This window comes from Lynx rufus, unplaced genomic scaffold (assembly GCF_022079265.1).
Source record: "Lynx rufus isolate CCGP_SWC_20201006 ecotype Redwood Valley unplaced genomic scaffold, mLynRuf1.p SCAF_8, whole genome shotgun sequence".
NCBI lineage: Eukaryota > Metazoa > Chordata > Mammalia > Carnivora > Felidae > Lynx > Lynx rufus.
The window spans coordinates 108,363,933-108,508,111 of record NW_025814896.1 but is presented as its reverse complement, the minus strand read 5'-3'; the positions used below and the strand labels follow the sequence as shown (position 1 = coordinate 108,508,111).

The 144,179-nt window shown below is 42.5% G+C and overlaps 2 protein-coding genes across 5 annotated transcripts; one reads left to right on the top strand and one right to left on the bottom strand.

Annotated features, from left to right (window-relative positions):
- The first annotated feature begins 34,087 nt into the window (after positions 1-34,087).
- On the top strand, positions 34,088-85,440 carry TMEM178A (transmembrane protein 178A). Its single transcript, XM_047067833.1, has 4 exons — positions 34,088-34,487; positions 71,847-71,960; positions 75,000-75,137; positions 85,199-85,440. The coding sequence occupies exons 1-4, from the start codon at positions 34,088-34,090 to the stop codon at positions 85,438-85,440; spliced, it is 894 nt and encodes a 297-aa protein (XP_046923789.1).
- Positions 85,441-108,001: 22,561 nt separating this feature from the next.
- Positions 108,002-143,844, bottom strand: THUMPD2 (THUMP domain containing 2). Of its 4 annotated transcripts, XM_047068953.1 has the most exons (10): positions 143,719-143,844; positions 135,355-135,490; positions 133,065-133,474; positions 131,568-131,645; positions 129,127-129,179; positions 127,271-127,358; positions 120,155-120,226; positions 119,531-119,645; positions 111,724-111,832; positions 108,002-108,762 (listed from the first exon to the last, which is right to left on the bottom strand). In XM_047068953.1, the coding sequence occupies exons 1-10, from the start codon at positions 143,842-143,844 to the stop codon at positions 108,438-108,440; spliced, it is 1,512 nt and encodes a 503-aa protein (XP_046924909.1). In that variant the 3' UTR covers positions 108,002-108,437. The 4 variants fall into 4 exon arrangements, with proteins under 4 accessions (XP_046924909.1, XP_046924910.1, XP_046924912.1 ...); XM_047068954.1 differs by lacking the exon at positions 131,568-131,645; XM_047068955.1 differs by lacking the exon at positions 119,531-119,645 and having other exon boundaries at positions 108,675-108,762.
- Positions 143,845-144,179: the final 335 nt, after the last annotated feature.

The following is a 144,179-nucleotide window of genomic DNA, read 5'->3' as shown; positions in this document are numbered from 1 at the left end:
TGTTAAGATAAGACTGGGGAGGAAGGAAGCATTTGGCTTAGTGGTGAGGCAATATGGCAGTGGAAGTTCCCTTTAGCGCTCTCCGACAGAAGGTCAGGGCAGCCTATATCTGAGGGAGGCCCTGGCTACATCCCTGGCATGGGATTATCATGTAGCATTGTGTATAACTCAACTCTGCAGAGCACAATTGGGCCCTTCACTTCACCAGAATAGCATCCTGATTTATGCAAGAGAAGTTTATGGCATCTCGGTTTACGGCAAGATACTTGTTCCAGAGTTAGGAGAAACATGTAAAACCCTTCAACAGAGTTCAGCCGATGCTCTGAGTCTGAACAAATTCAGTCCAATTTCTTATCCTGTAATTCCGTCCTGGGCTTTGGAGCCAGGCAATGAAAATGAATGTTCTAAATAATGACCCGAGGCGCTGCAAAAGCCTGAGTGCCTCACAAATCATCAAAGGAAGATGAAATTATGTCCTGTACTTACCAAAGCCAAAAAGTGAACTAATAATATATTTTAGAAACGGCTGCTCCAGGAGCTGAAACTGAAAACGTGGTACTGATTAACCCCAATTCAACTAGAACATCTAAGTAACCAAAAGGCTCCACTCTTAAAGCTTCCCAGTTACTTGATGATTCTTTTGCATATTGGTAAGAGGTATGAAGAGCTTTTATGTGTTACGTTTTCTTTGAGGCAGAATGGTTAATGATACCAGCCTGGCAGACCAGTTGCACTGGTTTAGTGGGACTAGCTAGAAATGCAAATTCTCGGGTCTCACCCTAGACCTACTGAATGGAAGTGGCCTTTTGGCAACATCTCGTAGGGGTGGGGGCGGGATTCAAAGGCACACTGAAGTCTGAGAAGCACTGGCCAGATTCTAGCTCTTGGCAGGGGAGAAATCCTTTTGCCTTCAAGAGGCCTCTGGGAGCTACAAGTGCTTATTCTATGTTCTAGGCACCATATGGAGAACTTTACATGGCTCACTTATTTTAATCTTTCAACAGCCTGATGGACAGTAGCATAGAAATTAATCCCATTTTACAGATAGAGAAACTGAGATACAGAACCAGGAAGCAATTTGCCTAACCCCCCCACACTATATAGTGCAACCTGAATCCACATCTAGGCTGCTACTTGTTGGCTTTATAAGTGCAGGTTATTGTTTTGTCTATTTATTTATTTATTTATTTAAATTTTGAGAGAGAATGAGAAAGAGAGCATGAGTGGGGGTGGGGGCAGAGGAAGAGAGAGAATCATACGTAGGCTCCACGATCAGCGCAGAGCCCGACTCAGGGCTTGATCCCACGACCCTGGGATCATGACCTAAGCCAAAATCAAGAGTTGGACACTCAACTGACTTAGACACTCAGTCACCCCCTTGTCTTTCTTACTTAGGTTTCGAGCCATCTATCTACAAGCTGGGCAGATATGGAGTTCTGTTGATCTTGCCCCCATGAGTTTTCTTTATCCTTTTCAGAAAGCCTGGAATTTCCTGCTTGAAATACCCCCAGAATCTAGACAATAGAATGATTTTCAATAGTCGCTCAGTTAATAAGGTAACCCTGGCTGGAGGGCTTGCTTTCATAGGTTACAATAAAAAAAAAAACAAAAACAAAAACAAAAACAAAAAACAAAAAACAAAAAAAAACTGAGACCAAAAAAACTGATCTGAAATTCCATCTTTCAGAAATAATATGTTAAATTTATAGGTTTATACTTCTTTAAAAACTTTTTAAAAGTTTATTTGCTTATTTTGAGAGTGGGGGAGGGGCAGAGAGAGAAAATCCCAAGCAAACAGGCTCTGCAGTGTCAGCACAGAGCCACAGCGGGGCTCCAACCCCTCCCCCCCAACTGTGAGATCATGAACTGAGCGGAAACCAAGAGTTGGATGCTTAACAGACTGAGCCACCCAGGTGCCCCCCCCACCCCAGGTTTATTCTTATCTGACTCAAGAGAGCTCAACTAAAGGGGATTTATTTAAAAGTGGGGAGAGGAGAGAGACAATGAAACCCCTCCTCCTACTTGTCAAAGTCACCAAGCCCATAATCTTTGTTTCCCTGTTTTATTCCTTTCCTCTCTGCAGGCGAGTCTTCTCTGCTTCCTCTCCCATTTGCAGGTGAATGAAGATGGCCACTGGAGCCCTGATTTGATAGTACCCTTCAGTTCACAAGTCAGCAGTCCCGGCAGCAAGGTCTTTGTGTCTCTTCTTTCTAGGTTCCCAGTAAGAGAATTCAGGGCTCGAACTCATGAACCGTGAGATCATGACCTGGGCTGAAGTCGGATGCTTCACCGACTGAGCTACCCAGGCGCCCCTAGGATAAATTCTTTAAAAACGAAATTGCTAGGTTAACAAGTATAAGCTTTTGAAAGGCTTTAAAAGTACATACGCAAATTACCTTCTGGGAAAACTGCACAAGTTCATCCTCCCACCAGCAAGGTAGTACACCTACCCACACCCTCACCAGAACTGAGGATTATCCTTGTTTTCTTTTTTTTTAAGTTTATTTATTTATTCTGAGAGAGAGAGAGATAGAGAGATAGAGAGAGAGAGAACACTAGCAGGAGAGGGGCAGAGAGAGAGGGAGAGAGAGAGAGAGAGAGAGAGAGAATCTCAACTCTGTTCCACACTGTCAGTGCAGAGCTCCATATGGGGCTCGATCCCACGAACCATGAGATCATGGCCTGAGCCAAAATCAAGAGTCAGGGATGTTCAACCAACTTAACCACCCAGGCCAATGAACCCTGGGATTATTCTTTCTTATCTTTGCCAATTTGATAGGCAAAGACTAAGGTCGTTGCTCTTTTAATTTGTGTCCTTCCTGAGGAAGAGTAGTTTTTCATATATTCATTGGCCTTTTATATTTATTTTGCAACACACTTCTTTTTAAAATTTCCTGTACTTTACACAGGAAAGAGATGTCAACGCTTGTCATTAGCTGTCTGCTCGATCCTTACTCTAGCTGCAACTAGGGACTTTTTTTTATTTGATTACCCCCACCTAAAGATAAACCAGCATCACATTTTCTCCCTTAGGATAATATTATTTGAGTCTTAAAACAATATGTAAAGCCAAGCCTGTAGTCTGCTATACATCACTGTCCCATAAAGCCTTTATGGGGATGTTCTAGGAGAGGAAAATTGATCGTCCAAGCTATGTGATGAAGTGGCTGAGACCAGACTACCCAGGTGAGTTGTACGGGTGGCATTGGAGCGAAGGGAGAATGTGAGACATGTCAAGTTCATCCACTCTCGCGGCAGTTGAAGTTAGCGAAGGAAGAAAGTTTTTCTTACCACCCTGATCTCTAAAGAAGGGTTGAGGAATGTGTATGGGAAGCCGACTGTTTCTATTTCCTAAATCCTTGCTTTACAGCCAACATTGAAAAATGGACCCCTATCTCTTATTAAAGTTGAAGTCCGGGTAATTTCGAGTTTTCTTAACAATTACTGCCAGAGACTGTGAAATGATTCAGGATAGAAGATTCCCAAGACACCAGATTAAGGGGAGAGTAAGCTCACTGAGAATCACAGGCCAAGACATTTTGACAATGACTTTGGGGGATGGTGGAGCTGGGTGCACAGCTCAGGGATGTCCCTCTGCATAGGCAGTAGCCTCTGTGGTTTGAGCCAGCAAGAGTTTCCCGAGCTTCGCTCATGACAAAAATAACCTGATGCGTTTGCTAAAAATAGCCAATGGCTGGCCCCATCTGAGACCCATTGATTCAGACTCTTCAGGTGAGGATCCGATGATTCCACCATCAGGGAAGTTTGGGAAACTGATTTAAAGGGCCTGAAGGCAAACCTCTCGTAGGAGATAGTTTTTAGGATGCCCATCTGGACAGTAAGGTATTAACTAACACGTCTCACTACCCACACGTAGGACCTGAGTATTCATGTTTGACCTATGTCATCCCCACATCCCTGGCCATGAAGGGAGCCAGGCAGTGCCAGTCAGATTTTCTCTCCACACATTACAAATGGTTTTTAGGGATGGGCAGTATCTCTCTAGAAGTGTAACATAGAATCTCAAGAACATGGAACAACTTTATTCTGCCATGTGGATAAAGAAGCAGTTGAAGTGGTCTATAGGAGAGAGGAGAATGAAACACAGAGTCCCTTTTGGCTTGAAGAAGCTTGATTTGCCTTCAATAACTTGTACCCCAAGACCAAGATGTTCTAATACATATATTTTAAAATCACCTACACTTAACTAAAGCTTTTACATTGAGGATCAGTTGGAGTTAATGGGTCTTCTACTTTAAAAATGCAAATTCTTCTGGAAGGATTAAGGCTCACAATTTAATATAAATTACTTTAACCAGATGACTGCAAAACAAGGGAATAGGAGCGTTATTTTTAGGGAAAAGGGTGGGGAATGGCAATGCAGGGGAGGTGAGGAGGGGCAGACTGGCTACCAGTTACAGAGACCAACAAGGGAATATGAGGACTGGATATGGTCATTTGTATCTGGTGTTTACACCTTTTCTCCTCGTGATGGTGAACGTGCCTGTATTTCCAATTCAGGCTGATCTGTCCACCAGCGTGGATGTCAGGGGGCATTTACGATCTGTCACATTCAGATTTTCATTGCTGTACACAATATCTGGTTAGGATTCTTGAACTGAAGCTTAGAAACATGAAGGGGTCATTTGAAGATAACTCCATGTGCTCCATAGAGTTAATTGGGTGTTCATTCAACTAGTCAGCTCCTGGCACAACTAGTTATGTCTAGCCCTTGCCCGGGACACAAGGGTAAGACAAATTTTCCCTCAGCAGGGATCTGGCAGTGGTTCCCTAACTCTTAGGGCTGGGTGCATATCTCTCCTGGGCATCTTGACCTATCCTTCCCTTTTGTTCATGATGAAATGGCTTAGGGACGCCTTTGGGAAGTTGTCTCAGTGTTCCATTATGATTACAATTTCTAGACTCACCTAGGGAGTCAGTGAGTTGTTAAACCAACTGAAAATTCTCTTTTGCTTTCTGAACATTTAGTCTTATTTGATTTTGCTATTTCCTGTTTCCCTCGCTATTTTCCTATTTATTATTTTGTGTGTGGAGCTTGTGGGAGGGGAGCTCTTTATATTCTCCCTGGAGGACTTGCTGTTGTAGAGGGAAATATCTGATTTCTCAGGATCTCTTTAAGACCCTTCATGCTATTCTTCTTCTTTTTTTTTTTTTTTAAGTTTATTTATTTATTTTGAGAGAGAGAGAGAGCAAGCAAGGGAAGGGCAGAGAGAGGAAAAGAATCTCTGGCAGGCTCCACACGGTCAGTGCAGAGCGCCGCGGGGCTCGAACCCACGAATCCATGAACCGTGAGATCATAGCCTGAGCTGAAGTCAGATGCTTAACCAACCGAGCCACCCAGGCGCCCCCATGCTGCCCTTCTTTTTTTTTTTTAAAGAATTTTTTTTTTCAACGTTTATTTATTTTTGGGACAGAGAGAGACAGAGCATGAACAGGGGAGGGGCAGAGAGAGAGGGAGACACAGAATCGGAAACAGGCTCCAGGCTCTGAGCCATCAGCCCAGAGCCTGACGCGGGGCTCGAACTCACGGAGTGTGAGATCGTGACCTGGCTGAAGTCGGACGCTTAACCGACTGCGCCACCCAGGCGCCCCTGCCCATGCTGCCCTTCTTTAAAGGAATCTGCAAACACCTGGAAGGAGGGGAAGACGCTGAAAGTTGGAGGTGTTGGCAAACCTCTTAGGATCTGATGCACTCCTACCTTTAACCTTTTATTGCCACATCAGTGATTCATTTTGTTTTTTTTTTAAGGGCTTCTTTTCCTTTGCCAGGGAGGTCATTTGGAATTTTACTCTAAGGTCCTGAGAAGCTGCAAGTGTGGGCTTAGTCTGGGTCGTCTGATGCAGTTGCCTGATGATCTGGGAAATAGATTTAGAAAAGGAGTTTCCGAGGGCTGGTCCTGGAAGTCCAAGCCTAGATCCCTGGCAGAGTTCACAGGAAAAACACACGGCGAGGAGGACACAGCGGATCTCTAGGAACCAAAAAGACCCTGAGGGGGCATTCTGATGGCCCCCTGGCACTGACTCTTCAGCTGGGGGCTGGGAAGGCACACCAGAGTGAAACTCAGATAAGCTATGTTTTCTCGATACCTTCTTAACGTGGGGTTAACATGATGCGTGATTTGCATGTGTCATAAATTCCCGTTTATGAATTCTTATGTTGGTTTTCAGGGTGCTTTGCAAATAAATACGAGTTCGCAATCTCCCTGCATTTGCGCGTTATCTCTCATTTATGGCTGGGCAAACAGAAGCACAGAGACAGACAATGGCTTGTCTGAGATTACCAAGTTAGAGCAAGAGGCAGAGCTGATGGCTTGATCATCTTTTAGTGCACGCCTTGCCCAGCCCGGCTGCCCTCACACTTTGTCTCAACGTCTCAACGTGACAGCTGCCTTTCACAGCTCCTTAGGAAACGGAGATCCAAATGCACATGAAGGACAAGGAAATTGTTTTCGTCCGGTGTTCTCTTAACACTTAAATTGTTTTCGTCCGGTGTTCTCTTAACATTTAATCCAAACTGGGGCTGCTGGGCTAACTGCACCCACGTGATTTAATATAGTCATGAGTAAACTAAGTGTAAAGAAAAAGGGTGTATGCACAGTAAACTAACACTAATGCATATTTGGGGAGAAAACTGCTGACTTAGGCGAAATACACCCCATGAACTGTAGTGACTGCGATTTGTTTCTTTCTGTTCAGTCAGGGATTAAATTGAGTTTAAGCAGCCTGGAACAGTTTGATGGCTCTTCCTTTCAGCCATGGAAGGTGCCAGGTGTCCTGCCTCTCGAATCTGACATCCTATGGCGAGGATAACAATCCACAACAGAGATCCTTTGGCTCCTACTAGGCCCATCTACAGACTGATTTATGTTAGAGTTGTCAGTGACCTGAGACATAAGTCAGAATAATGCAGAGCCTGCTAAGAGCATGCATTTGGGAGACAAATGGTCTTAGGTTCGAATTCTGCTACTTAGTAACGGTGTGATTGGGAAATCTCTGAGCATTACTTTTCAGGTGACTATTAGACCGCAGATGATAGATGGGAAATAAAAGTGATGGTAGTGATAAGGATAATTATTAAAGCAGCTACCATTAAATACAAGGCTTACTACACACCAGCCACTGTGCTAAGTGAACTCACGTAATCTTTACAACAGGATGAGGTGGGTAGTGCTAATAAATATATACTTAATCAACGTCAGTTGCTTTCTTCCTCGACTGAACAAGTATTTATTGAGTGCTGGTTACAAGTCGACGTGCTAGGTGTTGGTGCTCCAATGTCAGAAAGCTTGTGACCGCTTCTCTCAAGGAGTTTTCATTTTCTTGGGGGAGTGGGGAAGAAAACAAAGGAAATACAAGATGACAAGGGCTATCAGGGGTATGTCGGGAGCAAAGGGAGAGGAGAATATAAAGTAGACTGTGAGTCCGGGAAGGCTGTGTGGCCAGAGAGGTAGCTGGACTGCTAGAGGTTCAAGTGGGCTTGAACCCAAGTGGGCTTCTGAGTTCAAGTCAGTGCCCTCTGTTATTCCCTACTTCTTGGAGGGGCATCTTCACTGAGACAAGGCTCTGCGAGGCTTCTTCCCCAGGAAAGGATCATGTTAAGAAAAAAAAAAAAGATGTTTTGGGGCGCCTGGGTGGCTCAGTTGGTTGAGTGTCTGACTTTGGCTCAGGTCATGATCTTGTGGTCTGTGGGTTCGAGTCCCGTGTCAGGCTCTGTGTTGACAGCTTGGAGCCTGGAATCTGCTTTGGATTCTGTGTCTCTCTCTCTCCCTCTCTGCCCCTCCCTCCCTGTCTCTCTGTCTCTCAAAAATTAAGATTAAAAAAAAAAAAGATGTTTTGTTGTGAAGTTTTCAAATTCACAAAAACTGAATAGAATAAGAGACCCCTTTAACAGTCTCCCAGATTCAACAGTTACCCACATTTTGCCACATAAACTAAGTGAAAAGGACAATTTTAATGGGGATGCTTCTGTTGCAGACTCCATTGGTGATTCCAGAGACTACATAGATCCTGTGTCCATTGCCCTTTCCCCTATCTCCCGAAACTGGATCCTCTTCCCTCCCTCTCTTGGGAAGACACCCCTAGATTCTAACAGGGGAGTGAGCATGTGGCCTGCCCCCGCTACAGCATTAATAGAGTAAATCGGCCTGCACATATGCTGGAGTAGCATCTCCTTGTAAACTAAAAAGAGTATTTTTATTGCTGTGATCACATTTGCATTCTGCATATATGGCTTTTTTTTTTTTTTTTTCCAACATCAGTCCTAATGCCTGGTTTGGTGAACAATGCCTTATCATCACGTGGTCAGAATAGTATGGGCACTTTAACAAATGGATTGGACACAATGGGCATCTTAGTTAAGATGCTAGACCTCATCAGGTAACTGTTGCCACTCACGTCTATTACTTTGCAATCATCCGGTGAATGCTGGATCTGATTGTGCAAATAGATTTGGACTTTGTCTTTTCTTCCCTTTTTTTTCCCGTCATTGGCCTGGGTCCCTGGAATGGAGCCAGTGACAGGCTGCATGCCCTGAGTGGCAATTCTCAAGGCAGGAGAAACAACAACAAAAAAATGAGTGCTTAGACTACTAACCTGTGGGATTTATTTTGTGGTACATTTTTTTTGGATTATAAAAGAACTGATCAAGCGTAAGTCGTTTCTGGAAGGGAAATTCTTTTTCGCATTCGGGGAAGGGATCGACAGAGGTTTACCGAAGTTGGAATAGGGCCGCTTTTGTTAAAAAGGAAGTGATTAGGTACAGGAGAAAGCATTTTGAATTGTCAGGAATCTTAAGTTCAAGTCCCAGGCTCTGCCTTTGAGGAACCAGGTGGTATTTGGCCAGGCACTTCACACCTCTGGTCTCAGTTTCCTTGCTGTAAAATATGCAAGATCCTTTTGTAGTTTTAAGAGAGTTTATTTTTGTATAAATATTTTGTAGTCGTTTTTTTTGTTTGTTTGTTTTTTTGTTTTTGTATTTTTTGTAGTCTTAAGATATCTTGTAGTTTTAAGAGAGTTTAATGCAGGGCACTGGTTAAAAGGAATCAGATAAAGCTGGATTTTAGGGCTGTGCCAGCTGTTTTTTTTTTTTAGCTGTGTGATCTTGAAAAACCTACTTAACTTATCTGTTCTCCATTTTGCCATCTGTAAAACTAGTACGATAGTAATAGCTATAGCCCAGACTTCTTATAAGATTAAATATATTGTGCTTAGCATAGAGATTGGCACATTTAGACTCTCCATAAATGGAATATATGATTATTGTGTGTTCTTATTACCCTTTATACCCTATTCTACCTAAACAGAGATGCTGAAGGAAAAACAAAAGCCCTCAACAAGATTTTATAGAAAAATGAAGCAAAATGCTTGCCCTAGCTAGCATTATTTTCACAAGTACTTTGCTCTAATCCAGGGCCAACGTACATGAAGAAAGGATGCATTATTTGCTCAGGGTCAAGTCTATGGTTCATTTCTAATCTCATTCATTTAAGCAACCCACCAGAAATTCAAGGCGTGTTACCTTGTTCACTGTGTGTTTCTTTCCTTGAGCTTTGTGAACATTCTCTTGGATTTGGAATTCGGAGGCCTTGCCACTTTTTTTAAAAAAATATTTTTTTAATGTTTGTTTATTTTTGAGAGAGACAGAGACAGAGCGTGAGTGGGGGAGGGGCAGAGAGCGAGGGAAACACAGAATCCGAAGCAGGCTCCAGGCTCTGAGCTGTCAGCACAGAGTCAGACGTGGGACTCGAACTCAAGAACCGTGAGATCATGACCTGAGCCGAAGTTGGATGCTCTACCGACTGAGCCCCCCAGGCGCCCTGCACCACTGTTTAAGGTTGCCCTAAAGTCAGATTCCTCTGTGATCTTGTTCGGTTCAAAGGCAGTTGCTACTTATATCCTCAGGCCACACAATCAATCTCAGATTCCCCAGGCTGAAGTCTGCAATCAGTCCGACTCTTTTTTTTGTTTTTTAATTATTTTTTAAATGTTTATTTTGGGGAGACACAGAGAGACAGCGCAAGCGGGGAAGGGGCAGAGAGTGAGGAGGACAGAGGATCTGAAGCGGGCTCTGTGCTGACAGCGGAGAGACGGACAAGGGGCTCCTTGAACCCACCGACCCGCGACATCGTGACCTGAACCGAAGTCGAAGTCGGACACTTAACGCGGCTGAGCCACCCAGGCGCCTCCAACTCTTCTCTTCCTAAAAACAGTTTATTTGGAAGAATATTGGAAATAAACTGGGAGAACATGCAGATGTTTGTATCGTTATTTGAAACAAAGGAGCAAACAAACAAATCAGAAGGGTGAAGAGACTTGTTCCACTTTAAAACATACTAAACTTGGTTACCTTACGCGGAGTGCTCGCTATGTGCCCCGCAGCGCTGGAAGCTCTTTGTGTGTAATAATTCATTAACCCTCACAACAGCCGCGGTAAGTAGATTTTATGATAATTCCTGCTTTGCTGGTGAGAAAAACCGAAGGACCGCTGGGGTGAGTAATTTGCTGGTCAAACAACCAGGACGTGGCAAAATCGGGATTTCATCTCTTCCAGTCTCAATCCAGAACCGGGTTCACATCCAGTAGGTTTGGAATAGCACAAGATATTTGTAATAATTTTCTATTGTTTTATTAAATATTGAACTCAAGAAAATTAAATCACAGCAGACTGCAAAATATAATTCAAAACTTTTATTAAATGTCAGAATATCGGATCCTTGGATGCATTTCACTTCTGGGCAATTATCCAGGTTTGAAGCATAGATTTAAGTATCCGCTACCGTGATTATTGCATTGACTTATAGCGGCAAATCAGATTACCCAGCGAGGAGAATTAAATCACAGACGTACGCTTTTGGGAGGATACCTTTTGAGCTGGGTGTGTGAGTTCAGATGTTACCTTACAACCAGCAGGCCTCTCCTAGCCTGAATCTTGCCTTTGAGTTACCTCCTCTTTTGACAAAGTTGTCATCCAACTTGGAACTGGTGAGTTGTGAAGTGGAAGTTTATTCTTTTTCCTTCCGCAAGGTGCAGGCCCACTGGAAGTAGGTGCTCTTGGATTGTGAGTAAATTTATAGCCACTCGTCGTAACTATTTTCTGTTTTGTTTGGAAAACTTAAAATGCTAACTATACCACCTTTCTTTTTTTTTTTTTTTTTCTTTCCTAAAAGTTCTCTCAAACATAATTCTTGTTAGTGGAAATAAAAGATCTTTCTCTGTGTGTTTCTGATACTAGAAACGGTCATTTTTTTAAAGTCTGTCTCCTCCAAGAAGTAGCCGTATGACTTACTTCTTGTGGCCGTCTTTTTTCTTCTGGCTTCATCTTCCCTAACTCCTTAAAGCTGGCTTTAAAATGGCCCCCATTCCGGGGCGCCTGGGTGGCTCAGTTGGTTAAGAGTCCAACTTCAGCTCAGGTCACGATCTCATGGTTCACGAGTTCAAGCCCTGCGCCGGGGCTCTGTATTGACAGCTCAGAGCCTGGAACCTGCTTCAGGTTCTATGTCTCCCTCTCTGTCTTCCCCTCTCTTGCTCGTGCTCTATCTCAAAAATAAATACACATTAAAAAAAAAAAAAAGCTCCTAATTCTAATCTCATGTCCACCTCAGTTCCACAATCAACTCTGGCAGGGGGCCTCACCTTTGGAATTAGTTCATGGAATTAGTTCACATTCTCAGGCCTTGGTGTCCAGTCATATGGCCACAAATACTGGACTTGTGGTTGGCCCAGAGTTCTTCCTTATCACACAGTACCCGCCAGCCACCTCCAGCCTGCGATCACAGCTCATTCTGCCCTGAGAATCTCTCGCTGGTGGGTTCCTCCCTTTGGGCCGAAGCTCCGTGTATCCCCAAACTCTGAACCAGGGCTGACTTCACAGTCTCCTTTGACCGTTGTGCCTCGGGCCTGAGTCTGATTCTTTCTAAGCCCAGAGCCAAGGGCAAAGTGTAATCTGGGAATGCTGGGCTAAATGCTCTGTTGCCTGTGGGGGCAGTTACAGGAGTTAAGTCCTAAAGACAGGCTTGGGGGGCCATGATGCTCATGATTCTAGAAAAGCAGGTAAACACATTCACATGAGGAGGAAGAAGAAATGTCATAAGGCCGGAGGTGAAGGGGCGGGTTACTGTACAAAAAACCAGATGGACAGAGTGCCCAGGTAGAAATGGAGCTGAAATGCATGGCTGGTGAGCACCGAGGGCAGGCCGGGCCCCAGCAAGGGGTGGGTGGGTGGGAGGAAGAGTGGATCTCGCAGGCCCTGTGGCCCCTCTACCTGCCACGCAGCGTGCACCTGTCAGACCGGACTCAGAAACATCAAGTTTGCAGCTGGCCTGGCTTCTACTTTGCTTCACGATGCCCATTCCTGCCTGCCCTTTGCTGCCAAGGCCCCAGCAAGCCTCCTGCCTGCCTAAGTCTGGGCTCTGTCCCATTTTCGGTTTAATAGAATTGATGTTACTCAGCGCTCCCAGGACACATGGCATTGTTGTTTGGCTGAGGCCCTGGTTTCAACAGAAGGGGAAAAGAAAAGAGAGCTGCCAACAAGGCCATTTCCTTCGACTATGAGTCCCACCGTGCCTCCTGCTTCTCTGAGTGACAAGCCTGAAAGACTCTGAGTGGGATTTTTGAATTCAAATATTTTATGTTCTCAATCACAGAACATAAATAGTAGAGGGAAGAGATCATCTCTAATTAACGTCAGCAAGTGTTTATCAAAAAAGTCTAGTGTTGATCACTCTTACTCAACATCCCTAACCTAGTTATAAAATCATGGAGGCAAAAATATAAAGTGTGGCTCCAGACTTCAGGGCTGTACCCAGAAGTCATTATGACGTTAAATCATCTCATGCATATAGAAATGTGACTAATACTTCAATATGGCTCATGGATTTAGATGCTTGATGACTCAACTTATGCCAACTGAAGAGAAACCACCCAGAGAACCTTTGTTGTGGTCTTACTTTCCAGCACCAGTCTTTCAAAGAATTCTAACTTTAAGCTCTAAAGTTCTTGAGAGTCTGTTGTTGTAACTAGTAATACAATCACGCACGCATGAGTGGGTATGCACACACACACACAGACACACACACACACACACACACACACCCCTCTACCCTGCACATCACTAACGAGTTGGATCGGACAGAAAGTTGGCCAATGAACAACTACTGATTGGCTGGGTGATGAGCCTGTATATTGTTGGGCAAATTGGATCAAGCCACAGAAAAGTAGCCTTGGATAAAGTGGACGATTTAACATAATATGCTTTCTCATAGTGAGAGGCTCTATTTAATTTTCGCACCCCTGTGTCTGATGTCCTTTCATGAAATATATTAGTCTACTTCTTAAAACTTCCCTGCTGGTGAAAGACATGCATTTATTTTTTTTAATACATTCTTAATTTGGGGTCTATAGGAATAAACTATGCCTCTGGGAAAGAAATGCATTGCATGGATACACTTTGTGGAGGTAAACACACAGAGGCATTCTGCTTTCTGTTAATTAATGATAGTGATGCCAAGCTTTTATAGGAAACCAATTTTGCTTTTGAACACCAGGGAGAACTTTGAACATAAGAAACGTTTCAATTTAGGAAAACTGTAGCATAGCCACAAGTCCAAATGTAACAGGTGAATTACAGTTGGTCTAGAAAATTGGATGCATTAGGAATTCGTCTACGAATGTTCAGTAAATACAATTGGACTCCTGAAAATATTGTCTCGAAGCTGAAGATAACTCTGAAAGTTGGGGTTTGTTCCAGCATTTTCCCAGAAGATGGAGTTCAGATGCACAGGCTGGGACTGTGGGAGCTGAGAGAGGCTGGGTTGTAAGCAGCCTCTGGGTTGTAAGCCTGCCTTGGGCGTGCCAGGGCCTCTCCTGGCTGATGAGAGATCCATATTCCGTCTCCAAATGGAGAGCGAGTCTGACCTTCTTGCAGAATGGGAGTTTCGGCGTCCTCTGGTTTTTATTCATTAGGAAGTTATTTATGAATGCTCACTCACTGTGACATGACCTCCTTGGTATATTTAAAGCAACCCTAGGCTGGTGTTGTCAAAAGTTTCATTATACACACAGATGCCTTGAGTCGGCAGGAATGCAGAGTTTGACAGGGAGAGAGGCACATGATGTGAGGGCTGAGTCACTCTGCAGAACGCGCCAGATAACCTCTCTTATGCAACGGACTCTATTCTAGTGCTTCATCATCTAGACTGCCTCAGCCTTGGGCTTGTGCACAATAGTCAGCCTGGAGGAGGAGTTGGTGGGAAAAAATGATGAAAGTCAGGACAGTTACTTACAGTGAAAACATAGAAGTCTGGGTCCTCTGAGCCTTCCCAGAGGGTCTACCCTTTGACTTGCAGGATCAATTCTACAGAACTACTCAAACAAGTGTCCACAAATACCTACACCGTGAAGTTAATCATGGAATCATGTATAGGCTTGACAAATTGGAAACAACGTAAACTGGAGGGAGCCTTAAATTATGATGCAGTCATGCAGTGGAGTATTACGCAGCTGTGAAAACAGCCAGGCAGCCTTGTACGGAAATAGGTGTCCATTATGTATTTTTAAATTTTTATTTTATTTTATTTTAATTCCAGTGCAGTTAACATTCAGTGTTACGTTAGTTTCAGGTGAACAATAAAGTGATTCAACATTTCCATGAATTATTCAGTGCTCATCAAGATACGTATTTTTAATCCCCATCCCCTATTTTACCCATCCCCCCACCCCACTCCCCTCTGGTAACCATCTGTTTGTTCTCTGTAGTTAAGAGTCTGTTTCTTAGTTTGTCGACTTTTTTTCCCTTTGTTCATTTGTTTTGTTTCCTAAACTCCATCCAGGAGTGACATCATATGGTATTTGTCTTTTTCTGACTTATTTCACTTAGCATTATATCCTCTATATCCATCCATGTTGTCGCAAATGGCAAGATTTTATTCTTTTTTATAGTTGAGTAATATTCCTATGTGTGTGTGCATGTGAGTGTGCGTGTGTGTGTGTATCACCTATTTTTTATCCATTCATCTATCAAATGGACACTTGGGCTGTTTCCATAATTTGGCTACTGTAAATATTGTTACAGTAACCATAGGGGTGCATATATCCCCTGAATTAGTGTTTTTGTTTTCTTTGGGTAAATACCCAGTAATATGATTACTGGATCATATGATAGTTCTATTTTTAATTTTTTGAGGAACCTCCATCCTGTCTTCCATGATGGCTGCACCAGTTTGCATTCCCATCAACAGCGCATGAGGGTTCCTTTTTCTTCACATCTCTGCTGACACTTGTTTTTTCTTGTGTTTTTGATTTTAGCCATTCTGTATGTCCATAATCCATAGATTGCTGATGAAAACATACCAAATGGCATATATACATATATATAACCTATCTATATGATTTGATCCCATTTCTGTGTTTTAACAACTGTATGTGTATAACAGTGCTGTCTTTGGGGATTGGAGCTGGGGAAGGTAAGGGGGGGGGGCGGTGATCACTTTAGCTTTCTGCATTTCTGCGTTACTGGAAAGTTGGCAATTAACATGTATTACTTCTGTAACTAAATACATATTTGCAAAAGGAGATTAAATAATTTAAAAGCTTTTCAGTCAAGACTCCCAAAGTAATCCTGGGATTACACAGTAGCCCAAAAAGAATAAATCCATAATTACGAACAGAGGTTCTACAGTAGCTCCAGGCTACTGGTCGACGCATTTCATCCCAGTGTCTTTCTAGAATATGGGTTCTGTCTTCTGAGAGAAGGTAGAAGTAGAAGTCTAAGCCGTCTATTGATCTGGTCCTTTTATTCTGTCAGTTTAATAATCCTATTAATAATATACATCTTTCATTTCCTATTTTACAGTTTACAAAGCACTTTTCACATCTTGAATAATACAACAAAGCTGTGAAGGGATACTATTATCCATATTTTCAGAAGGAGTAATTGAGGAATAGGAAAGTGAGTTGATGTGCTCTAAATCACCCAGCTAGTTTGAGCAGAATTGCAGTAGGTATCCGACAGGGATCCTATCCCTAGTTAGCCATTATTTCCAGATAAATCACTATTTTTCTAGGTCTCAGGTTCCTCGACTACTAAGCCAGGTTGGGAAAGCTTTCTAAGTATAAAAGTACACGACGACTTAAGTGAAACCAAGTAAATGCTTTTACCCCCCACCCCCAATGAACTTTAGGACAACTCCATGCATATGTTCAAAAATACTTATGTCGTGAAGACATGACAGACATACTTTCTATTAGCATATTTAAGTGGAAGTAAAAAGCTGTATATTTATGAAGAGATTTAAAGGACTAATTATTACAAATTAGTTGGAAGGAACCCAAGGCAATGCGGTCTCATCATCCCTGCTGTGCCCCTCCTTCCCAGATGGGACATAAAGACGCTCCTAAACACTGTACATCTGTACTGACTCAGGTGGTCATGGCCCACCTGATAGACCTGTTCTTCTATCCTGGTCTTGGCCATTTCAGCTGCTTATGTAAGGATTCCCCTTGAATTAGAATAGAGAGACGGTTTCATGCAGATCTAGTTGATACATGGTAGGTCTAAATAAATATTTGTTAAGTAACTGAATTTGCAGCGTGGCTATTTGGCAAATTTAGGTCAGAGCAAAGGAATTGACTTTTCTTATGGCTGAACTATCACCTTGGTCTTATCAGTTCCGTCTCTCAAGCACCTGAATCGTAATGTGTTGATAATTAACACAGTTTTCATGAGCCTACACACATTAAGGCTTGGGGTTTGTTTGTTTGTTTGTTTTGGTTTCTTGGTTTTTTTGCTTGCTTGTTTGTGTTTTTCATAGGGCTGTATTTTAAGATGTAGATTTTGTTTTTATTGGTATGGTGAGGCCAGTAGATCAAGAGATGACCACCATTAAAAAGATAATTTGTTACTGACAGTTCCCAAGGGGAAGGGCTAGGCCATGCCATGGGGGGTGTGGGGGTATGCGGGGAAGCACCAGCATCAGTCAGGAGGCAGAGGGAATGAGGGGGAAACAGAGCTTTTATTATAGTTTCCACCTGAAGAAACAGGTGAGCAGGAGAAAGACTTAGGATTGGCTAGTTGGAATGAATTCCAGTGAGTTCTGGGGTGGAGGGGCTGTCTGGCACCTGGCTCTGTGGTGATTAGGGCAGGCAACCAGGGTCTCAGCCCCCCATGTGCCCAGTAAAGCACAATGAAAGAGGTGGCTTAGGCTGGCTCTGGATTGGTTGGTCTGCCTATGGAAGGAAGGTGGGTGAGGTTTTTAGTTTCTCTAGGAACTGCTTAGCCTTGGGAGGAGCAGTCTCTTCATGGTCAACAAAGCCCCAGATGTCAAAGCATCGGAATAAAAAGACATGTTTAATATAGACTGATATGAATTAAGTTGGCCTCAAAAGGAAGCAAAGAATTGGCAAACAGGAGTGCTGGTAAAATTGGATCTGTAACCTGTAACTCTGTCTAACGTGTGCTAACGTATTACTCTTTTATTGAGGATCACTGAGTTTCGCGTTAGGAATTTGTTTATTTATTTACTTATTTGGGGGGAGAGGTTTATTTGTATGTGTTTTTTTTCCAAGACCACTAGATTACTTTGTCACAGGAGATAGCTTTTTTTTTTTCTCACTTTTCCTGCAATTGCACTATACAATTACCAGCTGGCAGTGGGTTCTTAGTGGTGGAATTTTCTAGCCACTCCCATCCCACCCCCCTACTCCCTTATACACACACACATATATTAACTCACTTGTCAAGTTGAGAGGTAGTATATATTTATAAAAGTGTGAGGGTGCATGCAAGTTGATATATACACACACCTTTTACTATCTACCTTTTATCAAGGTGCAGGAAGATAAAATATAAACCTTAATAGAAGTACTGTGGAATTTTAACAAAAATGGATCTTAAAATTGCAAAATATTGGGGCGCCTGGGTGGCGCAGTCAGTTAAGCGTCCGACTTCAGCCAGGTCACGATCTCGCGGTCCGGGAGTTCGAGCCCCACGTCAGGCTCTGGGCTGATGGCCCAGAGCCTGGAGCCTGTTTCCGATTCTGTGTCTCCCTCTCTCTCTCTGCTCCTCCCCCGTTCATGCTCTGTCTCTCTCTGTCCCAAAAATAAATAAACGTTGAAAAAAAAAATTAAAAAAAAAATTGCAAAATATTTATCACAGTATTGCCCCTTTAGCCTGAACACCTGCCACTTCCCTTGACTAGTTAGAGAAAAGATCCCTGAAAAATGTACCAAAAGCACACATCTTTCATTTTTGTTTTGTTTTGTTTTGTTTTTGTAGGAATGACTTATGTAAAGACATTATCAGGATCAAGGGATTTATTTGCTGTAACTTATGGTGCCCTTAAGCAAGTCTACATCAAAAACTAGCTCACATACATTATGGAACTTTGGTTTTGTTTTTACACTGAATGATTAGTGCCACCGACTCTATTCTCTTAGACACCTACCCTCTTGGGCCGGCACACCCTCTTGAACGCTAGTGAGATGGGGTAAGTCACAGAGCACAAGGGGGTCAAATTGGCTTTCGGTCTATGTGTTGGAGGTTTTCTTCCATGTGGGGCTGGCAAGACAATGTTTATATACAAACACCTTTTTTTTTTTTTTAAATACCTACATCCACTTGCTGGTTCAGCCAGAGAAGCAACAAGGGCCAGGAGCTCTCTCTGTTGGAAAGCTATGACTGCATCCTGTAGACATAACCAGTTTCTTTCTTTCATGACCTCATTTATGGCTACACCAACACCGTTCCTCCAAGCCCCTACTCAGATCTCCTTCCCAAATGATGCTAATTAGACAGGTAGTCCAACTTCTAATAACTAACGGATGTAATTTTTTCTTATCGCAACATCATTGACAAGGCAAAAAAACCCCAAAAAACCCAGTGCTAGGGCAACAGAGACAGGAGCAGGTGTAATTCAGCTCAGTGGAACCCTCTGTGCTCTATGACTAAACCCCAATTGTTTTCTTGACACCTTTCAACTTCTATAGTGTTAAGAATATAAACATTCTTCAGTTTCTCCTTCCTATTTTCTTTTTTTATGATAGCTTTTTAAAAAAATTTTTATTTTTTTAATTGAAGTATAGTTGACACACAAAATTTTATTTCACGTGTATGACATAGCAATTCGACAATTACAAACATTAGGAAATGTTCACCACAATAAATGTAGTTAATATCTGTCACCATATGAAACTCCTTCCTATTTTTTTTTTGGCTGTTTTTCCATAAAATATTCACCATCTAGCCACACTCCCCTGGGTTTATTAACTTAGCACCTTTTATTTCTACTGGTTAACCTTGATGTCTTTCCTTCTTGCTGTACAGTAAATTTTTCCTCTGGATCAATACTGCTCACTCAGTTTATACCTGCCTTATAAGTAACTCTCAAAAACTTTGGGTCTTTTTTTCAGACTCAATATTTAGAGTCCAAAGGCAACTGCTATGGCCTTGATAACTTGGGTTTCAGTAATGGGGGCAATAGTTATACATTCTTCTTTCTGGTAAACACCAGGTGGAAATTCATTATGATGGAGTTCAACGGGAAGCTGAAAGGAAAAAAAAAAATCTTCCCGGCTGTTTGAGACAGAAAACAGTTCATGGTTCTACATAAATCTGAAGAACTCACTGGATGCATCTTTCCTGTGACTGTAACGAACACTTGTTTGCACTTGGGTTTCTCTGTTGCCTACCATTACTGTCAACCTCTCCTATTCCTGGATGGCGGCTGGAGCAGCACTTTGGGCGAGGGAAGGAGTGCTCAGCCAAAATAAATGCCTGAGAAACATGGCCGCCTGGGCTCAAGAGGATTGGCTCAGACATTCAATCTCCAGCTGTTAGGAAATTTAATTGTCATCTCTTTTGGAATTCAGTAGACCCTTGGAAGCATGATCAAAGAGGGAGAAGGGTAAAGGAGGATGGGAAGTAGTGGGGAATTGTAGGCTACCTGTCTGTTTCCAGTTGTTGGTATAAAAGATTGTCACCACCTTAAGGACTTAAAACAAGACAATTTGTTATCTTACAGTTCTGTAGGGCAGATATTCAGAATTAGTCTTGCCAGGCTAAAGCCAAGGCATTGGCAGGGGCGTATTTCGAAGAGCTCTAGGGGAGAATCTATTTCCTTGCCTTTTTTAGCATCCAGAGGCTTCCTGCATTCTTTGGCTTGTGGCCGACTTCCTCTGTCTTCAAAGCCAGCAACAATACGTTTCTTTCACCCTACTCCCATTGTACATCTCTCTCTGACTATAGCCAAGAAAGGTTCTTTGGTTTTAAGAATGCATGTGATTAGGGGCTCCTGGGTAGCTTAGTCAGTTGACTGTCTGACTTCAGCTCAGGTCAGAATCTCACAGCTCGTGAGTTCGAGCCCTGCGTTGGGCTCTGTGCTGACCGCTCAGAGCCTGGAGCCTGCTTCAGATTCTGTGTCTTCCTCTCTCTCTGTCCCTAACCCACTCGCATTCTGTCTCTGTCTCTTTCAAAAGTAAATAAACATTAAAAAAATAAAAAAGAATGCATATGATTAGATTGGACTCCCTTAGATATCCAGGATAATCTCCCCATTTCAAGATCTATAATTACATCTGCAAAGTCCCATTTGCCATGTGAGGTAACATATTCATAGGTTCAAGAGTGGGGAGAGGAGTTATCCTATCCTAACACAACCACGAAGTTTATATCCTCACTGAGATAGAGAAAGGAAGACCTTTAGACTTACTTTTTTTTGTCATCCTCAGGTCTAATGGGCTATCCATAGTTTAAAAAAAAACAAAAAACAAAAAACAAAATCCCAGGGTGCCTGCGTGGCTTAGTCAGTTCAGTGTCTGACTTCAGCTCAGATCATGATCTTGCGGTCCTTGGGTTCAAGCCCTGCGTTGGCTCTGTGTGGACAACTCAGAGCCTGGAGCCTGCTTCAGATTCTGTCTCCCTCTCTCTCAGCCTCTCCCCCACTCATACTCTGTCTCTCTCTCAAAAATAAATATTTAGGGGCGCCTGGGTGGCGCAGTCGGTTAAGCATCCGACTTCAGCCAGGTCACGATCTCGCGGTCCGTGAGTTCGAGCCCCGCGTCGGGCTCTGGGCTGATGGCTCAGAGCCTGGAGCCTGTTTCCGATTCTGTGTCTCCCTCTCTCTCTGCCCCTCCCCCGTTCATGCTCTGTCTCTCTCTGTCCCAAATAAATAAATAAACGTTGAAAAAAAAAATTAAAAAAAAAAAAATAAATAAATATTTAAAAAATTCTTTTTTTTTTTTTTAATTTTTTTTTTAACGTTTATTTATTTTTGAGACAGAGAGAGACAGAGCATGAACGGGGGAGGGTCAGAGAGAGAGGGAGACACAGAATCTGAAACAGGCTCCAGGCTCTGAGCTGTCAGCACAGAGCCCGACGCGGGGCTCGAACTCATAGACCGTGAGATCATGACCTGAGCCGAAGTCGGACGCTTAACCGACCAAGCCACCCAGGCGCCCCTAAAAAATTCTTAAAAATAAATTAAAAATCCCTATTTGACATCAATTCAGTTTGTGACAAATGAAATTATAGGCAAGCAATAATAATACTAATGATATACTTTTTTTAATGTTTATTTTTGAGAGAGAGATAGAACGGAAGTGAGGGAGGGACAGAGAAGGAGGGAGACACAGAATCCGAATCAGGTTCCAGGCTCTGAGCTGTCAGCACAGAGTCCAATGTGGGGCTCGAACTCGTGAGCCATGAGATCATGACCTGAGCCGAAGTTGGACGCTTAATGGACTGAGCCACCAGGCACCCCAATGATATCATACTTTTTCTTTATTCATTTTTATTACTTTAATTTCCATTTTAGGGATAAATTTGTTCTCTCCTCTCCATGTCTTTTCTTTAAACATACATGAGCTTTCTCTGCCTTCAAAAACTTGAATCTTTCTGACCTCTAGTTACAGAATGATTCCTCTCCCTCCTTTGACTGCCTAAGTTCTCCAGAAATTACTCAACATTTGTTACTTTTTCCCCCTTCAACTTCTATTCACCCCTCAGAACCCGGAAGTTTTTTTCCTGCTTTATCCTCTCCATTGACACCAACCTGCCTAAGGCCCTGGGGATCATGTCACTGAGGCCTTTTCTCTCCCTTCTACTGACTACTGGATGTTCCTGCAATTCTCCATCCCACTGACCAGGTCCTTCTTGAAACTCCCTACCACTGGCTTGTGTAGCTCGCCTGATTCACCCACAGCTGCCAGACCCTGGTTCCCTGCCCTCCATCTCTCCCTGGCCTCCAGACACGACCCCTGCTGCAACATCGTCGCCTCTAAGTTGGATACCTGCTCAGTGTACTGTCTAGATAGCTGGTGGACATTTCCATACAGATATCCTTCTGTCCTCTCAAATGCAAATGACCAGAGCTTCAGCCTCCAAATCTATTCTCCCTCCTGATTTTTTTACCTACTTGCTTATGTAAATATTCTTTATTTGTTTTAGTCAACAGATCCGTCATTGTCCTAGTCATTTTGGCTTGAATCTCTAGCATTTGTGTCTCTTTTTTTCCCCCCTTTGTTTGACGTATTCGCCATCTTCACTCCTCATGTTTCTGGCATCTCTTCCTTTGAGGCTAATGCCACCATCATGACTCCCATCACACAGGCCTCGGTGATCTGAAGTCCTTCCCACCACGTACTTCACCACCACTGCTAGAGTTAATTCCTAATCTCCCTTCTTTCATCAATTCTTCTTTGCTTCATTGCCTAAGATCTTAGCGTTGTTTAAACCCTCTACGCTCTGAATCTAATCAGTATTTCCAAATTTATCCTGGATTCTTCATCACAAACCTTCCATTCTCGCAGGATCAGGATGCTCGGCTCGCTGTCCCAGAAACATAGCTTGTTTGTTACTATATCTGGGTGCATGTGGTTTTCCATCCCTGAAGTATTCTCCTCCTCTCCACCAATTTACTCCCATAGATCTTTCAAAGCTCAAGTCCCAATTTCCTCATCAGTACTTCTTTGGCCATCTCTATTTATAAGATTTCTCCTTCCTCTGAACACATTAACATTTTCCGAGCATATTATAGATCAGCAGAGAACTTCCATAAGGACCAATCTCCACCCCCCCATCTTCCTGCAACTGCCATCATGTCCTCAATTCCTTCCACTGCTCCTAGGGATGAACTCTGCATGCATCTACCTAACACAACCTCTCCACTCATCTCCCCTTGCCCATCCACTGACTTTGATCCAGCCATTTTGCATCAGTTTCTCCATCCCTCCTGGGTCATTCCCATTAGCATGCAAACATGCTGTTATCTTCTCATCTTCAGTACAACAAACAAACCCTCTCCTAAACCCACTTCTGCCTCTCCTAGTATCCACTTTTTCTCCTTCACTTCATGGCAAAATCCTTGGAAAAGTGATCTGTAGCCACTGCCCCAACCTCTCTCTCTCCATTCTCTCTTGAATGCATTCCAGTCAAGCTTATATCCCCAACACTCTGCTAAAAATGCTCTTTTTTAAAACAAATGTTTATTTATCTTGAGAGAGAGAGTGAGTGAGAGAGATAGAGTCTGTGAACGAGGGCAGAGAGAGAGAGAGAGAGAGAGAGAGAATCTTAAGCAGGCTCCATGCTCAGCACAGAGCTCTATGTGGAGCTCGATTTCATGAACCTCAAGATCGTGACCTGAGCCGAAATCAAAAGTTGGATGCTCAATCCACTGAGCCACCCAGGTGCCCCAACTGCCGAAAATGTTCTTATTGAGGTCACCAAAGGCCTCCACTAAATCCAATGCTCAATTCTCTTTTTCTCATTTTGCTTGACCAGTCAGAAGCTTTGAGTCCTTGATGACTTTGAGTCCTTGATCCCCTATTTGAAACTTTCTTCACATGGCTTCCAGGACTCCACACTCTCCTGGCTCTCTGGCTACTCCCCTCAATCTCCTTTGCTGGCTCCTACTCTTCTCCTAGAACTCAACCTGTAGCAGTGTACCCTGTCTCAAGCCTTGGCCCTCTTCTCTCTCTCTCTCTCTTTTTAAAATTTATTTTGAGAGAGAGAGAGAGAGAGAGGACATGGGAGGGGCAGAGAGAGAGAGGGAGAGAGAGAATCCCAAGCAGGCTTAACACTGTCAGTGCAGAGCCCCATGTGGGGCTCAAACTCACTAACTGTGAGATCGTGACCTGAGTAGAAATCGACAGTCGAAAGCTTAATTGACTTAGCCACCCGGGTGCCCCTCCTTCTCTTTTCTATCAACACTCCCTCCCTGGGCGACATCATCCAGTCTCATGGTTTAAAGTTCCATCAGTATATAGATCCTGTCGGCTCCCAAACTTATAGCTTCAGCCTGAACTCCTCCCCTGAACCCTAGATGTGTATTTTTAATTTCTCACTGGGCATCTCCACTTAGATATCTAATAGGCATCTCAAACTTAGTGCACTCCAAGCTGGGCTCCTGATATTGTCCCTGCTCCAGCCTGCACTTGCCATAGTCTTTCCCATGTCTGTTGATGATAGCTCCATTTGGTCCCTTTCTTTCTCTCACCACACATTACACATATCAGCAAATCTCGTTAGCTCAACTTTCAGTATCTTCCTAGAATCACCCCACTTCTTGCCCCTCTACTGTTAACCACCTGTTCTAAAACACTGTCATCTTTCTATTAACCATACAGATAGCAGTTAAGAGTGCAGGCCTTGGAGTCACAGCATGCAGGCTTTAATCCTGGCTCTGCGACTTACTAAGAGAATGACCTCGGAGAAATTATGTACTCTCTCTGTGCTTCAGTTTCCTCATTTGTAAAATAGGGATAATAATAATAACAATATGACTACTACTAATTGCTACAAGGATTAAATAATAAAGAAAAACATATGAAGTGCTTAGAAAGTATTTAGCAAATAGTATGTGATCAACAAATGTTAGCTACCTACTGTTATTCTATAGGTCTTTATGGAACTCCGTGATAATAGATAAAAGGTAGTAGGCAAGATCAGGGAACTGTGGAAATGGCCATTCTCCTAAGCACGAGCCATTCAAATCTTTAAACACCCAATCGCTTCTCAGCCTTTTGGCTAAGATCAAGTCTTTAAATACCCAAACCCACACTGACCGAGGCTTGGGAATCATTGTTCCAACCCACTGACCTGTGCCTACTGCTTAGTATCTTGCTTATTTTGTACAGTTTTTACCTATAGATTTATAGAACAGTAGTACATAGGTAATATTTTTTGATTGTGTACTATTTGCTATTGTCCCCTCTTTTTCCTTTGTCTTGAGAACAATTTCTGTAGTTCCTCTTCTCCAAACTTCCTTTTAATATCCAGGAAACTTAGACAGCCTTAGTTTCGATGCTGGCTATATTCTGGGTTGATCTCCCCCTTTCAGGATTCCATATCTAATTTGCTGTCATTGTTACCAAATATAACATTTAAAAGGTGCTCTATAAATCCAGTTAACAATACGGCTGTGAGAGCCATTTTAAGTTTTCATTTTATTGACACAAAGAACCAGAGCTTCTTGGCAAAAGAGGCTGATGTGGAATGGAAAAAGGGGAAAGTGCTGAGTGAGAGTGGAAAAAGTAACTAATACAAACTATCCCCACAAAATTCAGCACCACAAAGGCCAGGTAGTAAAGGAAATTGAGAAATTAAAGAATTTCCCTAAATATCCAGAAAACAACCCCTTGACATTGCGATTAAACTTCAATGTTTAAAACTTCAGGGATTTCTTTTAGCTAAATACTAGAATTCTTAGGAGAGAATCCCTTTCTGTTGTGCTTTAGTTTCAGCGGGATTCATAAGGGCACATGGTCACCTGGCTGGAAAACACTAAGAGACATCCCCCCTACCGCCAACCCCCTCCCTGACTTGCCACTCACATAGTCCAAGGCTCTTGATCACATACAGATTGCAGACACCAAATAAATTAGGCAGATGGAACTCATACATCAAAGCCACCTACTTGGGTTCCTTTTTGGCCATTGGTGCATTTCCTCTCTCTCTTTTTTAATCGGCCTCATAAATCTGACCCTGACAAGGTCCTACCTCTCCATACCAATAGCCGGAGGTGAGATGGTAATTTGTCCTCCAGCTTCCATTTGCGGCTCCACTTGAGTGACCCTCAATGCCACGTGGCACCCATTCATTACAGGGGCTCAGGTGCGGCTGTGGGGAGGTGTGTGCCAAGTCCTGCCAAACTGGTTGCTCCTTCCAAAAGAACAGGATGGTTCTCCAAGCACTGTGCACATCAGATGATTACACTCCACGGTGCCTGATAAAATCCTGGCATGGTGACAGCTGCAGAGAATACAATACATTGTTGTGTACTCTTTGGAGTGTCTCATTCATGATAGCCGTTCACGTACTGGTTAATGATTCCCTGGACTCAATTTTCCAAGAGGTTTATCCAAATCAAGAACTGAAGGTAAAAAAAACCAAGTTGTTCAGGACGGTGATCTCTCTGAGGTGGAGACACATGCCTGCAGACCTCGGTTGAATTCACCCTTTCCAGGGATGTAGGACTCAATTTTAGTCTCCTGGTCTTGAGAGTGTGAATCGGGAATGTTGACCTGGCTCATGTGGGCAAAGTGTGGATTTTCTCATCATCTGTGGAGAGCTTTCTTCTAACTTGTAGCAGCTGATCTTGGCTGAGTCTTGGGTCCTCTTTGAGTCTTTACTCTCTTCTCCCCGTCCTTAAAAGGAGTCTGTCTGTTTTACTTCTCTCATCCAGATGCTACCCACAGCTGGTTTAGCGTCTCCTTGCCTTCTCGTGGATTCCCCATGGGGAGGGCAAGATGTAGGCATTCTCTGTCTTCTCCGAACATGATTTGTACCCATAAAATGCAGTAGCTATGGGCAGTGTCATAGAGGCCTTTCTCTCTAGTCCATTTAAAGACCTTGAGGAATGGAGATACCTTATCGTCGTCTGGCAGCTTATTTTGGCTATTCACAAAATAGCATTAAACCTCTTTTACGGGCTCATAACAGAAGAACCTATTGGAAGAGCATAATGGTTTCTCATACTTTTGAGTGCCTTTCATTCCACCAATACTATAGACGATTCATATTTTAGGGGCCTTATGGTAGGCCTCCATGCTTTTCGTTAGGGCACAGTCCCTAGGAGAGTGACGTTCTGTACTGTACCTAGGGTCGTGGCTTGCAAATGTGAACAGCCACTAAATGTTATTGTTGCAGATGATAAATAACAGTGACAACAGCTGCCGTTTATATCCGGACCACTTATTATAGGTCAGCCTTTACATTCACTATGTTGCTAAGTGCTTTATGATCACTTACTTGGATTTGCTTTGATTTGGATTTGATTCTTATAGCAACCCTAAGAAGAATATTACTACTTGGATCCCCATTGCTCACATGAGGGAACAGAGGTGTGGAGAGGCTATGTAAGTCCCTCTTCCCCACAACAAAATCACGCTAGAATTTGAACCCAAGTCTTGGACTCCACATCCCAGACTCTGTATTGTCTCTCTATGTATCATCAGGACATATCACTGGACCCCCCTGCCTTGGCTGGGGGGGGGCATGCATTATCTTGGTGTGCTTGAGTGTTTACGAGGAGGCCTTGATGTGAACCTCTCAATTCTTCTAGCTACATTTCCCCCTAAGCAATCTTATCTCATCCCGAGAATTTAAATATCAACATACATACAACACCTATATGCTGACATCTCTACAAATCTAAATCTTCATTCCAGACTGCTTGCCTGCCTCTCAGGCTCATATATCCAACTGAGATTTCTAAATGGCATCTTCAGCCTAACAAATCCAAAACAGAATTTTTACTTCTCCCCCAAGTATCCTGACATCCCACACATGATACCACAGTTCGAACAGACCAGAAATGGGTGCCTGGGCCTTGGTTTCTCCTTTCCCTCATCTGGACTCCCAGTAATTCTGTGACTTCAACCTCTACCCACTTCTCTGTGTCTGTTGTTGTCTCTTTAGTCTAAACCACTAATAACCCTTGTCTGGACTATTGCAATAGACTCCAGACTGGTTTCCCCTTCTTTCATACCTGCCATCCTCAGCCCCAATTCACTTTTCCCATAGTCTTCTGAGTGACATTTAAAACACAGATCAACTCATGCTCCACCCCTGCTTAAAACTCTTCAAAGGCTTTCATTTGACTAAACTCCAAACTCCATAGCATGGCCTTCAAGACCACATCTGATCTGGCCCTTGGCTAGGCCTGCAACTGAATCTCATACCCATTCACTGCCTTACTTCTTGCTCTCTGGCTATAGTGGTCTCTTTTCAGTTCCTCAGTGGTACAAAGCTCTTTCGTGCCTCAGGACCTTTGCACTGGCTGTTCCCGCTACCTGGAATGTGCTCTCCCTGGCCCATAGGCGCTCAAGAAACATTACATGAAAAAATGAGAATAGTAGCTTGCCTCTCCTACAAAAATAATATAAATAATGTGAAAGACATCACGTCATTAATAACTTATTTAGCCATTTGTGTTTATGATATATAAATGAGGTGAGTTTAAGATAATTAGGTTATGGATTTTCTGAAGCCTGTTTATATGGAGTAGAGAGAAGAAGGTAGTCGGGGGGGAGGGTGGGGGGGTAACATATTTAACATGCGGTAATCATGAATTGTGAATCCTGTGGGGTAGGTGTTGATATCCCTTTTTGTTGAAACTTAGGTGATTTGGAGACGTCAGCTAACTGGTTAAGGGTTAGCAGGCAGGAAGCGGCAGGTCTGGAATTTATAGGTGGTCTGACTCCAGTGCCTCTGTGCGGTTCCCAGATCCGGGTGCCTTAGAGCAGACACAGTGGAGGGAGGAGGTTCAAAGGTAAGAGAAAGGGAGTCACCTGGAAACACTAGCTCTTTTGTTCACGTGGACAGCGTCCCCGGCTGCCGTGGACTGGAGAGGCTGAGTATCTCAACTATATCCAATTCTACACTGGTTGTCAAACGTGGCCTCAGTGAGCTGCATTAGACCCCAACTTCAAAACCCAGTATCCACATACACAGACAAGGCAGGAAATACAGTTACGTATGGCAATTAATAAGTTACCATCTGCTGAAACATCACACTCTGAGTGGGATTTAACATGGCTCTGGATTTCTTTGAATGTGTGTGTGTGTGTGTTTTTCCCACCATATGTGTTTAAAGGCTCCAAAAAGGAAACAGCTTAATCCAGGAATGTGAAAAAAATTGGTGACATTCTGTGGTGTGTCACTGAAATGAGAAACTTATCAGGCACCGTCTATTTCGGGGGTTTTGTGGTATTTTATGGTTCCAGGGTTTGAGTTAGTGACAAAATGGCACTCCCAGCGTGACTTACCACCTGCGTGGGGTGCAGAAGAGCACTGTGGTAGGCACCACTTTTAAAATTTACTTTTGGCTTTGCCCTGGGCTGAGATGACACACATACAGAAAATATGCCTTTCCCTCCAAGGCCTAACTGAGATCGCGTCTATACCACTTGGCTTTACCTATATTCTTCCCAATGGAAATTAACCTCTCCGTACTAGATTTTCCTCTGTGAACCTCTGTGATGGCGCTCATCCCAGACAATCCTTCCTTGCATAGCCTCTTGCATTTTTATTTTCCTCCTCCACGGACTTAAACTCCCTTGAGGGCACAGGCCCTGGTTTTTTCATCTCTGCATAATCCGGTCGGACCTAGACGTCCTCAATATATGCTATTGAATGAAATTAAAATTGTTTTAGGGAAACAGATCGGGATAATGACTTTAACACAAGATACCTCAGTTATTTGCAGAAACGACATATTGCATATCAATAACATCATTGACTAGATCCTTATGTGAAATGCTAAAAAAAAGTCTGATATTACCAAAAAAAAAAAAAAAAAAAAAGCAAAAAAAATCCCATTCTTTATTAAGCCAGGGGATGGTTTGGTTAAACTTCACAGTCTAAATTCTGTGGAATCCAAATGTTTGAAATGAAGAACGATGTTGCTTTTGGTCTCAACATTGGGGCAAAAGGGTGAAAGCCTTTTAGAATGTTCATGGTTAGCATGGGTAGCTTAGCATAGGTATGTCAAAAAATCATTGCCATGGCTCTGTGATAAGTGGAGATCTGTGTTTGTGCACACACACACGGACATTTTGTAAGGAAATATTTATTTAAGAACTTCCTGGTTGTGAAGAGAAATACGATGAATGTCACAAAGCACCTAGATATTATAAGTGTGTTTGCAGAAGACAAAAGTATTTTGTTTTCTAAATATTTAAACATGGCCAACACACCAGTCGGGATGTGTAAACGTTATGGGAATAAAGAAGGACTCTAGAGTAATATAGCAGATAATGTGAGTAATATAGTGGATAATGCTCTCGAACCTGGAAAGGAGAGTTGGAAGCCGAAGGATGACATAATCAAAGTCTTATTTGAGAAAGAGGCATTTGGCAACAGTTTCCAGGATAACTTCAGGCAGTGCTGCTCGTGAAACCATTGGGGCCAAAAGGGAGGCTGTGACAATAATCCAGATGTGAGGGGACAGAGACGTAGTGATGGCAAGTGGCAGAAATGTAGAGGAAGGACTGGCTGTAAAAGATGTTTCAAAGGAAAAATCCCTGTGATTTTTGTGAACGTGATAGATAATTCTCCAATACTGAGTTTGAGGACTTGCATGACCTGTCAATGCCAAGGAAGGAGAAGTGGGGAGGGGCAGCCGGACCACAGGAAAATAGGAATTTGCTTTTGCACATGTAGAATTCAATAATGCAGTGAGACACCCACATGGCAGTTCCCTGGCTCTACCCCCGTCATTTTAGGACGTTGTGGCTCCCTGAGGGATGCAGAGGGGATACCAGACCTTGCGATGGCAAAGACGAAATTTAAAGCAGATGAAAAACCAGTTAAGTTTGAAAATGTTGAGGTCATAACATGGCCACAGCTGAGACATGCCACCATGTTCTGGTTGGATATCTGATCTCCTATCTCCTTGACTCTCTGCCAGGCTAAATGCCCTCACACACTGACCGTATTCTGGCTTACACTTCTGCTTCTAGTCATCTGCAAGCATTTAGCTTGGCGTCCGGCATTAGAACATGCTGGCTTCAAGATTTAAAAATGTGGAAAACACTTCTTATTTTACGGTGGCCCCAATTATTAAAGCCTCCAAGCTTGTGAAGTAGATCTGTAAATCAAAGAGGTACATTCTGACTGTAATGCCAATATCTCTGATCTAATCCTCTTGGTAAAGTTTAACGCATCCTTTGGAACTAACTCAGAAGTTACTCTCTCTCTAAGTAGCCTGCCTGACTCCCCAGGCATTTTTTCATTGTCCGTGTTCCCACAACACTTTGTTCTTATTTCTGCTAGAGCACATGGGACTGATTATGTGATTCTCTTACCACTGGCCTGGGAGCATCTTGAAGAGGGGAACTGTTCACTCATCTTTGTACCTCCACGCCCCTAACAGAGTGGGGGTTAGTGGGTGATACTTCATTGCCAGAAATATCCAAAGGAGAATTTTTAGGAACATGGACGGTGCGATGTGCAGTTGCCGTAGCAAAGAGTGTGTATACATCATATGTCACATCCCTGCTGATGCTGTTAATGCTGCATCGGCAGAGGCAGGGCTCTCATTACATGCTGCTGGCCCATGTTTGTAATGTGTGACATTTTTTACGAAATACTATCAAGGGTAATCCATCATAGAGTAACCTTTGGATTATATGCTGAGACTGGTTTTGACCATAGGCATAAATGAACTTCAGAAATAATGCTGTTTTCTAAGGAGGGTATGATCAAAGAGTTCCGGCTAGGAAAATAAAGCAGAACATTAGCTTCTTTTAAGTTAAACAAAAGTGCCTGAAAAAGAGGTTTCCTTCTGTCCATTTCAGTTGGGGACAGGGTTCTTGTGTGAAGATAATCAGGTGACCCTGAAACGTGGCATAATATTTATTTCTTGCAGGATGTCTGTGCATGAAAAAGGGGTGAGGGCTTGCTAAGGTCTGATCATCCTTGGGGCTTGCAAGGTTTCTCTCAAGAGGCATTTTTTTTTTTTTTAAATAAAAAGACATGTGATAATTTGAGTGAATTTCAGATGTCAACTGTAGGCTCACAGTTAGAGGTATTTCTCTCTTGTGTATCCACAAAGATCGAGGATTTTACACACATTATAGAGTATAAATAAAAGAAAGCTTCTAAGGCTCATCATTTTTGTGTAAATCCAGATAAGACTCCTTTGATGAGCTTAGCGTTTCCTGTTAAGGAAAAGCTTATAGGTGAGAGAAACACTAAAATTATAATTCTTTGTCTTCCTTAATTAGACCAGAGCTCCCCATAGATTGCGCTGAAGCTGTGAGAAAACCCAAGCCATAATTCACATTGTCAGGTCAGCAGATATGGGCACGGGGGTCCCATGTGCGGAAAGGTTTGCTTAAGCGACCTATCTGTGCACTACACCGCTCGGAAGAGGTACACCGTCTTCATCGGAAACATATGCTCCGAAGCTGCCCAGCACAAACAGCTATGGAAATAAATCCCAGCAAGATTCTCATGCCACCTTCACAGACACCATTCCAGAGGAAGTATATAAATCCCATTAATACCAATTGATGTGGGGCACTAATTAATAAGTCCCATTAAATCATGCAGTAATGACATTTAGCGTCTAATGAATGCCTCATAATCTCTTGATCATTAATATTTTATAGCACAAGAACACAAGAATTGGCATCCCTGGGCTCATGCAGCAAGGTTTTCTGTCTGTGACATGGCCCCAAGGGCATTAAATGGCACCAGGGTATCGCACCTCTGTAGTAAGACGACACAACATAAGCCGTTGAATCCCTCAGTCACCCTGCCTTCTAACACTTCCTCATTTTAGGAAATGTGAAGCTGTCATTCTCCTAATTAACATCTATGACCGCCGAGTGCCCTGGAAGACCAGAAGAGGGCTGAGCTGTGGACTTTGTCGTGCAGCTTTGCTTTTTTGTCGACCCTCCCATCCCATGCAAGAAACTTGCTCGGGAGAAAATCATTTCTTTTTAAATCACTGATCTATCCCTGGGGGCTTTCTTTATTCAAATGCAATAATCGCCTCACAGAGCACGTGCCATTGCAAGGGTTCGTCGATCCTCTGCTCTTCTAGAAATTCCAGGAGGCCGTCACTCTGCCTGGAGATAGAGGTGGTCTACAAAAAAGCAGTCGTCTCACAACAGGCTCAGGGGAAGTGGAAGAACATCCCCCGCCAACGTTCCATCGCTCCAGTGACACTCGGTGCCTCTCCCGCCCCCCCAGCCCCCACCCCCAGAAGAGGGGCTGGAGCAGAGAGAACGCATAGAGGTTGCAGTGGACAAGTGAGAGGGAAAGAGAGCACCGACAGAGAGCGGCCAAGGGGTCTAAGAGGCTGCATCCTTCAGGCGTCGAGAGACAGGGGCTCCAGCTCCAGATCACGATTCCAAAGAGTTAAATATCACCACGCAGCCAGCTCTGGATGGGATTTGCTTCTGGGTGCAAAACGGGACACTGATCAAAATCAACTTGGACAAGTGACAAGACTGAGTCTGATTTCGGTGGATGTCTTTTAAGGTCGTTGGAGGGGAGAGGACGCGAGGCAGCGTGCTCGGGGGTAGGTGGAGAGAAGCTTCCAGTCCAGGGCAGGGGTATAAAGGGACACGGAGTCGGCGAACGGCGAGACCAAACGAGTGGGGAAAAGAGAGAGGAAGAGTTGAAGAAAAGTAGGGGGAAGTGGGGCCAGGGTTAGGGGGAGAGAGAGGAGGACAGGAGAGAAAAGTGAGGGCGGCGGGGAGGGATTAAAAGGGAAGGGGGATCGCCGGGGAGAAGGGCGGACGGCAGGCTCGGGCGGTGGAGAGGAGGCGAGGGGAGTGAGCGGGTGGGGGGCGCCGCGGGGCCGGGGAGGAGGGGGAGGGGAGGGCCAGAAAGTGCGAGCGGCGCGGGGGGCGGCGGGGAGCCGGGGGCCCGGTGGGGGCGGGGGGGGGGGCGGTCGGAGGAGCGGAGCCGGGCGGGGAGCCGGGGGGCGGGGAGGCCGCGGGAGGGAGGGAGGTGGGGGGCAGGTGGGGGAGCGCGGGAGGGAGCGCGGCGGAGAGCCGAGGCCAAGTGCATTGTGTCTGGCGGCGGCGCGCGAGCCCACCGGCGGCTGCGGCGGGGCGGGAAGCCATGGAGCCGCGGGCGCTCGTCACGGCGCTCAGCCTCGGCCTCAGCCTCTGCTCCCTGGGGCTGCTGGTCACGGCCATCTTCACCGACCACTGGTACGAGACCGACCCCCGGCGCCACAAGGAGAGCTGCGAGCGCAGCCGCGCGGGCGCCGACCCCCCGGACCAGAAGAACCGCCTCATGCCGCTGTCGCACCTGCCGCTGCGGGACTCGCCCCCGCTGGGGCGCCGGCTGCTCCCGGGGGGCCCGGGGCGCGCCGACCCCGAGTCCTGGCGCTCGCTGCTGGGGCTCGGCGGGCTGGACGCCGAGTGCGGCCGGCCGCTCTTCGCCACCTACTCGGGCCTCTGGAGGAAGTGCTACTTCCTGGGCATCGACCGGGACATCGACACCCTCATCCTGAAAGGTGAGCGGCGGGCGCGCCCTGCTCCCCGGGCGCCCGCGCGGGGAGCGCAGCCCGCGTCTCCCCCGGGGCGCGCCGGTCCCCGCGGCCGCGTCCCCGCGCCCCTCTCCCCGGCCCATTCTTTCATCCTTCCCGGCCGCCTCGGTTCTTCCTTTCTCGTCCTTTCTTGCTTCCCCGTCCCTCCCCTCTTCTCTTCTCTGGCTCTTTCTTTCCACGACTCTTCCCTTCTCATCCTGCCCTCCCCTCCTTCCCTCAAGCCTGTGCTGTAGCCCCCCCGGCTTCTAGCTGCTTCTTTCTTTCCCTTGCCTCCTGTGCCCCTCTTCCTTTCCTCTCCCCTCGTCCTTCGCTGTCTTTGTACACCTGCCAGACTTGGAATGCATGTGCAGCTTTTCTCGCCGCTGCTCCCCTACGGAGGGTAACAATAAGAAAGACCCGACCTTTCCGAGCCGGCCACCTCTCAAGTTGTGCCTTCCTTTTAGAAATACCTTTGGAAGTAAAGTGGTGCAAGCCTCAGAAGAGGCAGAAAGGGGCTTTTTCTTGTATTGTGCTCCTGTCGGCATTGGACGGAACTGGTGTGGTCATCCCGGCCTGGCAGGCTAATGGGAAGCTAAGGAGGCCCGAGGTTTTCTTCCCAACCCCAAAGTGCAGGGTTCGTATTGATTAGACCTCAGATAGCATTAATTCATTGGTGAAGCAGCTGCACGCAGATAGGACGTCTACTTTTTTTCCAGCCTTTGGGATCCATCACTCCTCACACCATCCTCAGTGTCTAGGCACGCCAGGGTGAGAGGAGAGAACCCTCCAAAGCCCCTTAAAGTGCAGCTTTCTGGGTTTGGAGTGGAGTCTCTCGTGTTTGGGATACCGTGTAAGGCTGCTTTTGTCGTTTTGGTTTTGGGTACTGAGTTGTAGAGCATCAGTTTGCTCTTCTGAAGTCTATGCAACACCTGGGTCCCATGCATGTAATCAAAAGTTTGATTTTTTTTTTTTTTTTGGTAATCTCATTCATGTAAAAATATTCAACGAGACCATCCTATGGGTGAAGCTTCCTTCTAACTTTCAGGGTTCCACTCTTAATGTACATTCTTTTTCTCTGAGATGAAAAAGCATACCTTCTTTCCCTTGGACTCATTCTTGCAAAAAGGAAAAAGTCTAAAATCTGTACGTTTTAGTATCTAGTAGCCATTCAGGAAAGCCAGAGAAGGGACTTGTGTTGAATTATACTGTGGAACGGAATCACGTAGAAAGGAGGGGGTTAATAACGGTTTGGCCTTCAGAGTCTTGTTAGTTGGCATATTCTTCATTTCTCATACATGTCAACTTCCTCCTTCCCATGGCTAGCTCAGCTGGGGACTGCCATCTGAAATCTGTCTGTGCATGGAGGGACTCCAGAGCTTTTGGGGGGGGGGATAAGGACAGAAGCCTTCCTTAAGGAAGTAAACCTTTTTCTTTCCTCTCCTAACTCGCATCCAAATCTGATTTCACCTCATGAAGATGCTGCATAATTAATTCTGATAGTAGCATAGTACATGAACAAACTGCAAAAGCTGAATTTGGAGGCTCAGTTATGGAATGCTCATTTAGGCAAGGCAATTTTGAAAGCTAAGCAGTGTAGTCTGTCTTTGGAAATGAGAGAGCTGCATTGCCTTACACTCTTTCTATGCCTACAGTAGTTGATTGCATGTAAATTGGCTAGAGAGGAATGCCTGGGACAGCAGGGCAGAGTCTAACCTGACAACAGGAGAGGGACCACCTCCCCACCCCCACCCTGGGATGCTGCACCTTCTCCACCTCTGGAAGTGCCCTGGCTAGCTGTGGTGCCCAGGTCTTGGGCAGTCCAGAATCAAATGATCCTAAAGGTGGAAGGGACTTTAGAGGTCACTGAATCCAATCTCTGCCTATTGTTCAAAATCCCTTCTTCTACAGTCTTTCTGGCAAATGTTTGTCCAGACTAGCACTTCCATAAGATTCCTATACTAGTTAAAAGAATTATATTTTTCTCATCATGAATGCGGTGTTTTAGATGAAAGCAATATCAGCTTTGTAATATTGATGGTGTTTAGCTCATTCTTTGTGCAGAACACTAGAGGGTTCTAGGCTGTAACCAGAAGACACGGGCTCTGCTGCTCAGTTGCAATGTGTCCTCCAAGAAGTGTCTGGGTCTCATTGGCCTTCAGTTTGCTTGTCTGTGGTATCAGGAAAGCTGACTACTCTTTAGGGAATTTTCTAGTTCTAAAATTTAACATTGTTGTAATAATAACAGTGTAAATTTAGCTTTCTGGGAAGTTAATGAGCTGACATTATTAAGACATGAGGAGTTTGGAGAAAATGACAGATATCAGTACATTATAGGATCATAATTTGTTTTTTGGGAGATGGCCAAAAATGTGTCAAGTACTTTCAACATTCCTGCTAATCTACCTTGGGCTGGTTATATAACTCTTATGGATCTCCGTTTCATTAGCTGCGAAATGAATGGGCAAAATGAACGGCTTTAAAATTCTGTGATTCTATGAACAATTTGATTTTGGCATCAGTATTAGGGGAACATTATTACCTTTGTCTTGGCATCGGACCTTAGTGGCTGTGGTATGAATTTCTTAAATGAGTCATATACATCTAGCAGTTGAAATCACATCTCACTTAAAAATTTAGATAACTAGGGTCTTATGTTCTATTTTTACTTTCTTCTCTGAATTGCCTTGTTTATGAGTTCTAACCTTTAGAAATTTTAACCATAAGAAATGAAGGAAAGTAGATTCAAATGGGAGAGTGGGGTGGGGTGGGCAAGGGCCACAGACCCGCCTGGGATAGTTAGTGAGCTTTTGAGAGAAAAAGAAAGAGATTAGCTGTTCTACATACGGACTTAGAAGGCCAAGCCTGGAGGTGAGTAAAAGTTGCGGAGAAGAAAGTGTGAGTTGATAATGTGGAAAACATTCTCATAGTTGGGATTGTTTGCATTTCGTGTTCCCGGAGGCCAGGCAAGTATTTCTGAGAGATGGAGAGGAGACAAACAGTCTCAATGTAGAGAATGAGAGATTAGTTTAGAAATGACATGGATAGACGGATAGTCTATGTCATCTTACTCTACTGAAGAGAAATCACATGAGCCAGAAAAGCATTGGTCTCGATGGGACAGATATTTGGGAAAAGTCACCAAATTCTGATCGTCACCCTTCATTTATGATTCTAGTTCACTGCTAGCCCAGCGTGACCCTAGGAGGTCTAGACTGGCCCAACAAGCAGGACCTTCAATGAGAATGGCAGTGAAGTTATTATTGATAAATCCATTAAGAACCAAGACTAGATAGAGCCTACCAGGCTGACAGAGGGCCATTCGACAGCACAATTGGAAGACATTTGTTTTTCCAGCTGCAAGTCCTCTAACCAGCCCTACGCTGACCAGTCCCCATTTCACTCTCTTGCCCACTGGGATAGCTTGTAAAGGCTTTAGAGATATTAGGTTCACACTGTATTTTTCCATAGTTTACTATCCAGTGCGGTAAGTGCCCACTGAAAGCCTATTATGTTCAAGGCAATATGAGGAAGATTCGCCATGTGCGGCTCTTTTGTGTTTGAGTTGGTCCGTTGATTCTAAATTATTCTTCCATGTAGTTCCTTCTTGCAGCTAACTTTTGATGCTAAGGAAGCTTCACTGGTCAAAGTAGGGACTATATCCAAAGAAGTCATCCTCCACTTGCCAGTAAGAATATAAAAGTTGAGAGACCCTGGTTTCAGGAACTTGAGAGAATAGACTTAAAGCATAGAGCCTCAGGCGCCTCAGTGCCACCGGGACTGCTAGAATTTTGAATGCGACCTGTCCATGCAAAAGTCACAGAAAGCCAGTAAAGTGGGTAGACGTGGCATGGATTAAATAAGAAGCCCAGGAAATGAGAAGAGGTGACCTAAAGACAGGATATTCATTCATTCATTGACTCATTCATTCATCCATCCGATTTATTCACTCAACAGATATATATTAGGTACCCGGTATTACTGTAAGTGTGGAGGATACAGGAATGAATCAATGCATACAAACGTCTGTCCTCGTAGAGTTCATATCAAGTAGTGCAGTTAGTTTCTAGTGGGTTATGTAGTAACTGCACTTAGTAGGTTATGGGAAGAGCACTTGGGGAGGGCAGCTAGCACTGGTTGGCAAATGATAGAGAGTACAGTGCATAGTGATGGAGTGCTCTGTCCTTTGGGGTCCCCGGCCCTTCTGTTCCAAGTACAACTCCTCTGTTTAAACCACTCGATGAACATTCAAATAGGAGGGCAGATGGAAGGAATCTCAGTTGGAAACATTATATAATGCTGCTTTCAGTAACTGAAAACACTGATTTTAATAAATAAACATTGATGAGATTTGTGAATACATTATGTGGTGAGCTTTGGAGAAATTAATTTTGAATGGGGATTAGTCGTTGAAATTATATCAGAAGTTCCAACTGTTCTTACTGGCCTTCACTTTAGTTTCCTAAAATTTTTTAATTAAAAATCTTCATTAAAAGCAATTAACATTACGTTTCAAATATATGTGCCTTGTTGATGGAGATCAAATTCTGATTATATATTGCCTGCAATAAACAAAAAGAAAATTAATGTTGCAGTGTTTTGTTTTTATGAAATTTAAAGGGATAGAATTTCAGAAATGTGAAGATCATAATTCTGTATGCATAATGTTAACTTGTATAAATCATTTGGGATTGAATTCTTGAAACTTGAAATAAAACATGTCCTTGTGGTTTCAGAAGCATTTTTCATCTAATGAGATAAACAGAGATATCAAAGACAGTGGGACACAAATACTTTGTCATTTTGTTCTCTGCAAGAGAAAGAAAGTAGGAAAATTGGTAGGAAATTCACTGGATCACTCTGCTAATGATTTATCTGTTTCCCTTGTTGCTTATTTTCCATGAAATTAATAGTCTGTACAGGACCCACAAAGTTCTACCTGACACAGAATTAGATTGATGCTTTTCTTCAGCCCATTTGTAGACCAAAGTATCATTTGTGTTAGAATAATTATCTCCCAAGAGTAGCTATATCTAGGAAGGTTGAGAGACTAGCACTGTTTCTCCCCTCTGACCCATTAGGTCACATATTGTTCCCAGATCTTCTCTTGGACCGGAAGACGCCGCTGGCAAAGGGATTCCTTAGTTTTGGGGGTGCTGGGGATATCAATAAGACTCCCTTTTTCTTTCTTTTTTCTCAAAGCAAGTGGTCTCTGAAACCGTTTTGAGCAGCACTCCATATCGCTTGTATTTATTCATTTTTAAATTATGTGCATGGACCGTACTAACACATGCATCATAAAGCACAGACAGAAGCAAATTTTGAAGGGATGTGGTAATAGATATCGACAGAAGTTCAACTCTTTTCACCCTGCATTCCAAAAGATGGCACGTACACACCCCACTTTGAAGAGCGTTTCTCTCCCTGCTCGTTAGCAGAGCCAAGTCTCTCATCTGAGCAGAGAAAGGAGTGATCTTTCCCATCCTGGCTGAACTTCATGGGGGATCTCCCAGTGCACTGTTATGTCACACACATTCATCTTGCACGAGGGGAAGAAGACACATTTTCTTTCTGCATCATTTCTGACACTAGGCACAGTCTTAAATGAGCCCTTTTTGATTAAACAACCGCCGGCTCATACCACACAACTCTTAACGACCAGATTTGTAGTTTTGCCGCACAGCGTTTTGAGGCTGAACAGAGTGTGTTTCCACACGTTCTATTGCTAACGCTCCTGAAGGTTATCTTGAAGAGAAATTAAATTCTGACTTGCCACTCTGCTAGCAAAAAAAAAAAAAAAAAAAAAAAAAATACTTGCTTAAATTCTTTCCGTCTGCACATAGGAATTGTCTTTTAAAACGGACTTCTAAACACAAAAGTGGATGGTGTGTTAAGTGGCTTGTGAACAAAATTGCCAGAATCAATGACATTTGTATCCACCATGTCTCATGGATAACATTTAGCAATGGCTTTGAGGGAGAAAAAAGGAAGAGTTTTTGCTATGTCATAGAAAGTTCATATCCAATTATATCCAAGTTGCTGTGATTTTTTTGTGTTAGCTACTGATTTTTCTTCTCCACAGCTCAACAAGAGCCCTCAAATCCCATCAGGCAGGCTACTGGTAATTGCAAGTGTTCTTGATTGCTGTAGAAGATAAGCTTTTGTTAGGGGAGCATCTGGACGTTACATTCCATTGAGGGAGTAAGGGAGACTCCCAGTGTGGATGCTGAGCTGGAGACCGTAATGAGTGGGAACATTGAAGGAATTTAGGCGGGCCATCCGGTGTTCCCAACACTTACCAAGCATGACCTTTCCTTTGATCTCCCTTATACCTGAAGTGCAGTGCACCCCAGATTATTGGTCTGTGACCTCTGCCAAGCAAGCTGTGACCTTGGTGTGGCTGTCTCCTCATTCCCTCAGCCCACTTTGCTTGTTCCCACTTTATCTCTCAGGGAGCTTCCACTGTTCTTTGCTACCCAATCGCGTGAACATCTGGGTTCCATTTTCTGGTACTGCTTGCTGGCTAAAAGAATAAAAATAATCAGATTTGGTCATCCTCTTCACTTCCTCCCCCCTTGCAAAAGCAACTGGTGAAATAGAAAGGCCAAGTTAAAAACAATCAAACTGGAAGATTGGTAAATATGTCACATAGCCAATATGTCTCTTTCGAAGTAAAACCTAACTCCACATTTTGGGGCAATTCAGCTAAGATCATTTTTAAGACCGTGTAGACTTGCTTTAGGTTTAAAAAATTTGTTTTCCTACGGTTACGATTAAAAAAAACAAACAAACCCAGCACAATATTGATATTGTCTAAAGCTTTGCACAACTGGTTGTAAAGATTTTTATCAAAATAAAGGCATCTGTAAATAGAAAGTGGACGTTGTCTTCGAAACCTGATAAAATTTATGTCAGTTTATTTTTTTCCCCACTTTCTTACAGTGTTTCTCTGTGGTTAAAAGTGATTGCAGTGATTAATCTATTTTATTGCAAGTTTTAACTAAAAGGATGTGACTGAACTTGGAGCATGAGAGTAGGCATTGGCCGTCTGAGGCCGACAGCCTTTGTTTGCTGCGGAGTTAACTGGAAACTATATGCTGCGCTCCATCTTTCTTGGAGTTCAGCCAGATAAACTGATTGCAGCCCTAACAATAATGTCATGGGGGCATCCATCAGAGGATGCATTAGCAAGGGAAAAAAGGGAAACAATACCAACCGTATTTTAGTTTCTGTGATCTTAAATTACTGCGGACACATGGAATGATTTTCTAGAACTTGCTAGAAAAGTGTTCAGACTTTTCGATGTTTTGTTCACAGGTAAAAATCAATCGACTCATTTCTCCTCTAAGGACCTAGAGGATGTACTATGTTCCCTTTTGGTCTCTCCGGGTAATTTGATACCATATAGGTACGGAGGGAAAAGTTTCCAGGAACAGAAGTTGGAAATTCTGAATGTATCGATAATTCCAGGGGGGCTTGACTGTCCCTTTGCAACAGGTCACTCAACTGCAAATCAACACTGATCCTTTCATCTGCCAATAAGCACTGACATGGAGACTTCGGGTCTGTCGCAGGGGAACAGGCAGGGTTGGGAGAATGGTGGAGTGGGGAGGGTGGGGAACCTATATTTGGCTCGGATCTCTTTTGTTTAACATTTTAAAGAATTTTTCTTTGGTGTAGGGGATGTGAGCATTTGCTTCACTCAGTGATCAGTCAACAAATGTTGCTGAGCGTTGGAAAGGAAATGCCTTTGAAGATAAGAGGCTGCTTAGTGAAAAATATGGGCGCTATGTCCTCCTGTCTTGTGGGGTTGTACTTTCCCTAACCGTACCCAGAGCAGGGAGGAAGGAGGTTTGGGTAGGTCGTTAATTTGGGTTCAAATGCCATTTCTTAAGTTCTCACGATTTTGAAAACTGCTTACAGTAACGGTTACAGCTGTCATGAAATTTTAAGCGTGTGCTTCCCGTAAAATGGTCCTCAATGAAGTTATTCTGAAAAACAACAGAACTGGTCACTTGTCATGGGATTGAGAAATCATGAAACAGATCATCACGGTGACAATGGGAGTTACAATGGGAGTAACTGAGCCCAGGCCAACTGGAGCTCAGTATTTGTTTTATGTCACTGATGCTTCAGAATCACTTCTTCTGGATCATTTCCTTCTTCGCATCCAACACATTGGAGGAAACTTTGGTGTTCAGACAATGGAAGCTTTGGCTGAAGAAAGCTAAAACTCACAAGCACTAGACAAATAATGAGACGAGCTGAAGAAAAGTGTGGTGGGAAAAGTGACAGTGACTGCTAACACAAATGTTTCTGAAAAACGCCGTCTTTTTGTTCGGGTGTCGAAACAAACAAAACAAAAGATGCAAGGAAAGCGTTTACTACTCAGCAGTAGAAGAGAACATCCAGCCAGAAGATGTCCGCCCAAGAAGCATCAAAGTCAGGTTGTAGTTCTTTCCTCCTTTTTTCTCAAGAGTTACCTTTTCTTTCTGAAGGAGACTCAGCATGATAGGAGGAAAATAGGTAAGCACATGTAGAATCAAAGATCCACAGAGTTGAAAGGAACTTTGAGCAACGATCCTCACCCAATTTTTTTGCGATGATGCCTGTGGTAGAAGATTTCCACGTGTGCTGCGAATGCCTATCAATTACATGCAATTCCCAGCACACCGGCCCGAATTCCCTCCTTTTCTTCCTGAAAGCCCATTATCAGAACGCCTGTGAGGGAGGGGATGTTGTAATCAGCAGCATTTTGAATCTGTTTTAGTTTATAAAACAGTCTATCATTTGGAGAAAGGAGGCCCTTCAATCTTGTATAGAAGAAGCTGAGAGATTGCAGTCTGACAGGCAGTGGGGGGCTTTATCCACATTGTATATTCTTCGTGGAGGGCGGTGAAGGGAGCTGACGGATATTGTGCGCATGGGCGCTCGGTCCCCCGGAGTCATCCCGGACACCACTACTGACTTGGAAAATTGGGAGCTGTGTAAATAACTCATTACCGGTTAGTCTTCTGAACTGACCCCAGCACACCTGATTTGGGACAATTTTTAAAAAGTGACAGGAGCACAGTTTTGTATGCCCTCCAAATGTGACACAGTTATTGAAATAAATATGTCTGAGAGCCTCTGAGAGACCTTAAACGGAGTCACTCCCTGTTCTCTAATCCACACATACAGATGATTCTGCAGTAATATTTTGATTACGCCATGGGGGAAATTGAGCGCTTCTTCCTAATTGGCCAGATTTTCATTTTGGAAATTTGTGGCATGGGTACTTTTTAGAGCATGTTTTTTTGTTTGTTTGTTTGTTTGGTTTTTTATTTCTAAACTATCACAGAGTTTTTGTTTTAGCATGCTTCCAGTTCTATTTACAGGTTAAAATGGCAGACTTATTTCCTGCCCCTGGCCAAGTAGTCTATATATGGAGTTTTCTGGAGTTGTTTTTATTTCTGCAAAGGTCAGGTAGAGCAGCATTTCTGATTAGGTATGAAACATTATAATTTGAGCTGTGGGTCTAATTTTTATAAAAGGCAATTAATAAAGTGCTTGATAAACACCCACTTACCTAGGTGGGTTTATCAGTTGAGGATCTCTTAGTGCCAAATGACAGAAAACCTAAATAAAAACGGCTTTACCTACAAGGAAAATGTATTATCTCCCATAACAAGAAGCCTGGAGGAAGCCTGCACCTGGGCTGATTAAAGATTCAGTGCTATTGGGCTTTAGTAGTCCCAACATGGCTGTTTTTGCCTCCAGGCTTGTCTCTTCCTGGTCACAGTGGTGCCATGAGTCACTTCCCCATACAGCAACAGTTCAAACTAGGAAGGAAGGGAGACTACCCCATTTGGTGAACCTCTTTGATAAAAAGTGTAATTTCCCATAAGTCTCCCAGCAGACTTCCCAGAGGTCTCATTGGTGAGAATTCTGTCACATGACCATTCCCTAAACCAATCCCTGGCAGTGGAATGGAATGATCAGAATTCCCGTAGACCAATTAAGTGTTCTTCTGGCCCTGGAGAAGGAAGGGCCCAGTCTTCCCAGGAAGCATTTGGCTGCCTGACAGGGGAACAAGATTTGGTTTCTGTTAGCTAAGGAAATGTGGTTGTTGTGTTTACAACCATAGTGCCTGCCGCAGTAGGGAACTTCAGATGGCAGTCCTGTCCCAGCTGTGGTTATTCTGCAGGTAGATCAGGACTGAGAGGAGAACCCAGGTTTTCTACTAGCTTTCCCAGATTTACTATGTTGTCTCTCTGTATCCTGCCCTCATGGGCAAAGGGGAAGAAAAATACCTTTTTCCCTCTGCACGCCTAGCTTCTCCACTTGGGACCTTATAAATCAGATTTATGGAATTCACATTAACAAAAGGAAAACAACAGAAATTTAACATACGCATGGTGCGTATACACGGGATCACTTAGAGATGAATTTCCAACCTTCCTGGTAGATAGGGGAAGGAGGAGGGCAGAGAAGTATTCTTATATCTACTTCTTCTCAATTGCCTTCAGCTCACAATAGTCCTTATGCAAAAGTAGCATGTTTTGGGGCAGCATATTCTGCTGACTTTCTTGGGCACACAGTAGTGCCTTGAAATCCCAGTGCCTTTGTTGTTGTTTTTTTTCTTTAATTTTTAAAAAATGTTTATTTATTTTTGAAACAGAGACAGAGCGTGAGCAGGGGAGGGGCAGAGAGAGAGAGAGAGAGAGCGAGACACAATCTGAAGCAGGCTCCAGGCTCTGTGCTGACAGCACAGGCTCAGCACAGAGCCTGACGCAGGGCTCGAACTCACAAACTGTGAGATCATGACCTGAGCCAAAACCAAGAGTCAGATGCGTAACCGACTGAGTCACCCAGGTGAAATCCCGGTGCCTTTGTGAAGAGCCCGTTGTGATTCTTTACTCTCTAATGACCCAGAGACTTCATGATTATTTCTAAGGAGGCTTATTTATAAATGCACTTTCAGACATGGAAGGTAAAGTGTTCAAAATTGTGTGTGTTAGGGGCTATGGATGTACTCTAAGATTTGATAGTGCAGTTGCTATAAATCTGTTGCACACTACTTTGGTGAGTTCATTGTTTTTAGTGCTTCCTGGATATACATTTGCCCCCATCCCCAACCTCCCCTCCCCCCCACTCAACCCATGTAGAAGTTCAGTGCACATTAGAGAAGAGCTCTGTGGTGACCATTATTCTGAATATACCTTTCTCCCCACCTCAAGCCAGCTTGGTTTATAAAAATCTGTTCACCCCATAGTATGACTTGTTTTAATTTCTTGTAGGAAAACCATGGTGACCATAACATATTTCATTCTCATCCCTTGACTGGTGACCGAGTGGCCATTATTAGAGACAGCATGTGTCTGTCACTACAACAACTGGAGAAAGGAAATGAGCAACTCACTCCGCGGTTGTCCGTGTCCTGATGTGTTGGTACAGGCACGTAGTCAAAACCTGAGAAGCTAACCAATTCTAATCTGAAGAAGAGCCGCTTTACCAGTGTCTTTATGGGGCTTGAATAATCCTTGAGATCTCTGTGAAGAACTGTTTGCTTTCAGAATTGCAAATCCGGAAGGCCACGTGAGGAGGCAGTTGTTTGGTCGTGTATGATCTTGGGTTTGGAGGAGGGGGTGGAGGGAGACTGTGTCAGGATGGATCTCAGTCATCTCAGCAGGAATGTTCAAAGCCAGCCCACTCCAGCGCACCTCACATCTCTTGATGGAATTGCTACGCTCCTCTTGGACGTCTTATTTGAAACTGAGCGGCCTATTTATTAAAGCTTGATACCTCTTTAGAGCAGGAATTTCAAGGCAAGAAAATAATCTGAACCATTACAGATGGGCTGAGCTAGCAGGATTTTAGCACAGAAGCCTCAGAAGATGGTGGAGAGCCACAAGGTATGTGGGTGGACATATATTTGGACCACCAGATTGCATGCCAATTTGTAGGTTCAAAAAAAAAAAAAAGGCAAGAGAGCAGGCAGGAAAGGAAAGAAAGCAGGAAAGAACAAATGAGCAACTATTTGGTGAATTGTTGGAGGACCATCTCTATGGGGATCTTATTTCTTTAAATATCTATTAGTGCATTAATCTTTCTAAAATACAATCTTATCATGCCTTTCCTTATATTAAAAGTCTCTGTCTGCAGGGTTCCTCAATAAATTAAGCACAGAATTACCAAATGATCCAGCCATTCCACTCCTAGAAATAAACTCAGAAGAATTGAAAACGGGGACTCAAATGAAATCTTCTACACGAATGTGCCTAGCACCATTCATATTAGCCCAAAGTGGATACAACCCAGATGTCCATCCATTGATGAATAGATCAACAAAATGTAGTATATTATACCATGGAACATTATGCAGCCATAAAAAGGAATGATTTGCTGATGCGTGTTTCAATACGGATGAATCATGAAACCATTATGCTAAGTGGAAGGAGCCAGACACAAAAGGCAAAGTATTATATGATTCCATTTATAGAAATGTCCAGAATAGGCCAATCCACAGAGAAATACCGTGCCCTCTTGTCCATCTGGGCACTCTTCCTTGAAAGCTTAGTGCCTTTGTTATTTCCTCTCTAAACTTCCTTGACCCTAGCCTCAGCCCCTCGCTTGGCAAAATTAATTGCTTTATTAGCTGAGACCCCAGTGTGTTTTATACATTCCTCTATGAAAGCACTTCTTACATTGTATTGTGGTTTGTTTCCTTGTCCGTTTTTCTCCCTACCTTACGGCCAGGGACAGATGCCACCCAGCTCAGCATCTGGCACACGGTGATCTTTCCATAGAATGGCTGTTGAAAGAATTGCATTGGATTGATTCAAATCGTCGTCATCCTATCTGGTTCATTTTCTTGTCACCCCTTCCGTCATTTTTTGTGCAATTCATAGGCAAGGAGGAGGGAGAATTATTCCCAGTTTTCAAAGCCTAGGACTCTAATAATGAATTCGAGACAAAGTACTTGGCATTTTTAAAAAGTAGTCATAGGGGCGCCTGGGTGGCGCAGTCGGTTAAGCGTCCGACTTCAGCCAGGTCACGATCTTGCGGTCCGTGAGTTCGAGCCCCGCGTCGGGCTCTGGGCTGATGGCTCAGAGCCTGGAGCCTGTTTCCGATTCTGTGTCTCCCTCTCTCTCTGCCCCTCCCCCATTCATGCTCTGTCTCTCTCTGTCCCAAAAATAAATAAAAAATGTTAAAAAAAAAAAAAGTAGTCATAGTTTAGATGTAAAAAAGCATTTATGACCTGCTTTTATTTTTGAAGTGTTCAAAACAATCAGTGTAAAATTAACAAAGTGCTTCTGTACGAGGGATTTTCCTCCTGAAATGTTCTTAATCCTGCACTAAAGGATTATATTATTATTGAGGTTTTCTTGTCTTTCTGCTTATCTCCACAGGAAGTCTCTCCCCTCAAGGAACTGCCCAGGTTGTCCCTGTTCACTCACAGGACTTAGCAGGGTGCTTTATAAGTACTAGGAACCCGGTACATACGTAGTGTTTTGCAAAGCTCGTTCTAAGTGTTCCTTTGTACAGTTTTGGTATGTTAAATACTTTTTTTTTTTTTTTCAATAGCATTGTTGCAAGTCCAGTTACATACTTCCTTTGACCAGCAACCTGAATAGCTGGAATAAACTGCAGAAAGACCTTTGGCTGTGCCCTTCATCAGGCTCGATACCGAGCTGTCCGCTGAGTCGGGCTCATTACTAGAAGGCTCTTGTCAGCTAGAGAATCGAACGGGGTACAAGAGCACTTTTAGGGCTCTCCCAGCAGAGGTGGCTCTCCAGGAGCTTTGCTGGCATTCTGAAGTGATCTCTCTCCAACACGTTTATTTTGCAGTTTTCTGAGGAGACAGGAGTCAGGAGACTTGGGGCATCCTCACCGCTCTGTTATTAACTCACTCTGTGACCTTGGGCAAGTCGCCTCACCTCTCCAGCCTCATTTTCTCATTCGTACATACAGAGATTGGATCAGCGTAACCTGTAGGGTCTCTTTCACCATTACCTGGTGGTAATTACAGGATGCCCAGAAAACAGCAGCTTAATTGACTTTGCAAAGTGTAAGGATAGGAAAAGGTCAGTTCTCTCTAGAAGCAGGTGAGCATTAGGACAATTCAAATTTGAGAGGCTTTTCCTGTGTTCAGATTGTTCCCCCGTATGTCTTTCTTTTCTTTGCTTTTTTGAATGTGACAGGCTTTCTTATTGCTTAATTTTCTTTTTCGTTTCCTGAGGCTTTCAAAGGAGAAAGCAGGACTTTTCTGTATTGTTCTGGGAATTCTCTTCTGTGGGAGCAATGTTTGCCATTTGGTTGGAAGAATTCACCTGTATAATTTTTTTTTCTTCTTAGAGGATTTTATAGGGAATTGGTAATAATAAGTTATATCTGGTTTTAGGGACTAGAGTCAGAGTTTATAATAGAGAACAAAAAGGATTACCCTTTAGAAAATTGCGTAGTATCATTTAAATATTGCCTTACTTGCTCATTTTTAAATGTCTTTGAGGAAGTTTTGAAAAGATTTTGATGAAAGAAAAAAACTCATATATTTTTTTTGTTACTACAGAAAAAATTCTAGCTTTATTCCTTCTTTGCTTCGAAGAGTGTTTAATACTTATAATCCACGTGAAGTCAATGAGAAGTCTACAGTTATGTGTTACACTTCATTTTGTTCAAAAGTTCTAAAGATATGCTTTCTGAATTTAATATTCCACTGTGTGTGATACCTGGAAGTTATATTTGATCAGTTTAATTTAATTCTTGTTATGAATCCTGATTATTCATTTCAGTTTCTTTTTCCCCCCTCAAATGATATTTTAGGTTGCTTGTCACATATTGTAACTGGCATAATAGTTAATTTTAGGGGCACCTGGGTGGCTTAGTCGGTTAAGCATCTGACTTTGGCTCAGGTCATGATTTCACAGTTTGTGAGTTCGAGCCCTGCGTCGGGCTCTGTGCTGACCGCTCAGAGCCTGGAGCCTGCTTTGGATTCTGTGTCTGCCCCTCTCTCTGCCCTCCCCAGCTTGTGCTCTGTCTCTCTCTCTCTCTCTCTCAAAAATAAAATAAACTTAAAAATTTTTTTAAATAGTTAATTTTACTGAAAGCCTTATTCAAAAAATTTGAACATGCCATGACTTTCCTTGACCCCAAATTTCCTCCTTTGCTGAGGAAAGGATATACCCAGGTAACCTCTTTAGTCATCCCTGGCCGTGATAGCACATCTGCTGCTCAACTTCTGATCCTTGATAGGAACAGTTGTTTTCACTGAAATCCTTCCACACGAAGCAGAGAATAGGTAGACAGGTCAATTATCTACATCATCTCCATTGGGGTCAGGCTGGTTCTCACCGAGAGAGCCAGAGTGTGACTTCCAGAAGACAGTATGTGGTCTAAGGTACTGAGTGTAGTCCCTAACCTGGCCCCTGTCGTAAGCATTTGGTTATTTGGAAGACCTACTTAGAAGATTGTCTAAGAGGAGGGAAAAAAGGTTAAGGAAACCACACTGAATGGTGATGGGAAAGATGGGAGAGAAGCAAGTCCATGGAGAATGAGAGGCATCACAGAATGGTCTTAATTTTGGTCCCTTGATTTGGGAATATTTTTCTTAGAAAGTTTCTTCATTCTTTTGGGATTTTGTTTCTCTCTTTCCTTTTATAAACAGTAATGCTAGGGAAGAGTTTTATACAATCCCTGGGAGATTATGAACTAGGTAAGTGAAATTACTCTGTCGTAGCCATATGATGAGCGTGATGCTTATGGAGTAAGAAAAAAGCACCTTAAATGTACACAGCATGTTCCTTCCACGTCACTCGAAGCAGCTTTTTACGAGGAGAAAGAGGAGACGTGTTTCCAGAGTAAGCACATGCGGTAGAGGAGAAGGACGTTAGAACTGCTGGTAGTTACCATTTGTATACAGAGGGGGTTCAAGTGTTCCAGCGGTGGTGGGATATGGGGACAGGGGGGAGATGAGGAAACCTGGGCACCAGGAGCTACAGGCCTACCTGTATGCATGTAAGACCTTGCCGAGTCACGTAAACTTCTCTAGACCTCAGCTGGACGTGTGTATATGTATGTATGTGTGTATGTATGTATTTATTTATTATATTTATTTATTTATTTAAAAATAAGTGAACGTTACTTCCTTATTTTTATTTATTTATGTATTTAAAAATAAATAAATTTTATTTGAAAATAAATTTATTGATTTATATTTAAAAATAAATTTTATTTATACTTAAAAATAAGTTTATGTATTTATATTTAAATATAAATAAATTTATATATTTAAATAAATATATTTTTAAATATATTTAAATTTAAATATTTAAATATAAATTTAAAAATATAAATTATATTTAAAAATAAATTTATTTATTTAAATATATAAACTTATTTATTTAAGAATACAAATACATTTATTTATTTAAGAATACATAAATAAATAAATAAGTAGAATAAAAAGAATAGATAAATAAAATAAATTTAAAGGGGGGGGCAGAGAGAGAGGAAGACAGAGAATCCAGAGCAGACTTTGTGGTGTCAGTGCAGAGCCCCACGTGGGGCTCAAACTCAAACTCAGGAACCTTGAGATCACGACCTGAGCCGAAGTCAGACGCTTAACTGACTGAGCCACCCAGGCGCCCCTCAGCTGGTCATTTTTAAAGTGAAGGGTCGGACTTCATGGCTTCTAAGAGTTTTCCAAATTATTACATTTTATGGTTTATTTATAGCATCAGGACGTCGGGGTGAGTTTTCCAGATAGCTGAAACCTGCCTTTCTGTGCATCAATATTGGTGTTTATCTAAATGGATGGATATATTTATTCAATGCCTTATGCGCATCCCTGCCTTCTGAAACAGCACTAAATTTAACTTTTGCGTAGTGATTCAGGTGATCGTTATGAACAATGATGTAGTACTTAGGTACCCGTAGGGAATGTAGTGAGTGTGTAGAACTATTGGTCTCAAGACTAAGTAACACCACAGTCTACTATTCTTAAAAAAATTGTGCTTGCTCTCTTTTTTGTTTTGTTTTCGTTTGTTTTTTAAGGCTTGCTGCTTTTCTAAATACCACTTCCTTTTGCTTCTGTTATCTGACCCGCCGCCTCTAACTTCCCTTTTTATATTCTACTTTGCTGGTTTGAATGGGCTAGGAACAGGGGGCTGGAGACGAAGCAAGTAGGAATTAGGTCTGAAGTTAGAGCAAACAGCCTCTAGGAGGGATTTCAGGAGGTATTCCTGCCAGTAAAGACCTGATTGCCAGCGCTTGAGGCTTTTGGGGGCGTTCTTCCCCGTTGCAGTAAGTAAGCCTTGCATGAGTACAGTATGAAGGTATATTTACGGAACGATGTAAAGTTTGTGACCATTCTCCTTGCAGGAGAAAACATGAATGGTGGCAGGGCAAGAATGCCAAGAGGGCTCAGAAATAGAAAGGGGTCACTGAGAGGGCAAATGGGCGGATCTGTGAGAGTGTCAGATGATGGACAGGCAAGGCCAGGTCTCATTCGTAGGGCGTCCCCCACCATCATCCTGTTCCCAGCCTTGGCTTGCCAGCCATTCTCTGCCGTGACAGCCCATTACTACCTCCTTTAGATAAAGCAGATACGGGGGGATTGGCAGTGGCCGAGTTGAATTAGGACCCATGGATGCTGAACTTCTGGTTAATTGTCATCGTATTGATCCTCAAGGCCACTTGTAGAAGATTAAGAAAAGGTAAATTGGTTATTCATTTTCTGCATATTTACATGGAAATGCCACTTTATTAGCTTGCAAAATACAGTATCTTCCCTTTCAGCATAAATTTGGACACTGACTAATTTGCACTTGTTTAATCTTGCAAGCTTGGCAATTTGGGGAAGCCTCCTACACCCCCCCCCTTCCTCCCTCCCCATAGTCTCACCTCACCCATCCAGCAAAGCCAAGAATGTTGCTTCACGCTCTAGGAGCCATATTAAAAAATACCACTGGGTTTCTCTAAGCTTTTCTGAAGTAAATTAATTAATTAATAAGCATCACATAGGTCGGTCTCTCCTAGGGCTCTCTCTGCTGTGCTTTCTGGGTGCACCCAGCGAAGCAGCGAGACCTGGTGCTTCCTGGGACCACAGCTCCCTTGCCCAGGTGGGGGACAGGAGCTCATCCCGGGTAGGAGGGGAGCATGGGGGCTCTAAAGTCGGAAGCTGTGGCTTCATCCAGGATCGTGTTTACGTACCTCTTGAGGGTAATAGGGAGGTATGGGGGGGAAAGCCACGAGGTGATCAGTAATTAGAGAAATGGGGCTACATGTGCCACCTCTTTTGTCGTGGAAGTTACGTGTGCCACGATTGTGTACCACCTGTGTTAGCTTTGTCCTCCCTTTTAACACAATCAGCGTGGGTGACGATGGGCACAGGTGCGGAAGCAACTTCTGCTTTCTTCCCTACTAATGCTGACCCCGCCTCACTTCCAGAAAAATGCTGTCAGGCTTGAGCTCAGGATTCTGGAGTATATAACAGTATATACAACAGTATAGCCTGTGGGCTTATTTATCCGAGGCTTCGGATTGACTTCTTCTTTATTGATCGGGGCTGATAATCATGCAGTCTGTTGGGCTGTTCCTAATTATTCTGGCTATCTTAATTATTGGATTGTGCATGATCTGTTCTGTTCAAATAATTTCTCAGCAAAAAGAATTGAACCAGCTGAAGAGTGTGTATACATCTACCTCGTTCCTATCTACTTTGCCTCTAGCCCTCTGTGTCACGTTAAATGAATCATTTTCGCCTCCCTGTTTTTCATTTTCCTCTCTGTGAACACAGAACGATATGATCTTGTGGCTTAAGATTTAGGGTCACTGGATATCAGGCACTAGCAAAATGTAAATTGTTGCCACCAGTTTGATAGGACCATTCATGCTGACTTTATGTCGTTTAAATCTTGATATTTTTCTCATTATGAGCTTACAAAAACATATGCTCGTCGTAGAAAATGCTGAAAACCGCAGAGAGGAAAACAAAAATCATTTATAACCCTGCGACTTAGTTATAGAAGCCTGGTAAAGTTTGATTTCTTCTCATCCACACTTCACACAAATGTATACACAAAGACGTATTTGGGATAATATAATATATACTGCCTTGCAGCCAGCGTTAAGCCACAAGAATTTTTGCAGTTTTCATCATTTTTAATATCTGCGTAGTATTTTAACGTGTGGACGCCCAGTCTTCTAGTTAACTATTCTTTCTGACTCTCCTATGTCCTCATATCCCTTTTTTTCCCCCCAACTGACGGAATCTTCTATCTGAAATAAAACTTGATCCTATCACTGGCCTGCTGAAACCCTTCTGTGGCTCCTGATAACCTACCGGGTGAGGCCTTGCAGTGGGGAGAAAGCTAGGCTGCCAGCTGCCTGCCAACCTCTCCTTTCAGATCCTTATTCTTATCACTCTCCGTCTCACACTTCATGCTCCGGCAGCACTGACCCTCCTGTCCGTCAGTCCCTGCAAACGCTCCTTCCCTCTGCACTTCTGCCTTAGCTCTTCCTCTGTCCGGAATGCCCATTCCTTCCCCTGACGTCACCACCCGTGACCTGGCTGACGCTGACTCAGTTTTAAAATTCACTCCTGGATGGCATCTCTGACTTCCCCCTTTCACGGGGAACGGGTCTCTCCGGGCAGTTCTGTAAGAGCCTGTTTGTACCACCATCACTTAAGTGACTCCTGGCCCCCTCCAATCCGTTCTCCACATGAAGGCAAGAATGAAGTGCTTTATGCTTGTTTCAAAAACAAACAAAAAATCAATTCTGAACCTGTCCTCAATTCTGATCGTTTATAATCTGTGGCGACTCCCATTGAGGCTCTGTCTCAATCCGCCTTCAGGCTCTCCATGTTCTAGTCCCCACTCAGCTCTCTAGCAACACCTTCCCTGGCCCCCTCACACTCTGCACCCCAGTACCGCAGACCCTCCTCTTATCGCAGGATTTTGCAACTTTGAAGAATGAAGAGGTGGGCACAAAATGGGCAGCAGGCAAAAGTTTATTAGAGTATAAGATTGGAAAGGGAGAGAATAGTAGGCAAGCTCTCTTTACAGAAAGGGGGCATTCGAAAGTGAATGCCTGCGAACTATAGGCGAGGGTTCTTGTTTTATAAGGGTCTGATGCCCTCCTCCTTCCCTTCCCCCTTGTTCCTTCTCAGGTTCTACCCTTCTTGGCTTGATAGTTTTAGGTGCTGTGTTGTCCTTTCCTGATTGGCTCGTTTCCATTGTAGGAGGGGTGGTCTATGGCCATCTTCTGTCAGATTCCTGAGGGAAACCTCAGGGGGAGTGGGAGGTGTCTGTTACATTCTTAAGAGGAACCTTATGCCTTCAGGGGGTTTGCTGTGGTCACCTGTTCCCAGCATTGTTGCAGAATAAGTGTTTTCCCCACCCAGGGACCTCAAGTCCCATCCTTTCCACCTCTGCCTATTTTATCCTATCTTTTGCTATCATACTCTTCAAAGTCCTGTCCATGCCCTTCCTTCTGCCCCATGAGAATATTCCTGCCTATCCTCAAGACCTCAGCCGTCTTGGACTGCCCTCATGGCTCAGGCATCCTGTCCCATGGTCTCAGGGAACTGTGTGCTTCTCCTTCATGTCTGAGTTGCAATGTTGCATCTATTTGTGCTATTATTTCAATAACGCCAGTGTCTTTCACTAGACTCTAAGCTCTCTGAGGGTAGGGCCTCTGTTCGTTTTCATCCAGTTTATAGATAGAATTGGATTGGGGGAAGAATCCCCACGTCCAATAGCTGAGGTTAGACCAAGTCTTCAAGAGATCGAGCTGGATAGATGTGAGATAGATGTGACCAAGTCGGGCAGCGCAGGAGCTGTGGATTAAAGGTGGTCGTGCATAAAAGTACCTGCTCTTTTATAGTCCTGGGCATACCCTATGAAATCAATAGTACCAGCCCCATTTTACAGGTTAATGAAGACCCAGAGAATTTATAAAGATGGCAGGTGGTAGGGCCATAATTTAATGTTGAGCCATCCTTCAGGATGGGAAGGCAGCCTGGAATGAAGGACAGGCCAGTCCAGGCTGTCTACTAGGAAGTGATGGACCTCTTGGGGTACTGTTGTAGAGCCCCACATGTTCTTTATGTGCCCCAGGTTGTCTTTTGGCATCTGGCTGATTCGCTTGCGTGGTCTGAAACCGGCCAGGCAGCAAAGACGTGCAGCCAGAAGCAGGGCGATCGGCAGAGGCTGATTTCATCACTGCACATTTGTGCCCCTGGCAATTAATGGTGCTCCCGGTCCTTTTGCCTTGCCCTACACAGGTGGGGGCAGCTCCTGGCCAGGGTACCGGGATCCTCGGAGGGCACTGTGCTAAGTCCTGGGCACAGCGCTGAGACTAGGGAAACAGGTATTCTGAGCCCTGCAAGGAAACCGAGGTGGCCCTTCGGCTTCTAGTCCAAGGCTTTCGAAAGTTACCCCCACCCCCACCCCTACAGGAGGCTGAGAACCGTGGGGTTCCCTGGAACGCCAGACTTCTAGCCCCAGGCTTTGAAAACCCAACAGAGGCAAAACATAAGTCTTCTGGCAAAGGAGAATAATCCAGAGAGGATGTTGCCAGAGAGTTTTAAAAAAATTCTTCAGGATTTTCTTAAATTAGGTTTTCCTTTTAATTACCTAGTTATCCTTCAGAAACTTGGAACAGTCCCATTCCTTATCAACATATTCCTTGTCAATTATGCACAGGCTCAGGCTTATGGTGCCGAGGGTGATGCTTAAGTACCAGGCAGCTGGAAGTTTTCCCCTTGGGTTGTGGGGAGTGTCAGGAATGCTAATGCGCTGTGCTCTGGGCTGAGCTGGTGGCTGAAGGCAGAGGCCTCACTGAGCACTGGCCCAGGGGCAGGGCGGGGAGCAGATAAGAGGCTCGGGGTCTGCACTGCCCTCCCCAGGGGGAGGGAGGGTGGCCCCACCGGGCGAACTGGGGGGCTGAGCGTTAATCTCTAATTTTTGTGATTCTGATAGACCCTCCCCCACTCCCTGGTTCTTAACACTGCATTCTCAGAGGATTGGAATGATGCTTAGCAAAACTGCTTATTGGCACTTTTTTTTTTTCCCCCTGTCTGGCTGTCTATGTCATTCAGGCTGCCTGAGGTAAAATTAGGGCTGGAAACATCGTGTGGGCATGTTCTGATGTGATGTGGGCTGGAGCGTGGCAGGGCTCATGTGTGATGCGAGGCCACAGTGGTGAGGTGCAGGTCTGGACCATTCGCGAGTTATCTTGTCCCCTCCACGTCCTCCGCCGAGGCTGCTGGGGGCTGCATGTGATAAGCACAGGTGGTCAGAGAGAGAAGCCCAGCTTCGCTGCACGCTGCCGTTGGAACTGGACCAGAAGTACGTTTTATATTTCGGGCCCAAGCACTTGACGGTTGTTTTGACCCTTTGAGCTGTGTGGGTGGGTGGGGAGTTGTGGTAGGAGGAAGAATGGGGACTTCACTTTGGAGTGTGCAGCCGTGGGGGTGGGCCTCTTTCCCCACATAGAGATTCCCAAATGGATGGAGGTTCCAATTTGGCCCAGGGGGAGATTTTTCCCTTCCCATCCTCACTCTAGGTTTGGAGCGTTTCCCCGCCAATCTGGGGCTCAGGTGTGGGGCTCTGGGTGACAGAGAGATGCAGTCGAGCCCTCATTCCCGGCCACCGTGCTCCACCTGCTTCCCTCTCCTCAGGCACCCCTGTGCCCCTTCTGTTTGTTCTCAGCCCTCCTCCGGGGTTTTAGGCACCTGACTGCCTGCTCGGCCAGCAGGGAAAGAAATCTGTGCATGCAGAGGTTTGGACAGTGGTTTCCTCGAGTATTTCCTTCTGTTTCCTTGTGGGTAGAGGGCAGCATGAGAACAAAGGAAATGGAAGCATACAAATAATACTGCGGATAAAAGCAACGCACAAGTCCAGCCGTGCCTGCCTGCTTTGTCCTTGTCCCTTTAAGGGGACCAATTGGGCACGATCAGGTGTGGTCATTAGTGACTCACATCTGACAAGGTCTGTTAAGATATCTGAGACTGGCTTTGGAAGGAGATACAGATTCCATGCCAGCTCTGTTAGCCCTGGGACTTTGGACAGATGGTTTAGCCTCACTGAGCCTCAGTTTCCTCCTCTGTAAAACAGAGGTAGCCTCAGAGTCTATCTCACGAGGGACATGTGAGCAAAGCTCTGAGCCTAGAGTCTGGCGTCATCTAGCAATCCTTCAGTAAGCTATGCTCACAACTATTTATTTCTTTCCAACGTTTTTTTTTTTTTTTTTTATTTTTTTTGGGACAGAGAGAAACAGAGCATGAACGGGGGAGGGGCAGAGAGAGAGGGAGACACAGCTTCGGAAACAGGCTCCAGGCTCCGAGCCATCAGCCCAGAGCCTGACGCGGGGCTCGAACTCACAGACCGCGAGATCGTGACCTGGCTGAAGTCGGACGCTTAACCGACTGCGCCACCCAGGCGCCCCTATTTCTTTATTTATCTAAAATCTTTGTATTTTTGGAGAGAGCAGTGGGGGAGGGGCAGAGAGAGGGGGACAGAGGATCTGAATCAGGGTCTGTGCCGACAGGCTGACGCCAGCGAGCCCGATGTGGGGCTCGGACTCACGAATCGGGACAGGCCACCTAAGGGGTCTGTGTCTTGTTCTTCCTATTTGTAAAAGGAACGGAATGTCGTCCGTATATGACTTGTGAGGATGTGTGACGAGACACTCTGAACACAGCGTAACAGGCTACGTGATAAATAAAAGTATGATTATGCCATTTTCCTGTAGGCCACACCAGAGCAGTTCTGGTGGTCCCACACCTGTGCTTACCTGGCTGCAGATTTATGTCATGACTTAGGGGTGTCTGTGGAGCTGCTGGAGGAACCGGCACACACGGGAAATAGTGGGAAAGAGGGTCCCGCCCGGACTCTCATCTTCCTTGCCGCTGCCTCAAAAGGCTCTGGGATGTGGTTTCTTCCTACCATAAAGTTCTTGCTGCTGGGAGGTGGTGAGTGCCGTCCTCCATTGTTCTCGTTGCAGTGAATCCTGGATAATCCATTCAATTTGGAGATTTTGTCCCCCTTCACTTCTTGTCTCTGGTGTCTTCCCGGCCACCTGACTATGAAGGGGCTGGAGAAGGGAAAGGAAATGAAATCGGACTTGTCAGGTTTGCTCGGTCGTTGCTCATTCTTGATCATTACTGCGAAAAAGTTGAAAATATTGTTTCCAATCAATTTATATTGTTTTTTGAAATTGATTTCAATAGCCTACCGAAGCCCAGGAGTACAACTCTATCAATTATCGAGTCAGCAATAGAACAGGTGCTCTCTATAGATCCCGAAGTCTGGCTCTAAAGGGCTCCCAGTTTCCATTTATCTTGATATGTATCTGTGACATGTCTCATCATAAATCCAGCAGCCCATCTGGTGAAGGGGACATAAGAACATTGTTCATGGTAGCAAATATGTTTAAATTTTTTCACAGTTTGAGCAGATCCATTACCCTTGCCTATACTGCCATAAATTAGTTCTACCAAACATTGCTTCCCTAATCTCCATATCCGCCAGTAATTAGTCAATTCAGCTTGATCCAGGGTTCACTTTCATAAAGGAAACAAACTTCTGAAAGTGTAGCTCAATTAGGAAGACTCTATGAAGGCACCTGGAAACAGCCAAGAGTGCATTGTTTTTAAGGATAATTTGCCCTGGAACACTGCCAACCCACTCCACAATGGGCAGTCTTTCTCCAGTAACTTGCTCTTTTCTGAGTATTTGGGAAACTGCTAATGTCATCAGAAGTTATGGGTCCCCATGTGGCATGTGGGAGATTTGTCTCCCTCTCTCTCTCTCTCTCTATCTCTCCATCCCTCCTTCCGCCCTCCCTGTTTCAGAGTCATGGCATTTTTGTGGAACCATAGTCTAGATTCAGAAAGTAGGTCTTCTGTCTAGAAGGCACTTGCTAAATAAATGTTTGTTGAACAAATGAATAAATGAATGAGTGAAAGAAAGACTAAATGAGGAGATGATTGACTTTTGATGGCAAAAGGTAATGACTGATCCTTGGCCCCTAATTTTTTCCCCAAATGCTGGAGGTGAGGATGAGGTTACAAGTATCGCAGTCCCTCAGGTCAGGACTCACACTTTACTGGTGCTACTTACAAAGACAGCAGGAAGAGGGCGTGGATGACCACTGTCCCTGTGCACTAGGCACTGTTAGGACACTTTATATATATTATCTCATTCGGTCCTCATGACAATTCTGTGAGGTTGTATTACCTCTACGGTACAAATGAGGAAAGGGAGGCTCAGAGTGGTTGAGTTTATTGCTCTAAGTCACATAGCTGGTTCTAAAAACAATATTCTCCTTTACACACTTGTGTGCCACTGTTTCTACGCACATACTAAATGTAGAAAAGTCCCGATATTTGAGAGTACGCAGGTTTAAACTTCCAATTAAAAAAGTCATATTCATCAATGTTCGTACTACTGGAAAAAAGTCACACTGGAGAGTGAATGAATAAAGCTTAGGTTTGCTTCCCACACCGACCGGATGCCTTCCAGAATCTAGGAGATTTGAACTTCAGGTGTGTATTAACAGCTTTAGACTCGTGTACTATTAAGACAGGTTTTGTTCAGACTGTATCGATCTCTCTGAGGTCAGCAGGTCATGATCAGAGCAAGAGTAACCAGCAGCGACTGTTGGCCTGTCCCTGTAATGTGACATCCCCCGTGGGAAGGGAAATACCACTGTGTACTGAGCTGGAACATCCATTGAGCCCGTGGCTGTATTTGGTCTCACCTGGGTCGGGGCCCAGGGAGCAAGGTATGGGACAGGTGTCAGATCTTGCTTGTGTCCGCCTTCTCATCAATGGTGTAATCCTAGCTCCCTTGCCCACATCGGCAGCTCTGAGATGGAGAGGAAAGAATGGAACCTGGCTCCACATTGTGGTTCACCATCTCCCGTTAGAGAGAGAAGGTAAAAGGAAGGAGAGGAGAAAGTGGAGGGAGAGAGAAAGAAGCAGACAGCACTCCGGTGGGCTGAAATCCCCCATCAGCTACATAAAATCACATCCTGTCTTTAATCTCCAATCGTGAATCCATGTCCTACCAGCTAATCACCAACTGCGTGCTCTCACGGTTTTGAGAAGCTGAGAATCCCTGGTTTTGATTTTTTTAATTCTATTTTTTTTATTGTAGATATACTAACTACACTAAAGGAAATTGAAAAATGGATTCAGCAAACCAGCGGTCTTTCACTGCTTTAACCCCGTGACAGCTGCTACCTGTGCACAAGATCATGCTTGTTTGAGCACTGTTATTTCTGGTTTGCTCCCCTGCTCCCCTCCTCCTTTCAACTTCCTGTGGTGATGTTTACTCTCTCTGCAGTAGGTTGAATCTGTCAGACTTGTCACTGAATCCTCCCTCTTTGGCCCCTAGAGATCATGTGTTTACAGTTCAAGGAACTCACTAGAGTCTTGCCTTCAAGGAATAGTCCGGTTGTCTGGGTTTGTTCAGGTAAAAAAAAAAAAAAAAGTAGCAGTAGCAGAATAATGATAATAATGAATAATAATAATGATAAATATAATAACGATAGTGATAGAAGCTAACACTAACAGTATTATATGAATGCCTCATTTAATCCTCTGGGATAGATGGACTACCCCTGTCCATATATTATAGCTGAGGAAACTGCTGTTAGGAAGTTTGCTGAGGACACACAGCTAGTGAGTGGTGAAGCCAGAATGCAAATCCAGGTGTCTTGCTTCAAAGAGGACATAGAGGGGCACCTGGGCGGCTCAGTCGGTTGAGCATCCAACTCTTGATTTTGGCTCAGGTCATAATCTTGTGGTTCGTGGGATCGAGCCCGAGTCGGGCTCTGCACTGACAGCTTGAAGCCTGCTTGGGCTTCTCTCTTTCTCCCTCTCCCTCTGCCTCTCTGTCTCTCTGTCTGTCAAAAATAAATAAACATTTTTTTTTTTTTTAAAAGAGAGGGAATTGGGTGCCTGGGTGGCTCAGTCAGTTAAGTGTCCGACTTCAGCTCAGGTCATGATCTCACAGTTTGTGAGTTTGAGCCCTGCATCAGGCTCTGTGCTGATGGCTCAGAGCCTGGAGCCTGCTTCGGATTCTGTGTCTCCATCTTTCTGCTCCTCCCCCACTCATGCTCTGTCTCTCTTTCTCCTTCAAAAATAAGTAAAAACATTTAAAAAAATTTAAAAAAAATAAAAAAGAGAGAGAATATAGAGTGAACACAGATATAATTCCACACAAGTGAGGTGATTCCCCATTAGTAATAAGAAACAAGAGTAGCAGAACAAAGTAGTGTGTTATGGAGAGTCTAAACAAGAACGACTTTGACACCTGTCAGGTACTTCCTAGATCAAACACTTGCTGTCAGTTGCTTTTACTTCATTTGGAGTCTTGTTCACCTTCATCTGGAACTTTCCTCTCTCCGGTACAGTGGCCAGCAGCCACGTGAGACTGTTGAGCTCTTGGGATGAGACTTGCTGTGCTTTAAGTGAAAAACAGCAGATTTTGAAGATTTAGTGTGAAAAAAGTATGTAAAATATCTCACTAACGGGTGCCCGGCTGGCCCAGTTGGAAGAGCATAGGATTGTGAGTTCAAGCCCCATGCTGGGTGTCAAGATTACTAAAAAAAATAAGTAAACTCGAAAAAATTCCACTAATACTTTTTAAAATATTGATTTTATGTTAAAGTAAATAGAAGATAATTATTCTTGCCTATTTATTTTTGTAGCATGGCCACAGAAAACTTGAAATTCTATATATGGCTTGTATTTCCACTGGAGAATGCCACTCCACAGTCACTAACTTTGTGCCTCTCTCCTCTCAGCTCTGGAGACCTGATGATGGGTTTGCCCTCAGGGCTTGACTTCAGGACTGGTTTTTGGCCATTTGAGGCTTAAAATTGCCAGCATTAGCCCACTAAACTCACTGTATTTGGTTTATTTATCTCAGTGAGGGCTGTTCGTACCCCTTAAAGGAGGCGACAAGGAAGACGTTTTCTTTTGTCTGCTTAACACCTGATTCCCTCTGAAACGAAATCTCTCTGACGAGAACATGGCAGCCCCCTTGCCCTGTGACCCCATGATGGATCTTTCCTTTCAGACCGGGATGCGTGCCGGCAGAGCTGGTGTGAAAAGAGTTCTTTATTTTTCTGTCCACGGGCCAGTTATGGAATTCCACGTTGCCTCTGAAATGTTTTAGGAAACAGTGCAAGCTGTTCACTCACCCTTTCATCTGCTAGCCATAGCTCTTACACGTCAAGGACCCAGAAAGAAGTCACAACCTCGGCTCTTAAGGAACTCTGGACACTCCGACGGAGGCAGCCAGATTGTGAGGCTCAGCCCCTAACATCACAACACCAGAGAAGAGAAATGAGCTGCGACGGCTGCTGTGTTCCTTCGGGAAGGCATTTTGAATGAAGGTGTTGGGCTTGGGGGGCTTAGGGGGTTTGGGGTGATGGCTGTATAGCTGCAGGAAGAAAGGGGCCTGACCCTGCCAAGGCACATGTCTGGGAGTGGTGGAGATATAGCCCTGGGGACCAGTTGCAGTAAAAGTAAGTGAAGTGGGGGGCGGGGATAAGTGACAAGGGCCTAGAGCCTGGTTTTGATTAGGGGGAAGCCAATGGTATGTTACTATGTAGAGGCAAGACAGAGCCAGAAGATGAAAACCTCAGGCTTTATTGCTCTCAGGGACCACGAATTTTCTCATCTTCTGTTTGCCCAAGTGTGGAAGTTGGTACATTGGCACAGCATTAAAGCTATTTAATAAACAGGTGGCATTTACTATGTGCTGGGTACTTCATTTTAAAATAAGTACATAATTCTACAATAAATACCTAATTACATTATGGGAGGTAAAATTGTGTCCCACTTGTAGTAATCAATGTAAAGAAACATATTAAGTGCATGGTACTGTAAATGGCGGGTGATTATAGCAAAAATCTTGTTTTTTTAAATTATTTTTTAATTTATTTATTTTGAGAGAGAGAAAGAGCGTGAGCAGGGAAGGGGGAGGGAGAGAGAGAGAGAGAGAGAGAGAGAGAGAGAATCCCAAGCAGGCTCTGCACTGTCAGCACAGAACCCGACGTGGGGCTCAACCTCACCAACCCGTGAGATCATGACCTGAGCCAAAATCGAGAGTCGGACACTTAACTGACAGAGCCACCCAGGTGCCCCTTATAGCAAAATCTTAAGGGTTGTCATAGTCTGCATTACAGATGGGCAGCTGAGGCTCCGGAGGCCCCAGACATTTCCACAGCAGATTTATCCAGCAGTGGCAAGAGGGTGGGTTGGAGGGTGGAGAGAAGAGCGGTAAGGAGGCCAGTCGGCCAGCTCTTCAAGAGTGTAGCGATGGGAGTCTTGCACTGAGCGTTGAGTGGAGAGGAAACACGAGAGCCATTGGGTAGACCGCCGTTCAGGCGTTCCATTGCATGTGTTTATCTCTCTGTACACTTGGGTTAATCTGTGATGCACATTTGGGGTGCAGACTCCTCGTGTGTGTGGCAATAGTTCTGTATGGTGAATGTGAGCAAGTGCCAGGAGATATTTCGTAACCAAATGCTGACATTTATCGAGTGCTTCGACTGGCTGCGTCCCATGCTAAGTCCTTGAATGACCTCTTTCATTCCTCATAATAACCACAGAAGGCATCTGCCGTTTCCCACCCCCACCCCCACTCCCCGCCTTGTACAGATGAAGGCACAGAGGCTCAGAGAGTTTAAGTCACTTGCCAAAAGTCGCACAGCCGGGTTTCAAATCCAAGTCTGTCTGACTGCAAGACCTTTAGCCACCACATCATTGCCTGGTCCTGGTGACTTTTTACAGCATCTTCTGCTGTTTGTCTCTCATTTAACCTTGAGTATGAGTTTCTGTGACTTAGCTTAGAATTTGATTCATCTCCCTAAGCACCAGAAACAACAGATATTCACCGGACCATAAACCCTATTCCTAACCTCTGTGCAGTATATTTATGTATCTTCTTCTGTGGTTTATATCATCATTAAAGCGGCTCTACTTGGCCCTTTAAGAAGCTAATTAATCACTAAATATAGATCACAACTTGTTCTTTTCAACCCTCTGCATGTTTCTTCCCCCCATTGTGTGATGCCATCTGGTGCTATGAGCTCATGCTTTTTGTGTTCCTTTTCAGAGAGCCAGATTCATTGCTGTCTATACCCAGAAAGCCAGTTAATTTCAAAGTTTGCATGCATGGCTTTGAAAAAATTGGAAGCTAATGCCTCCTTGTGGATTTCCACAGTATCACTTTTTAACATAACATCGCACGGAACTTCGGTCTTTACCACCATCCACACATACACGCACACATGTCTTTTCATCAAAAGGACCTAATTTGTCTTTGGCAAGCTGTCAAGCAACTACAGGTCTTTTCCTGTGTGATTTTTGTCAAGTTTCATTTTGTCAGTTTAAAGCGTATGCTGTAAGGAGCCAGACCTTAATAATGTACTCCCCCCTTCGAATCTATTTGACTTTCTGAGACAGCAGCGGAGTTTAAGAACAAGAAATACAACAGCTAATGTGGGCCCCTGACACTGCTGCTGATCTGTCCTTCACTCCCACTTTCTCTCCTAATTCTGCCTGGAGTCTTGATCATCTTCCAAGGGAGTGGAGCACAGGAGCCGTAGACTGTTTTCTTGCAAGCTCAGCTGAGGGGCTCTGGGCTTGCCAGCAGGCTCCCAATCAGTGGGATTGTTGAGTACTGCTTGTTACCGTCCGGTCCAGACCTTGTCACTCTCCACACCTCCTTTCTCTTCTCATTTCAGAGCGCTTGGCAGTTTAAATTTAGCCTGGGAGCCTAGCGGGGAAGGAAAGGTAATTTGGCTACGTGAGCACTGCTTACCTCACTCCTGGCACATGCTGGATGCCCCTGGGGAAGCAGGAGAGCATTGGCCAGCTGCCTTCCTCCTTTCTGTGGCTCTTCCTCCTGGGATCGTGCCTGTTCCTAGCAAGGGGCTGAGATGAGCCCTGAGAATGTCCCCTGTGATGTAAAAGCAACCGTATATTTCCCTAGCATAGAAGCTGTCCTAGGGCCAGCCGCTCGCGCTCTCAGTCCACACTCCATTTGAGCATGAAGCAGCTTCTGTGAGATGCAGGTAGAATGAAGTCACTGAGTCAGCCATGGAGCCAATCCAGTCTCCAAATAACATTGTCAAAAGGTATGGGTAATATGCAGACAGAAGCCTCAATTAAAGTTTTGTTTCTTTTTTTTTAATTTTTGTTTTCAACGTTTATTTATTTTTTTTGGGACAGAGAGAGACAGAGCACGAACGGGGGAGGGGCAGAGAGAGGGAGAGGGAGAGGCAGAATCTGAAACAGGCTCCAGGCTCTGAGCCATCAGCCCAGAGCCTGATGCGGGGCTCGAACTCCCGGACCGCGAGATCGTGACCTGGCTGAAGTCGGACGCTTAACCGACTGCGCCACCCAGGCGCCCCTTAAGGTTTTGTTTCCAAAAGAGCACATGTTGTTACTAAACCAAAAAAAAAAAAAATGGGGGCGCCTGGATGGCTCAATCAGTTAAGCCACTGACTTTTGATCGGTTGCACGTTGAAGCTCTGCATTGGGCTCCATTTTGGGCGTGGAGCCAACTTAAAAAAAAAACAACCGAAAAAAATGTGCTTTTCCCTGTAAATTGACAATTTGCTTAATAACTCGTTGTAGCCACCCACAGAATTAAGATGCACTTCTAAAAGATTAAGGATTTCTAACTTTCCTGAGTGACTAGTATACAAAATTTGGATGACAGCATATATGTTAAAGCTTGGTTACTACTTTGCACTGTGGCCTTAGGCTAGTTGCTTAATGTCTCTGAACTTCAAATTTTTCTACCTACTTAATGGAGCAAATCATGCTTATTATTTTTTAATCTGGTTCATAGGGTTGTGGGTGAGCATCAAATAGATTTTGTCAAATGCTTTTTCTGCATTTAGGAGATGATCTTGTGGTTTCTGTGCTTTATTCTTTTGATAAGGCCTATTATATTAATTGATTTTCACTTGTTGGAACAATCTTGCATTCATGATATCAATCCCACTTGGTCATGATGCACAGTCTTTGTTATATGTTGCTGAATTCAGTTTGCTAGTGTTTGTGGAGGATTTTTGTATATAATAGTCACAAGAATACTTTGAAATATTCTTTACTTGTTATGTTTTTGGTTTTTGTATCAGGTGTAATATTGACCTCCTAGAATGATTTGGGAATTCTATTTTTTTTTTTTTTGAAGAGTTTATGAATGATCGTTATTCTTTTTCAGATATTTGGTAAAATTTATCAGTAAGGATGTATGGTCCTGGGCTTTTCTTCACTGGAAGATTTTAATTGTAAAGATTTTATTTTTAAGTAATTTCTACACCTGACACGGGGCATGAACTCACAACCCCAAGAACAAGAGTCTCATGCTCTACTGACTGAGACAGCCAGGCACTCCATCACTGGAAGATTTTTAATAAGTTATTTACTACCTTAATCTCTACCTATTATAGATCTTTTCAGATTTTCTATTTCTACTTGAGTCAGTTGTGGTAGTTTATGTCCTTCTACAAATTTCATCTGTATAATCTAATTTGTTGGCATATAATTTTTTCACAATATTCTCTTACAATCCTTTTTATTTCCATATTGGTAATGCCCTCTGTTTTATTCTTGATTTTAGTAACTTGAGTCTTCTTTTTTTTTTTATTTCGGTTAGATTAACTAAATTTTATTAATCTTAATTTTGTCAATTTTATTAATCTTAGTGCCAATTTTTGGTCTTGCTTATTTTCTGTGTTCTATTCTCTACTTCATTTGTTTCTACTGTAATTATATAATCTCTTTTCTTCTGCTTAAGGTTTAGTTTGCTTTTCTTTTTTTGGTTTTTTAAGGTAGACAGTTAGGTTATTGATTTGACATCTTGTTTTTTAATGTAGGCATTTGCAGCTATAAATTTTCCTCTAAGCACCACTTTAGCTGCATCCCATACATTTTGGTATGCTGTGATTTAGTTTTCATTCATCTCAGAGTGCTTTTAAATTTCTCTCGTGATTTATTTTTTGAACACTTGGCTGTTTAGGAGTGTGTTACTACATTTCCACAAATTTGTGAATGTCTCAAGTTCTCTTATTGATTCTAACTTCATTGTAGTATGGTCAGAGAACATACTCCATATGGTTTTAATAATTTTAAGTATATTGAGATTTGTTTTATTGCCTAACATATGGTCTATCGTAGAGAACATTCTATGTGCACTCAAAAAGAATGTGTATTCTGCTGTGGTTGGGTAGAGTGTTCTATAGATGTGTTTTGTCTAGTTGTTTTAGAGTGTTGTTCAAATCTTCTATTTCTGTGCTGATCTTCTAAATGTTGTACCATGTTTGAAAGTGGGATATTGAAGCCTTCAACTATTCTTGTTGAATTGTCTATTTCTCCCTTCAGTTTTTGCTTCCTGGTTTTGGGGGCTCTGTTGGTAAGTAGGTGCATATGTGTTTATAATTTTATAAATTCCCAGGGGATTGACCCTTTTACCATTCTAAAATGTCTTTGCCTGTAGTAAAAATTTTTGTCTTTAAGTTTATTTTATCTGATGTTAGTATACCATTCCCATCTCTCTTTTGGTGATTGCATGGTATATCTTTTTCTGTACTTTTACTTTCAACCTATTTGCATCTTTGGATCTAAAGTGTGTCTCTTGTGGACATCATATAGGTGGATCACGTTGTTTTATTTATAATGCCCATCTCTGTCTTTTGATTGGAGTGTTTGATCTGTTTAGATTTAATGTAATTCCTTATAAGGGAGGAGTTATGTCCGCTGTTTTGCTATTTGTTTTCTATACGTTCCTCTGTTCTTCCATTACTGTCTTTTTCTGTGTTAAATGGATGTTTTCTAGTAACCTTTTAAATATGTATTATATATGTATGTATACACACACACACACACACACACACAAGTTGCCTTGTGAATTACAATTAACATTTTAATTTATAGCAATCAAGTTTGGGTTAATACCAACTGAATTTCACTCGTATATAAAAGCTTTGCTGCTTTATAGCTCCATTCCCTCTCCTCTCCTTTGCATGGTTATTATCATACAAATTACATTGTATGATCCTCAACACAGATTTACAATTATTGGTTAATGTTTTGTGTCTTTTAAATCAGACAATAGAAAAAAAGTTACAGCACAGATAGTACATGTATATTGTCTTTTATGTTTACCCATGTCATGACCTTGACAAATGTTCTTTATTTTTTTTTAATGTTTATTTATTTTTGAGAGAGAGAGAGAGAGAGAGAGAGAGCGGGGAAGGTGCAGAGAGAGGGAGACACAGAATCCAAAGCAGGCTTCAGGCTCTGAGCTGTCACTACAGAGCCTGACGTAGGGCTCAAACCCACGGACCGTGAGATCACGACCTGAGCCAAAGTCAGACACTTAACTGACTGAGCCACCAAGGCACCCTGACAAATGTTCTTTATTTCTTCATGTAGATTCAGTTACTGTACTTTCCTTTCATCCAGAAGGACCCCCTTTAGTATTTCTTGTTGGGACAGGTCTGCTAGTGACATACTCTCTCAGTTTTTGTTTTGCTGGAAATGTCTTAATTTTTCCTTCATTTCTGAAAGATGACTTTGTTGCATATAGAATTCTTGATTAATTTTCTTTCTTTCGTTGCTTTGATTATGTCATCTCACTCCCTTCTGGCTTCCATAATTTCTGATGAGAAATCATCTTCTACTCTTTTGAGGAACGCTTGTATGTGATAAGTTGCTTTTCTCTTGCTTCTTTCAAAACGTTCTCTTTAGCTTTTGGGAGTTTGATTATGATATGTCTGGGTGTAGCTCCCTTTGAGTTTATCCTATTTGTGGTTCATCAAACTTAGATGTGAGGATGTATGTTTTTCATCACATTTGGGGAACTTTTGGCAATTATTTCATCAAATATTCTTTTTGCCCCTTTTTCTCTTTCCTCCTTCTTGCGACTCCCATTATACTGACATTGGTATAATTGATGGTGTCTCACAGATCTCTGAGGCTCTGTTTATTTTCTTCTCTTCTTTCCTCATTTTTTTCAGACTGGATAATCTCAATTGACTTATCTTCAAGTTTGCTGATTAATTTTTCTGCCCCTCCAGTGGATTTTTCATTTCATTTATTGTGCTTTTCAAGTTCAGGATTTCCACTTGTGTTTTTTTTTCTTTCTTTTTATCCTTCCTGTCACTTTACTGATATTCTCTGTAGGGTGAGACATCATTCTCATACTTGCCTTTAGTTCTTTGAACACGTTTTAAGCAGCTGATTTAACGTCTTTGTCAGGTAAGTCCAACATCTGGGTTTCCTCAGTGATACTTTCTACTGAATGGCTTTTTTCCTCACGCATGGACCATATGTTCTTGTTTCTTTGTATGTTGTATACTTTTTTACTGAAAACTGTGTATTTAAAAAAAATATTATGTAGCAACTCTAGAAATTAGATTCTTCTTCTTCCTCCTCAGGGTTTGTTATTATTTGGTGGTGTTGTTGTTGGTTTCTTTAGTGACTTTCCTTAACTGATTCTGTAAAGTCTCTATTCTTTGTCATATGTGGCCCCTGAAGTCTCTGCTTGACCAGCTGTGTGTGAAGCTAATGGACAGGAATGTCCTTAGCTGCCTGGAACTAATAAGTCCCAGTGTTTGCTGATGGGCTCTGTGTGGATGTCGTTCATGTCTTCAGCTCTGCCTTAGCCTTCACTCCCTGCTTTACAGAGCCTCAAGGTCAGCCAGAGGATGAATACCGCTTGGAATGACAGTTTTGAAAAATACAAATGCAAGCTATTAATACATTTGCAGCATGTTATCTGCTACTATTCTCGTCCTAGATTGTTTGTTCTTTTTAAGCACAGGCGTTTTCTGACTTCTATGTAAACATCTAACTTATGTGCCTTAGACCACAGAACCACTGCCACGGGCCCATGTTGAAAAAACAAGGAGAAAAATAGAGCTTCGAACTTTGAGGGAATTGGTGGTTTCATGATGAAAAAAAAAAAAAAAGAAAAATCTTCCCCAAAGCAGAGGTAGTCTTGGGGCAGTGTTTCTCAAAGTGAGATTCAAGGACTGCCTGCCTCAGAATTACTTGGGATGTTTGTTAAAGTTCAGGTTCCTGGCTCCATCCCAGATCCTTTGATTTAGAATATCTTGGGTGGGGTCCATCCAGGAATGTACATTTTTTTTTTTATAACTTGAAAGAAAAAAATTTGTTTAACGCTTATTTATTTTTGAGAGGCAGAGAGAGACAGAGCACGAGCAAGGGAGGGGCAGAGAGAGAGGGAGACACAGAATCCGAAGCAGGCTCCGGGCTCTGAGCTGTCAGCACAGAGCCGGATGTGGGGCTCAAACTCACAAAACCATGAGATCATGACCTGATCCGAAACAGAGTCAGACGCTTAACCGACTGAGACACCTATGTGCCCCCCAAAGTTTTATTTCTATAAGTAATTAAATTCCAGAAATTAGACATTTATTTGCATCTATGAGGATTTTTTTTTAGTAGCTGCAGGGTTAACATAGGATTCAGGCTGAATCATGGGGCTCAGAAGATTTTAGGGGAAAAATAAGCCCGTATTTATTTATGCAATAAAAGCATGGGTTGGGAGAGAGGGTAGGAGAAGATACTAGATAAATCAATGGGTATACTTGCTCATTTCAAAATATTGTGCCTAGGGCTGGGCATGCAGCCAGAAAAGGTAGGGAAAGTTTTTTCTTTCTCCTCTCTACTTTAATTTTCGTTTCCCTCTCTACTTTTAGTATTACTCTTTCTCTTGGGACCCAGAATTTAGGTCAGTAAAATTTGTATTAAGGAAATGCATCAGCTGCCCTGGGGTTAAATAGGCTCTTGAGGGTTATCTGGTGACTGAATCACCACCTAAGCCACCACATAGAGGGTTGTCTTCATGGAATAAATAATGTCTTCTGGTTTCCAAATAACACACTTCCTAATGAACTTTTTGATGCAACCCGTTTGAGATTGGATCAAGTTCAGACACATGTAATTTATCTGGGTTAACTTAAAATTTTAAGCTGATTTCCCCCAACCACATGTATACTTTTAGGCCATTTTTCCTTGAGGAGTTTTGTGTTTAGTTAACACAAACTCAGCGTTGAAAAACAATTTGGGGAGTTTAGATCTTTATCAAATTTATGACATTCACAAGTGACACATGATTTAAAAAATTATTTCACGTTTTAGATTTTTACTGCTCTGACTTGCCTGTATCACTGAGAGTCATCAGGTGATTCCTATCCCTCCCCCCATTCAACCCAGTTCAGGACACATTATTGGGCTGTAGATCTCCAGAATTCTATTACAAATACACGGACTAGTAAATCGCATTTCTTATTTCCTTCAAGGTATTGCACAGCGATGCACAGCCATCAAGTACCACTTTTCTCAGCCAATCCGCTTACGAAACATTCCTTTCAATTTAACCAAGACAATTCAGCAAGATGAATGGCACCTGCTTCGTGAGTATTTCTGGGAACGGGTCAGAGAGGAAATGGTGTCTTGCCGCACAAAAAGTATTCCCACCAGCCCTCTCAGGTTTGGACGGAAGGACGTTGTGCTGATTCTACGTGGGCCCAATCCGACTTGGTCAGAGACTCAGGGAGTCATTTCGCTAGGCTGCAGTCACAACTTATTTACAGGTGGAACGTGTGAAAATCAGGCCTGAGGCTTTTCGAGACAGGGCAGTGTGTGTGTGTGTGTGTGTGTGTGTGTGTTTCTGCCCTGGGGGCATCTGTACCGAAATGGCCTCCTGCATCTTTTCTTTACCAAGTCATCGTGCATGAAGATCTGCTCGGCCACTTAGGTTAGTAAACCAAGGAGATTATACCTTAGGTACTCTCGGTTTTGTTTCGTTTGTAGAATATTCATTTTAGCTACCACGTCTATCTCAGACCTTGGTATTTCTGCCAAAATATCTTTATGAGTGCATGTTGTAATTTTCTCAGAGGAGGTCTGTTATCAGAGGACATCTCCATGATGGGAACTACTCTTTTTCACTGTCAGGAAAATGTGAAAATCTAGAAAGGACCATGCCATGTGATACTAAAGAGGGCAGATATCTACCTGAAAATTGCTGACTCATGCTGCCTGGTGATAGATGACTCAGGAAAGCAAAAAAAAAAAAAAAAAAAAAAGAGAGAGAGAAAAACTAGACCCTAATCGGAGGCCGACACTGTCATTTGCCAATGACATAAGCAGCGAGGACGTTGGTGATCCAGTTGGGTGGCCAAGGCCACTGCAGAAAACCAAGCAGAACCTCATTTTGTGAGGAAATCTCTGCAGATGAAAGGCTCTGTTTTGAACTCCACACCTGACCATGGAAGCTCTTATGACACGGCTCCAGCAGCAGTCTCAATGTTACACATACTCTGATTGGCAGATTTAGGACTTGGAAAGTCATTGGCTGAAATGTGGTTTTTTCCTTAGTGCTATGACTCCCTGAGAACTCTCTCTTGTTGGCTGATCTTAACAAGCATTTCTCAGCAGGTCTGAGAGTTTTATCTAAGTGTTCTTACATCTGAATTCTTTATGAGCGTGTTTGGAGTTCTTTGCCTTAATCAACAAGTCTAGAAAGCCACACAGTCACTGATTTTTCTGTCTGGTGAGAAAAGATTGACATAGGAACCTGAGAAAGAGCGTCACCTCTGTACTCAAGGAGTCTGTGCCCTGCTGTTGCCCAGCAAGACGGTATTTGAGTGTTCCCTTCATCCTCTTGGAGGTTCTCCCAGAAAGAGACTTTCGGTATCTGCATGCATAGCCCTTTCTGAGAAAGTTATATTTGGTGATTTGTACCATGTTTATCAGATAAGCTTAACATGTCTGGTACTGAGGCAAATCCTATGTGGATTATATCTGAACCTTGTACCTTTTAACGGTCATAGACAACAGAATTACTACTGAAACCACAGGGAATTTAGGGAGTTGAGAAACTAATGACTGAACTCTTCTGACATTTCCCCTGTTCAGATGTGGATGTCTCCAAATGACTTATACCCTTAACATTAAACTCAGCCCCTTTAAATTATCACTGTCCCTGGCCCTTGGTCTGAGGTGTCTACACTTCCTCATCTAGGCAGAGATGCTCTGAGCTGAAAATGGGAAATCCCTTTGAAAGTAAATATATGATATCACTCATATGTGGAATTTAAGAAACAGAACAGATGAACATAGGGGAAGGGAAGGAAAAATAAGATGAAAAGAGAGGAGACAAACCATAGGAGACTCTTAAATACAGAGAACAAACTGAGGGTGCTGAGGGGAGGTGTGGGGAGGATGGGATAAATGGGGGATGGACATTAAGGAGGGCACTTGTTGGGATGAGCAATGGGTGTTATATGTAAGGGATGAATCACTAAATTCTCGTCCTGAAATCATTATTAAGCTATATGTTAACTAACTTGTATTTAAATAAAATTAAATAAAAATATATACATATATAAAATTAAATTAAATTAAAATAAATTAAAAAAAAAAGAATGGCCCAAAGGTGCCCAGAGCTATTGACTGGCCTCAGGGGCACCAGATCTCTGCTTGAGATCTATTGTTTTAAGAAGGGTCACAGGTATTCAGCTAACAATTTTAAAAATGTACATTTGTTCAAACAAAAGGTAAGGAGATAGAAGAAGTGAAATAGCAGAGGGTGGGCAATCAGAGCACTGCTTGAGGGTAGCAATCAGAGTGACAATGTCAGGTGCCTGCAGTCCGTCCATCTCTTGGTTTTGCCTAGGAGGTGGTGGAGGGGCTGGGTTTTTGGCTCCGGGATCCCGATTGCATCTTTGTGACAGACCATACCTGCCGGTTGTGTCTACGGCGGACACTTGGCCATGAGAAAGGTCTCTCCTCAGCCTGTGGAAATGGGTACTTGGGCTGTGGGGCCTGTGTTTAAGGGGAGAGGGAGTTTACGAGCAGATAATCCCATATGTGCACTTTGGGCCCCATTTCAGTCACCACGATTGCCTCCACTTTCTCAAATCCTTTTTGAAAATAGGCAGGAGTAGATGTAAGCGAGAAATAAAACAATTGGCCATCAAGGTGCTCAGGTAAAACCATATTTCACTGTAACACACTTTGTGGGCTCTTTCTCCAAAGCCAGATTAAGTAGAGCCACTACAGTGGTGGTAAGCTACATTTCCATCACTCTGTTAAGGGAAGTAAAGATATTTCTCTTACCTACCTCACTCTCAGTACATTAAGGAACTTGCTATCTATTACCCAGGTTTACCCTGGCATTGTCCTCTGGCCTACTCTCCGTGGGGTACAGACTTCTCCGTGGACTCAGAGAAGGTAGACTCTGCCCCCTGGATTTGCGGGACCCCGTCTGTCCTCTTCTGGAATACCTGGGGAGAGACTTCCCTAAACCACCTCAGCCCCACAGACCCTAAGACTGCCTGGGTCACTTACTAGTTTTGACAATGTGTATACAAAGCTCTTCGTTCTCTGGTTTTCAATGACTTTGCTGCTTCTGCTTTTCATTCGGAATGTTTGTGTTTCGAGAGTAGACTTGAGAAGAATCACTGCCGGCTTCCTGGGCATGGCTGTAGCCGTCCTGCTCTGTGGCTGCATCGTGGCCACGGTCAGTTTCTTCTGGGAGGAAAGCTTGACCCAACACGTGGCCGGACTCCTTTTCCTCATGACAGGTACGCCCAACACCTCAGCAAAAGTGGAGGCTGCCTGCCTGTGGCCAGCCTCGCTCTGTTAATTTTGCTGTCACTTGTGCAAAGAGCAACCAGAGGTCGTTTGGCTTTTGTGGGTAATACACAATTTAAAGAAAACAGCAGTGTTAATAGTACAGGCCTGGTTTCTCCACTGTGGGCCCCGAGAAGGTTGGACAGAAATGTCTTGGGCTTGATCTCCGTATGAGCCAGCCCTGTATTTTCTGTCTCTGCTTCATACCATGTCCCTAGCCCTGGCCTGGACTCCTGGCAAGCCCTGGTCATCATTTATCAGGAGCCCGCAAGGAGAGAAAGAGTGATCAGCACAACCCGCCCCCAAGGCTGAAAGTTAACTCAAAGTACTTCTCTTAGTGATGGTGTCTTTGGTGTCATCTTTCTTTCTTTCTTTCTTTCTTTCTTTCTTTCTTTCTTGAAAACAAAGACAGCATGAGTGAGGGAGGGGCAGAGAGAGAGAGAGAGAGAGAGAGAGTGAGAATCCCAAGCAGGCTCCACACTGTCAGCACAGAGCCGGACGCGGGGCTCAAGCCCACGAACCGTGAGATCATGACCTGAGCCAAAACCAAGAGTCAGATGCGTAACCGGCTGAGCCGCCCAGGCACCGTGGTGTCATTTTTACACACAAATTACTCCACAGATGTTTTTTGAGGACTTACTACTCTAGGTACCAGAGACACCATGAATAAGGCAAACAGAATCCTTCTCCATTTCTGTCGCAGGGAGACAGAGACCATAACTTGTGATAATGATAAATACTGTGAGGAAAACAAAGAAGGTGGAACAGGGGTCTCAGGGAACACCTGGCTGAGGTGATTTCCCAGCTAAATCATGGAAAGCAGCCGGCAGAGGGCGGGCATGTGCTGCAGGGCGAGCCGCGTCCTGAGGCATGGGTGGCTTGGTGTATCTCGAGCATGGAAAGAAGACCAGTGTGGTTGGAGGGCAGGGAGAAAAAGGATAGTGTCTCTTGAGGTGGGAGATGCAGGCAGTGGCTGGATTTCAATCCAAGGGTAATGGAGGCCACCAGGTTTTAAGCAGAAGAGGGATCTTCAAGCAGGGTATTGGAAAGGGGGTAGTGTGTGGAGACAGGCCTGTGGTCTCTTTGATTAGCAGGTGAAGGGTGCTTTTGTCTAAAAAGGAGTCAGGAGCTGAGTTGACAGCTAACACTGAAGGCGGCTACAGGGAAGAAACCTTTTTTTCCCTTCTCCTCTTTCACAAGGTAATTAATGTATTAGTGATTAGTAAATGGCAAATTAACAGTTTCACAAGTCTACTCAGTATCGGAGCCAATATGACTCTGCATATGTCGCTATTTTGAACGAGCCTATTGCCTATTTCTCTGGAGTTCAGTTTTTCAAACGACCACACCTGGGTTTGCTAGCGCTTCTTCCTTAATAGCCGCTTCCCCACCGGTTAACCGGAGGCAGTGTTGCCTGACACCATTGGCTGGCACCATTTCCTGTCTGTCCTTCTTTCAGGGTTGACAGGTAGGTGGCGCTTTGCTTTCTGGTGTGGTCGGACAATCGGCAGCCTAAGTAACCCAAGTCACAGGCGGGGGCCCTTCCTTCAGCCCCTTTCTCTCTCTGTGAGCAAGATGGGTCATCGTCTTCGTCGTAAGCACCCTGACAGAACCGTCTGAGGTCACACGGCCCCTGAGTAGTCTGAGCAGAAAACCAAGTTGAGCTTTCCATATTTTGGTGAATGCTTTTAGATTGTAGCACAGGGAGGCTAAAATTCTAGGTCCTGAGGTTTTGGAGGAAGATTTGAACCCTTCAGACTGGCCATTGGGTACCTCATTTAAAATCCAAATTGCAGAACGGATGAGTCAGGGTAGCAAAAAGCAGAGAGGCCTGTCTGCCCAGAGGATCCCTTTAAGCCTCTGTTGGGGCATAATGGTCGTTAAAAATCTCATCCATGTTCTTCCCTCCCATTATTGGTTGAGCCCCCATTTTCCTGACTCTCGTCCGTGTATACATCGAAGAACTGCAGATTCGCCTCCCCTCCCAACCCTGGAAAGACTCACCTTATATCCCCTTGTCAGGAAAATGAGAGAAGCTATAGACAAGAAAACCTTAGTGGTGGTTTTAAAGCACACTTTAATATGGGTAATGCATAAATAATTTAGGATGCTCTTAGATATAGAACAATCGTTAGCAGTAAAATAAATCACTGGGCCATAAAATCCAGGGCTAGTGAGAGTTCCTAGGAAGGTCGCAGGCCGGACTGGTTTTAAATAAAGGGGGGTGGTTGTTGAGCACTGGGTAGGCAGGGAGAAAGGCTAGCAGCCAAGCGTCCTGCCCCCGCTCCACATTTCCATGCTCAGCCCTTATTTCTGATCCTTATGTGGACTAGAACTCCGAGCCAGATTGACTCAGGCATCCTCAGGATTTATCATCAAAAGCCCATGTGCAATTGTTAAACAAAAACGAAACAAGCAAAACAATAGCCACAATCACAAAAAACCCACAACAGCCAAAAAAAACATACCCCAGGCTTAGAAACTTGAAGTCTGATGACCAGTCCTGAAGGACTAACAGACACAACATAACATCGTCCGGTTTTCTTGGCTTTTGGTTGGCCAAACAAATGTTTGGTTGGCCCAACATTTGGGAATAAGGAGAAAATCCTCTTGTAGATCCCACCACCTGAAAAAGGAGGTTGTTGAAATATTTTTCTTATTCTGGGCCAAATCTTGCCCATGAGTTTGCCTCATTTTAAAAAAAAAAAAAAAGATGTTCGTAACCATGATCACAGTAAAGTATTTAGTCTTCTGGGCTTCCATTTAACGTCCTCCATTTGGGTTCTGTGTCTCCCTGTCTCTCTCTGCCCCTTCCCCACTTGCACTCTGTCTCTGTCTCTCTCAAAATAAATGAACGTTAAAAAAAATTTAAAAAAGAAAGGGGAGATCCTGGGTGGCTCAGTTGGTTAAGAGTCCGACTTCGGCTTGGGACATGATCTCAAGGCTCGTGAGTTCGAGCCCCGCGTTGGGCTCTCTACTGACAGCTCAGAGCCTGGAGCCTGCTTTCCCTTCCCTGCTTGTGCTCTGGCTCTCTGTCTCTGTCTCTCTCTCTCTCTCTCTCTCAAAATAAATAAACATTATAAAAAATTAGGAAAAAAAAATAACATCCTGCCATAAGCTTTCCCCACATTGTTCTGTTTTTTTGCTCTGTTGTTTTCAATGGTATTCCATAGTTACATGCTCGTCCGAGGGGTGGATATGCTGTGTTGTGTTCATCTGTTCCCTTCCTTGTAGGGTTTAGAGAGGTTTGTTTGATTTTTGCTATTTCAAATCGTGCCTTTATATTTCCTTTGTAAATGCCGGGGTAGCGACATTAATCCACTGCACGAGATAAATTAGCTGGAGGATGTTCATATGTAGTAGCAGTGGAAGAGAGCAACTAAGGGTTAAAAGAATTGATTTTAATTAAGCAGAAGTGTCTTCAGCAGGCTTGTCAGCATCTCTCCCACAGATTTCTGATGCTAAACTTAGCCCCTTCTAATGCGCTGGCATCTTCGTTCTCCGCCTGAACTTATTAGCCAAACCTTCAATGGAGAGCATCAGGGATGTGACAGTTTGAGACGTTAAAATGGAAACTTTGAAACAGTCTTCCTCCTTCTGCCTTATTGCATACAGACAGCTCTTGATTACCCACATGTGGACCAGCAGTGCTGCTGACTGTTCACAATGGGAGCCGCGTTCTGGGCCCCTTCCCCCCCTTTGGGGCCTCTCCAGGGGCCTTCCAGCAGGACCCGGGGAAGGCCTCACATCCCCCAGAGCCCCCCAGATACAGCCTTTCGACTTCATGGCCTCTGAGCTCTCCCTCCCTTCCCCCCCCCCCTCTCTCTCACACACACACACACACACACACACACACACACACACACACGATCGAAGAGGCCCGAGCAGAGGACTGAGGGATTAAGACATCCTCCAGTTTATCTTCTGCTCTCGGGGTGCTGTGAAAGCCTATTTCCATCAACATTCAATGATGCATCGCCGTGGTGATATAATCATGATACTTATAATTTCAGTTATGTATACACAGATCTTTAAAAGGGTTAACTTATTCAAAGCAAACATTTTAAAATGTAACGTTTATGTTGCTGTTGCTTTTGTTTTATTATCTTTTAAAATCTTGGGAATCTCAAAAATTGGGTAAAGCTTGGGCCTTTCTCGATGGGGGCCTCACTGCCCACTGGGTCATTCCCCTTCACAGGCAGGGCTGTCCAGTGAGTGTTGTGACAGCCGACAAAAAGTGACAGAGCCCAGGCTGCCCAGCAAAGCTCAGGGACAGTCAACACCCATGTTGGGTTATCCCTTCCTTTGCTTTGATGCATTAAAGGGGGGAAAAAAAAGACTTCGCTGTAGTAGATAAATGAAATTATCTAGGTTGTCCATTGATTATGACCTAAAACCACAGGTCCTTAGGACCTCAGTTGAAACATTTGGGGCCAGATGTGTTTTGGAATTCAGGATTTTTAAGTTTCATTTTAGAAAAGTAAATATGGTGAATATACCTTATATTATCTAACACCCTCAGCAGGGTCTGAAATCAAACACATTAACATTTCTGCAGCAAAACATATGAATATTCACATGAAGCAGGATCAATAAGGACTATAAATAGACTCATGTCACATCAGGTCAGGGTTTGCATTAAACAGGATTGCTGCAACCTTTCAGGAAAAGAGTGGACGTTTTGGATTTAATAATTGCAGATTGTGGACCTTCTATTTTATTTTATTTTTTTTTAAGTTTTGTCTGTTTCTGTTAGTCTTGCCTATTCATTTAGGAAAGACAATTGAGGAATGGCTTTTTGGGCAATCTGCATGAAAAATCGCAGGAGGCATTTTTGCTGGAAGAGCAAAGAGACCAGAATGATGGGCAGGCTGTCTTTTGAAGGAGTGAAAAAAAAAATCAATGTTTATGCCTTGGGGTGTTGCGGTTGTGTTATTTATCAAGAAGGCTAACCAGGGTGAGGTGGCCTCACTCCTCTCGGACTGTTAAGCACATCAAAGGAGGATGGTCAGAAGAGTGGGCCCAGTTACCCTAATTACAGCTTGCCAGCTGGCCACAGGCACCTTGAAGATTTCAGGGAAGGAAATTAGGTTGATGATCTGGGACGGCTGCATAAATTTACTTCCATCCTGATCCGCAAAAGATCCCTTCCAACCCTATAATTCTGTGATATCCTGGTATCTTCTAATTAAGAATATTGGTAGAAAACTTTTTAATATTTTATAAGAAAAGGAGTTGCATACAGGGCTTTTCAGAACCAGTAATTATTCACTGTTTTTGCAGTCAAATGCTCTTACCCCTGAGCTATACCCCCAATTATTCAGTGTTTTGAAGATGCTACCAGCAATAACCATGACCGAGGCTGGGACTCAAGAACCTCTCTCCCCAGGCACCACCAGCTGGGCTGAAGACTGTCAGTGGTAGCTGAGGGGGACTTCTGGCTGGTCAGGGAGTGAGCGAAAGGGAAAGAACGCCTCGGAGAAGAATGGAGGAGAGACGACGTCTCTCTCCATGGATCATCGGGAAGGACCATTAGATTTTGAACTTTCTGAGTGCAGGCGTGGTACCTTATTTATCTTTTCATACCCCTGCCCCATACCTTGCATTAATTAGATTGCTAATGATAAAAATGCAGCATTAACAGCAATAACTGGCTCTAGGGGGTAAGTCCTACACGGGGTAATTTGGGATGAACTGGTCCTTAGATTGGTAGAACTCAGTGTGTTGTAGAAGTCAGTTTCATTCATCAGGTTTTGTTGACTCCATGTGCTCAGCTCTATTAGACTCTATGTGGAACTTACCAAAAGTCTAGGAGGTCTCTACTACCTTGCCCTGAGATGCATGCTGGAAAGCGAAGTGGGTTCCTGATCATGGCGACGTCAAACCCATCATGGCTGTGACCAATAAGGACTCGTTAAACCACCTCTAATATGATCAGAACTGGATTGGGACATAGTAGATGCTTGATAACTAATCACTGAATAACTGATCAAGTAACATTTAAAATAGTAAACTCTTGCTAAGACCTATGAAAGGAATAGAAATATACTTCACGCATTGACTACACCCACAGATGATGTTACGGACTGGGTTGTATCCCTCCCCAAATTCGGATGTTTGAAGTTCTAACCCCCCTTACTTCACAGTGTGACTGCATTTGGAGATGGGGTCTTTAAAGAGGTGATTAAGGTAAAATAAGGTCATGAAGGTGGGCCTTAATCCTATAATATGATCAACACTCTTTCTTGGTGTCTTTAGTGTTGGAGTTTTTTTTCCTTTTTAAAATATCTTCAGTGGGTTAGGCCTCTTTTATAAAGTCTTTTTGGGCAAGGTGGAAACAATGTTTTGTCTCCTGTCAGTACATTTCCTGGAAATAATCACAAACAGGCCTTCCCATCCCACAAAAAGCAGCTGTGGCAGCGACCTATGTTCAAGCTCTCTGAACGATGTGAGAGTCTGAAAAAGAGGAACTCTCGCATATGCTGTTTTGTTCATCTTTGCTTTCCTCTTTCTCAGAACAATTTCAAAAGCATCTTGGAAGAATTAAAAATGTCACCGAAGGGCAGCTTGTGAGAGCACTGGTGGGAAGGGAGAAGGGCAGACAGGGGAATTTTTGTGGGTTCGCAGTAACCCTCCTGCCAACTTTAAGCAAAGTGAGTAAAGGCAGCAGAAAATAAGGCAGGTTTTCATCCAGATCTGACAAGTGCCCTCTTCCAAAAAGAACTTGAGAGACATAGATATTTCACCATAAAATAAATACAAGTAATACAAATACGACAAAGGGACAATTGGGTTTGCAAGGCAAGATGGGTCCGAGGGTGAGATCAGTAGCAAAAAGCATGACATGAAGTACCCAACTTTTGCTCATGGTGGGCCACTGATTAGCTTTAGGGAGTTTCAGGAACTTGGTCAGAGAAAGAAATTTCTTTTTTTTTTTTTTAATGTTTTATTTATTTTTTTAAGACAGAGAGCATGAGTGGGGATGGGGCAGAGAGAGAGGGAGACACAGAATGCAAAGCAGGCTCCAGGCTCTGAGCTGTCAGCACAGAGCCCAGTGCGGGGCTCAAACTCACAAGCCATGAGATCATGACCTGAGCTGAATGAAGTTGGACACTTAACTGACTGAGCCACCCAGGCGCCCCAGAGAAAGGAATTTCTGTTAGTGACATCTTTCCCAGTCTCCATGAGCTCCGTAGACATAAGGCACAATCATTCATGACACCAGGGGCAGAGAAAATCATCCTTCTGGTTAAGCCTTCAGGGTAGATGATTTCTTATAATCCGCTTCTATTCAGTGTAAACCGGTGGTGTTATACTAGAATTCATTTCACCAAAAGCAATTTTATGGAGTTGGCAGGGGAGAGGTGCTAATAAAATCAATGTTCAGTATAAAATCAACGGGAGCATATATAGTATATACATGGCATTCTTTTTTTGGTGGGGGGGTGGGGGTGGGGAATGTTCTTGCTCCGTGCCTTTATTTTGGAATAACAGAATCACAGAAATCTGATACTGTAAGGGTCTGCAGTAACTAAGTCCCCATTTCTTTTTCCCGGTTGAGGAAACTAAGACTCGGGTAATTTCAAGGTCACACAGCGATCAGTGGTAGATCTGGGGACCAGAAGACACATTTCCCGCATCTCAGCCCAATGCATTTGGACATCAAAGGATGCTTAAAAGTCTTAGTTTGAACTCAAGTTTTCAGAGGTCATTAAACCTACATTACTTGTAAAAAGCCTTGCTTTTAGGCATTCAGCTCTGTGCAGACAGCTGAATGCAGAATAGAGTTGTTTTTCCTATGAATGGGTCATTGTTCTATTATGATATTTTACCTGTTGATACTCCAGAGATCAATTTTTTCTAGCTGCCTTATTGTTCTATGACCAGCATTCCTTAGAAGGACTTTGTTATATAGAAACACTGGCTTTGTTTTGGTGCCAGTGAAAGCATTCATGTAAACGTAAGAACGTTTGCTCTTCACGAGGTTTGAAAAAAGCAGAGGAGTATTATTTTTCGACTGGCCTGTTCCTTTATGGAAGAATTATTTCCATCTGATCTTTGGGGAACTCAAAATGATATGTTTGCCATAATAATCTGGAGCAGGAAGTCAGAAGATAAGATTGTATCCTTTTTGGAAAAACAGAATTAGACAAAGAGTCGGAAATATCAAATTATCTCAGATCAAGTATCCTCTTAATTTGAAACATTTCTTTTCTAAATGCACAATTGGAAAAGGATTCAGGCAATGTGCCCTTATGTGATTTAAGTGCAGGCAGAATTCTGGCACTTAAAAATGGCATTAAGGTCACCTTTATTTTCTCCCAATTGCTGCTTACACTGAATTTGGTTTCTGATCGCCAGAGCTCTATTAAAAAGAATGGAGGGAAATCTGTTACTTTAGGCCCTCTCTTTTTAGCCCTCAAATCTATGTCTATTACCTATGGAGATGCTCAATATATCCTCAATGCAATTTTCAAGCAAATAGATACAACCTCCATTGTTCGCTGGGATAAACCAAAGTATGAAGCAGAGAGGCACCGGACTTGGAACAGAACTGGGCATCCCATTACTGCACTAGGTGTTCATTTCTGTTTTCATTACCCATCGCCAGCAACTGCCACATTCTGATCCCCTGCCCATCAAAAGGAGCACCCTAGCAGTCCATTGTGGTGGAATAGACCATCTATATCCTTGGAACATCACTTAAGTACTAAAAATACTGTGTTTGGAGAATTTTTATCAAAGTCTTGATTTTAGCATTCTGGAAAGACAATTATACATACGTGTGTTGGTACAAAAAAAGTAAAATTTGGGGTCTGTCCATTTTCTTTTTTTCTTTTCTTTTTTTTTTTTTAATGTTTATTTCTGAGAGAGACAGAGTGCAAGCAGGGGAGGTGCAGAGAGGGAGAGGGAGACACAGAATCCGAAGCAGGTTCCAGGCTCTGAGCTGTCAGCACAGAGCTGGACGTGGGGCTCGATCTTACGAACCCTGAGATCATGACCTGAGCCGAAGTCAGACGCTCAACTGACTGAGCCACCCACGGGTCCCTGTCCATTTTCTTTATGTCACTCAAATTGCCTCCTATATTCTGAATGGTTGAAGTATATTATCTCCTAACTCAGGTATTTTACATCAATTCCAACATCCTGGATTTAATTTATATCACTTAAAAGCTTTTATTCATCCATTGAAAAAAAACCTACAATGATTTGTTGAGGCCTTGGTATATACCATGCTCTGTACCTTAAAACATAATTTAGCACTTGAAAATTTCATGTAAGATATTATTTACAGGGAACATGGTAAATACTAATGAAAATAGTAATTGAAAAAGAAAATAGACTTTGTGTGATGCTTGTAACTGCATAAAAATGTATCCCATCAGGTACAGAGTAAGGGGAAAGGAAGACTCTCGTATTAGGTGTGAGTGATTATAGAAAAGATCGTTTCCTCAAAAATAGTTAGAATTTTTATTTTATTGTTTTAAGAACAAAAGCCAAGGGGCGCCTGGGTGGCTCAGTCGGTTAAGCTTCCGACTTCGGCCCAGGTCATGATCTCACGGTCTGTGAGTTCGAGCCCCGCGTCGGGCTCTGTGCTGACAGCTCAGAGCCTGGAGCCTGCTCCGGATTCTGTGTCTCTCCTTTTCTCGTGCTCTCTCTCTGTCTCTCTCTCTTTCTCTCAAAAATAAATAAACATTAAAAAAATTAAAAAAAAAAAAGAACAAAAGCCAAAAATAAGTTCAAACATACATAAAATCCAAGCAAGCTAATTCTGAATAATTCAAGATGTCGGAATTTCCTCCTGTATTCTTTCCTCTTCTACCTCCAACACCTTGTGTACAGCCTGGCGCACGAAAGTTTCTCCAGTGTTTGTGGAACGAATTCAGGCGACTTTCAGTGCGGGAATTACAGCTCCTTTTCATCAGTTGGCCCGATTTTCACAGAGGCCTGTGTGGCACTTGCCTTCTAGCAGGCAACACCGTAACCGTGTTCTCTTTTGCATTATTTATAGGGATATTTTGCACCATCTCCCTCTGTACGTATGCTGCCAGCATCTCCTACGACTTGCACCGGCTCCCGAAGCTCATTTATAGCCTGCCTGATGACGTGGAACATGGCTACAGCTGGTCCATCTTTTGTGCCTGGTGCAGTTTGGGCTTTATCGTGGCAGCTGGAGGTCTGTGCATCGCTTATCCGTTTATTAGCCGGACCAAGATTGCACATCTAAAGTCTGGCAGGGACTCCACGGTATGACTGTCCGCACTCAAGTTCACTGCTCGGTGGCCCGTCCACAGTGCCGACGACTCCTGAGAGGAACGTGGTGGAATTCAAGTCGGGATCCCAAGCACAAAGCGGTCTTTTACGTTCCGAACCGTTGCCTGCCAGCCCTTTCTGGACGACTGATAGAAAATCACGCAAAACCTCCATACCTTTCTACGGACAAGACTACTGTGGATTCAAGTGCTTTAATGACTATTTATGCTTTGACTGTGAGAAATTGGGAGCAGTGCCATGGAACATTTCTAGGTTTAGAAAAAAGGGGAAATTGCAATGGGAAAATTTGTATGATTGCCGTTTATTTCAGAAAGTTTGTATATAACAATTACCCGAGAGTCCTTTCTATTTGCAAAAGGGTTCGTAACAAAGCAAGTATAATTTTCTTGTCATTGTACCACGCTTGTTAAGTTTTAATGCGGTCCCTTCGGCACGTGTCCTAATGGTGTCTTGTGTCAGCACCAAATACCTGTGCATCATTGGTGGGTGTTCCTTGTCACGGGAAGATTCCTCTTCTGTTGCCTTATTTATTTATTTATTTATTTATTTATTTTTAATGGAAGTCTCTTCTCTGTCTTTGTACCGGCATCCAAATCCTAAGAAGAACAGACCAACCGTGTAAGAGCTAATCCGTGACACTATGCAGTATTGTTCGATGTCTTCCCTGTTGGTTAATCTCTGTCTCTTTCTGTTAACTGGATTTCTGCATTAAATGACTGCCCTCTTGTTAGTCTGGGTGTGCTTTCTTTCTGCAGTGGTAACGGGTCTCCTTACCCATGTGCACAGGGAGGAATTCTGTTGTTTTAGTAAGACTCTTGCTAAGGCTTACTAGTTGCTTCCATTAGGTTGGTTATAATTTACCTTTTGTGGCAGCCACACACTTGCTATTTGTGTGTGTCATTTTCAAACTTCTTTCCATGGCATTTAAAAATTTTTCCTCTCTCTTCCTTTATCATCTATCTGGTAGTCAGCCCATGCTAAGGAACCACGGTCTCTCCTTTGTCCCTGGACCTCCTAGGCCAGCGGGTTTCAATCTTGGCTGCACATGAAGAATCACCTGGTGAGGGGCGCCTGGGTGGCTCAGCTGGATAAACGTCCGAGTTTGGCTCAGGTCATGATCTCGGGGTCTGTGAGTTCGAGCCCCGCGTCGGGCTCTGTGCTGATGGCTCAGGGCCTGGAACCTGCTTCGGATTCTGTGTCTCCCTCTCTCTCTGCCCTTCTCCCATTCGCACTGTGTCTCTCTTTCTCAAAAATAAATAAACATTAAAAAAAAATTAAGAAAGAAAGTCACCTGGTGAATTTCTCAGCCACATCTAAACTAGGCCCCTCCTCAGACCAATTGACTCAGAGTGTCTGCAGCAGGGCCCAGGCTTGAGTATTTTTGAAGCAGTATCGCAGAAAATTCTGATGTGCAGCTGGATTGAGGTCCCTGTTCTGGGCCAGCATTGTGGGAACCTCCTTAGTAGTTAGCATTTATTTCACACTGAAGGTGTGCCAGTCAGTGGGCTATGTCTTTTCTCCCCCCGGGTATGATTTCATTTAAAAAATTTTTTTAATGTTTTTATTTATTTTTGAGAGAGAGACAGAGCGAGTGGGAGAGGGGCGGAGAGAGAGAGACACACACGCACACAGAATCTGAAGCAGGCTCCAGGCTCTGAGCTGTCAGCACAGGGCCCAGTGCGGGTCTCGAACTCATGAGCAGTGAGATCATGACCTGAGCCAAAGTCGGATGCTCAACCGACTGAGCCACCCAGGCGCCCCGGTATGATTTCACTTAACCTTCTCAAAAGCTCTGTGAGACAGGTACTTTTATTCTATTTTTATGATAAGGAGCTGAGGATCAGACTCCGACTCAATTTGCTTCATTTTTTTCTCAATCTTTTTCCTATGGCAGGGTATAGGACAAAAGTTAAAATCTTTCTATTGTGTTTCCTTATTTTTAAATAGAAGGGTGGACACTAGCGAACTTCTAAGCTTTTCCTTTTCCCTCTGACATTATCCTGTTTCCTGCACACAAGGTGTGCTAATGCTACTCGGTAAAATAGGGGAAGATGCCATATCCGGAAGTAAGACATTGTTTCAGATTTTATTTTCGTGCCAGATATGTTTTTCTTTATTATAAAAGCTGCTTTGGTACTTGCGGAAGGATAACGATAATGATCATCTACCCCCTCCCCCCTCCCGTCCCCTACAAATAAAGCCTGATTTCCAAATGACAGTGTCCACCTATTGTCACATAAGCCTTTTGGAAGAGGTTAAATGATTCCAGTGACCACACAGGCTCTCAGGGCCTGTGGAGAGATTCCTCAGCAATCTCTCAGGTCTGTTTAATAAACCCATCCCTCTGAATGAGATCAGAGACATATAGCAAGGGGAATTATTTTCATTTATTACTTATGTGGGAAATGCTCAAAGCAGGAGAGCTGTTTCTTTGAAGTCTTCTTTAGAGATCCCCATAGAAGATGTCAAGACACTTCAACATTTATATTCCAACCACCAAAGCAGTGTCTGAGTGAGTGACTTTTGAAGTTTCTGAGAAGCTTCCTAGGGATTCGAGGTGAGAATGGAAAAAAGCCTCGAGTGACAGAAGGTTGAAGGGTTCACACACCACAAAGATGCCCAGAAGCCAGGGGGGTTCAGTTACATTCAAACGTGTGCTGGCAAAAACAGAGCCCCCCCTGCCTTCCAGCCAAAGTGAGCTCAGAGCAAGGAGTGATGTGCCCAACGGTTCCTTGCTTTCTATTTACTGTGAGCAAATGTTGCCAAAGTCAGGCATTGGGTCCCCAGTCCTTGGACTTCTCTTAGGAGTGTTTTCTTAATTGGCTTATCAATGAAGAATGATGGAAATGGCCGCTCGGTCCTGCATGGAAGAGAATAATTTATTGAGACGATCTATTTGTTCTCTTCACGTCCTCTCTGTCCCGCTTCTATCTGCATGCTGGTAGCCGGACTATATTCTTTTGCCTTGGGGATTTTTCTGCTGGGCACAAAGCAGAGGTGGTTGAGTTCATTGAAATGACGCAATGGATCCAGAAAGGAGGACAGGCTAGCAGGCTGACTTTGTGGGCTCAAAGTGCTCAAGGGCATCTCAGAGACTGAAATAGACAATCATGACAATCACATGACTGGCTGGACCGTACCCTCCCCGAAAGGTATCAGGACCACAGAGAGGATGGCTGTGTGGAGCGTCCAGGGAAACCAGGGTGTTCAGGGAAACTGAAGCCCTTGGAACAATGGGCTTCTCAGTCATAGCCAGTCTGACCCCTGGCCCAGGGATGTTGGCACAACTGTGTATGTGTGTGTGTTTCCCCAATAAAGACTGAGGGCTAATTCCTGCCTTCCTCCCCCACTCCTGCAAGATAGAGCTTTGAATAGAAAGTAAGTGGATTTACAGAACACTCGGGATTGACTAGATTAAGAGTCATGTCCATATGCCATATATAGACAACATTTACCAAAAAAGAGAGCTTTATCCTAAACCTTGATGAGGTAATCATAAGCCCCACAGGCCTCTCCTTTTACCAATGTTGTCCTTGGTTTCTTTGCAACATTGGGACTATTGCAGCCCACTCTGAGGGAACCCCAACCCCTCTTTCATTGGAGTATTATGGACCCTTGATAGTCAAGAGTCCAGGATGTAGGAAACTTACACAGAATGTGATTCCTCTATAAGAGCACTATATCTTTCAACAGTTATTTATTGAGTGCCTACTGTGTGCCAAGTACTATTCCAGGCATTTGGAAAACATCAATGAAGCAAAACAAAGGTTCTTGCCCTCGTGAACCTTATTCTAGTAAAATGCGGCAAAGTACAAGTAACAATTAAAGTCGCCCTTTTAGGCCCCAAATGATTTCATAAATCCAGGATTAAAGTAATTCAACACAGTTACTAAAATAAGTTTCTTTTGAATTACACTTTCATTGGCTATGCACTTCATATCGAATCTATCCTCAGTTACACAAAAAGTACATTATTAACTTTTTGGGGGTGCTGGGGCATGGCCTCTCCAGGATTTCCCGTTTGAAATTTAAACCTGAGAACAACAAAGATGTTTGGCACAGGTAAACCTCAATTTACCTGAGCTGAGGAACCCGGGTTCTTGGGCATTTAAGGTTACCTAAGCTAAAGATGAAGAGGAATCTAGGATCCTGGAGACTCAGAAATCTGCAAGGTCAAGATGAACTACCCAATAAAAGCCAGTCCATCTGGGATGCTAATGCCACATGGTCACTGCCTCCAGGTCTCTGCTCAGGCTGTTTCCTCCGTTGGGGACTCAAACTTTGCCTGGCTCACGCTGACTTTTCCTTGTGTCTCAGCTTCCGTGCAATGCTCCTGGAGCCTGCCTTTTGCCAGTTACGCTCTGCATGCTAACTGGGTATAAACTGTGTCGTTTGTGTTTTGTCTCCAGTGTTCAGCCGAGGAACACAGTCGGTGTTCGTCAATCTTTGTGGAATAAATGCATGAATTCCGAGGCACAAAGATAAACTTTCATCTCTCCTGGACAGAAGTGACTCCCTTTGTACCACTTGTAGGGAGCTCATCAAAATATATACGGTAGTATAATCGGCTAAATGGAATGAGAATATAGCTTGGCAAGCAAGTAAGCCTCATTAGAATAATTAAAGGGACTATTAACCCAAACTAGCCCAGATGTAACTTGAAATGTGTTATGAACTAAGTACTATGGAACATTTACTTGATGGCTCAAATACTATTAAGTTAGTAACCTCAATATGATTCTACACCTCAATTTAAAGCTTTCCCATTTATGTGCGGGTATGTTTTAAATCTCTAATTGGAATTCCGAAAGGAACACTTCAAAAATGACTTCCTTTGAATGCAAATAGCTATACTGACCAAGAACCCTTTTAAATTTTGTTGGTTGAGTTTCTCCAGGACCCTGTCCTTAGATTCAAAGGAGATGAGGACAACCACAAAAGCTTGAAGATGCTCAGGGCACCCCCATTGGAGACTGGGAACATGGCTGTCCCATGTATTTCCCCCCATATGCAATCTATATTTTTCCAACCTTCAAAGCAAGGTTTCTACTTCTTCTAAAACCTATTAGCATATGTCTTCTGGTAGCTTCCATAAAAGGAAAACAAACTGGTCGGCTATAAGATACTTTTCTGTCCTTATTTTCTTTCTTTTTTTTTTTTTTTTTTCCCTCCCCATGGCATGTACTGTAAAATACTGCCTGCTGTCTGCTGTCTGGGGCTGTGCTCAGGCTTCTCTGTAGACCGGAACTGTGAGAAGACCATGGGGCTGGAAAGGTGAGAATAAAGGGGCAGAGGAGCAAGTGAGATTGCAGAGATAAGGCAAAGGTATGTTGGCTGCCCTAAGGAAGCTGGGTTTCATTCTGGCTGCGGTAAGCCATGAGAGTGTTTAAGGAAGCACAGTGATGTGATCTGATTGTTGTTTTCCAATGTCGGTGTGGCCACTGGGTGAAACATGGATTGGAAGAAGCCAGTGGAGGTGAGGAAGCCAGTTGAGGAGGAGAGTGTTGCAGGAGTCCGGGAGACGTGATGGTGGCCCGGACCAAGAAGGTGAGTGTGGATATATTTCAGAGATGGGTCTGACAAGACTTGCTGGGTGGATGGAGAGGCAGAAATAAAGGGACATTATCAAGGATGACAACTAAGCAATTTTTAGAGTTAGGTTATTTACTAAGGAAATTATGATTCTTGTATTAAAAAAGTGATACGGATTTGAAAAGGAGGGAAAAGATACTAAGTTTCATGGCGAACCCAGTGTCACCTAGGATGGCATTTACCCTTAACTGAGTAGAACCCAGGACTGAAAAGCTACGGGTGAGAGTATGGTCCAATGACCCCAATGCACCTTCTCCCTAATTGATCCAACTACCAGCCTCATCTTCTTTGATTTCTAGTTATTCTCCAGAAGCTGCCTATGCCCAAGCCACTAATCAGTTTGAGTGTGAACTTGAGAAATTAGCGGTGACTGTGAAGATTTCAGTCCAGGCACAAGGGGAAAGCGTGTAGTGATTGGAAGCGAATGGAAAAGACAGGTCATACACGGGCCTCCCCAGCGTACATCATACCTGATAGACTATTGGTCCGCTTTTATTACGTTTCTATCATGTCTTAAGACTGGCATTGCCAACGTGCACAAGATGCACAGACCACTGCCCTATGATCTGCTCATTTTGGATGACCGAGGCTCTGATGACACCATGGCCTCGAGTGCAGGTTGTGCGGATGGATGAACTATACCTCAGGCTCTTAGGGAATGTCCTCAATCTACAAAGGACCTTAGAGGTAAATTCCCCCAATATCTGCATAGATGTGGAGTGACATCCTCTGGGAATTCTGGAAAGTACACGGAAGCCTTGCTAGAACGGGGATTCCTGGAGGGTCTACTAGATCCGGACAAGAATCTGGACTGGGACTCCATTGACTACATCCCCAGAACATAATAGGTACCCATCAATCCCAGCCAGATGTCAAAATCAGGGTGCTTAGTTCTTGAATCATATAACACCTTTCATTTTTATCCTCATGGTTTTGCCTGCCAGTCAAGTTGACTGTGATGAGCACATGAGTACTTGCTTTACAAACTTGCCTGAACCGAACTTCACTCAACAGTGGCTTCAGCGGGCTTCAAACTCATTCCCTGCCCGTGACACACATCCTGTCTCACCACACGGGTTGAAACTGTTGAGCCTAAGAGGACAAAAGGAACCCAGAAAGCTGCAGAGATTGTTGAGGCTTTCTCATTTCTCTTGAAGCCCTGGGCTTCCTTTCATTACTTCTGGGTTCTACTGGGTGCTCAAAAAAACCCCACCTCTCTCTCTTTGAAGTCCCCGATTCTAAACGGATGGTGCTGGAGTTCCATTCCGGCCAATCCGGATGTCTCCTACGTTCATGTAAATGTTGGATGTAAACAAGAAGTGGAAAAGAAAGCTCTGACTTTCAAAATCCTCTCCAGACCCGTCTTTTGGCATTGGGAAGATGCTACATGTAGGACTGATTCAGCATTTCCTCAGTGCCAAACTCTATCTTGTTATTATCGCCTCTACATTATGGATGGCACAACCAAGGCTTCATAGAGGTTAAAGAACCTTCCCTAAGATCCTAAGTGGCAGAGCCAAGGTTTGGTGGTGAATTTTTCTGCTTTCCCACATAGCATCCTACCTGAGACCCAGCACAAGCAGCAATAGTGCATCTTTAACCATGTCTGAGCTTATTTCCCCCGATTATACACATCTAGATAGATTCACATTCCCCCATGGTTTTCGTGGTTCCCCTTGGAAGTTACCGTTCTGCAGTTTTTTAAGTTTATTCATTTATGTTTTAGTAATCTCTACACCCAACATGGGGCTTGGACCCTGACCCTGAGATCAAGAGTTGCATGCTTTGCTGACTGAGCCAGCCAGGCACCCCTGCTCTACAGTTTTTAATCAGGTAGCTGCATTTCTAAACCAGAGCACACACTACCCTTTGTAATTCTGTAAAGAATGCCAGACCTACTTTTATAAGCACAGAACCTCTCCTTACTGATTGACCTTCAGGAGCCCCTGTCCTCTGCAGTAGCCTAAAGGTATGACAGCAATTTTAATTACCTTCTTGGCACTGTTCCCACAGAACATTTTGAGAAATTCCCATGTCACCAGGACTGCTCAAAGATTAATATTTAAATGGGTAGATCCTCCTTACTTTGTCCTGTGAAAGCATCCCTGGTGGCTTTTTAAAAATTATTCAATGAAAGCAATTACTCAAAAAAGGAGGCTATATAGTCTTGTGGTTAGAGATAGGATAGGAACTCAGAGACACATGACGTTTAGTCTTTGTTTTGTGACTATGTTCCACAAAGTCAATCATCTCTCCTGAACCTCTGGAGACATTCAGGAGCTCATGGGCTTTCCAGGGACTCTGGCAATACCACACGTTTCAGAAGCCCGTGAAATACTTTGAACACCTCTGTAAACTTTTATATTCTTTTCCAGGTTGAATGTGAACTAATCTTTTGTAATGTGAACAAATTTTAAAAATACAGCATGTAGGGGCACCTGGGTGGCTCAGTCGGTTAAGCATCCAACTTTGGCTCAGGTCATGATCTCACAGTGTGTGAGTTTGACTCCCTCGTCAGGCTCTGCCCTGGCATCGTGGAGTCTGCTTGGGATTCTCTCTCTTCCTCTTTCTCTCTCTGCTCCTCCCCGACTCATGCTCTCTTTCTTAAAAATAAATAAACACTGGATTGTGATCAAGATGGCGGAGCAGTATGGAGACCCTCCGCTTTTCTCATCCCTGAAACACAGCTAGATAAGCCCCAAAACATTTCGCATACCCAGGAAATTGATCTATTAACACAACAATCTGTATAACTTGAGACAGAGAACTTGGCAGGTACATAGTGCAGGTGTACTGGGGGAGAGGTGAACTGGGGGAGAGAAAAGCCACGGAGGGTAGGGAGCTGTTTTTGCAGAGGAAGGACAGAGAAAGGGGGAGAGTGCAGCACTTCGGGAGAGTGCAGGAAAAACACTCCCCTGAAAGTAGCTGGAGAGACAGAGTAAAAACACTCGCAGGCAACTGAACAAGAAATCTGTTCCCCAAAACCACTGATGGGAAGAAAGGAGAGCGTTTCAATACCACCAGGATTCTATAAACAGTGGAGTGAGAGTCTGAAGTTCCAGAGCTCAATGCCTGGTGGTGCTCTGGTGAGGAAGCAGAACGAATCCCCGGGTCTGAGGGGTCTGTGTGCACACAAGGAGAAGCAGTTCTCCTGCTTGGAGAGTAATTGGTAGAGGCCATACAGCCTCCCCACAGGCAGAGGTGACCACTAAACCAGCCCCGCAAGAAATTTTAAGGGGAACTCTTTAAGTGGAGAAAAGAAAAAACAAAAAAGACCAAAAGCAACAAAAATGAGAAAGGACCAGAGAACGTCACCAGAAACACCAACTCTACAGGCAACATGATGACACTCAATTCGTGTCTTCCAGTACTCACTCTAAATGTCAATGGACTAAACGCTCCAATCAAAAGACATAGGGTATCAGAAATAGATAAGAAAACAAGACCCATCTATATGCTGCTTACACAAGACTCATTTTAGACTTAAAGACACCTGTAGATTGAAAGTAAGGGGATGGAGAACAATCTATCATGCTAGTGGTCATCAAATGAAAGCCAGAGTAGCCAAACTTATGTCAGACAAACTAGATTTTAAAATAAAGACTGTAATAAGAGATGAAGAAGGGCATTACATCATAATTAAGGGGTCTATCCACCAAGAAGATCTAACCATTGTAAATATTTATGCTCCAAATGTGAAAATACCCAAATATATAAACCAATTAACCACAAACATAAAGAAACTCATTGCTAATAACACCATAAATGGTGTAGCAAGGGACTTCAACGCCCTATTTATAGCAATGGACAGATCGTGTAAGCAGAAAATCAACAAGGAAACAGTGGCTTTGAATGACCCACGGGACTGGTTGGAATTAACAGAGATATTCAGAACATTTCATCCAAAAGCAGCAGAATACACATGGAGTGCACATGGAACATTCTCCAGAATAGATCACATACTGGGTCACAAATCAGCCCTCAACAAGTACAAAAAGATCAAGATCATACCTTGTGTATTTTCAGACCACAAAACTATGAAACTTGAAATCAACTACAAGAAAAAATTTGGAAAGACCATGAATACTTGGGGATTAAAGAACATCCTACTAAAGAATGAATGGCTTAACCAAGAAATTAAAGAGGAAATCAAAAAGCACATGGAAGCCAATGAAAATGAAAACATGACAGCCCCAAACCTCTGGGTGGTCATAAGAAGGAAGTATATAGCAATCCAGGCCTTCCTAAAGAAGGAAGAAAGGTCTCAAATACACAGCCTAACCTTACACCCAAAATAACTGGAAAAAGAACAGCAAATAAAGCCCAAAACCAGCATAAGAAGGGAAAAAATAAGGTTAGAGTAGAAATCAATTATACCAAAAAACAAAACAAAACAAAACAAAAAAACAGTAGAACAGATCAATGAAACCAGAAGCTGGTTCTTTGAAAGAATTAGCAAAATTGATAAACCCCTAGCCAATCTGATTAAAAAGAAAAAGGAAAGGACCCAAATAAATAAAATCAAGAATGAAAGAGGAGAGATCACAGCCAACACAGCAGAGATACAAACAATAATAAGAGAATATTATGAGCGATTATACGTCAATAAAATGGGCAATCTGGAAGAAATGGACAAATTCCTAGAAACATATAAACTACCAAAACTGAAACAAGAAGAAACAGAAGATTTGAACCGACCCATAACTAGTAAAGAAATTGAACTAGTAATCAAAGTCTCCCAAGAAAACAAGAGTCCAGGGCCAGATGGCTTTCCAGGGGAATTCTACCAAACATTTCAAGAAGAGTTAACACCTATTCTTTTGAAGCTGTTCCAAAAAATAGAAATGGAAGGAAAATTTCCAAACTCACTCTATGTATCCGGCAGTACCTTGATTCCAAAACCAGACAAAGACTTCACTAAAAAGGAGAACTACAGACCAATTTCCCTGATTAGCATGGATGCAAAAATCTTCAACATGATGCTAGCCAACTGGATCCAACAATACATTAAAAGAATTATTCACCATGACCACGTGGGATTTATATCCAGGATGCAGGCTGGTTCAATATCTGCAAAACAATCAATGTGATACATCACATCAATAAAAGAAAGGACAAGAACAACATGATCCTCTCAATAGATGCAGAGAAAGCATTTGACAAAATACAACATCCTTTCTTGATAAAAACTCTCAAGAATGTAGGGATAGAAGGATGGTACCTCAAGATCATAAAAGCCATATGAAAGACCCACCGCTAATATCATCCTCAATGCGGAAAAACTGAGTTTGCCCCTAAGGTCAGGAACACAACAAGGATGTCTACTCTCACGACTGTTATCCAACATAGTGTTGGAAGTCGTAGCCTCAGCCATCAGACAGCGCAAAGAAGTAAAAGGCATCCAGATCAGCGAGAAGGAAGTCAACCTTTCATTCTTTGCAGATGACATAAAACTTAAGTGGAAAACCCAAAGACTCCACCAAAAAACCGCTAGAACTGATCCATGAATTCAGCAAGGTCGCAGGATATAAAATCAATATACAGAAAGCGGTTGCATTTCTATACATTAATAATGAAGCGGCAGAAATAGAAATCAAGGAATTGATCCCATTTACAGTTGCTCTGAAAACCATAAAATACCTAGGAATAAACGTAACCAAAGAGGTGAAAAATCTATACACTGAATACTATAGAAAGCTTATGAAGGAAATTAAAAAAGACAAACCCACACACACAAATGGAAAAACATTCCATGCTCATGGATTGAAAGACCAAATATTGTTAAAATGTCAATACTACCCAAAGCAATCTACATATTCAATATAATCCCTATCAGATTAACAACAGCATTCTTCACAGAGCTAGAACAAAAAAATCCTAATATTTGTATGGAACCAGAAAAGACCCCGAATAGCCAAAGAAATCCTGAAAAAGAAAACCAAAGCTGGAGACATCACAATTCCGGACTTTAAGCTGTATTACAAAGCTGTAATCATCAAGTCAGCATGGTACTGGCACAAGAACAGACACACAGATCAACGGAACAGAATAGAGAACCCAGAAATGGACCCACAAACGTATGGCCAACTAATCTTTGACAAAGCAGGAAAGAATATCCAATGGAGTAAAGATACTCTCTTCAGCAAATGATGTTGGGAAAACTGGACACAAAATGCAGAAGAATGAACCTGGATCATTTTCTTACACTATACACAAAAATAAACTCAAAATGGATGAAAGACTTAAACGTAAGACAGGAAGCCATCAAAATCCTCGTGGAGAAAATAGGCAACAACCTCTTTGAACTGGCAGGCAGCAACTTCTCTATTGACACGTCCTGGAGGCAAGGGAAACAAAAACAAAAATGAACACTTGGGACCTCATCAAGATAAAAGCTTCTGCACAGTGAAGGTAACAATCAGCAAAACTAAAAGGCAACCGATGGGATGGGAGAAGATATTTGCAAATGACGTATCAGATAAAGGGTTAGCATCTAAAATCTATAAAGAACTTATTAAACTCAACACCCAAAAAACAAATAATCCCATGAAGAAATGGGCAAAAGACATGAATACTTTTCCAAAATTAAAAAAAAGAAATTAAATAATTAAAAAAATAAAGTGAATGTTTTCACTGTGAAAAATTAAAAAAATTTAAATCGTAAAAAATAAATAAATAGGAGTGCCTGGGTGGCTCAGTAAGTTAAGTGTCTGACTTCGGCTCAGATCATGATCTCATGATTCATGAATTCAAGCCCTGCATTGGACTCTGTGCTGACAGAGGCTGGAGCCTCCTTCGAATTCTGTGCGTCCCTCTCTCTCTGCCCCTCCCCTGCTCGCACTCTGTCTTCCTCTCTCTCTCAAAACTAAATAAAACATACATACATACATACATACATACATACATACATACATAAATAAACATTAAAAAATAAATGAAAACCTGCAGTGTAAATTACAGAAACAATGGCATGAAGCTATCCGATGTTGAGTCAATAACAAGGATATCTTCCACATTTCTTATTACACATCAAGAAAGGTACTTCATTTTCTGTTTCTCTTTGAGAGGTTCGTCCCTGTGCATTGACTTCAAAACCAAACCTTAAGACAGCCTTCGGAGTATATGGAGGCTCTGACTGGCATTCCTGTCAAAAATAGAGGAAACTGAGACTCTGAACAGTAACCTAAAGTCTTTTGGCCAGTCTCTGGCAAGGTGTCGAACTTCCTAGCAAGTGAGCTAAGTAGGTTTTGAAGTTCACATAGCTAAGTATCTGTATTCCTGCAAACACGTAGATAAACCACTAGCCTCTGCTTGAAATGCCTCTGCGGTGACTACAGTAAATCGCTCTCATGCCAACACGTTTCTCAAATAAAATGGACGTGGGAATTGAAACTAAACCAACTGTGAAAGGTAATCTGGGGGAGATAACATGAGTGATTAATGCAGTATTGATTCAAAGGATGAGCCAGTTCTTAAACAAAGAGTTTTCCAAATAAAGTAACAGTTTAAAGAGTGTTCACAGGAATGGGGAATGGTTTTCAAGAGAATTGGAGCAAAGTGAGGGAGGAAGGTCGGAGGCAGAGTGAGGAGAGGTGGGTTGAGGGACAGAGCCTCGAAAGCCACAGGCAGCCATGCCACGCAGGACATGTGGATGCACCCCTCTCTCCACCTTGTGAAAAATACCAGTTCCGGCAGGGAGCCAGAGGAGTGAAGAATGCAACGGGTTAAGATGGAATTTAGTGCAATTTCATTATTTTTAAAGCAATCAGCCTGTGGGTCTGTGATACGCCTACATAATCAAGAAGGGTGTCACAGAAAATGTCAAGCTTTTACCTAGGAACGATTGGTTCTGTGTTGCATGATTCCATACATCCCAATGTCACAAAGGAAAAAAAGGAAAAAAAAAATCTTCCCTCAGGGAATAACAGTTGAAAAACGTTTTCCTTTTCCCTTTGTGACATTGAAATGCGAGGATTTGGTTCGGGCAAGGGGGTACTTGGTCTATCATCCTGGAACTTTCTGGTTTGTTCGCTTGGTTGGGCAGATGACCTTGAAAAGTAACCTGTGTGTGGTCATTTATTTATCGGATCTATATTGAGTGACTAATATATGCCAGTGACTGACTTCAGTGTGGGGAATCATCAGTGAGCCTATCAACAAAGCCACTCCCCTCAGGAGCTGTCACAGTAATAGCCAGAGAGACAGACGACAAACAAACATGTCCCTTGTGCTGGGGCTAGGGGCTAGGAAAAGAAATAGAGATGGTGAGGAGAATAGTGTGAAGGGTGAGGTGGTGGTTTGTTTAGGTAGGGAGATCAGGGATGGCCTCGCTGATAAGGGGACATTTGAGCAGAGAGCCTGAGCAACGCAGGTGTGGGAGGAAATGTCCCGGGAGAGGGATCAGGAAGGACAAAGGCCTGAAATGGGACGAAGCTTTGCATATTCCATGGCCAGCAAGAGGACAGAATGAACGACTGTTAGAGATGAAATTAGAGGCCACATCAGGACGCCAAGTTTTATTCTGAGTAAAATGAAATGTCATTGGAGGGTTTTGAGCAGGAGAATGATATGTCTGACTCACACAAAAATAAAAACAAAAAACTTCTGGCTCAGTGAATTAATTTTCCTTGGTTTCCAGGTTAATATCCAGAGGCCAGTACTGGGTATTTGGAGCACACAGGCAGAACACATGGTTAATGTATCCGCTCTTCCAAGATGCACTCAATCTCAAATAGTGTGGAGGTATCACGGGCAGAGTACAAAATGGCAGCTGGAAGAATGACCACGAAGTGGTAGAAATAATTAGTAAGAGAGAGGAGGGTGGGCAGGGAGGGGACCTGGAGTAATTACTTTCCTTTGTTACACCCTCGAGAAGGCAGTTACTCGTTGAAGGAACTTGATGAAAACTGACAATATTAAATGATTGTCGCATTCAGATGGCAAAATTATACTTCAAATCTCCGGATTCTTTTGAACATAATAGATTCATGGAAATTAACTGAAAGACAAAGAAAGCTGAGCTCTTCTTATATCTAGGCATGTTTTCAGTTGTTTCTTTAAACTCCCAACAAATCCATTGCTTGTCATTCAAACATTTCCTGGACTTTGTTCCTCTTTCTTGGTCAAGCTTTTTCTGAGTGGTTTCATCCCTCCATTTCCAGAAGTCGGGGATAATCTTTTCTCTCATATACTCAGACTTCCAGCCGGCACCCCACCTCCCTCCCCACCTGCCTTTCTTTCTACAGAGCTGTCGTGGCAGCATTTCAGGCAAGGCCAGTCTACCAAGGAGCATCCTTGGAGTTTGACACATAGCAAGTACTCAGTAAATGCTTGATAGCTCAGTGAAAAAAGGAGTAAATAAGTGAGCAAAAGAATAGGAGAATAGAAGAAGCTACATACACTGTAGGAAATAGTGTTGGTATAACATGTATAAAAATACTCACTTGAGATTTCTTTCTTTTTAAAAAAAAATTATTTATTTTGAGAGAGAGAAAAGGAGAGAGAGAGGGAACTGGGGAGGGGCAGAAAGAAGGAGAGGATCCCAAGCAGGCTCCACACCAGAAGCACAGAACCCAACTCGGGGTTCAAGCCCATGAACCGTGAGATCAGACCTGAGCCGAAATCAAGAGTCAGATGCTTAACTGACTGAGCCACCCAGGTGCCCCACACTTGAGATTTCATAATGACCAGGATTTCTCTGTGAAGAGTTTACATCTCACCTAATTTTAGTCCAAAGGCTTTCTTGCATAGTGGTTTGAACAATCATATTTACCTTACATCTAAGTGAGTGGTTCCTCTTGAAAATCAATATATCTTGAATCCCTGATGAGACTTAGCTTCCTAGATTCTATAGGAAGTAGGCATCCCCCTGACAGCTGTCTATCTCTTGCATGGCTTTCTGAATGTCCCTTCACTGTCCTCAGATCCACGAGTACTTATCTGTTCCCCTCTAACAGGAGTCAGTGCAATGTAGTTCAAGAAATATTAAGCGTTCTCATTGCTATGCCCTGTGCCAAAGGGGGAAAAATACTACAGAATATTCCCAACTAGAAGATAATTTTCAAATTTTGGAAAATCCTCAAAAGGCTTTATTGTCTTATGCATTTGATATTAAAGATGCTTTAGCAGAACCTGAAACTATGATTTAATTCTGTGAAATACACTAAGATCATTAGAACCACTGCCTCCAATGATCTCCGCTGCTGTCATTCAAGTCAATGAAGAAACACATTTTTCTCTCTGTCATTTGCTGCCTCTTGGTTACACACACAAAGATGTCCACCCCCACATGTATTTTTTTTCTCCTCAAGATGAAAATAAGGCTTAGACACAGAATAAAAAAGACTGTATTTTTCAAAATCTTTAGGAGGCCAAAACGTTATGAAAATAATTTGGGGAGGGGCCGCAAAACAGAAAATCGAGATCTGGAAAATATGGCCACAGGGCAAATGCAAACCATACGAAGCACTTCAGTGAGACTGGGACAGGCCGCGCCCGCACGACAGGAATGTGCTTAGTGACCGAGGTGTGTGGGACAGAGTTCCCCGCTGCCATCAACAGAGTCTACTTTAGGTGACTTAGAAGAAAAGGAGTTTATTTTAAAATATATTAAGGTGTTTAAGAGGGCCAGAAAACCTGTCCGGCTGGCTCTACAACTGGGAACACCATCCAAACTGTATGATGGGATTGTTACCGCTGACACCTCCGCTGAGCACCCACACCACGGCTTGCACCATCGATGTTGGGCCCTGAATGCTGCCCTCTGTCCCTGCTGACCCTTGGGACCAGATGCTTATTCTACCACCCTTCCAGAAAGTGGGCTCCATTTTGGGGCTTGCTTAATAAGAGGTGATATGGTAACAGACACCCCTCCCACTTTCACCCATTGGTCTCTGTCTTCTGATTTTGGGAGAAAGAGCACCATCTATTGGTCACTGGATCAGAGCACACACAGCATCCTGCAGGGAGGCATTGCCCCCTCTCAAGGAATAATCTCTGCCAGCACAGTAATGGAGCGTTCGGTAGGCTGTACCACCATGCCACGAGACCTTCTGTTTTAGGTGGTGGGGGACACGGTGAGAAATCCTCTGAGCATAGGCTTATCGTCTCCCTCCCATCGCTGTAACTGAACTCTGGTGAGAAGCATTGCTGCCCGGAAATAAACGATGCTGAAGAAGATAGTTTGGCTAAGTCCATGCGACGTGCTGCCGGCCTGGAGAATCCAAACCCCGAATGCATCGTTATTCCAGTGGGGACAAGTTATTGCCCTCTCCACAACGGAAGGGGTCTCCGCTGTAATCTTCCTGCTAAGTGTGGTATTACAGCAAATCTCAGGGCTGGTCACTGCTCCTGAAAGTGAATCAGCAGTGGGCAGCAGACGCTTGGTGAGGAGAAGTCCTTGGTGGGCCACTGAACTCTCTCTATGCCTGAAACCACAGCTGCTTTGTCCATGAAGCCACTGAGCAAGGGTGGCCAGGGAAAAAGGGAAGGCACAGGACAGGCGATCTCCCACCTGCGCACTCAGAACCTCCTCCACGGTGGTAGCTTTTGTGGCCATTCCAGTGTGACACAAATATTCTCCCATAGACTGGGCCCAGCTCAGAGACATCCATCCCGTTCCTTTTTCCCAGACCTTCTTTCATGACGCTGACCGTCCTTTCAACCTGGGAGTCACTAACACGACATGGTTAGCATCTGCCTCTCAGGCTCTCTCTCCTTTTCAGGAAAAGTGTACCAGGTGGACTGCTCCAAGTTCGGCTCCCTGAGAACATTTCCTTTCCCCATTGTCTCTCAGCCCCAGTGGGGCTGGAGTGCCCCCGCAGTTAAATTCCAGTAGGTTCCAGCAAAATTTGCAGGACCGTCTGCAAACCAGATGTGACTTTTTTCCTCTTTGGCGAACGGCTCGGTGTGGATTCCCCCACGGGAACACGGCGGTGAGGGAGGGGAGCGGCGCAGAAGTCAGGAGGCACATGGCAGGATAAGGCGCCGACTGTTCCTGTGGCTCATAAGGCCCATCAGCCATGGTGCTCGTATACACCCCTTCCATCTGATGCAAACGTGCTGGTGGGCTGGGCTCACCGAACTCTGGTTTGGCGGGTCAAATCACTCTCAGTTAGAGGCGCCTGGGTGGCTCCGTCGGGTAAGTGTCCGACTTTGGCTCGGGTCATGACCTCACGGTTCGTGAATTCAAGGCCCCACGTTGGGCTCTCTGCTGTTGGTTGGCACAGAGCCCGCTTCGGGTCCTCTGTCTCCCTCTCTCTCTCTGCCCCTCCCCCACCCGTGCTCTCTCACTCTCTCTCCCCAAAATAAAAATACACATTAAAAAAAAATTATTCTCAGTTCAACATGGGCAGTTTAGGTCCCAGGGTCACCTAGTGCCCCGTGGTCAAGCCCTCAGGGGCCAGCCAAGAGTTCTTTCTGAAAGGAGAATAATTACTTGCACGGAGAGCTTGGCTTTGCTCCAAAAGCTAAGAGGCGACAGCTATGCTTCCCCTATTAGGACTTGCTGCAGGCTCTGCACAGCGGCCAGGTGGGTCACAGGCTTTCTGAGCACAGGGTCATAAGGACAAGCATGCAGAGCTGCTCGCAGGGGGCCTGGGCCAGCTGGAGAGCTCCCTCCCTTGCGCGAGGCTCCATTAAAAGTAAATGAGTCAGAGCAGCAAACCCGAGGGTGACATCGATTGCCTTCTGTTGCCAAGGAATTCCGCGAGGCCTCCGTGCTTCTTTCTCCTTAATGGCACGAATCGTTGCAGTTCCTACAAAGGAAGAACTATTGCTTTTGTTTGGCCATTTTGGCAGGAAGGGGGAGCCCCGGGAGGATGGCATCTTGGCCCTCCATTAACAGACGCCATGCTTACCCCCATGCTGTGGAAGCCATTGTGGGGTTTCTGCATTTGCTGAGGGCACCGTTCCAGGCACAGAGGCAGGATCTGGGGAAATTACCACATAATTTCTCACTGAGAAAACTGAAGCATGCAGAAGAGAACTTCCACAGCCCTACCACCACCACCTCCGCCCCCCTCCCAGCATCTGCTCCCACTTACAGTCTGTTCTACAGTGCGTGCTTCTGTAATAGGCATTAACTCAAATATTATTGCTAGGTGGGGGATGATGTCACTATAGTGGGGAAATTGGGTCGGTTCCTAAGTGATGTGTCCCCCATTAATATTTTGTGCCATCAGATAAGAGCAGCTGAATGTGGAGATACCAGTGGAATGAGCTGAATGAGCAAACTGCCGAAGAATCAGGTACTTTACGTGAGCCCTTTTCACTGCATCTTCTTATTGGGGCCGTTGGGCTACAGGTTCCGTCTTGGAAGTGCTTACTGTGTACATATCTGCTTCTACCCTTCCTTCTGCCAAATTCTATCAAGCTGCCTTTGCCTTCTTCTTGGAAAGGCGAAATCCTTTATTTATTGATGTACAGTTGAGCCTTGAACAACAGGGGTTCGAACAGCAGGGGTCCACTTTTACGTGACAGCAAAAGCCACAAGGCATTTATTTACAACTGCCCACCTCGGTCTCCTTGGGAGCAAATCAAAGGCGAAGGGTACAGAGGTCATGGCTGCTGCCCTCTGAGTATTTGGTGAGGCCATCAAGGCCATCAGCAGACCCCAGGGACCCAGGACCAGGCAAGGCTGCCAGTCCCCCGTGTGCTGACAGGGTGGCTGGGCAAAGGGCCCCGGCTGGTGGGCAGGAGGCTGGGCTGAAGCAGAAGACCATTTCCGGAAGGCGGGGAGAATGCTGCAGGAGCTTAGCCTGGGACGTCTCACCTTGGTCCTCCTGGCTCCTGGCTCCTGGCTCCAGGACTGGGGCCTCTGCTGGGCCAGGTGCAGACCCCTCCCTGCGGGACGGTCACAGGGTGGAGGACACCTGCAGGGAGACGGGGCAGCTGTACTGTACTTGGCCTGTGTCGCTACCCACAGGCTCTGGCTGCTGCTGCTGAGCCAAGGCCACCAGGCTTCGACCCTCTGCTGCCACTGCACTTGACCTGCTCACCCAACCAGCCTATACTTTGTTTTCAATAAACACACCTACAGTGCTGCAAATGTGTTTTCTCTTATGACTTTCTGAATAACGTTTCTTCTCTCTAGCTTACATTCATATACGAATCCAGTGTATAATACACACAAAAAAATATATGGTAATCAGTTATTTATGTTATCGGTAAGGCTTCAGTTCAACAGTAGACTATTAGTAGTTAAGTTGTGGAGGACTTGGAAGAAATTATATGTGGATTTTTGACTGTGTGTGGGTCAGGGCCCCCTAACCCCTGTGTTGTTCAAGGGTCAACTTTATTAGGAATGTAACATGTTCTTTTAAACTATGTTAATTGGTATTTTTGTTGGTATGCAATTTCCAAAGTTGGACAGGTTTGAAATGGTCTGCCCCATATTTCTTCCGTGAATTCTGTTATTTTTAGTGCATGAATTTGAGAATAAGAAATTTTCAGGAGCACATTTATCACGTTATTGCAGAAATGCCTGTGTGCCGCCTTCCCACTCGTAACCATGGAGAAATTATTCATGCTCTTATCGAACGCTAATTCCCCCATGTGTGGAATGTATTCCAACCCCCTTTTCAAGGACACTGCTCCAGCATTTATCCTTTTCCTACCTCATGAATTTTTTGCCTTTCTCGGAGCAGTCTCTTCAATATGAAAAACATGTTGCTGCTTCTCCCATCTTAAAAAAAAAAAAAAAAAGTCTTGATTCCACATCCCTAACCCACCTACTAACTCCATTCTTCGCTCCCTTTTCAGCAAACTAGTTGCAAGAGTTGTTTGTACTCATTACCTCCAACTCTTCCCCTATTTTCTCTTAATTCCAACCCAGGGTGACTTTGCTCCTTCCACACTCCACCAAAACTCCCATTGCTAAATCCAAGGGTCAATTTCCAGTATCTTATCTAGCAGTACTTAATAGGTCACTTCCTCCTCCAGACCCTTTGCTCATTTGCCTTCCAGGCAACCACTCCTTTTCCTCCTGCCTCACTGGTTATTCCTTGTCAGTCTCCCTTGCAGACCCCTTCCCTTCTCCTGACCTCTTAGTGTTGGAGGAACCCCTGTTCTTCCTTCTCCTCCATTTAGTCCTTCAGCGATCCCATCCAGTTTCATGGCACCAATATGCTGAAAATTCCCAAATTTATATCTCCAGGGCAGAACTTTAAGAACTTTGGACTCTTGTATTCAATTGCCTACTCAACACCCCCACTGGGATATTTAATGCGCATCTCAAAAGTCAGCAAGTCTAAAAATGAGCTTCTGCCTTCTCACACCCAACCTGCCCCCTCTGCAGCCTTTCCCCATCAGTTGATGGAAACTGCACTGTTCAGGTTGCTTGGCCAAATATCTTAGAGCCACTCCTGTCTCCTCTCCACCTATCACACCACACATCAAACACATCTGCAGATCCTGCTGGTTTAAGAACCAAAATATATTCAGTATCTAGCTGCCTCTTACTGCGTCTACTGCCACAGCCCTGGGGCAAGTGACCATTTTCTCTTGTCTGGATTATTGCAAAAAACTCCCAATGGGTCTACTCTCACCTTTGCCTGTCCACAATACAGTTGTCACAGTGATTCTGTAAAATGTAGGTTAGATTTCTACTTGTTCAAACCCCTCCAATAGTTTTAAGTCAAAGTCAGTCCTGCTAGAAGTCTTTAAGACCCCCTTTGGTCTAACCAGCCTGGTACCACCACCTGCCACTCACGTATCTCCAACCTCTCCTTCTCCCCCTCATTCACTCTGCTCGGGCTAAATTTCCTCTCTGCCGCTCCTCAAATACATCAGGCAGGCTCTTGTTTTACGGCCTTTGCAACTGGCTGTTCCATGTGCCTGGTACACTCTTCCATGTCCTTCAAGTATTTGCTCAACTCCCATATTCTCAACGGGGCTTGATCTATTTAAAAATGGAAGGCACTTCTATCCCCATCCTCCTGTGTTTCCCAAACCTTTGCTCTACTTTCATTCCCCCCAAACCCACACATATCACCTTCTAAGCCATCAAATAAATTATTCATTATGTCTACTGTTTCTTCCCTGTCTCCCCTACTAGAGTGTTGTCCTCTGAGGGCAAGTATCTCTGGTTCACAGATGTGAACAATGCCTTGGCAGATAATAGCTGTGCAATAAATATTTGTTGTATGAGTATGTGATAGGCTAGGTCCTGCTGGGGTTACTGTGAATTGCTTTCAGATCAGTAAGGTAGTAAATAAGTAAATTTCATTTATCACAGCTGCTCCACTAGCCCCAGACTGATTGGTGGGCCTAGCTTGATACTGGGCCAAGGTTACATGCCACACCCTAGCTGGAAAAGAAGTTTTCTGCTTCTGCTTTGGAGAGGTGGGATTCACAAGGTGAGAGATTGCCTAAACATGGAAAGGTTGTTCAAACAGTACTAAAGCAGCCAAGAACCCAAGTCACTACTTTACTGAAAAAAAAAAAAAAAAAAAGAAAACCATATTTGCATCAATTTTCTATTAAGATTTTCTTCTCAAGTTGTAAACACAAGGAATGCATTTCATTTAAATAAGAGAGAGGTGACATTTAAAAACATTTATTAATGTTTTTAGAAAAAGAGCAAACTTTATTTTCTATCATGTTGGAGGATACTGGCTGGATTCTTATTGCTATTATTCCCATTAATGTTTTACATTATAAGATGGGACATATAAAAGGGCCACATGGGACATATAAAAGGTATTCCAAATAAAAATTATTTTCATTCCAATGGAGAAGAAAATTACCGGCTTAAAAATCAAGTTTAATATCAAAAGAAGTAACATATCAAAGTTTCCACATTTAAAAAACTTTGATAGTTGGGGGCGCCTGAGTGGCTCAGTCAGTTAGGCATCCGACTTCGGCTCAGGTCATGATCTCATGGTTGGTGAGTGCCCCGCATCGGGCTCCGTGCTGTCAGCTCAAAGCCTGAAGCCTGCTTTGGATTCTGTGTCTCCCTTGCTCTCTCTCTGTCTCTCAAAAATAAATAGAAATGTTAAAAAAAAATTTGTTTTTAAAAACTCTGATAGTTAAAATATCATCAACCTTGTGATGAGTGCAATATACTTTATGTGAACCTCTGAAAATTTGTGTTCCAAGTTGCAGCTCCTTCTCAGAAACTGCAGGCGGGGCACCACTCCTCACATTCCAACAGAATTCAAAGTTTGAGAGTTCTTTAGTAGGAGTATTCATTCACCGGTCTTTGGCAACTTTCAGCTCTTTCCAGGATGAAGCTGGAACTCGTCCAGCAGCCATGCCTCCTGACCCCAGGGGAGTCTGCTTCCCTGGAACTCTGTGGCCCCGTCAAGATCCTATGACAACTACCTTCGCGGCTGTACGGCTGGCTGACACTCGAGGACTCGAACCGGCTTGCAGTAGCGAGGCCGCTAGAGTCCCAAAGAGTGCAACTTCCTATATTTGCATATGAATGCATCTGTTCTCCCAAGGCTAACTTTGTGGCATTCCACTGGCACTAAAGAGCCAAAGGGTGGTGTTTTGTCTAAGCACTCCTGGCTACTGGCTTCGAATGAAGATGACACTGTCTCTGATGTGCCAGTTTTTCCTCCAGGCTTCAAGCACTTTTTGATTGAAGGTTCACCTGTGTGGCTGCCCTCGGAATTCAAAGGGATGCTGCTCTGTTCGCCATCTTTAAGGCGCCTGTGGTGCTCTTCGCTAAGCAACAATACAATGGCTCCGCCAACGTGAAGCACCCTGTGACAAAAAAAATGGTAATTGGTATGAGTACTTCTTTCTTTTTAGACAACAAACAATCCCACTTTATTTAAAATATTTGGGGTTTTTAATTTGAAATTTAATTTTATCTATTTAAACACAAGGATTTTGATAATTAGGTAGTATCTTCCATAATGCATATTCATTATAGTAATTATGGAATCATGAGCACAAATCTGCTTTAATTATCTATTTTTACTCTACTTAAAAGGCAAGCCTCAAAGTAATTCATAGTCACATTCTAATAAGTGATTGTACAAAGGAAAAGGCGGATGAAAGAATCCTATAGAATCAGCATACACTAGGCTGATGGCAGAAGAAAGGCACCGGAAAGAGTGAGGACGTGGACAAAGGAATGACAACGGGGAAGCTCAGAAAGGGAAAAGGGGAGGCCTCAGAATGTCAGCCTGTTGAGAATTGCTCAATCACTTGACCAAATTCTGCAGAGCACTTCTGTGTGGAAAAAGTGATGCCCAACCACAGTCCTCGGAGTTGCTAAAGAGATTACTGAAAGCGGGAGAGAGGCGAGTGGAGAGTTACAGAGGCTGGCGATGCCACCCTCCAGGCAAGTACGAGGTCCCCTGGGAACACATGAGCTGGGTCCCAAACGTGCACCATGAGTTAAGGACAAGCGGGACCAAGCCAGGCCAAGTGACAGCGAGGGGCTGGAGCGAGGCAGGGAGCTGGAGGCAGAAAAGCAGCAGAAAGGAAGAAGTGAGGAGGAGGAGGCACTGAAAGAAATTCAGCGTGAGGGTGAATCAGAGGGGTGGGAGGAGGAGGGAGGAAAAGAGGGCTGTCTGGAATATGCTGAGGGACCTCAGGAACAGGGCAACGTGAGCTCCAATCCACAGTTGGATATACAGCCTGGAGGCGATGAGACCAGGGCTCCAGGTAGAGATTTCGGAGCTGTCAATAGCACACGGTAGATATAGCTGTGATGGTGAATGACATCACCTGGGGAGGCAGGTTAGCGTGAGAAGAGAAAAAGGGCCCAGGAACAGAGGCTTCACAGTTAAGGAAGGAGAGAGGAGGGACGGGCCATGGAACAAAATCCCGGGAGAAAGTCTGGACAACAGTGATGGCATGGAAGCGAAAGGTGCACACTTTCAGGACGGGAATGGTCTCCACAGCGTCTAATGCTACAGGATGAACAGGTGACTAGGATTACAAGAGGTCCTCGGTGAACCTGAGGACAGCAATCCTAGTTGAGGACACGAGAAAATGCTGGTCTGCCAGAATCGAAGGGGGACTGGAAGGTGAGGAAGCAGAGATGTCAAGTGTAGACTCTTCTTTCAGTAAGTTTGGTTGTATGGGTAAGGAGACAAGGTGACAGCTAGAGGGTCAAGAGTTAAAGGGAATCTCCCCCACACCCAACAAAGATATCAGGAGCTTAAGTAGCTTTCCCTCATCTAAAAAATCAGTGAATCAAGACAAGTTTGTCTCCGAACTCCACTATATCAGGCTCCACTGCCTATATAAAACCTCCAACTATAAAAACTGAAAAATCAAACCATAAAGGCTGTGGGCAGGTGTCAAGGAAGCGTGGTCATAGGAGTTCCTTATGTTCAAATACATACACTTTTCAACTGATCCTACTTAGGCACTGAAATTATGGGGGGAATCTTGAATATCTTCTGGGAAGTTTCAGGTTAAATATAAGTCGCTGCTTACACATATTAGTATTTCACTATGAGTTGGCTTAATAGTGTGGCTGGTGAATTACCCACTGGGCACAAAGGCTGCGGTTATTAACACAGGCTGCAGGACAGAATCACCTTGGGAGTGGTTAAGAAATACACCCACGTTCTACTCTAGGCCCATTAAACTGGAGAGGTGGAGAATGAGCATCACTGTTTTTCAAAAGCCCCTGAAATGATTTTAATATGAAGTCAGGGTTGCAAAATCTGCTTGAGGGGAAGGTGTTATCAGGCAGAAGGGAGTGCAGGCCTGAATTATAGGTGGTGCCCAGAAAGAGATCTCAGGTCAGGTAACTGTGTGACAGGGGAAGTTGCTTAGAAATAAGATAATCCAAAAAAAGTGTGGAGCATCCAGTTCACCAGATGGAGGTGAGACGGTTCTTAGTTGGACTTAGACTTCATGTCAAGTCTTCATATAAAGTTAAGTCTTTAATTCTCCCTACAGAATGTCAGCCTTGACACTGAATTTTCTCCATCCAAAACCCATGGCTCATTTTTTCTATTGGTGACATTATTTATATACAGGTTCTTGACCATTTACATTGTCTTGCTCTATCAAATGTCCAACTGAGACAATTTAATGAATTGACTTCTTGGTCATATCTATTTATTCCTCCATGTGTTCTAGGTTCTCTCCTTTACCAGCTTAAATGATCAGAAAAATATATATTCAGGCTTCACTGTTTGAACTTCTCAAAGAAATACTTTCCCTGAATTATATTCCCTGAGGCCAACCTTAGACACCCTGACATGAATAACACCTCTAAATTTTCATTTTACAATCAGCAGTGTTGTAGCCTCTCTATGATACTGAATGCTCCTCATGTGAATTTTGTTGTGGGGCTTAGTAGCTGTGATCTTGAGAAAGTTCATCTTTCCGGGTCCCAGTTTCTCATTTGTAAAGTGCGGCCGATTAACACATTAGGAGGCAGGGTTTTGGTGAGGTTTATAATATGTAAATTACCTACCTCAGTGATTAAAATATAGGTCACTAATCCAGATACTCGAATTTTAGCCAATAATGAAAACTCAGTATCTTTTTTGGAATAAAACTTAATAGAGTATAAGATGATACAGAATAACTATTTCAATGATAACCTTCTGATTTGAAACCTTAGAAAATTTAAGTACAAAAACTCTGGGAAATTACTAAAATGCAATCAAATCTTAGCTGAAGAACTAGGATATATTTCAGTTAAATGACCAATAACTCAAAAATCATGAAAATAAACTCAAAACTTACCTCTCCATTTCTTGTAGAATGCTTTTGATGTCTTCCCCTAACTTAAACTTTTTCCCAAATGGAATGTCAGAAATAATAACATCGACACTCTCTGAAGGCAATGGCAAGTCTGAAACACAAAAACCAGAGAAACCCGTTACATTAAGTTCAAATATTTACAACCTAAATATGAGAAAACTGAAGTATGGAGAATTATTTTTGCATATTAAGTACAATTTAGGGTTGCTAACATTGTCTCCAAGAAATTATAAGTTCCCGAGAGGCTTTTCAACTAAAAAATAAATGGTAAAGTTATTAGATTCTTTCTTTGAAAATTGGTTTTTCTGTTATGATAAAATATGACATGAGTTAAGCAAAATATTAAATTAATCAGAAAATTGAATTCTCTAAACATATTACATGAATACAAAGTTGCCAGATCCAAGAAGAAACACATTAAATTGTCTAGAAAAAACTTTTACAAATTATATGCTCTTTCATTTCCTTCTTCATACTTACATATAAAATTTTGCATGTGTGTATCTGTGTGTTTTTAAAAGGGAGATGATCTTAGCTTTCACTGAAATTTTAAAGGAGACCCAAAGGTTAAGAACATTGACATAAATCCTAAGGCTAGAGAAAAGGCTAAAAAACAAATAATCAACAAAATGAACATTATTACTAAACAAAATTAAATGTAGTATTTGATTACTGAATCTGAACTTTTTTCTGATCTTTACATTTCTCAGAAATTAGCTTCCCAGGTCATACACATAATCTTAACTTCCACATTTTCTGAGTGTACTTTTCACTTTCTACTTATTTTACTTCCCACCCATCATGTAAATTAGTTGTATATTCATAAGGTAGATGTCCCAATTTTCGTTTTTTGAATAGCATTTAACTCTGTAAGAACAGAATACAATTTAAATAACCTTTGCTCTTCTAAATACCATATACATTTTTGTTGGCTGGAAATTTAAAAACAAAACAAAAAATCCCATTATCGGGGAAAGTCTAAGGAACACTTGATGATCTTTCCTAGTTCTAACCCTTACTTGAGATTAGTAGAAAAATAATAGGCCGTCAGAAAAAAAGTCTCAGGATAATATTCTTTTAAAGCTAGACATGAATTCTTTTTTTTTCCAGGTCATATTTTAGCTTCATGCACTTAGTTTTAGGATGTTGCTACCGGACACGTACATTTAAATACCGTTTCTATACTTTATGCAGGGCTACTCAAGGTAAATGTACTGTGAAGGCAATCATGGTTATCAGATGTTTTATACCGGAGAAACCATGCAGTAGTTGACTCTAGAGTTTGAGTCCACATCTTTCTTTTGCATTCATACACACACACACACACACACACACACACACACAAGCTGCCCAGTTTGGTCAGGTTTGGTAACATTTTTTTTTTCTTCTGTCAGTCTCTATTTTTATTTGCAACTTTCCTACTCTGTATTATATAATTTGCTAAACTGCTTTAAATAATTTTAGAAGTTGAAGGAATAAACTTAAATGGAATAATTTTTTTTCAAAAAGTTCTAGAACTAAGCGATGCTATCTTACAATAGAGCATAACACAAGTTTTTGCTGATGCGTCTGAGAGCGCGGGCAGGCCCTGCTATTAGACGGCTTGCATCTGGCTCTGCCACTAACCAGCAGTGGGACTTCGGGAAATGACTGCTTTAGTTTCCTCGTCTGTAAAGTGAGGTAAGGGTACCTATCTCAGGGTCCTAACAAGTGAGGTCACTTATGGAAAGCACTCAGGACAGTGCCTGGCACCCAGTGAGCACTCGATGACTGTGGTGATTATGTACAATGTCCTCTCTAGGTGTACAGGCAGATGACGGCCAGGTGGAGACCGGCGGGCCAGAATCCCTCAAAGCAGCTCTGCAGAATCCTTCTCACGGCTCCTCAAATGCCCAGCAGGGCCACCGCTTCCAGGTGGGCCTCTTTCCTGCTCTTCCTCCAGCAGCGGTTCTCAAGGCTGCAGCCATCCCTCCTGCGCAGCATCCCCAGGAGACACCGGCAGCATCAGAATCTCCTGGGAACCATAAGTGCAAAGTCTCGCTCCCTTCATCCCAAACCTACTATGTAGTGCGTATCAGAACTGACCGGAGGGTTGGTAGAACACAGACCGTTGGCCTTACCTCCTGAGTTTCTGATGAGGAAACTCCTGAAATCATGAACACCTGACCCATAATTTTCAACACATTAAATCTTTTAAATTATTAAATGCCTTGAACGGCCTGTGAACAAAGAGTTTGCTTGTAGCTAAGGAGATAAGATTCTGAAATAGAAACATAGCTCAAAACAAATATATAAAACTCATCCCTTTTGTACAACTCTGCAGGATGACTCAAGAACATGAAAAAAATTGTAAAATACTGGTGTATCTTGAACAAAAGAACTGCTCTATTTCTCCCTCTTGCCAGAAGAAAAATGGGTAAGAACTGCTTAAAACTCAGAATTATGGCTCTAATATATTTTCTTCCAATAGGTTTTAAGAGCCTTCAGGATATCTTTTTGTGCATTCATTTATTTTAAAGTTTATTTATTTATTTGTTTGTTTGTTTTGAGAAAGACAAAGACAGTGTGAATGGGAGAGGGGCTAAAAGAGAGGGAGAGAGAGAATCCCAAGCAGGCTACACAGCCAGTGCAAAGCCTGATGTGGAGCCCAACATGAGGCCCGAACTCATGAGACCATGAGATCGTGACCTGAGCCGAAACCAAGAGCTGGATGCTTAACCGACTGAGCCACCCAGGAGCCCTTATTTATTTTTAAATGTTTATTTTGAGAGACAGCAAACGTGCACAGAGAAGGGGCAGAGAGAGAGGCAGGGGGACAGAGGATCCGAAGCAGGCTCTGCGCTGACAGCAGAGAGCCCGATCCGAGCCAAAGTCGGATGCTTTACCAACTGAGCCACCTAGGTACCCCTATGGATTTTCTTTTCGAAGCATCTGATAACCCTGAAAAAAACTGGCAACGTTTAACTGTCTGCAAAGGTCTTCTACTAATGGAACCAACAAATTAATAGCTATAGCTTCATTTTGTTTATGTACATAAGAAAACTTGGTATTGAAGATGAGCAAAATTAATTTAGAATAGTCATTTGATCTAAATGAAAAGTCATGCTTTACAGAGTGATAGTTAAATGCGTTTTCTTTAGCTGCATTTGATAAATGGCTGTCTTTGGGCTCTGTCCCCTTAAAATACCTGCAATGTTTTGAAATAAATGCTACACACTTCTGTACACAGATCTATTTCATTTGGTCAGTGATATCACCATGGCCCTCCCAGCAGATGATAAATGTCAACAAACATTTCACTTAAGATATGTGTTCATCAGCTTTCTTACAAAATGACAACTCTGTATTCACTTTTTCATTAAACATATGCTTTTAAGAACTTATTAATGCTGAAAAACTTTGTTTCAGAATACAAGTGTTGCCAAACAATAAGAAAGGATACCATACAATAAACTGTAAGGCCACTGTACCAAAGAAAACACTCAATATGGTAGGCTTCTCATCCCCTATTTCCACATACTTCACATACACCTAACTCATCACTTCCCACATTTCCTTCTGATTTCCCAAACACGGAGCCTGGCAGCTTCATGAATCTTGCAAAATTCGGCACAGGCCACAAGACATGTGGATGGAACACCAGGGCCCAGGCCAGCAAGGGCAGGAGAGGAATTAGAGAAAAACACACTGATATGAAAGAAAATGCAGCCACTACATTACGGGCAGCTTGTGGGTGTACTGAAAAAGCATGTCTTATTCCTACAAGGGTGGAAATGAATAACACCTAAGAACAAAGCACAGTTGTTGGCAATAAGCTTGTTATAAATTCTCACTGAAGTAATGTGTGACAGGCTATAGAATGTCTAACTGAAAGGAGTGAAAACATTCCTTTTCTCACCTGTCAACAATTTTGTCATTTTAATTAATTTATATACGTGTTTCTTTTGCTCAAATTTGTATATATTACAGCTCTCCATCTTATCCTAGGAATGTGTATGTATCTGTAGATTAACAGAAAACAAAGCCTAGCCAATGACTAATTAGTTCCTAAGATAGCCTGCAACATAATACTCATTTGGTTCCAAATTTTCATAAGTAAAACTTAGGAATAAACACATGCAATTCCTGCATATTAAAGGATCATCTCTTTTTATACTAGTAGAAAGTTGTAAGGTGAAAGTTACTAAAAAGGTAGAAAAGACATAGTCATCAAAGCTCACAAAGAGAACAAAGATAGTGATTCTGCAGAAACAAATCACAACGGGAATATTACTAACTTCCCAGACATCTCCATGTTTACAGAGGTCCTTAATCATGCTGCGTGTTAGGCGATGTGCTCTGTGTGCTTATGTGATAAATCCTCACCACAGGCTCTATGAAGCAGGGATTACCTTCAGACTCTAGACGATAAAATACAGAGGTCCAGGATATTGCTGAAGGCCACAGAGTAAAGAAACAATGGTGGAGCCACGATTTATACTTGGTCTGTTTGATTCTGAAGTCTTTACATGCGCTTACTTACTATAGTAAAAAGATGTGAAATCCTCACACCTGTGAACGTCGAACAACTCATGGGTCTCCCCACTCTAAGTTGTGTTTACGATTAAAGCTTTGAAACGTAAAACCAAATTAGCGAAGAAAAATAAACACTTGGATCCAGCTACAATTCCACCTCTCAAGCAGAGATGTGTTATGAAGGGCGAATTATTAGTTAATATTGGCCCCTTTGCACACAACATATATATGGTTCCCTCTAGACTGAAATTTAACATTAAAAGGTTAGGATGATGAAACAATTTAAAATAGATGGTTTATTCTTTCCTCCAGAGTGTTACCCTGAAAACAATTAATTTGCAAAAGAAAAATCTACAAATGACGTAATGTGAAAAATGTTTTATCTCACTAGTAATTAAGGAAAAGTAAGTCTGAAAAATGTATCAAATTTGCAGTTTAAAAAAACTGCAATAAAATGATAATACCTCGTCTTGACAATGGTTTAGGGAAATGTGCACTTACAGCAGCAGCTGGCGTGGAGAAACCACGCACAACTTCTATTCCCAAGTGCTTTCCCTTCTCTATTTATCCTCATTCCCGAGGTGATCTCCTGGATTTAAACGTTACTATGCTGCTGATGCCTCACCTCTCCCCTAAACTCCAGATCTGGGGGTGGGGCTACTAACCTGACATCTTCTCCCCTAGGTGCCTAGTGATCACGTGGAATTTAAACAGGTTCCAAAACTCCAACTGGTTCCCCAGCAGTTTTCCCCAACTCCGAGGGTGGCCACCCCACCCTCCAGCTGCTTAGGTCGTCACTCTTGTTCTTTCACATGCCACATTCAATCCAACAACACATCCTGCTCACTCCACCTTCAAAAATTATGTATCTGACCTCTTCTCAACACCCCCACGAATAGCACTTTGGGCCAAGCCACCATCATTTCTTACCAGATTATTGCACTAGCCTGTACTTAGTTTCTTTGTTTCCTGTTTCCATCCTGTACTTAGTTTCTTTGTTTCCCGTTTTCCATCCTCCCTGCTGTAGTCTATTCTTGACATGGCAGTTAGACTGATCCTTCCAAAAACTACAATTTATTTGACTCCTTGGTGCCATAGAGAATGTTGTTTTTAACACTTTTATTATTATTTTTAAGACAACTGTGCCTTTTGCTTGTTTTTAAAGTGAAATCTTGGGGGTGCCTGGGTGGCGCAGTCGGTTAAGCGTCCGACTTCAGCCAGGTCACGATCTCGCGGTCTGTGAGTTCGAGCCCCGCGTCAGGCTCTGGGCTGATGGCTCAGAGCCTGGAGCCTGCTTCCGATTCTGTGTCTCCCTCTCTCTCTGCCCCTCCCCCGTTCATGCTCTGTCTCTCTCTATCCCAAAAATAAATAAACGTTGAAAAAAAAAAAATTAAAGTGAAATCTTGTGGGAAAAGCCCCCCACATGAAAACATATAAAAATGGAGTTGTGGCGGAGGACAGACGGACAGCTCAGTACTTCCTTCCCAACGCGCTCGAGGCTCAGGAGATAGTAAAGGGTTTGAAAAACCACCGCGCTGCAGCAGCTGATGAAGCCAGTCCAGTCCTCTTGCAAGTACCCGCCTCCCCCACATAGCTTTCTGAAAGAAATTAGAGTTCATGAAAGCTGATTTCGGCCTCATCACCCCTTAGTTTCCTCTGGAAACCTGCGTCTTATCCCATTAAAAACCTCGACAGAAAGGTTGAAAAACAGTCGTTGGCAGCAAACAACTCTGAGATCTCAATCAACAATATACCATCTTGTTGGGATGAGCATTGGGTGTTGTATGTAAGCAATGAATCATCGGAATCCACCCCCAAAACCAAGAGCACACTGTACACATTGTATGTCAGCCAATTTCACAATAAATTATATTTTAAAAAATTAAAAAAAAAAATAAAAAAAACCCAAAACCCCAATACACCTTCTCCTCTGGGGCTGCTTTACTATGTTTTTACCCATAGTTACCCTAATATCTTCTTCTTGATACTCTATTATTCCTCCACTACATTAAAAAATTTCTTTAAAAAAAATTTTTTTTTAATGTTTATTTATTTCTGAGACAGAGAGAGACAGAGCATGAGTGGGCGAGGGGCAGAGAGAGAGGGAGACACAGAATCAGAAGCAGGCTCCAGGCTCTGAGCCGTCAGCACAGAGCCCGACGTGCAGCTTGAACTCACAGAACACAAGATCATGACCTGAGCCGAAGTCGGACGCTCAAGCGACTGAGCCACCCAGGCACCCTCACATTAAAAAATTTCTAAACAATTATTTTGTTCCTCCAGATTATAGGTTTAACACTGGGACCATCTACTAAGAGAATGCCATTTTCTTAGTTGGGAATTAAATATGCTCGTTTCTAAGGGAGAAAGATGTACTAGGGGAAGGGGAGAAAATAAGGAATGTAAGTCTTGTCTAAAATGGTCTAAACACCATTTTAGATGGATGGGTCTTAGGGAAATATTATTTTGATTGGACTCAGTAGAGTTGATTCCTAGTCTGTTTGTCACTGCTGATTCCCCAACAGGTTTCCCTCTACCTCACAGGGTGACCAACCATCCTGGTTTGCCCCAGACTTGCCTAGTTTCAGCCCTGGAAGTATTGGTTTAGCAGACAGGGATGGCTGGTTACCTCATTCCTATATTCCACAGGACTACTGTCCAAGGTGAGGCAAGCGAAAGATAAGATAATTCAGAACATTTCAGTTTATCTGAAAGAAATCCAAAGAAGGTGATGATGATGATGATGATGATTCTGTCCTCTTTATTTTATCCCTATATTAAGTGGTCTGTGGTTATGATATGAGAACAGTTCACATACAACAAACACATCTTAAAAAGGCACTTGTGGGCCACCTGGTTAAGTGTCCAACTCTGGCTCAGGTCATGATCTCGTGGTTTGTGGTTTGGATCCCTGCATTGGGCTCTGTGCTGATGGCTCAGAGCCTAGAGCCTGCTTTGGATTCTGTGTCTCCCTCTCTCTCTGCCCTTCCTCTGATCACACTCTGTCTCTCTTTCTTTCAAAATCAACTAAACATTAAAAAAAAAAAAGGGCCTTTCACTTAAATGCTTAGGGATACTATATAAATGTTGGTACTAATAACCTTTTGAGAAATAAGTTATAATTATAGTATTGGAAATCAACCAAGTATTAGCCCCAAAGAATTCAACATATGGAAACATTTACATATGGAAAGTGAATTTTGTTTAATATTATGATTCTAAGTATATTTACATATGTTCATTTTCCCAAATGTTTGCATTTTTTATATCTTACCTATAACAGAAACTTGAAGTAACTCAATTTTATTCTTAAGGCCTGCAGCTTTCAGATTGTCATATGCACCTAGTAACTGTGAGTCACTGACATCAGCACCCACATAATATACATCCTATGAGGAAAGAAATTCATATTTTAAGTATAAATCAGACTATCAGACATTTTACATAGTTAAGAAAACCTACTTGCTTTTTCTCCAATAAATGAAAATGAATTTAATAGATTTCTTAATTCAGGTTAAAACAAATTTGTAGTATTTCTTTAAAATGATATTCAATAGTAAAAAATTAGAAGTTTTTGTTAATTTTTAGAAACTATTAGTATATTTTCCAGTAACAAATGCCTAAAGAATTTGGGGATTATCACAATCTGCCATGACTAGTTATTGAAATTGCTCACATTTTCCTAAATTCCCTAAAATACGATTTCCTAAATAGTTGTTTAAGAAATGAAACAGTGATTTAATTAACCCTTCATAATCCATTTTGACAATAGTACATAGCAACTCATGTAGTCAAAACTAATACTCCTGAATAGACAATCTACTTATAAATAACTGGTCAGTGAAAATACATATAATGATTAAACATACTGCTTGATTTACCAAACGTGAGTACTTACGGGCCATTCTTTAGCAGCTTCCAAAAGTATTGTTCCGAGTCCACACATTGGATCTAAAACAAACGCACCAGCCTGCAGACAGAAATACTGATTTGTTATTATTCAGTCTATCATAATATATATTATAAAAGAAACCTAAAACTTGAGGAATCAACATTTCAAGAGCAGAGATTCCTTTTTACACTTTATTAGGAATTTCAGGTGGTCAAAGCCACAAGGTAGGTGTATGCTCCACATGTATGAAGATTAGGAAGGTCACTGGTGTGGCCAAAGCACAGTGAGTGAGATGGAAAATGTGGCGTTCACATTAGAGATAGGCTATTCCGTCAAGATGGACTGGGTTATGGGGCGCCCAGGTGGCTCAGTCGTTTAAGCGTCGCGACTTCAGCTCAGGTCATGATCTTGCGGTCTGTAGGTTTGAGCCCCGTGTCAGGCTCTGTGCAGAAGGCTCAGAGACTGGAGCCTGATTCAGATTCTGTGTCTCCCTCTCTCTCTGCCCCTGCCCCACTCACATTCTGTCTCTCTCTCTCAAAAATAAATAAATATATATATATATAAAAAAAAGATGGACTGGGTTATGCCGCATGTAGTAACAATCCCCAAATCTCAGAGGTTGAAAACAACACATAGCTAATGCTACATCTCCACAGAAGGACATCTGGGGCTTCTGGAAGCCAAACTCATGAAGTGGTCACCATCCAGAGCACTGCCATCAGAGGGGAAAAAGAAGCATGACAAATCGTGTACTTTCCTAAAGATGCCATCTAGAAATGAGACACATTACTTCCACCAACACTTAACGGGCCAAAGCATGTCAGTCACATGACACACGCAATTTGAAGGGGCGAAGAAAGTGTAATCCTACTTGTGCCTGGGAAAACGGGAAATTTGGAGAAAAAACTAATTTTTCCCGTTCTGGGGGAGGGATGTCTCATTACGTCACATCTTGTAGGTACCGTAAGGATTCTGGTTGCCTTCTGAAGAATGGGAAACGACTGGAAGGATCTGAGCAGAGGAGTAACAGGACATTACACTTCAAAGGGCTCACTCTGGCTGCTCTGCTGAGAATGGACCAGAGAAGGGTAAGAGTGTTAAAAGGGAGGCTAGTTAGGGGACACCAGCAAGAGATGATGGTGACTTGAATTAAGAGTGGTATTGGTACAAGTGATGAGAAGTGGTTACATTCTAGATATATTTTAAAGGTGGAGCCAATGGGATGGACTGGATGTGGAATGTTAAAGAATGACAATAGTTGGAAATGACTAAGGGTTTTGACCTGAGCAACTGGAAGAATGGACTTCCCTGTTACTGAGATGGGAAGAGATGGGGAGGAGAAGCTTTGAAGGAGACAGGAGTACGGTTCTGGACAGGTTAAATTTTGAGATGCCTCTTAGAGCAAGTATGGATGTCAAGTGATTTGTTGAACATATGGGTCTGGAGTTCAGGGGAGAGGTTCAGGCTACAGACATGAAGTTGGGAACACTCTGTGTTAGTCATAAATGATATTTAAAGCATCAGAACTACATGAGTCATCGAGAATGTGAGAGAAGTTAAAAAAGAAAAGTCTATGGGTTGGACCCTGGTGATCTCCTAAGTATAGATGTTGGTAGATGAAGATTCAGCCTTGCATACTGACAGCAGCACATACTGATGTAGGAGGAGAGCCAGAGCGGTGTTCCAAAAAAAGTGGAGAAACATGTTTCAACAAGGAGAGTGATGACAGTATCAAAGTGCTAACAGGTAAGTGTGATGAGCAGTGTCAGTGGCGTGTTGGTGATGACAGCCTGACGGAAGCGGGCACAGGAGACAGGGGATGGGAGGAAGTGGCGACACCAAATATGGACAACTATTTTTAAGAGTTTTTCTGTAAAGGGAAGCAGAGAAAGAGCATGTGGGTTCAGGAAAGGGCTATTTTCTTAAATTACAAGATACTAAATCAAGTATATGTGCTGATGAGCATGCGCAGCAGAGAAAGTCCTCGAGTGGGCACGAGGCGATGGAGTCCAGTCCCCAAGCACTGGAGTGAAACAAGGACAGCTCCCTTGTTGTGATGGCGATGAGGCAAAGCATGTGGGTGCAGGTTCCAGCATGCTGGTAGATTCAGTGAGGAGAACCCGCTGACGTTCTCTGCTGATTCCAGTATTTAAGTCAAATAAGGAGCGGGAGAGTGAAAAGCGTGGGCAAGGAAATGACTGTCATGGTAGAACGCAGAATCCAAGCCGTGAAGAAGCGATGAGGACGGGTGAGGAGCGATGGAGGGTGGTGAGGGCAAATGACTAACCCCCTGCGGGGGCTAAGGAACTGTGTGGCAGGACACCAGAGGAGCTGAACGGGAAGGAGGAAGGTGCTAAGAGCAGGATTCTTGAAATTGAGATTCAGCCTCTGGGCACGATGAGGTACAGGATCTGAGCAGGGCAGATCGTCAGAGGTAGGGAAGCCAAGAGACTAAAGGGTCAGGTTACAGAGCGGATTCTGACATCATAAAGAACTATGACAGGCACAGTGGCCCATACTCTGTTAGAAATGATAGAAGAGAGGTCTGCCTACGACTGGGATAACTTCCCGGCACGTGCTTCAAAGGCACAGAGAGGTTCTGGGCAGAAGAGCAGAGAGGCTCAAGCAGGACACCTACCACCTCCAGGCCCTTGGTCCCTTGATAGGTCTATAGAGGAAGCAGAGCCCTCAATGGACAGCCAGGTTTCGGTCAAAGCCAGAGGACACCTAATGGAAAGAAGCACAATGTTGTTCAGGAGAGGGAAAGCTCCAGCAGGAAATTCTAAGGAGAGTATCCTATGGATGCCCCCACGAAGGGGCGGCAAGTAGAAAGAATTTAGTTAAAATTTAGTCAAAAATAGGGGCGCCTGGGTGGCGCAGTCGGTTAAGCGTCCGACATCAGCCAGGTCACGATCTCGCGGTCCGTGAGTTCGAGCCCCGCGTGGGGCTCTGGGCTGATGGCTCAGAGCCTGGAGCCTGTTTCCGATCCTGTGTCTCCCTCTCTCTCTGCCCCTCCCCCGTTCATGCTCTGTCTCTCTCTGTCCCAAAAAAAAAAAAAAAAAAAAAAGTTGAAAAAAAAAATTTTTTTTAAAAAAATTTAGTCAAAAATAACAATGGTATGAGAACTAATTTTTATTAAGATCTTGATATGTGTCAAACACTGTGCTCTTCCCCTCTCCAACATGGTCCTCGCTGAATGAGGTAATCTGACCTTAGTATCTATAAATGTCTTTACGTTATCATAGGACCTTGTCTTGCTGTGACATTTGGGTACACAGGCAGAAGCAGACAAGCATTTCTGTATGCTTATATTAATAACTAAAACTTACAGAACTTGGTTTTCCTTATTAGGATTTTTTTCTGTTTTATTTATTTATTTTGAGAGAGAAAGCACAAGTGGGGAAGGGGCAGCGAGAGAGAGGGAATCCCAAACAGGCTCTACACTGTCAGCTCAGAGCCTGATGTGGGGCTTAAACCCACAAACCACGAGATCATGACCTGAGCTGAAATCAAGAGTTGGACGCTTAATTGACTGAGCCACCCAGGGGCCCCTTCCTTTTGAGGATATGTAGGAAGGAGGACAGTGTGTGGTAAACATGAAAAATATCTAACATCCTCGTGTTTAGATCCCACTGCTAATAGCACTGGCTTACCCAAGGTTGAGCTGTCTATGCACTGCTCTGGGTACCATGCTCCCTAGAGGGGACTGGATCAAGGCTGAGTACTGGGATTGTTTACACTGTGGTCTTGACTAAACTCCTCCAAAACAACTGTGCTGTGCAACTTCTTACATGTTTTAACATTCCGATGCTGGTGGTCACATTTAGAGAAACATTCCTTACTCTCGGTTCTGGCAAGGCAAACTGACAGTAAGGGAAAATTTTAACAAGCATCATCTTTGGATATATTTAATTTACTTTTCTACTTTTCGGACAAATGGATGTTTATATCAAAATAAAGGTAACATTTCAAATTTTTAGGTGGTTATATAAATTTATATTTATATAATACACACACACACACACACATATATATACATGTTGTTATATAAACTGTGGTGAGATCACTGGCATTTTGGTAACTCTCTCCTTAGACTAAAAGAGATTTGGACTAAAGATTAAAATCAAATAACAAAGAAAATCATGGATTCTGGGAACATGATAATCTTAAAGCAGCTTTCTTCTTTTCTCTCACCTCCAAGCTCTTTACTTCCCCTGAGCCCAAGTGACGCTCAGACCTAGAGGCAACTAATGCCAAGAGAAGCCCTGGGCTTGGTTTGGGTCCTCGAAGAAGGAACTCCATGGGGCCTCTTTGCCAAGGCTGGATGGGGGATTAGAGACGAGCACTGGAGCCCAGACGGGGAAATCACTGCAACCGGGGAGAACCTGGTCTTCAGAGATCTACAGATCTGCCGGGAGACCAGTGAACAGAAAAGTGTTCACCTAGAAAAAGTTTTCAGCACGGCTGACAGATTCTCCTTCCACTGCCAAGCCCGGTAGTGCCACAGATCCACTTGCCTTATAGCACTTTTAGGATTTTAGTCATTTCAAATATTTTAGTAACCACAATTGACTCCCAGTGAGCCAAAAAAAAAAAAAAAAAAAAAGGTAAATCTAAAGGGTAGGGGTCTACCAGTAGTGAGAGAGTAAACAGACAGAACAATCTGAACATACATCTAATGAAACAGAACTCCTGTGGGACACAGATAAGTATCTGAAGAAAAGAGGTAAGGGCTTCTGGAGATATTCAGATGTAGTACACACACAAAACTTTTCAAAGCTAAAAAACAATGATTTTTAAGCTAAAACATTCCAATGAATAAAGGAGAACATAATTCTATGACTCCTGTTATAGCCTGGAATATAACATTCAAGAATAAGTCAAAACGTAGACTCAAACTATGGAAAGACGGAAACCATGTTCTGGAGAGAGGATAGGCAACTTGGGAGACTAGCTCCAGGAGGCTTAACGTGTTTATAATTTCGGAAGCAGGAAAAGAAAGTAGTTTAAGGTAAAAGCCACTAAAGCAAAACAGTTGGGACAATAATAATTAAATAATGAAAGAAAGAGTGCCTGAGCCAGAGAAATAGTAACAATAACTTTTGTAATTATTACACTTACTACTGGCATAGCAACAGCGAATACTTAAACACCTCCTATATGTCACACACTGTTCTAACCATTTAATCCATGCTAATTCACTTAATCCTCACATGATCCTAGGAGATTGTTATTTTCATCTCACAAATGGGAAACTGAGGCACGCAGATGTTAAATATAAATATCTTGCCCAAAGTTTTCTAGGAAGTGGTGTAACCAGAATTAGAACTCAGCTTGGGCTGAATAGAAAACACACATATGTAAGTATATCCTGCTAATATTCCCAAACTTTGGAGGATTAAAGAGAAAAGTCTTACAAGCCCCTAAGCAGCTCTAAAGGAAAAGGAAATCCTACTGGCACATACTGCTCACCTGGAACACAGGAAACTAAATGACAAGGGGACAGCGTCTACAGACCTCTGAGGGCAGGGGACTGACACAACTCTTAAAGCCAGCCGAGATGGGTCTGTACCCCAGGATGAAAAACAAATTTGAGGCTGTATAGGAATTTCTGACTATGTACTACTTGGACACCACACTTGAAGAAATTGCCTAAGAAAAGACTTTGACCAAGTGACAAATAAACCAGAGCAGAGACCTCAAACAGGGAAGAACAGTGGGGAGGAATGATACACCTTGGAACACGTCTTTGCTTATACGAAAAAGTGTGTGTGTGTGTGTGTGTGTGTGTGTGTGTGTGCGCGCGCACAGTGATACCTTAATGACTAAGGACAGGCTGTGTAATGTAAGTGCTAAATAAGAACTTTTGAAACACAAGGGGTGTATTGCAAGGGAAATTCTTACACATGATAAATAATTTACTACAATCTAGTAGTTGGGGGCTGATAGTGGAAGGGTGCAAAAACGTTTCAAAGGTCTCATTGTAGGGAGGAATAAAGGGGGGTCAGGAGAAGAGAAGAAAAGCACTCGAGAGGCCTCATACTGTGCTAGGGAAGAGGGTAAGCTTAGAGGATTTGGGTGGTAAAAACAGTGTCCTGACACAGGAAAGAGTTGATATCTTGTTTTAAAGCAACAGCAGAGTCCCACGTGTCTAATTAAAAGAGCTGGCAACCTGAACCATTAGTGGAACAGAACAATAAAGTATAATTTCCAACCTCAAGGAGAGCAATGAAGTGATTACCAAGTAACTTGATCAAACCAGTAAAAACAGTGTCAGAAGTGGTAAACAGAGTAAAATAGGAGGAACACAATCAAATGTGTGTCATAAACACTGAATTCCCTCCCTGGAGGACAGGGACCATCGAATGGGATAAAAACAGAGCTGGGTATTCGTATAAAAAACAAAAAACAAACAAACAAACAAAAAAACATACTGAAAGCAAAGCTGAAAATAAAGCAATGGCAAAGAAATGCAGCAAATGCAAAGAAAAAGAAAGGACTAAAAAACTATTAATAAGACACAATGAAATTTAAGTTTAAACTCACTAATGAAGATAAAGAGAACTTTATATGACAATGAAAAGGCACCATTCCTGATGAAGCAGTAAGTCATAAATGTGCATATACCAAACTAGACCACAGCTGACGACTAGCAAAAATGCAAATATGGTTAACATGATGAGATTTTGAAATACCTCTTTCAGAATTGTGCAGATAGTAAAACATTAATATAGCAGACATTTGTTGACTAAAAAATAAAATTACTTTCTTATGTCCACAGAACATTTACAAAAATTATCAAGATCTTGGTCACAGAGAAAAACTTAAATTTTAAGAAGTGGAGGTTTTACAGACCACATGATTGTGACATAAAAGATTAGAAATCATAAAAATGCAGCTATCTTTGGACTCAGCATTTTCATAGCCAAAACACTCTCAGAAGTTCAACAATATATAAAAATATCGCCGTAGCAGTTCAGAAGTGTAATGGCAAGAGAAAGAGAAGGGTAGAAGAAAAAGAGAAATGAAAAGAAGGGAAAAACAAAGAAGCAATCAAGATGCCCCTCAATCAGTTGATTACAGAAAGGACCTTGCTATCATAAGATGAAAACACTTCCTCACCTGAATTTCAGCCAGAGAGGCCAGTGCCCATGCTATGGTAGACCTCAGGCCTGCTGTCTTGATGTAAGCTCGGCTGGCCAAAGGAATCCTACAAAGAAAAGAACCTGATGACGTACCCAATATTACTGTATGTGAAAGAAAAGTGTGATATAAACAAACTGATTAACCTGTCATATCTGTGACCTCCTCCTTATATATTCATCTAACATACACTAAGTTGCCCTAAGTTACAGAATATTTTAACCTTATGACAAAAACCCCTTTTTTCATTGGCACCTCGTCTGACCAGCCAGTGTGGTATTTCAGAAAGGTACATTTGTAAGACAACTGAAATTTAAACTCTTAGGTATTTAACTTAGAAAAATCTAATCACATATGAGGGAAGTATTTCTCAAGTGTTAATATACTTCCCTGTCTTCCCATGTGGAATAGACCTTTTCTTGCTGGAGTCATCAAGAGGAACATACTGTGATAGAGATGCGGTATGGGAAGTAGGGCTGAATGGATGCTAACCCTTGAAATCTGTTTTCTAGAAAAAAATCCCTTTTGTAAGTTTGCTTTTTGCTCATTTGCATCTTTCTCAAAAGATGAAATGAAGCATGACATTGCATTGTCTAAAATAATTTATGGAATGAAGGGCTGAAGCAGACATCTCCCAGATGAGTTCACTGGCCTCCATTATGTACCACTGCATACTTTATCCTTTGCTTCATTACTGCTACTATCAATGTTTCCAGATTTGATGAAGGTTTTCAAAATATTTTTTCTATCTTTCCAATGTAATGAAAAAGCAAGCTTGATAAAAGCTATTACAATAACCTTAAGCATTCTTTTTTTACATCCTGCTTTGGGCTTACAGATGCATAAATGTGAGCTTAGGGAAAATGGGGTATTCCTATAGAATTTTTATAATCTTTGAAAATATTCCATGCCTAGAATCTAGAAAAAGGGTATCTAAATCACATTATACTACGTAGATAGGGATGTGCATATAAAATGTTTTTCATTAAGATGCCAACAATATCTACGTGCTCCCAAGGAACTGGAAATCACTGTTTTCATCCAACTAGCTCTCTCTTCCTAAAGCATCTAGAAAAATACCTGTTATGTAAGTGTTCAACAGATATTTTGAAATAAGGAAATGAATCATTTGCATTTATTATTATATAGTACCCTGCAAGATTAGAGAGATACCTGCAGTAGATTTTAAAAACTGGAAATAGGGGTGCCTGGGTGGCTCAGTTGGTTAAGCGTCTGACTTTGCTCAGGTCACAATCTGACAGTTCATGAGTTCGAGCCCCACATCGGGCTTTGTGCTGACAGCTCGGAGCCTGGAGCCTGCTTCGGATTCTGTGTCTCCCTCTCTCTCTGCCCCTCCCCCACTCACTCTCTCTCTCTCTCAAAAATAAACATTAAAAAAATAATTAAAAAATAAAAATAAAAGTTGGAAATACTCTCCCACGATAAAAGAATAATGGCAATAAAATTTGTAGAATGTGTAAATGTGAATTTTAAGAAATGTGCTGTATTTTCTATTTTAATAAAAACTCCAGATGCCAACAGACTAAGGGCCTGTGAAAATCATTTAATAATAGAAATAATTAGATATAATTTTTCAGTACGAATCATGTAATCAGTGCATGATTATAATCAAATCTTTTAGAGCTCTAACTGGCCAGATTAAATCATATGCGTTATGTACTAAGAAAACACTTTACTGGCTCAAGTAGAGAACTCCGATGCTTTGTCCTTAGCCCCGCTCTGTGACATCGATGTCTTATACTATAAATAAGAGCATAAATTTCTCACTTTCACAAACTCTAAAGGGACAAACCAGCTCACAGAACAGTATCTACCTGAACACAGGGATTCCCACCACAGAGTAAATGTCATTTAGATGTATGAAGATCTGAAAGAACAAATAGAGAAGTTAGAACAGAACAGGAAATGCATTACCAAATGCACTGACAATTTGAAAACTTCTATTCTGAAGCTGTATATAATCTAAATTTTATCTTTTATTTTACTTTTAATTTTTAAAATAATCTATATTAAAAAAATTCTAAGGCCTTGTTTATAATATATGGAAAAATGTCCCAGTATATATACATATATATATATACACACATATATACATATATATATATTTATTTATTTATTTTATTTTATTTTATTTTTTAATTTTTTCATTCATTCTAAGAGAGAGAGCACAAGTCGGGGAAGGGCAGAGAGAAAGAGGGAGAGAGAATCCCAAGCAGGCTCCGCATCGCCAGTGCAGAGCCTGATGCGGGGCTCAAACTCACAAACTGTGAGATCGTGACCTGAGCCAAAGTCAGATCCTTAACCAACTGAGCCACCCAGGTGCCCCACTATAATATTTTTTCTTGGGCAGAGGCAAAGTAAATTTTCAGTACATTCCATAGGAAGATTCTGAGGATAGTTCATTATACGAGGTATTATATATGGAGAATCATGTTCTGAAGACATCTTGGGTTCTTTCTTCCCTGGAGTTCTCTGAACTATGACTGGGTCAGACTTTTCAGCATTTGGGGTTAGAGAAGACTTTCTAACCTTAATTCTTCCCACCTTAATTTTAACTTCAAATTGAGACTTGAGGTCACACAGGATCATCATAGGCTACACATATTTCCAGGGTAACAAAATTTTCTTCAGGCCAAAGATATTATAGCAAGGGTAATCTTTTCTCTCTCCGCTATCCGTGGGTGAGTTTCTTTCTCTCCATTACCCTTCTTCTGTTAGGCCACAAAGAGGATTTAAATGTCTCAAGTTATAATTAGTAGCCCAATTAAATTTTAAAAGTTAGAATCTTACTTTTGTATAGTTTGATGAAGTTTATGGAGTATTCTAACTTCGTTGTTTGATCTCAAGAGCATTTGATCCCTGATACTTTCACCCTAAAGTTATTTTTACTCTATAGTTTAATCAGAATTACTCCAATATTGACAAATTTTTATTACATACCGAATGATCTGGAATGGACTCCCGTTAGTCCATTAAATCCTTGATCAGCAAAGTAAACTTTCCAATGTTTTGCATTATTCATTTTAGCAAAAGTATTTATTAGGATTCTTTTCTATTTAAAATTGATACTAAAGGTAAGATATACTGATATTTTTATATATCAAATATTATTGAGAATAGCTTCTCCCACTATAATTTTTCTATTAATTTTATCAAATAAGATCTGTTAAGATTTGATTCTTCTGTTAATTTTGTTCACAAATTTTACTGTGTGATTTTACTGTTGTCAATTTTGCTCTGTGTTATTTCTACCAATAATAGCTATTATTAATTACATTAAATACTGATAGGAATTAAATTAGCTATATTTATTTAGGAGCTAAAACTATGAGGAAACTAATTCTCAGACAGTGAGATGGGGCCAAGGGGAAATGGGGAGACTGAAACTGGCAAAGCACAAGATAAGGGAACTGGTGAGGGGAACTGGGAGGAGGACCCCCTCATGTTACAACATTCTTGGGGTCAAAATATTTTTCATGACAGTAATGAAGGACATACACCAGGCATTACTTTGTAAAAGTGAAAATACCAAATAGAAACATTAAAAAATGAAACAACACAAAATGTTCTAATATGGCCAGCTATTATTCTATTTAAAGCTATATAAGAATAAATTTATGAATCAATGAATCATGAAAAGGACTAAACCACCTGTCAAATTTATCAGATAGTTTTCAAAAAAGTGAAGAATATTTTTTATGGCTAGCATTGGTTTCCCCATATAAGTGTTTTACTTTGTTCCAATGAAAAACAGTGAAACCTAATTAAATTAATTTTAAAAATAGAGAAAAAAAAGAAAAACATAATCCCAGAATCCTCACAAAGCCATATTAACATACTATTGAATTTTGAGTGGGCATTTTTGTTTTCTATTCATTTTCCTTTTTTTTTTTAACATTAGCTAGATTTATTTATTTATTTATTTATTTATTTATTTATTTATTTATTTATAGAATTTTCTATTTTAGAGATTTGTTACATATTCTAGTGATTGTAGAGGTCATCTCTAAAATTCAACTGTGGCAAAGTAATTTCCAACCCCAAACATCTTATTTGGATAAGACATTTTTACAGTGAAAAATACTAGGAAAATTATCTGCACTACTCCACTATTAAAGAGAAAAGAGACTGCTGGATCCACGCAGACATGCTTTTTAAAAACTCGAAGCAAAACTGAAAAGTACAATAAGGATAGCTGACGTGGTCTTTAAACAATTAGGTTATAGGCACAGAGGATAAAATGAACATTCAGTACCTCTAAATTTGGATTCCTCAAATCTGCTTTCCATCCAAACTGTTTCATAAGAGCAATTCCAGTTATTCTTCCTACCTCCTGGAAAAGCAGAAAGTTACAGAAAGGAGCACTAAAACTGAAAATTTTATGTTTAAATGTAAGCAAAAACTAAGAGAGCATGCAGAAAAATCAGGTCAGACTATTTGATGGTAACTTAGGGCTGCAATATAAGAATATGACACTAAAGCATTTTCTGTTCAAGGCAAGCAGGCTGCATTTGACCTCTTCACCCCCCAAAATATCTTATGGCACTGATGCTTCCTCATGTGTAATCTCTCTTCTTGTAACTTTAGAGAGCTGAAATAACCAGATCGTGAATCGATAAAAATGGTCATTGTGGGTTTTAGCAAACAAATGCAAAGTGAAAGATGAACTATTTTAGCTACTACAATCCTACACGTTTACAAATTACCAGAACAGTAGCATTAGACTCAAACTTTAGGGTTTATCTGATTTTAAGGCTGGTGAAAGGACTCAGACCTTTGCCCCCCGACATCACTGAACTTTGTAAGGGCCGAGTAATAAAGTGTTTTGAAGGAAACCGTGGTATTCTCTCACGGAGACCTCGAGTGTCTTGTGCATTTGTGTATTTGCAGTCTGGGTCCTGGTGACAATCACACACACAAGGCAGAGCGCAGAGCAGCCATTTAATAAAAACAGGACTGAACTGAAGAGAAAACCCAAAAGGTTAGGACAATAACACAGGATTTCCAAACGTCAAGAATACCTATGAGTTTAAGGGAAACTTTGAGCGAGAAAGGAAAAAATGGAGGTGATTACATGGAATGGCATACTATTACTCTTAAAGCATCTGAGGTGAAGTTAAAAAGGCAAATGCATTTTTAGGGGTGCCTGGGTGGCTCAGTCGGTTAAGTGTCTGACTCGTGATCTCGGCTCAGGTCACGACCTCACCTTCTGAGAGCTTGAACGCTGCACTGTGTTCTGTGTTGGCAGCGTAGAGCCTGCTTAGCATTCTCCCTCTCTCTCTCTCTGCCCCTTTCCCGTGCTCTCTCTCAAAATAAATAAATAAACATTAAAAATTAAAAAAAAAAAAAAGAATGCATTTTTTAAAGAGATTTAATTATATGACATTAGGCCTAGTGATGTGCCTCGGCCTACTTAACTGTTCCGTGAAAGGCTGTCATCTCATTTTATTTTTTTTTTAAAATTTTTTTTTCAACGTTTTTTATTTATTTTTGGGACAGAGAGAGACAGAGCATGAACGGGGGAGGGGCAGAGAGAGAGGGAGACACAGAATCGGAAACAGGCTCCAGGCTCCGAGCCATCAGCCCAGAGCCTGACGCGGGGCTCAAACTCACGGACCGCGAGATCGTGACCTGGCTGAAGTCGGACGCTTAACCGACTGCGCCACCCAGGCGCCCCTGTCATCTCATTTTAAAGCTAAGGAGTAGTTAATTCTTTGAGAAAATGGAACCCCACCTTGGGAGGTAAGTGTACCTGTGCAGTAAAGGTCTTTGCAATAGCTCCACTGCAGCGACAGGAAACTCTGAACGTCAAGTCGTTCTGGTTTTTGGCATCAGCTGCTTTTACTACATCGTTCTGAAATGCTTCTTGAGATTTTTCTCTTTCAGTGAGAAAATCTCCTTGCTCCTGTGTTTCTTCTTCCGTTTGCTTTTCCAGCAAGCATTCCCCACTCTCTTGTAACTCTTGCAATTGTTTTGTTTTTAATTTCTTAGCACTGATGATGTCATTTTCCTCCACTTTTCTTTTTGGTGGGTTAGCAGCTCTTTGAAAAAGTTTGTCCTTTTTTGCATCAAGTTCAAGAAGATTTTTCCAAGTTGAGATGGCATTCAACCAACTTTCTGGATCATCATTTATAAGTCTCTGTATCTCACTTAATATTTTTCCTAAATAAGTAAGATGTCAGTTAATCCTCTATTGAAGCTTTAAAGACAGTCTATTACATCCATCACCCCCAAATTCCATTACCTTTATTTCTTTAAAGTCAGTTTTATTAAACTGCTACATGAATAGTGAATTCACCTTCACCTGGAGTTTATATAATTTAACATAAAAATATTGTGCAGAATAAAGTTCATTTTTTTTAAACAAAGTTTATTTATTTATTTATTTATTTATTTATTTTTAATTTTAACGTTTGTTTATTTTTGAGACAGAGAGAGACAGAGCATGAACGGGGGAGGGGCAGAGAGAGAGGGAGACACAGAATTGGAAGCAGGCTTCAGGCTCTGAGCCATCAGCCCAGAGCCGGACGCGGGGCTCGAACCCACGGACCGCGAGATCGTGACCTGAGCTGAAGTCGGACGCTTAACCGACTGAACCACCCAGGCGCCCCCAAAGTTTATTATTTTGAGAGAGAGCAAGTCAGCGCGTGAGCAGGGAGGGGCAGAGAGAGAGGGGGAGAGAGAGAATCACAAGCAGACTCCACACCAGCAGCACAGAGCCCAGCACTGGCAGCACAGAGCCCGACGATGTGGGGCTCCAAATCACAAACTGTGAGGTCATGACCTGAGCCAAAACCAAGAGTCGGACGCTTAACCGACTAAGCCACCCAGGCGGCACTAAAGTTCATTCTTATATTTCATAATTAATATCAAATTATTTTAAAATCCTATAGAATTATCATGTATTTTAGCAAGATCATTTGTCTTATGATAATATATATCTATATCTTCAATATAAGCATAGGCCTAGAGTATGCATTGATCTTTGAAATAATGCAGATCTTGCCTATAAAAACTAAGTTAAAAAACAGAATAAATTGCAAAACAAAGCTTTGAAACAAGAGCAAATGAATCTTGAGACTATCTTAAACCATACACTATTAGCATACATCATAAAATGAGTTTTCATAAAGCAACACTTCAGATACACAACCCATTCATAAGTTAGGGACTGTCAGCATGCGCAACACAATGTAATCTTTTTTTCGATGAAGAAGGGTCATCAAGATGACCTAACAATAATTACAGTGTTCTCTAAAGATGAGAATGTAGAATGTTGGGATGAAATTATATCGACCCCATGGTATAACACCTTAGGATTTGCTTTAAAACCACATTTCTGCCCTGTCTTGATTTCTTGCCATTTATATCTTTACTGACACAGTTTAGTGCAGACTGTAATATTACATGATCTCTTGTGCACGATCAGCAATTAAAATGAAGTTTAAGGCAATGTTTAGTCTAGCAGTATCTGACTATTTTTGGTGCTTCTATTAAGATCCTTAAATTATTTTAGCAGCATGTGTATAAAATTAGAGAGCGAAGAGGGAATCTCTTAATTCCCTTTAGCTGTAATGCTTTATTAATGGGCATAAGTTTATTCAAAACTTTAAATTTAAGGTCACCCAAATAGGAAATTTTATAACATAGTATTTTTTCCAATTATATAATTCATCAGTTAAAAAGTACGAAGTGATAGTTTTGATCAACTTATTAAAACCATGCATTCCGGGTTATTATACACTTCTAAATCTAAACAGAAGCAACTGATCACATGCATCTTTAGAGAAGGTGTCTGATCATAATTAAAACAGAAGAAATGTGACTCAGAAAATAGGTAGCAGGTTGCAAAGAGACACAATTAGGTGATAATATGATTAATATGGTGATAGTATTCAGGAAATACAGAAAAATACATAATTGGTGATTCCACAGGTATGAATGAATCTTAAAAATATGAAATGGATACAAATTAATTATCAAGCAGAAAACTTTGGAGTACAATATATCATGTGGGTAAAAGCAATAGGTATATACTGTACCTTTACTTACAGAAGAAACATTAAGTGGAAACTGCTTTTTAATCAGCAAAAATAATCTTTCTGCAGATTTTAATTTTTTCAGCATATTTAAGTCAGAACAGGTGGTGAAGAAAACTTTTCCTGAAATATATTCAACCTAGAGACAGAAAAGATTAATGAGGTCCTGTGTCAGAGTAAGAATCATTTCCCTTTTCCCCTCTAAATGAATTAAAACATAGCATCTAGATTAACAATAAACAACCATTTCTGAAAGATTTACTACTTGTCAGACACTCTACTAGGCACTCAGAACACATTTTCCCCCTCATCCTTATAACAAACTTCTATGGTAGATTTTATCACCCCCATTTCTCAGATTAAGAAACTGAGGCTTGGATAGGTTAAATAACCGGTATGAAGCCACATAGTGACCAAGATCATAATCTGTGCCATGTTACCATTTGTAAAGTACACTTCTAGGACAAATCAGGCGTCTAGTCCAAGGTTAACATCATCAGTAGGGATTTATTAAACACCTACCTTGTGGTCTACCAGGAAACATGCAACATAAATCCTAAAGATGAATAATAATGTAACACGTACATATTGACATACAAATTAAAATATAATATTTACAAGAAAATAACTTGAATTAAACCCAAAATAAAAAAGTTAATATGTAAATGCACTGATAAGCTGTATGTACCGAATACGGAACCATCATTAGTAAAAGTCTTGGAATAGAACTCTGTAAGATTTGAGAAGAGAGATTCTAACAGAAGAACAAAGGGCAAGATGCAGAGGTGGGAGTGACAGCCTGGCTGAAGTAAAGTGTAAGTCAGCATGGCAAAATTTGCTGTTTACACTGATTGATAGTGTCAGGTGGATGGATGGTGTAGCTCAGGCCAGCTTGATAAATGGTCGTGAAAATTTGAGTACCACAGATGGTAATGGTCAACCATTATAGACTTTTGATGAAAGCTATGACAGCACTGAATTAGCTAGCAGAAAAAATTACTTTGGAAGAGGCATAAAGTACTGAGTGTAGAATGTGATGTCAGAGGAAGAAGGAGACTACCAAGGTAGAAATAATGAAACTTGGCTGTGGAACTGGAAAAGGGATAACAGCAAGAAATATGCATCATCAGAAAGAGGTTTTGGAGGCAAGATGGATATGTGGTAAAAGCCAGAGAAGAAAGAAAATGAAAAATGCACTAACTATAGAGTCTAGTGAGGTATGGGAAATGGATCTCAATACCAATGGAGTCCTAAAACTTTTGGAATCAACCCAGCCCTCTCAAGCTCAGGATGGATGTGGAATGCCTTAAAGTTTTCCTTTTAGCAGTGGCCATCAGCTGATTAATATGGTTCTAAGTTATCTCCTAGAACTGAGGTAATGGGGAATTTGGGGTTTCCCATGTGTTTAGGCAGCTCCCGTCCAATGGGAACTTGAACTCCAAGTGTTTTTGTATTTTTGATCTGACATGGTCTAATTAAGCTCTGGGGATGGTAATTTCTGGGATTACCATTCTAGCTTGATGAAGAAGAATCTGCAGAGGAAGCCCTAGGTTGACACCAATTAAAGCCCAAATACTTCATTATAAGATTAACAAGTTTTGGGGATCTAATGTACAGTATGGTGATTATAGCTCATACTATATTATATAATTGAAAGCTACTAATAGATCTTAAATGTTTTTACCACAAAAAAGTAAATGGTAATTATGTGACTGGATAGGGGTGTTAGTTAATGCTCTGGTGGTAATCATTTGCAATTTATAAATGTATCAAATCAACATGTTGTACACCTTAAACTTACATAATGGTATATGCCAATTATATCTCAGTAATGCCAGAGAAACAAATAAAAATAAAAGCCCCAGCAATGCATCTGACCAAGATAGATGGAGAAAGCAGGGAATGAGAAAAATGTTTAGGAATCAATATTTAAGGTCATAAGGAAGTAACTAAAATAAGAACTTTTGGCTTCTAGAATTTACTTCTTTCTCATTACAAAGATGATGTTTTCCCATGAAGTCAAAACTAAATACATACCTCAAAATGCTTAGAACTTGAAAACAAAATATTCAAAAGTAACTTTTATTAAAATTTTTTTTCAATGTTTATTCTGAGAGAGAGAGACAGACAGACAGACAGAATGAGAGCAGGCAGAGAGAGAGGGAGACAGATTTTGAAGCAGGCTCCAGGCTCTGAGCTGACAGCACAGAGCCTGACATGGGGCTTGAACTCGTGAACCGCAAGACCATGACCTGGGCCGAAGTTGGCCATTTACCCAACTGAGCCACCCAGGCTCCCCTTAAAAAGTAACTTTTAAAAAATTTAGATTTTTTTGTTACCTGACATAAAAATATAGCTGATATTAAAGCCATCACAAAACAAGTTAACAGACATGAAATACATTGCCAAGATTATGGGGTAATTGAAATAAGTATTTTACTGAAGATGTATGGTTTTAAGATTCAAGTCCTGTAAACAAACTGATGCAAACATCTGGACCAGTGATTTTAATCTAAGTAGTCAGTGATCTAGATATTAATTTATAGTTATTTAACTGTACAAAGATCTTTTCTTACTTATTTGAAATATGAAGGGAAACAATTTACACAGCAAACTTCCTTTAAAAATATCATCATTTGGGGGTGGTGGGAAGAACAAATAAAGAACATGATTGAAAATCAAGTTAATTGAGAGGACCTAAAAGGTTTAATTTATTGGGGGAATCAAATCATAAGAATAATGTCTTGAAGCATCAAAATGCTAAATATATTCTCAAAACCAAAAGCAACATTATTTTCTTTCTTTAAAAATTAATGTAAGGCCTACATTCCTTTTACAAGTAATAAGCATGTAATCAAAAGTAGTTTACTAAATTGCTAAACAGTCACTATGAGAATCAAATAATCATATACATGAAAGCACTATAACGTTGTACCCTTTGTGAAGATGACGTATGATATCTTAAAGCAGTGGGGAGAATGAATTTTGGTGCTTATGACTTCAAAAACTGCTGAAGCTGGTGCTAACCTTTTTCTTTGTTGCTTGTAACTGATCATATTCAAATATAATACTTAGGGGAGAAATGTGGCATTTTAGAATACTTCACCCTAATATTTGTTACTTGAAAATTTATTTATATATACAATCTGTTTTTTCCATTTGGAATGAAATCATAATGAAGTGTCTAAAACCAGCTGGTTTTATGTCTAACACTTTCGAAGATGAAATAACAGCCTTTATTAAAATAAAAACACTTCTGTTATCAGCTAGAATATCTAAGCAGTTAGCATTTTTGCCTTTCTTTTAAAATTCAGGCATTCAAGTCTAACACAAAAATTAAAAGTTTAAGTCTTGGCAAAATGCATAGGAAGATATGGAGATACCAAAGTTCTCCTAATTCTACAAATGCCATTTAGTTTTAGAATTAATTATACATTGCTAAATGAAGAGCTGAGGTGGTACATGAGCTTTTTTGGTTCATTTTAGAAGAAAGGATTAAAAAATATACTTTAATTAATTTTTAAAAAAGCATTCAATCTGCAAGAAATGCATAGGATATTAAAAAATATCAACCTACGCAATTACTCCTTTAAATAAAATAATTATGAAATAATCCAATTATCTGGTTAGCTCTACCCCACTACTTTCTATCACCATGACCCTACTAAAAAATTAAAAATTGGTTGGCTTATTCAAGTTCAGGTCCTGGGTTAAAAGTCTTTGCTATGTGGGTTTACAAAGACCAATCAATCCATTGACAGGGCCTTTCTGGCTAGCTGGTATTAGGCACACCTCTATTATACTGAATTTTATCTTAAAAATAACTGTTCTTGCTATTATTGTTATAATAGCAGTATTTAATACATTATACATTGTTATAGCTTAATTTTTCTTAATTTTAAAGCAATCTAGGTAATATTTGTATAAAATAGTTTATGCAAATACGTAATTATACAATATAAATTGAATATTTAAAAATACCCAGGAACCTATAAATTAGCTTGCCCTACCACCAAGTGGGAAAAAAATCTAATCTGACTCTGACCAAACTCTAGATACAACTTACAAGATTCCAATTGATAGGAGATAGAGAGGACAGAGAAACATGTTAAACTACACCATGGAGATGCAATTAGCAATATTTAGATCAGGGGAACTTCTAGCAGTGCTGTCCAACAACTTTCAGTGATGAGGAAAATATTCCATAACCTGTGCTGTCCAATGCAGTCAACACTAGCACATATGGCTTCTGAGCACTTGAAATGTGACTAATGTGCCTAAGAAAGTGAATTTTTTTGTCATATATTTTAATTAAAATAGCCACCATACCCTTTTGGACACCACAGCTCTAGACTAGGGCTCAGAAAATGAGGCCTGGTGAGCTAAGAATGGTTTTTACATTTTTAAAGGGATGTAAAAACAAACAATAACAACAAAAAAGAACAACAAGTGATCCACATATGTGAACTACAAAGCATAAAATACTTATTATCTGGCCTTTATTTTACACATAGTCCATGCACAGTGCAGAGCCCAACATGGGACTCAAACTCACACCTTGAGATCAAGAGTGGAGCCAAGATCAAGAGTCGGAAGCTTAACCGACTGAGCCACCTAGGCACCCCAATCTGGATCTTTAGAGAAAAAATTGGCCAACCCCTGCCCTAGACTATGGGATAAACAAACAACCCTGCTTCTTTAACAAATAATAAATTGCTGGGGGGGGGGGGGGGGACGGGGGAGAGATGGACGGGAAATCTACAGATTAAGAGACTTAAAATTTTTTTTATAACAAACGAGATTTAAAAGAATATCAATCACAATACATGATCCTTATTTGAATCCTCATTCAAATACACAAACTTGAAAAGTGACATTTATGAGAAAGTTGAGATTTAAACACTAGATATTTGATAAGGAATTATTTTTAGATGTGATGATATTGTGGTTTATATTTTTTTAATTTAAATTTTTTTGAGAGAGGGAGAGAGCGCGCAAACGCGCGCACACGCATATACGCGCGCGCGCGCGCGCGCTGCGCGCGCAAGCGCGGGAGAGAGGCACAGAGAAGGAGACAGAGGATCTGAAGCAGGCTCCGCGCGCTGTGAGCCTGAGCCACCCAGGCGCCCCTGTGGTCTATATTTTTAAAAAGAGCCATTGTATGATGTCTTCTATATTATACTATATATATTATGCTGTGAGTCCTCTCATTATAGATATACAGTAGCCCCCTTATCCACAGTATAGCCTCCTGCCGTCACTGCATTTAACCAGTCACTGCATTTAACTGCGTGGTTCCTAAGCAGATGACCCCCCCCCACCTGTGACGTAAGATCCACAGCCTAAGGCTACGTCAAGCACAATCCTCCTTCCGAAGTAGAAGTATCGTCAGAAAGTCAATAGTAGCCTAACGTCATGCGCCACGCTTCGTCTCATCATTTTGTCATCTCACATCATCACAAGAAGGGTGAGTACAGTACAAATAAGATATTTTGAGAGGGAGGGAGGGGCAGAGGGAGAGTGAGCAAGAAAACATGTTTGTTCACGTAAGTTTTATGACAGTATATTTTTATAATGTCCTATTCAGTTATTGTTAACCTCTTACTGTGCTTAATTTAAAAATTAAACTTTATTATGGGTATGTATATATAGCAAAACACAGTATATATAGGGTTGGTACTATCCATGCTCTCAGGCATCCACTGGGGGTCCTGGAATATGTATCTCCCATGGATAAGGACGACTACTATATAGGCAAACATTTACAGATGAAGTGATATCTTGGCCTTGCCTCAAAATAACATCGGTGGAGCGGGAGGGGCATTAATGGAGCAGAATTCACCGTGGGATCGGTGTTGCAGCGGGTCGGTGAGCACGTGAGATTCACCACACTATTCTACTTCGTGTATGTTTGAAATTCTCCGTGATAAAAAGCTTAACAGAATACACAGGACACTTTCTATTGCGAGCTGCATGTTGGAGGAAGCAACTGCATCAGTCCTCCAAGGAGGGAGAGTTTGCAAGTTAAAATGCAAACGATTGAGCTATGTACATTCCTCCCAAAAGAAAAGTTTTGGGGGGTGGCAACTAGGGACACACATTTTCAACAAGCTCCCCGTGCGTGATTCTTACCCACTAAAACACCGATTAGAAAGGCGTGACTAATCTGTAAAAGGAAACACTTTCTAAATTCATTTTATAAATGCGGACTTCACAATATTAATTTTCTTGAAGCAAATCAAAGTTTCTAACACTCTTATTACTGCACGAATGGTTTCAAGTATTCCTGTGCAACTCATTCTTTGGGAACATTCATTGATCACCTACTAATTGCAAGACATTGTGCTACACGTGCTATCAATTTTTATCTCAAGGTTTGCTTTAATCCTTTAAAGTAGGTATAATCTTCTCCATTTTCTATCCAAGGAAAGTGAGGCTCAGAAATTCGAGTATTCACCCCAAATTCAAAAATCTATGAAAGGAAGATTAAAATTTGAACACACATTTTTTGCCTCTGAGATCTACATATACTCTTTTCCACGCTGTCACAGAAATAACTTACAAGCTTCGGGGAAGTTCCCACTATAATTTAGTGTACTAGTAAAGCACCTGGGCTTCAAAGCAATAAAGATCCAGATACAAGTCCCAGCTCCACCACAGAGCATCAGTTTTCTCTTTATTTCTTTGTAAAACAGAGGGGGGAAATGACGTCTCCCATAGGATTCTTCTGTGGATTAAATCATATCATGTACATAAAAGTGTCGGACACGTTTTAAGTGCTTTATAAATGTTAGATGCTATCATTGTTCTTTCGGGATTGCTTTAACTTTAAGAGTTAGCGAACTAGAGATGACATTTCAGAAGTTATTTGTTCAGATCCCATTTCCAAGCATATCTGTCCTTAAAACAGGCACAATCAAAATATGGAAATCCCCAGATCTTGTGGTTGATTCCTCTCATTGCCAAGAAGTTTGTCCCTATAATTAATCGAACTTTTTTGCTGTGAGGAGACCCCCTCCCCTCACATCTCATTTTGTCTTTAGAGAAGATGGAGGACAAGCAGAGAAGATAATTTTGGTAATTCGACATATTGCAGTTGGGTGAAGGCTTCTATTTTTCATACTAAGAGCTCTAAGTTAATATTAAAAAACAAAAACAAAAAACCAGTGCAGCATGATGTAATGGAAGGAACTGGACCTGGGTACTGGCCTGCCTGGGTTAAACATGATTATATACTCATGCCTGATTTCACAGCTTGGGTTTGAATCCCAGGTCTGCCATTTTACATGACTTGAATAATTTCTTGGACTTAACCTGTGCTTTATTTTCCTTTTCTGTTACATGTAGAGCCTACCTCACAGTGTTGTGAAAATTAAGCAGGTGAGTACAGATTGAGGACCTAAGAACATGCTTAATCAATGTGGGCAATTCTTACATTGTTGCTTTTTTAGATTAGCCGTATTCAGCGCTCTATTAAATTCTGCGACCAAAACCACAAGTGGCTGGTAATCTAATAAAGCTGATGTCATTTTTCGTGACACCCCCCCCCCCCCCTCTATCCCGCATGCCCCCAACTCCCTCATTGCAGAAAATCCTTTTGTGGCTTCCAACACTATAGGGGCTGCAAGACTGACGTGGTCAATTTCATTTAGTAAGCTTTCCTTTTCCAAAAACACATGATTCACACTGTCATATACAGCCCATCAAGTCAGTGGAGTCTGTTTCTATTACATCTTTTCCCTCTGCTTTCAAGAAGCCAGCTCAGCATGTTCTAGAACCTAAACTCAAGTTTAAAACCTTGTTCATGTCATTGAAATTAACACCAGCAATTGTTACTTCCCTCCAGAAGCTGGACTACGAAGCCTCCAAGACTATTATTTTTCTAGCTACTATTTACTCGGTGTTTAAGGTGTACTTTACGCACCTTGTATCAATCCCATGGGGTAAATACCATCACTGTCAGGAAACTGACAAGTCCAGTAACAACTTGAAGGCTGTACTTGTATTTAAAGGCTGGAGAAAGGCTTCTGTGATGGGTCTAACTATTGGCACTATCCAGTACCTTCTTGTAAAGAATCTAGGAAATACCTTGCCTCAAACTCCTTCCCGCCTTAAAAAAAAATACAGGCATGAGAGATACGCGGTAATGTGGAAGGGAGAACGACTGGCGATTCTTTCCTGCAGTAATTAAAGGACGTGTCAGAACTCCGAGGCCTGGGGCTTGAGAGCTGGGGGGCTTGAGAGCTGGGGGGCTCGAGGCTCTTGCTTTCCAGAGTCTACACGGACCCTGGCGGGGAGGGAGACCCGGCGCGGACGGGGGCAGGGCCGCCCTCCTTCCCGCCCGGGCGCGCAGCGAGGCCGACTCACCTGCGTGGCCGCCAGCCGAGCCCGCACCTCCCGCATCAGGAAGGGCTCCAGGCCGCGGCCCGCGGTGCAGAAAAACCGGGCGCCCGCTGCAGGCCGCGAACCGGAATCTGTAGGAACAGCCGCCATGGCGGCTCGGGCGCGGCCCCGCCGCTCGGGGTCACGTGGCCTGGGGCGCGCGCGGCGAGTCCCGGCTCTCCCGGAGGCGGGCACTGGGGCCGCGGGGCAGGGTGGAGTCAGAGGCTAGGGTTGTCAGGGAGACCCGGAGTGACGGTGGGGGCCGGTGGGGGGGGGCGGGGGAGCGGGTCAGCTCGGAGGGGTGGCTGTGGGGCTCCTTGGTTAACTGCTCGCAATTTCCCTGATTAGGTATTTGGAACTATTTGGAGTCACACATGGAAGGCATACAGTTGGGATCTGTAATTGGAATCTATATAAACGGTATATAGCATCTAATCCATTTGTCT

What these genes read in the sequence shown, in the direction of transcription:
- TMEM178A (XM_047067833.1), top strand. Translation starts at nt 34,088, where the DNA reads ATGGAGCCGCGGGCGCTCGTCACGGCGCTCAGCCTCGGCCTCAGCCTC. An exon ending in AGATGAATGGCACCTGCTTC is followed by an intron (nt 71,961 to 74,999) that starts GTGAGTATTTCT and finishes TTTCGAGAGTAG; the next exon opens with ACTTGAGAAGAATCACTGCC. An exon ending in ACTCCTTTTCCTCATGACAG is followed by an intron (nt 75,138 to 85,198) that starts GTACGCCCAACA and finishes CATTATTTATAG; the next exon opens with GGATATTTTGCACCATCTCC.
- THUMPD2 (XM_047068953.1), bottom strand. Translation starts at nt 143,844, where the DNA reads ATGGCGGCTGTTCCTACAGATTCCGGTTCGCGGCCTGCAGCGGGCGCC. An exon ending in GTGGGAATCCCTGTGTTCAG is followed by an intron (nt 127,359 to 129,126) that starts GTAGATACTGTT and finishes TTTTCTTTGTAG; the next exon opens with GATTCCTTTGGCCAGCCGAG. An exon ending in AAGCTGCTAAAGAATGGCCC is followed by an intron (nt 119,646 to 120,154) that starts GTAAGTACTCAC and finishes CTTTCCTCATAG; the next exon opens with GATGTATATTATGTGGGTGC.